The 140,750-nt window shown below is 37.3% G+C and overlaps 16 protein-coding genes and 1 pseudogene across 18 annotated transcripts in view; 7 read left to right on the forward strand and 10 right to left on the reverse strand.

Annotated features, from left to right (window-relative positions):
• LOC131790431 (NACHT and WD repeat domain-containing protein 2) overlaps positions 1-6,557 on the forward strand; it is a 17,927-nt gene extending 11,370 nt beyond the window's left edge. Inside the window, exons 20-25 of the mRNA XM_059107642.2 lie at positions 1-118; positions 794-2,115; positions 2,545-2,670; positions 2,902-3,059; positions 3,563-3,710; positions 4,598-6,557. The exon at positions 1-118 is cut by the window's left edge and continues 63 nt beyond it. Coding sequence (XP_058963625.2) covers positions 1-118; positions 794-2,115; positions 2,545-2,670; positions 2,902-3,059; positions 3,563-3,710; positions 4,598-4,692 — 1,967 coding nt within the window. The 3' untranslated portion in view covers positions 4,693-6,557. The remainder of the gene's footprint in view (positions 119-793; positions 2,116-2,544; positions 2,671-2,901; positions 3,060-3,562; positions 3,711-4,597) is intronic.
• A 4,012-nt stretch (positions 6,558-10,569) lies between these two features.
• LOC131790404 (integrin alpha-6) lies at positions 10,570-33,669 on the forward strand. The gene is given in 35 exon segments (XM_059107613.2): positions 10,570-11,021; positions 11,100-11,224; positions 15,186-15,265; positions 15,819-15,951; positions 16,760-16,845; positions 17,684-17,750; positions 18,087-18,155; positions 18,812-18,856; positions 19,403-19,443; positions 20,037-20,156; positions 20,159-20,187; positions 20,666-20,708; positions 20,710-20,871; positions 21,136-21,231; positions 21,849-21,939; positions 22,537-22,582; positions 22,724-22,846; positions 23,278-23,339; positions 23,946-24,070; positions 24,073-24,096; positions 24,263-24,304; positions 24,307-24,426; positions 24,677-24,744; positions 25,572-25,710; positions 26,129-26,221; positions 26,573-26,652; positions 26,932-27,021; positions 27,177-27,279; positions 27,895-27,999; positions 28,559-28,621; positions 28,824-28,982; positions 29,590-29,709; positions 30,227-30,325; positions 30,808-30,936; positions 31,706-33,669. Coding segments are annotated over 35 exon segments (3,243 nt in total). The 5' UTR covers positions 10,570-10,851; the 3' UTR covers positions 31,802-33,669.
• Positions 33,630-40,887, reverse strand: LOC131790403 (BRCA1-associated RING domain protein 1-like). 2 transcript variants are annotated; one of them, XM_066173108.1, is made up of 12 exons: positions 40,730-40,887; positions 40,572-40,628; positions 39,543-39,700; positions 37,921-38,760; positions 37,591-37,712; positions 37,190-37,270; positions 36,831-37,006; positions 36,150-36,333; positions 35,885-35,948; positions 35,663-35,764; positions 35,158-35,276; positions 33,630-34,852 (listed from the first exon to the last, which is right to left on the reverse strand). In XM_066173108.1, exons 1-12 carry the CDS (start codon positions 40,795-40,797, stop codon positions 34,478-34,480), a joined length of 2,346 nt encoding a protein of 781 aa, XP_066029205.1. In that variant the 5' UTR covers positions 40,798-40,887; the 3' UTR covers positions 33,630-34,477. The 2 variants fall into 2 exon arrangements, with proteins under 2 accessions (XP_066029205.1, XP_058963595.2); XM_059107612.2 differs by having other exon boundaries at positions 39,483-39,700.
• Positions 40,888-40,953: 66 nt separating this feature from the next.
• On the forward strand, positions 40,954-47,216 carry LOC131790417 (tetratricopeptide repeat protein 19, mitochondrial). Its single transcript, XM_059107626.2, has 10 exons — positions 40,954-41,280; positions 42,193-42,293; positions 43,184-43,354; positions 43,718-43,756; positions 44,064-44,120; positions 44,770-44,831; positions 45,103-45,189; positions 45,734-45,869; positions 46,361-46,523; positions 46,830-47,216. Exons 1-10 carry the CDS (start codon positions 41,028-41,030, stop codon positions 46,952-46,954), a joined length of 1,194 nt encoding a protein of 397 aa, XP_058963609.2. The 5' UTR covers positions 40,954-41,027; the 3' UTR covers positions 46,955-47,216.
• A 15-nt stretch (positions 47,217-47,231) lies between these two features.
• On the reverse strand, positions 47,232-53,082 carry LOC131790416 (SPARC-like). The gene is made up of 5 exons (XM_059107624.2): positions 52,739-53,082; positions 49,491-49,737; positions 48,510-48,670; positions 48,185-48,365; positions 47,232-47,554 (listed from the first exon to the last, which is right to left on the reverse strand). Exons 1-5 carry the CDS (start codon positions 52,796-52,798, stop codon positions 47,529-47,531), a joined length of 675 nt encoding a protein of 224 aa, XP_058963607.2. The 5' UTR covers positions 52,799-53,082; the 3' UTR covers positions 47,232-47,528.
• A 1,624-nt stretch (positions 53,083-54,706) lies between these two features.
• LOC131790424 (divergent protein kinase domain 2A) lies at positions 54,707-60,326 on the reverse strand. Its single transcript, XM_059107636.2, has 4 exons — positions 59,616-60,326; positions 57,766-57,922; positions 57,177-57,477; positions 54,707-56,633 (listed from the first exon to the last, which is right to left on the reverse strand). Exons 1-4 carry the CDS (start codon positions 60,080-60,082, stop codon positions 56,338-56,340), a joined length of 1,221 nt encoding a protein of 406 aa, XP_058963619.2. The 5' UTR covers positions 60,083-60,326; the 3' UTR covers positions 54,707-56,337.
• Positions 60,327-60,352: 26 nt separating this feature from the next.
• On the forward strand, positions 60,353-67,615 carry LOC131790405 (SH3 domain-binding protein 5). Its single transcript, XM_059107614.2, has 7 exons — positions 60,353-60,592; positions 60,792-60,854; positions 61,973-62,104; positions 62,937-63,107; positions 63,635-63,765; positions 64,317-64,359; positions 64,907-67,615. Exons 1-7 carry the CDS (start codon positions 60,479-60,481, stop codon positions 65,969-65,971), a joined length of 1,719 nt encoding a protein of 572 aa, XP_058963597.2. The 5' UTR covers positions 60,353-60,478; the 3' UTR covers positions 65,972-67,615.
• A 272-nt stretch (positions 67,616-67,887) lies between these two features.
• Positions 67,888-71,935, reverse strand: LOC131790406 (peptidyl-prolyl cis-trans isomerase-like). Its single transcript, XM_059107616.2, has 5 exons — positions 71,758-71,935; positions 71,576-71,606; positions 69,201-69,289; positions 68,305-68,401; positions 67,888-68,179 (listed from the first exon to the last, which is right to left on the reverse strand). The coding sequence occupies exons 1-5, from the start codon at positions 71,824-71,826 to the stop codon at positions 67,968-67,970; spliced, it is 498 nt and encodes a 165-aa protein (XP_058963599.1). The 5' UTR covers positions 71,827-71,935; the 3' UTR covers positions 67,888-67,967.
• Positions 71,936-73,859: 1,924 nt separating this feature from the next.
• LOC131790408 (large ribosomal subunit protein uL14) lies at positions 73,860-76,781 on the forward strand. Its single transcript, XM_059107617.2, has 5 exons — positions 73,860-73,912; positions 74,677-74,889; positions 75,619-75,690; positions 76,344-76,385; positions 76,657-76,781. Exons 1-5 carry the CDS (start codon positions 73,900-73,902, stop codon positions 76,737-76,739), a joined length of 423 nt encoding a protein of 140 aa, XP_058963600.1. The 5' UTR covers positions 73,860-73,899; the 3' UTR covers positions 76,740-76,781.
• A 2,458-nt stretch (positions 76,782-79,239) lies between these two features.
• Positions 79,240-84,332, reverse strand: LOC131790456 (5-hydroxytryptamine receptor 1D-like). Of its 2 annotated transcripts, none has more exons than XM_059107681.2 (2): positions 84,169-84,332; positions 79,240-80,632 (listed from the first exon to the last, which is right to left on the reverse strand). In XM_059107681.2, the coding sequence occupies exon 2, from the start codon at positions 80,598-80,600 to the stop codon at positions 79,401-79,403; it is 1,200 nt and encodes a 399-aa protein (XP_058963664.2). In that variant the 5' UTR covers positions 80,601-80,632; positions 84,169-84,332; the 3' UTR covers positions 79,240-79,400. The 2 variants fall into 2 exon arrangements, with proteins under 2 accessions (XP_058963664.2, XP_066029707.1); XM_066173610.1 differs by lacking the exon at positions 84,169-84,332 and adding an exon at positions 82,445-82,531.
• A 5,509-nt stretch (positions 84,333-89,841) lies between these two features.
• On the reverse strand, positions 89,842-91,074 carry LOC131790458 (beta-1 adrenergic receptor-like). Its single transcript, XM_059107682.2, has one exon. The coding sequence runs from the start codon at positions 91,072-91,074 to the stop codon at positions 89,842-89,844; it is 1,233 nt and encodes a 410-aa protein (XP_058963665.2).
• Positions 91,075-103,622: 12,548 nt separating this feature from the next.
• LOC131793443 (QRFP-like peptide receptor) lies at positions 103,623-105,239 on the reverse strand. Its single transcript, XM_059110860.2, has one exon. The coding sequence runs from the start codon at positions 105,210-105,212 to the stop codon at positions 104,208-104,210; it is 1,005 nt and encodes a 334-aa protein (XP_058966843.2). The 5' UTR covers positions 105,213-105,239; the 3' UTR covers positions 103,623-104,207.
• A 3,215-nt stretch (positions 105,240-108,454) lies between these two features.
• On the forward strand, positions 108,455-112,721 carry LOC131771194 (protein downstream neighbor of Son-like). The gene is made up of 3 exons (XM_059086971.2): positions 108,455-109,394; positions 110,602-111,053; positions 111,863-112,721. The coding sequence occupies exons 1-3, from the start codon at positions 108,479-108,481 to the stop codon at positions 112,157-112,159; spliced, it is 1,665 nt and encodes a 554-aa protein (XP_058942954.2). The 5' UTR covers positions 108,455-108,478; the 3' UTR covers positions 112,160-112,721.
• A 4,330-nt stretch (positions 112,722-117,051) lies between these two features.
• On the reverse strand, positions 117,052-118,435 carry LOC131790455 (QRFP-like peptide receptor). The gene has a single exon (XM_059107680.2). The coding sequence runs from the start codon at positions 118,387-118,389 to the stop codon at positions 117,385-117,387; it is 1,005 nt and encodes a 334-aa protein (XP_058963663.2). The 5' UTR covers positions 118,390-118,435; the 3' UTR covers positions 117,052-117,384.
• Positions 118,436-126,292: 7,857 nt separating this feature from the next.
• On the reverse strand, positions 126,293-128,008 carry LOC131790446 (QRFP-like peptide receptor). The gene has a single exon (XM_059107671.2). The coding sequence runs from the start codon at positions 127,828-127,830 to the stop codon at positions 126,826-126,828; it is 1,005 nt and encodes a 334-aa protein (XP_058963654.2). The 5' UTR covers positions 127,831-128,008; the 3' UTR covers positions 126,293-126,825.
• A 2,991-nt stretch (positions 128,009-130,999) lies between these two features.
• Positions 131,000-135,300, forward strand: LOC136283880 (protein downstream neighbor of son homolog). The gene is made up of 3 exons (XM_066173405.1): positions 131,000-131,933; positions 133,133-133,584; positions 134,396-135,300. The coding sequence occupies exons 1-3, from the start codon at positions 131,018-131,020 to the stop codon at positions 134,690-134,692; spliced, it is 1,665 nt and encodes a 554-aa protein (XP_066029502.1). The 5' UTR covers positions 131,000-131,017; the 3' UTR covers positions 134,693-135,300.
• Positions 135,301-135,787: 487 nt separating this feature from the next.
• LOC136284032 (uncharacterized) lies at positions 135,788-136,725 on the reverse strand (annotated as a pseudogene).
• Positions 136,726-140,750: the final 4,025 nt, after the last annotated feature.

Here is a 140,750-nt window from a genome sequence, read left to right on the forward strand (position 1 = left end):
CGGAGGCTGGGGATGAGATTGGAATGATCACGTGTGGTTGTGACGATGACGTCATCATCGTGTCTTCTAAGACTGGAATTAGTTTGATCTCGTTTGAAACTGGAGAAATACTTCAAAGGTGACTACAGTAGTTATGTTTTTGCCATGTTAGTCATAACATAGCGGTGTTTTCAATTTTTTAAAGTCGATGGTAATCCGTGAGTACACTGGTTTAACTTTAATTTTCCCTGTTATTGGTTCAGAAAACATGCACCACCCTCACAATATGATCATTGGATTCAGAATTCAAACCCTTCACTCCCAGGTCATTTACCTTTTCCCCCGCTGCGTACAGTTTCCGTCTTTTTACTTTGAATTTTTTTTTTTGCTCTCTGTGAGAACAGTATCAATTGATCGTCGAAAAACCGAAACCAAAGTGATCACTACGCCTAATCATAACAAATGAAAACGTTATCGTTGAGAACTCAAAGTAAAACAGGCAAACTATCCGGCAAAAGCGCGGGAAAACGCGGGTGTTCCAGCCCCGATTAGTAGTCTATTTGCGTCTCAATGGTCGAGAGAATGGTGCGAGTTTTCTGGACCAATCAGAGAGCGAGGCAAAGCAAAAATAACTCAATTGAAAGTTGCTCTATAATCATATGTTATGATTATATTAATCGATATCTTACCAACTTAAACTTGTCGCGACTTATGGACATCCTTTTTGATCTAAGATTCAGTTGCTTGTGATTTTACCAAATTTATGGAAGTAACATGACTTGGTTTCTTTTCTTTTCGTGAATTTGAATAATAGAGTGGAAGTCAAGTTCTTTGAGGGTTGTCCTCCGTTTACACTAGCCGGCGAAAAGGGATCCAAAGTGGTCTTCCTCAAAGAAAAAGGTTTACACGTCATCTCTGCTTCTTCTGGAAAGTTTTTGCACCAATTTTCAGGCATCTTTCCAGTCGGTGGCGCAGGTCAGAACAGTTTACTAACCTCCTGGAACGACACCGTAATATGTAACTCAAAAGAAGATGAAAACTCTTTGAAGGTGATCGATACGTCTGACTACAAAATTCTTCATGCGATAAAGGTTTTTAGCGAGAAGGACGAAGAAGAATTCCTTCATCTTACCCAAGTAGCAATGAAATCTGACAACGAAGTCCTTGTTGCCAAAAAAATGAAGATAGATTTGTACTCGGTCGATAGTGGTGAGCATTTGCGAACATACAAATGCAAAATCGACGATTGGATTCGAAACTTGTCCCTGGACCCCGCCCAGAATATGCTTGTGTTTCCTAAAGAAAATAAAGTCGCCCTTCTTGATCTCGAAAGCGGCGAAAGGAAAGATGTCCTACCCCACCCTAACTTCGTTTCGAGGGTTTTTGCTGTCGGCTATGACGTCATTTTAACATCGGGCGGCGACAATGTCGTCCGTGTGTGGGACTTGACCCGAGAAGATGTCCATCAACAAGTAGAAAAACCCGAGACAGTATTGAACATTTATTCCATTCCTGGCGATTCTCGACACCTGGTAACGCTGGGACGATTAGGGATTGACAATTTCTGTGTGACCATATGGGATTTAGCGACCATGTTACCACTACGCAAAGTAACTGGCATAACAACGAGTTACCTTCAGATCATCAACGACAGAAGAGCTGCTATTCGCGTCAAAGAAAACGTAGCAATTGTGGACTTACATACGTGGAGGGTTGTCAACGTCCTTAAAGGAAAAATCCCTCCTTATGACTTCCTCGGTGTAGACGATGTCTGTGTTGTGAACGATAGCACTGAAATCCTTACCTACTCACACGATCGTAAACATTTGACGCTGTACGACATCGAAACGGGAGATCAAGTGGCCACGTTAAAATCAGGCCATGATATCCGTTCATTTCTGGTGAACTCAGAAGGAACAGTCGTCGTATGGGATGCACCCAAGCCGGCCGACCAATTGCACGTGTGGGACTTGGAGACTAGAGAGCAAATTTTTGTTATTAAGAGGGAGGGGTGTGAGAGACTAACATTGACACACGCTGGGTTTACACCGGACGGTGACTATTTTGTGTCCAGTGCGAAGAAAGGGAAAAAAGAGAGCTATATCCGGGTTTCGGCGGTGTGGGATATGAGGAAAAGTGAGTATGACTGGGTGCTTTTCTTTTCCTAACGAAAATTTTATCACATGGTTTAGATAACCGACTTGCCATAAACGTGCACGGGACGATGCCTCAGGGCCTGCTAAAGCGTTTCGAAGTGCTCAAGAAATGCAGAAACAAATTTGACTGTTTAGTGTACGAGATGCTTTTTATAAGAGCTTTAAAGCCAAATCTCAACGTACAATCAGACTCCATTCGGGCGAGAGTATTTTCATGATCTTCGCACCCTTTGATATCAACCCTTTGATGTTAATTTTTCGCCCCAAAATCGCTTTAAATGCTGTAATTTGCATTATCTTATATATTTTTACCTTGATAATGGAGTCATGACTACTCCGAAACGTCGGATTGTATCGTTCGTTTTTACCGTTTTATGTTTAAACATAAAAGTGTGTTTTAAAATTTCAGAGGAGTTACTGCACGATTTGCGTTACCCAAATGATACAGACACAATCTCTCTGACAATTTTGGACAACACCCGGGTGATAACAGCACACAAAGATTTGAACATTGTTTGTTGGGATATCGAGGAAGGTAAGCTCTCTTGTCATGGGGCATGAATTCGAGTATCATAGAATATCTCTCGACTTAGTCCATGGGCTTCTCCGGCCGCGTAAACCTGGGCCCTGTTGTAAGCTGCAACATCACTGATAGACTCTCCCCTGACTTCCGCGGGTAGTATTTATTGAGTTCATGTGCCATCTTTTATTCGTGCCATTTATCTCTCTATTAAATAACTTTTTGCTTGTTTTTCTCGCAATCTAGGAACCCCTATCCATATTCTTCCCAGCAACCATTTCAGCAATTTGCGAATTAACATCATGGCTTCCAAAGGAGACATCGTGGTTTCTTATGACAAAAAGACGCTGATCATGTGGGACATGAGGGCGGGCGCACAAAAGGCGACATTCACCGCAGATAAGGTAAGACGTGCTCCCACTGAGGTGCAAAAAATGCTGTTATTTAATCGTCCCCAGTAATCTACGTTCTTTTAAATATCAACGACGGAAGTGCTCGAGAGATGCGCAGGGCAAAATGGGAGAAACCAAGTTTCTTCTTTCTCTCCTCTTCCTACCCATCATCCCCTCCTTCGTGGTAGTGCTCGTCTCTTGTGGCCCCGCCGGGGTCGCGAGAGACTAGCCGACTAGACTAGCCGGTGGCCGTGTCTGAAAAGGAAGAGACGACGACAACGAGTTAGACGCAATGAAGTTGATTTGCTTTTCATGTATTCAGAAGGCAGTTATGTCTGATACTGAGGAATGATGCGTTCTTTTGAGCTCAAATTTGAGATCAGCTAAATACTTTACCAGTTTTGAGTCTAATTGTAAGCTGTATTCCTTAGAAAGCACTTTGCGAGGTGTTAAAAGACCCGAAAACGCTTTCAACCTCTATGCATGTGGACAATTCCTTTTCCTCAATTTTGCAGGTGACAGCAATTCATCCCGTGGGAGAGGGTCAGTGTATTGTGCTTGGCTATGAAAGCGTATTGCCATTAGTGCTTCTTACTCTCCAGGGAGGAGACGTAAAGCCATACGAATTTCCCACGGAGGGTACCAAGGCCATCGCTGGAACAGGTATGGTACAAATATAACGTTTTTGAGATTTTCACCGGTCTTGTTTAACTTTTAGGTTTTCAAAGAAAGATATTTTTCGTCTTGTCACGAGCGTGGGACAAAGAAAAAATTCTGAGTCCCCATGAGGAATCGAACCCCAGACCTTCGGATTCCGCGCTCCGACGCTCTAACCACGAGCTACAGAGACTCCAAGGTCAGCGAGGTCTATATGACACGCGTACTGCATACTGCGAGGATCAGCAATGTCGATAGCGTAATATTTGTAGATGGAAATAAGAGAGATAACTTCGTTATAGACCTCGCTCACCGTGGGGTCTCTGTGGCTTAGTAGTAGAGCGTCGGAGCGCGGAATCCGAAGGTCTGAGGTTCGATTCCTCATGGGGACTCAGAATTTTTTCTTTGTCCCACGCTCGTGACAAGACGAAAAATATCTTTCTTTGAAATACATACAGTTACTGCACGATTTGCGTTACCCAAATGATACGGACACAATCTCTCTGACAATTTTGGACAACACTCGGGTGATAACAGCACACAAAGATTTGAACATTGTTTGTTGGGATATCGAGGAAGGTAAGCTCTATTGTCATGGGGCATGAATTCGAGTATCCAAGAATATCTCTCGACTTAGTCCATGGGCTTCCCCGGCCGCGTAAACCTGGGCCCTGTTGTAAGCTGCAACATCACTCACACTCGAAATGCATCTCTCTTTATTTCTTTACCGAGCGCAAAACTTACCATCTCTCTTATTTTTAGATTTTTTTAGCACGAACTGTGCAAATGTGAGAGTTACATGCTTTGAAACGTTCCCTTTCGGACTTTTAAATATGTTCTCGTGTAGTTACTTCCATGACGTACTTCACCTGACCCTATGTTGAATTTCGTAGACATGTGGATAGAGTTCGAGGGCGTCAAAGGTGACATTGTTGCTGATGAAGATGAGAAAATAAGCGAAGACGAAAACGAGGCAATCGAGCATTGAGAGGAGAAAGAAGAGCGTGGATCAGGGTCATTGCGTGATTGATCGGCTGAACGAGACTTGCCAATTAACAACAGAAGGCACTACGAAGGAATTGTATGAAATGTTGAAAAGGCGCATTGCAAATGGACAAACGCGGAAGAAATGATCATCGCACTTATTTAAACCTAAAACATAATTATTTAAGACAAGAAGACTTATTTTTAAAGTGGTACGTTGCAAGAGAGGAGGCCGTAGGTTTGTCAGTGATGGTATTTCTACTACGCTTTCCTCTCCTAAAATAAGGTCTCTAACTTATTTATTTCGATGAGGTTTTTTTCTTGATTTCCTTCTGGAGTTGTCTTCGGTGTTGAAGACATGTTTAGTTATTGGTATTTATTTTCTCCGTGGCCACCAAAGCTACGGTTGTTCTCACCGTTTGGTGGTTGAGGTTTCTCCAATTCATGTAAATAAAAACTTTTAGGTAAACTTCCGCGGACGAGGGTAGAGGAAGATATTAGGGTTAGGACTCAGAAAGGATCTCTTATCTTGTGAGGGCCTAGTAAAACTAATGCAAAGAAATAATTTAAAATAGTTTAAAAAAATTTAGAAATTTTGGTGTGAATTTATTCAACTTAATTTATTTTTGATAAGATCGTCGCCCGAAAGAAGTCTAACTTAGTGAGTATCTAGAACAAATTACATATTGCAAAATAAATGAATGGTTTTCTTCCAAACGAAAGTGACCAACATCATCACGATATATTATATTTCCTTACAGAAGATATTTTTACCACGTCTGGAAAAATCTCCGCCTTCTCTATATTGATCTAATTTCAATATTTCTGCACGTCGACAAACACCGAAAGTCGCAGTCTGTGCATGTCTAGATAGTTTAAGCTTCATCTCCATTTTTTTTCTTGTGAATCTTATTCACCTTGAAATAAGCTAAATCTCCTCCTTCCTTTCGTCACCTCTTGTCTCTTTTTAGTTTGTCCATTTTGAAAAACTATTAAATATTGGGTTTCTAGTGGTAAAGACAATTTTTGAAGATATAAACGGAAAATCAGTATTTCATGACGTAGAAATCATTGCGCAATCTCAAGCTTCGACTTAAAATCCCCAACCGTATGCAGGAAGATAAAGAACGCAAACTCATACAAATTCGAAAAGCAAAACAACCTTTTCTATTCTACTCTGGACGGAAATAATAATAATCATTGATTTGTGTTACGCAAATATCAATCCAAAAAGAGAAATTTTCATCTGCGGAAAAGAAGCCTCCGGGGTTTTGTTGGTATTACTTTACATCTAAGGTGAACAGACCCGCTGGAGTCGTTCGATGATTAATTGTCCTTTTTGTAAAGCGCAACTCCATTTCCAGCACAAATTGGCATTCATTACGTCAAGTTCCGGTCGATAATCCAAATTTGAATCGGATGGTTCATTTTCGGTAAATTCGACTACATCAAGAGAAGCTAAATTATTCTATTTTTTAGATAAAGTATCATTTTAGGATTTCAGTTTAATTTAGATAAAGAAAATATATCAAAACTACGAAGTTGCGAACTTCGAAGTAAAGTCATTCGTCAAACAAAGAAAGAACTTTACAATGTTATGATATCTTTAATTGGTTTCTCTTTTAAATGGATTTCATTTGCGTCATTACTCATATTCATTAAAATCTAAAGACTTAACGTTTAAGGACAATTTCACTCTTTTTTTATAAAAACGTGTATAATGTTCCTTATTCCTTTATTTTTTAATTTTTTGCGGTAAGAAAACGTTCTCAACATGTTCTTAAGGTTTAGTGCATCGTGCAGTAAGAGAACCGTATTATTAAAGCTGAAAAAATGTCCCTTATTGTTTGAATTAATTGGCCTGTTAAACCACATAGTTTTACATTTTATTTAACCTTTATTTTCTACTTCTCGAAAATAAAAATGATGAAAATAAAGACGTTCTTCAGTAAAACACCTGGATATGTTCTTAAACTTTTGGTTAATCTCAACCTAAACGATCTTGTAAAAGAAAGATTCTTATGAAAAAAGAAAGAACAGATTGTGCTGTACAGGCAACGTATTTTGCCCTGCGAAGGAAAGGCTCTTAGAATAATTCCTTCGCCAGTGAAAAGGATAGAAGGCAGATGTAAGAAAGTTAGTTTTAATCTTTTACTTCTTCTTGTTACAAAAAAAGATAGAAGTTTACATGCTTATTTGATTTAGCGGTATTCCTAACTTTCTGTGCGATGTTTTCCACGTAAAAATCACCAGCTGTAAGGACTATTTTGTCGTTTTAGAAGAGGACGGTGTTTTGACCATTTCACAATGTTTCCAAAGAGCAAAATCTATGTTTGAAAGAAGGTTGATGTCCTTAAAATACTTCCTATCATAACTATGAATATTATTATCGGAGTTTACTTCATACCCTAGTCTCATCATTTTGGCGAACATGTTTACGTGGGTCCTCGATTTATTTCAGTGACACCAACTAACACACGCGCGCGCACGTGTTTTTACCGAGCGCACACGAGAGAGCAGACCGAAGTTGTGTGTACCAACAGCCCGCCTTTCAGAATGCTTTCAAACTTGAATTGTTTACATGAGTTTCTAAGACGTGCAAAAAAAAAGGCTCAGACAAAAAACGTCGCGTCGGGCTATAAACGGATTGAAAGATAAATTTCACATTTCCAAGTTCACACAAATACCCTTTAAAATTTACACCCTTGAAAACGTTTATGGTGGCACCACCATGACTAAGCCTTCCCGACTCCTTACCGCCTCAGTTTTTCGTCGTTCATCTAAAAAAGGTTTTCAAACAAGCAGTAATTCTGGAAAAACCTCAAATACAGAGAGATTGACCTTGTGATTGTCTGTTTTAGGACTTTGAAGAATCGCCGAAAGTGTCCGAGAGTTGAGTTTTTAAATGAAATACCCAGTTTTAAGCATCATCCTCTCCCCCCTCCCCTACTCCCCCCCCCCCCCCCCACGCCTCAACCACGCGACGAAGCTAATTTTATCAGTTGTGGTTATGGTGGCATCCCTAAATGTCGCAGACTAATAGGATGTCTTTCTGACATTTGCGTCGGAAACCCTCGTTAATATCAGAAGAATGTCGATAATACTTCTAATCCGGAACTCACACACTTTTCATCATTACGTGACCCGAAATTTTCAAAGCTGAGGAGTTGACAGATCTTCATTCAATATTTTGCTCGTTTCCCCTCCATTCCCGTTCTTCTTTATAAGTTTTCTTAAAGGCCACTGCGATGTTTTGAACAGAGAAACGAACTACAAATAATGCGCGTTACATTCTCAAAGAAAAAAAAAAAGGAAAAGGAAAAATTAGTTACAAAAACAAAACTACAAACAGACAGGGTGTGTTAGACAGTATCGTCCGCCGAGAATCATTTCAACAATCACGTCGTTGACTTAAGCTAACAACAGAGACTCCAAACTGATTGAATCTTGTAAACGCAACCTTCACTGATAGATTTCACCTTCTGGAATCTCCGTTTGGTCGTCATGGGTCGATGAAAGTAAGATTAGTCACAGTAAAGTTGACCTGAAATCGACTGACTAGTCCCCAGTTTACTAGTTTATGGTGCGTTCATTTCCCGCATCACACAGTCTCAGCTTTACAGTATTCAAAACGATTTTTGTTTATCAGCTTTTCCGGTTTCTGTATCGTTCTGCCTTTCTTGCAGATTTAAAACAATAATATAATTTTATCAGCCAAAAATTTGACAGTCCACAAAATATTGGCGAAGCAAAACTTTCCTTTTATGTCTGTTATCGGCAACTTCCAGGTTACTCAAGGAAACTTAAGGTGAAATGAAAATGGATGTAATCAGATGTTTAGTGAATGCGCAGATTAAAATGATTTTAGCTGGACGCTGTTTTAAATTCATTGATTAAGAACCAGACTTGACAAACTTTCTTTAGATGGGTGTGGCCGAGTTAGAAAAGGAGCCCTAATTAATCTCCTACGAAATATTTCGACCTTGATTCGTTCAGCAACTAAAGATTGACATAAATTTACTGACTGACTGCATAAGCTTTTTTAAAAATGTCGATTTTTCGGCGCATCTCTAATGGGCGATAGTCAAATTCGGATAAAGATGGCAACAGTTTTAGTTCTTAACGACGTCATTGACTGCAGCTGTTTTGCGACGAACACAAAAAAAACAACGTGGATGTAACTTCAGGTTTATTTAAACGTGTTTTGATCGGTGAAGGAAAATCACGAATGACCTTTATAAGCTTGGGTGAGCAAATCGCAGCAAAAGTAATAATTCATTGCAACTCCTCGCTGTTGCGACTCTTTCTCCATTAATTAACTGCTGAACGGTACAACTTTATATCAGTTGCGGTACAATAATTTCAAATAGAGGTAATATTTTCAGAGATTTTTCACGTTTTATATCAAGGTATGAATAATTTCTTTGCATTGACAAACCCTTGTTAGAACAGTTTTCCTTGCAAATTTAGATTCGTTTATCGGCGGTACTCTTTTTTATCAGGATTAACAGTAATCTCCAAAGACTCTTATCTTTGTTACTTTTCTTAAAATTATGAAGGTTTTCTCAAGTCCAGCTACATAAGGATTTTGTCTTTGTTTTAGATCATGGAATAATTCCCTGGTTAAAATAGTTTGCTCAGTTTCATCAGTGACTCCATCTTCAGTGAATACAATCTTTTTTTGTCTTGAAATCTGCCATCAGTCTTTTTTGTCTAATAACACCCACTTTTGTGGTTTATTTCCGTTCAATTTCAACAAACACCGTGGTAATTAACGTTTTCTACTAATTTAGAAAAAGAAACCCATTCAAACACGTGATTGACATTTTTAAATTGTTCCGTTTGCGACTGACAAAATGGCGATGAGATTTTAAATTGAGTTTCAATATTTGTGGAGCTGAAAATTATTTTTTTAATTACTAAATTCATCAAATTCATCGGCGACTTTGTCGTCTGAGTTATCGATTCACTCTTCTTAAGTAAAATTGCCCTAATAATTTGGCTTTTTAACCTTTGTAATTTACGTATTCATCGATAAAAACGCTGATATGGATTTTTAAGGGGCGGCCTGTTTGTTGGTGAATTAAAGAAAAGAAAAATTGTTGAAAAGCCTTATCGGCTTTTTGTAAGTAAGTTTACTTTCAGTGGTAGACATGGATGCAATTATTTTATCATACATTTATACATGACGAACACGAAAAGCGAAAAGTCAATTATTTGAAAGTACATCTTGTTCTGAAGAAAGTTTGTGACTCATATGTTTAAAGTACGAGTCATATCAGCCATTCTTTTAACCTTTGATTTTTGCTGATCATAATCAAGCGGAAAAGAGTCTGGAAGTTAAAATGCCCTGTTCAGTGGGGGGAGTTTGCGAGACTTTAAGCCATCAGCAGGAGCTATGGAACCATCAGAAAGCCTCCCGACTTACATTACCATAACACAACATCACACCGCAAACTACTGGCTAAAGATGGAAAACAGGAACATGGCATTTCTGTTCATTATATTCAAGAGGATTTTGTTTTCCTGTTGTTCTGTAATCCTAAGATAAACACTTGCGCACATTCCGAGGACAACTCGAACATGAGGCCCGGAATAAAAGCGATTTTAAATTCCCTTTGAGAATAATCGGGCAACATTACTGTTTTAGACAATTATATATTAATTTCTGGTTACTACGGAGTGAAATTAACCAAGACAGAATTAATGTAAAAGTCTGTTGTAAAAAGTCAGTGATGCAATTGGTTGATTGACTGTTGAATATCAACAAGCCTCTTGAACAAGTTTACACTTAGCGCGCGAAATGATTTGCAAACACAACCGCGCTTTGGATTATTTTTGACTCAACATAATACCGCGGCCTAACGAAGTGCTTTTATCGAGAGAAAGCAGCATTTTTGGCGAGAACGATCTAGATGAAGAAAGAGTCTAGATCACGGACTTTTTTTGCGCGATTTCCGGTTCAAAAGGCGTAGGATATTTGGGTGCGACCGCGTCACGTTGGGAATTTCGATTATTCGTGTCCGCCAGGCATGCGTAACGTGATGAAGTAACGCAGCCGCTTGCACGGCAACGAATCGAGATGATCACTTGTTCCTTTGCTGAATAAGACTCACTAGCAAAGTCTCAGCCGGAAATCTGTTTTTTCATTTTCGCGTTCAAGATGCTGCTTCTACTCGCTGCTCTATCCTGCATTATTCAACATTCCTTTGGCTATAACCTAGAGACTGAATTACCAGTAATTAGACGAGGTGATACGGGGAGCTATTTTGGATTTTCTGTTGCCAGCCACTCGTATGAGGATCTTTTCACGACGAAGAGGAATCATTCTTGGTAGGAGTATGGCTTTATTTGGCCACCTTTCACGAGACGAACTTGTGAATAATTTTGAAATATTTGTCTGTTCTGCAGGATTCTGGTCGGTGCCCCTAAAGGCAACAGTTCGGTTTTGCCGCAAATTGAAAGTCCCGGAGTTGTATACAAATGCGATTTTGCTACATATCCGCAGTGCTCAGAGCTGGAACTTGTCAATAGAGGTAAGCTTCATTCTCAGCTGACTTTGATGTCCTCAAAAGCGTTTTGAAATTATAATAGCTTCGTGTTAGTCCTTGCAGCGTTCCGATGAATTCCTTTTTGCGGTAGTCGTGGAAGTCACGGACAGACAATTTTAGCTACGTGATGTGTTATGCACGCTTGCTATGTCCTAAATTCCATCGGAATTACCGTTGTCTTTTTTTTTCTAAGCCGGTGTCACTAAATTTTAAACAAAAGGCAGTTTAGAGAATAAAGTTTATTGTAATATTTGAGCAAATTCATTCAAGCATTCTTGTCTAAATTGATCAACAGTCTACTTTGATCAGCTATGGGAGAACCTGCTAAAGTAATTCACTATTGGGCTTGTACCTTAGAAATTTCAAATTTTGAATCTGTCCTGTGAAACCTGCGTGGAAAGGGAAATCTAGCAGGATGAAGCTGTGAAACAGATCTTTCGCTTTCCTTTAATTCGAACCACTTTGAATATGTGGTCCGCGGTTTATGTAATGTGTACGATGTTTTGAAAATCGTGATCCCCTATGTCAATAACGCTAACTAAAGAAGGTAAAAACAACTTATGTCAAACAAAAGTGCCTTTCTCTCTTTAAAGTACCGTAAATTTGACACTGTCAGTTAGTTTTTGACATACATGCGTCAACTGTTACGCGTTTTAGCAGTTCTTTCTGTGCACAGATGGAGAGAGCTTCCCATTACTGTCGATGACAAAAAATTTTCCAATCCCGTGAATGAGGACTGCCTTTGTTTTCACGTGAGCTCACTAGGGAGCAGATTAATGACTTTTCATCTATTGTGCCAGCTGCGAAGAGCCGATCGCTTGGATGGAAAATTGTATGAGTATTTACCGAATGACTTTTGTGTTGCCTTTTCTTTTAGTAAACAAAGGAAAACACAGCTGACATCTTATCGTCATTTCTGCCACTGTTAGAACAATATCGATTATACTGATATTGTTAAATAAATTTATTTTTGCGGCTTCATGCGAGGCAGCTGCTCACGGTGGTGAAGCAAAGTTTGCATTTTTAAGCGAATTTATGCATGGCTTGCAGCCCATCTTTAATTTTTATGCTAAGGACTTCTTAGAGTCATCGTCTCATATTGATGTTTTTCCTTTCGTAGGTTGAATAATATTAGTCTAGGTCGATTGTCAAGAATTTTCTAGTATCATTTTAGCCTCACACCATCAATAAAACAAACTAATAACGTAATGACTCATTCGTAAGGTTGGAACATTATTTTTAGAAAGTTCAAAAAATCGAATTTCCCTAATGGACTTTTTAATCAAAATAGATCGCGAATTTCCTACATTTGCAATGGTAGACAGCCAGAAATTAGGCTTTTATGGCCCATTATCGTTTCTGCTAATGGAAAAATCGTTTTATCTCTTTGTGAGAGAGTATTTTTTGTTTGGATGGTTTGCTTTCACGCTTACTTCATTAACTTCTGCCCCCCTTAAACGCTTTTTCGCCATCGTGAATTTGTTTTGAATGTTCGTGAGATAAGTATCGCGGCCTTAATAGGGGAGCTTATATTTCTGACCAATCATAGATTCACGTTTTCGTTGCTGATGTAAATACTTTTACCTGTACTGCAAAAATATTATCCACTGTCAACGGGGAATGTATAAAGTGGAAAAAAAAATTATCCTGTCTAGATATTGCATTTAAATGATCTCAGCTGGTTACGTGAGTGCCTCAATTTCATCAGACTCATCATTTTTAAGGCAAATATTTATTTTGTAAGAAGGGAACAAACGAAATGAAAGAACAAAAAAAAAAGCATTGGATATAAGTTTGATTTGTCTGTTTGGAGTATTTTATCTGTTTTGTGGCTATTTCTGCTGATTTCTTTTGATCCCAAGTTTCATTTGCTTTCATTCATTATTTATGTCATCATCTTTCTTTTTATCATCTTTAATACCAATGTACACAGTTTTTTTATCACAAAGAGTATATCACTTGAGTTTGATTAAGTTTGACTTTCTAAATTATGCCAGTCAGATATGATGTGGATATCAAGTCTATAATGCCTGAAGGGGAATATTTATTGTTGTTCGTGATGACCTCTGTTTTTTATTTTTTCTCACTTATCACTTTGATTTGGTATCCCAGCATGGGTCAATCACCCTACTGGGATTTGATAGGGGAATCACCTGGATTACCCTTATTAACAATATAATTACCATTATTTTCCCACTGGGTGGTATGTAAGGAAGGGACTTTCTGAAAGCGAATATTTGACTTTGTTGGGGGTAATCTCTGAGTTAAGTTTCTCAATTACAGTACAGGATATTAAAAATTTCAAAGTGAATTTCAAGTGAAGAATGTATGATGGATTCATTTGGATAGTTTTAGAAATTGGTCGGTTTTAAATGTAGAATTGTTTGGAAATTTTTTTCATCCTCTTCATGGCTTGGCTTTTTAATTTTTTATTAAAACTTGCTCAGGATATTTTGAATTTTCAGTCAGAAAAAATGTTACTGCAGTTTCCATCCAGCTTTATTAGGGTTTCAAGCTCCAATTACTTGTGAGTCAGGATTTTTACCTAAATGAAATATAAGTCACTAAGAATAAATAACAATATTTGGGACACTTGTGCAATGTGTCATAACATAGATACTGTGGCCTTCACCACTTAGCTCAATAGAACATAGCTAATTACATTTCTATAAATAGAAGTGGCAAAAATTTGCAAAATTTATAACAGAGTAAGAAGCCATATTGTTTTTTCACTTGCCATGGCAACCAAAAGGGGAACCCTTGGAATTCTTTGTATATATTGTGATTCTGATTTGCATCTTGTAGAGTTCAATTTTTTTTTGCTTTGTAGACATAAATTTATTCCTTTCACATGGGTAGCAGAATGGAAATGGGGGAGGCTCAGTTCTGGTTGAGAAAAGGAGAGCTTTGGTTTGGGTTGTGTAATGTCCCCCCTACCCAAATCTTCCTTTCCTTCTGGACCTGATCTTAGTCTCTAGCTCCATTGCTGCTATCATGCTTTTAATTTCGCTATTGCACTCTATTTTGCTAGCTGTACTCCTGAGATAGGCTAGGTGACTGACTGGTTGACTTAATACCTGACTGTTTGACTGATAGTCTAGTTTATGGTATTGAAAAACTGACCAAATGAGTCATTTATTGTCTCAAATTAATATGACTCATTTTTGATTGACTGAACAATGATCTGAATGAGTTACTGATATTCCAATGTACTGACTGACTGTCTGACAATCTGACAGACTCACTGCTTAACTGACTGATCAATAATCTGATTAGCAGATTTACTGACCATTGGTTGACTGACTTACTGATAAGCTGACTGAATGATGATGTAACTAGCTGACTGACTGACTGAATGACCGACTAAGTTGATAATGTAAATTGGCTGCAGTAAAAAGTTTCAAAGCTGACTTTTCGAGTGTTAACCCTTGGTCAGATAGAATAGAGGAACACACAACCCACAATTCCTCTATTTGCTCTGTCAAAGGGCTAATGCTTGAAACATCAGCTTTGAAACGCTTAACAGTGGCCAATTTACATTATCAACTCAGTTGATAATACTAAATTACCCAGTTATAATCTCCCACTGATGCAGCACCACAGTTTCCTTAGAAACTTACCACATCTATTCATTTGAATGATTGATGGAATGAGTAAGGGGGTAAGTTCCCAAAGAAACTGTGGTGTGGAGTCACTGGGAGAATATAACAGGGTAATTTAGTAGTATCAACTGAGTTATTAATGTAAATTGGCTACCATAAAGAGTTTCAAAGCTTTGAATCTTTCAAAGAAATCGAACAAACACTTTTTTAGATTGTTAGGATATTTTTTTAAACCCATTTTTTTAATTGATATTTTAATATACGGAATAAAGATATATATATTTTTCAAAGGATGCCAGCTTTCCTTGGGAAGATAAATTTGTTCCTTATTTCATGTTTTGCAGGAAATCAAAATGGAGATAGGAAAGAAAATGGTTGGTTTGGAGTTTCTGTCATGAGTGAAGGACATGATGCTCATGTTGTGGTAAGCAAGATAAATCTGCTAAATGGCAATTTGGTATTACTTGGCTGAAATTCTTATTTTACATCCATACAAAGGGACTTACCCCCAGCAGTAGGTACTTTTGAGGTAAAAAGTTGCCTGAATGTTAAAAAAGAGGTCCATGCATGTGGGATTGGAGGAAGATGATGTCACAACCAAGAATACCAATCTTTTGTGCTGATTGGTTACATGAGTGGGTTATCTTCTTTGCTTGAGATTGCTCACTTTGTGATTGTTTAAAAAAAAAATACTCACTAAAATTTGGCTTTTTGGCTGTGAAGTAAATCCTACAGATACTCCAGCTATACCAGAAGAGACAGAATTTAGGTGAAATTGAAAAACCTTTTTAATAATATCCTCAAACGTAGTTGAAGTTATGCCCAAAAATTTGTCACTTACCAAGAAACCACTCCTCCAAGCCTTGAATGATTACTTCTCTGAACCTTAAAAAGGTTTGAAAAGATTGTTGTTGCTCTTTCAAGAAAGGTCTCTAGTCAAGAGCATTTTACATACATATTTTACAAATAACTTCTAGGCATGCTCTCATCGACTACTTCATATAGAAGGCTCCTTCTATACCTACCCTGGTCGTTGCATAAGGGCACCAATTGATGATGGAGATGTGGGAAAGAGGAAAATATTAGACTATTGTGAAGCAAGGAATCAAAGTAGGTTCATTTGCTTTAACCCTTTAACTCCTAAGATCTGATTGTTAATTCTCCCTTCTAACTGCTACAGATTTCCATGTAAATAAGTTATGAGAATTTGGTGTCAGACCAAGACTTATCGACCCAATAAGTTTGAATATTCTTATGACCTGTTTGCTGGATAATGTTTAGATATTATAGGGAGAAGTTACTTGTTAATCACTTCATGAAGTTAAAGGGTGAAGGTTAAACTCCCCCCCTACAGAACTAAAACATAATTTAAAGGTTATGTTCATACCATCATTTGTTTCCAGTTAATGGTTGAAACAATGTAACATAGTTTCTTCCTATGTGTCAGAGCAGTTTCCAAGTTGATGAGAATGGCAAACTTATTATTGAGATGGAATTTTCATGATTCAGCAATAAATTCTCATCAACTTCTCTACAAGGAAATTATGTTTCTTTGAAAGGTGAATCAGGAGAGAGCTTAGTAACTTAACAAGTCTTCAACAAGTCACATGCATTGTTCAACTGCAGCTAATAAGGATATTGTTCAGTTGCTTTGCAATTGTAGTTGGTGAGATTTGTCACTTTTTAATGGGCACCCTCAATTCTTGAATTGGTTTGAAATCCTGTCGGATCATAATGTTGTGTTCTGGAGCAGAGCAGGTAACCCTCACAATTCTTCTCTCTGCACAGAGGTGTAACATCTATGAGTTGCAGCAAACTGCCACTGTGAGTAATTGTCTTGGAAATTCATCCATCCCCCATTGTGCATTGGTGAATTATTATAAAATTGAAAATTTTTTTTGCATTCATCTCTGTACAGATCAGGCAAATCAAGGAGGTTCAACCACAATAAATTTCAAAGATCACAAATATTGTCAAATGGGAGTTTCCCTTGCCCACTTAAAGGTGAGATTTTATTGCAAACCATAAACAGCCACAAGAAGTTGAAATGTTATCTCACATGGCTTTTGATTTTTTTTTCTTTTTTTTTTTTTTGGGACCACATACCTCCATACTTACCCTATCCCTTCTCCTCTCTTATACATTTGCTTATTCTATAATAATTGTTTCTGTTTCCTTCCTCCCTACTTTCATTTCTTTAATCCACAAATCCCTTCTTTCCTCTTTGTTCATTTTCTGCCTTCCTCTCCTTCCATGATTTGCATCCTTTGATTTACTCAGCATTTTTTCTTCCTCCCTTCCAACCTCGCTTTTTTCCTTCCTCTCTCCTACAACATCTTCCTTATATTCACATAAGTTCAGTATTAAGCAATTTTTGGATGAAGTTGAGCATGATATCATGACTTATCAAAATCAAGGTCTGAGTCATTTGCCAAAGCATCAGGCTGAAAACTGAATTCAATAATTGTTTTATTATACACTTTTTGACAATCTGCGAAAGAAGACACTTCTTTCTGAGTTTGAAAGAGTTTGAGAACACAGACAAGAGACTTGGAAACTAGGCAAATTTTTAACTTGTTAAATGCAATATTTGCTGTAGATAATGAATATATCTTGTCAACTTTACAAGCTATTTTATATTGATTGAATGTTCTTGACCAATCAGATTTTTCTTTGTAAGTCTAATGTATAACAACTTTTGTTACTCTCAGTGCAGTTCATTTCTGTCAGAGCTGTTGATGTTGTAGAAGTTTTAGAACATTGCCTTTAAAAAAAAAAAACAACATCATTAACTACTACATATTTATTTAGTTATTCCTCATGTTTTCTTTTGTTGCCACAGGCTGACAATGTGCAGCTGAGTGAAAATGTGCCACTGGTAGGAGCTCCTGGAGTGCATAACTATCAAGGTTTGGCACTTTGTTGTAAATTACATTCTTTGCCTGGGAAATAATCATGTGACCAATATTCAAGTACAAGGAACCTTGTGCTTGGGTCATACTATTTTGCACTTGTTATTTGCTCAGTTTCATGTTAAAACTGACAACCTTAATTCATTACAAAATCATTATAATTTATACAAAGTAGGATGCTAGCGCTCATGCTAATTGCATAGTTGTGCATGCTATGCGAGTGATGCACAACTATACAAACCAATTTATTTTAAAAAAAGAACAAAAAAAAGAAAGAAAATGATGACAGTGAGAGAAAGTCCGTTTTTCTTTTTTGTTTGTCTCTTGTTTCAGGGGAATTTATTTATCACAGTAGAGAACAGAAGGAAGTCTACAAAGATAACAGTCCATATGGATATCAAGGTATATTTATTTCTGGATTAATTTCTTCAAGTTAACAATTTAGGTGGGAAAGCCATATAATAAACTACTTACTAGCCTTGCTTGTTCAAGCCTTACAGAGAAAAATTGGCCCTCTGTTGTTGTTTTTTTTTACAGACCTCATTACACTTAGTCCAGAGTGTTATGACCTTAGGCCAATAATTCTCAGTATGACCCTTATGGGCTTGGTTAGTAAGAAGTTAACCCTTTAATTCCTGTCTCAAATTTGTAATTCTCCTTACTGTCAACCATACAATACTTATAATGTTAGTGCAGAGAATTTAGTATTGGATCAACCAATTATCCCCAAATTGATATTTTTCTTTATTGATACTGTAAGGAGAAATTCTGTCTTGGTCACTCATGGGAGTTCAAGGGTTAATATTTATCTTTATTAAGCAGGGACAATTTTCTCCTGGTCCATGGTTAGCCAATGCTAGTCTAGACAGACAAGTTTAAAGAATCTTACTTCAAACAATTATTTCAACAATTCATTTCAATTGTAACAAATGATAAACCAAAGCCGATATCTTATCTTTGTTGTCACTTCATGACCTTATTATTCACCAAGCTCAAGAAGAAGCAAAATTTTAAAAAAAATTGTTATCCAAGACACCACAATAATTATATCTTTGCAGGTTATGCACTTGCCCAGGGAAGCTTTTTTAAAAAAGGTGCAAATGGTAAGTCCATCTCACTCCTTCATCTAAGCACAATGTACATTTTGCATTCATCTTTTATAATATAATAATAGTAATAATAATAATTTACATTTCTAAAGCGCTTTACAAAATATTCTATGAAAATATTGACATTAACTACCTCTCCTGTCAATAAGTGGGATATTAGAGTTAATTATTTGAGCTGATTTATAAACACATAGAGGTAAAGTCAACAAATTAAGTGTCATCAATCTATCTTCCTCTACAATACAATTATAATGCTCCAAGCATGTGGTTACCATGGCGAGTAAAAAATGTATTTGTTGTTGTTGTTTTTCTTCATGGTGACTGATCTGTTAATTTTGCTGAACATTTTGTGATTTCATGTTGCCAACAGATGAGTTCATTAAATAAATCAAGACATATGGTAACCACTGAAAAGCTGAATTTTCCAATTTTTCGTCTAAGTGATCCAATTATAGTGATTATCTACTCTTAAGTTATGAATTTCTCAAAATTAGCCACACCACATATCTTTAACTTCATGGTTTGTTTTATTTTTTTCAGATGTTGCCTCTGGTGCACCTAGATTTGACCACCATGGCATGGTAAGATAACTTCTTTTATAAAGAAATCAATAAAGTTATCGTTAATTTCATTCTTGAGGGAATTTATAAAAATATATGGAGTATTTCTGGGTGATGAGTCCACTGCTTAATGTGTACTAGTATTGTTAATAAGGATTCAGCAATCAAACTGTGTCATGATTTGTATTTCATGTTTCATGTTCACCTTCATTCATGGATAACTTTAATTTGCTTTTCCAAGTTTAGTCTTAAAATTTTCCAAGGTCCCTAATCCAATTAACAAAATTTGTGTATTTGGTGAACACATTGTTTGCATTTTGTCTTAAAAATAGTTTGGTTGAAGTAAGATTTTATAAGTCAGGAGATTAGGAGGTACTATGTCCAGAATGTCATTGCATTTTAATGCTTGGGATTTGATCTACCCTGAGCTTTGAAATGACTAGAATTTTGAGAAAACCAGGGTTTTAGTCAATGTTCTTGTTGGCCATTTTATTTGCTAAATCTTCCTGCAACAACCCATTGATTAAATTTCATCACTCAATATATTACCAGTCAATTGATGTCATTATGAATTTGTCAGCTGATTTAATTATTAATTCTTTTTTGATTCTAAGGTGGCAGTGTTCAGAAACTTAGGATCAGGAAATTTCAAAAGATCCCACACCTGCCTCTTGCCTCCAGTTGAAGATGGTGCAAGGGCAGTTAGGAAACCTGGAACTGGATTTGGGATTTGCGCCTGTGTGCTGAGGACCTCAACGATGATGGGTGAGAGATGTTGTTACATGATTTTTGCCATCACCGGCCAAAGACGAATATCCCTGTGCACCCCCTAACGATCATTTTACATATTCTCTTTTCTGTTCTCTATACATTTCCGGATGCTGGACAAGTGAGAAAGGTTACACAATCAAGAGCTTTTCTTTAGTTGGTGATCATCAACAAACCTTTATTCTCCTGAACGTTATTGTATGATTTGTAGAGGGTGATATTGTAATGAGAAATTAGATGCTAATTCACCTCTTATGATAGGGTCAGATGGGTTGCCAAAAGTTTAGAGTTTTCCTGTAAACGAACCATGTAAATTTAAAAACCCTCCATTCACAGCATACCCTTTACAGCTCTTTGATTTTGCCTGCCTTCAAAAACTGTCACTTGAATTTTGGTAAAATAATTCAAAATAGAAAATTTATCTTGTTACCACAATGTCACTTATAACTTGGAATTACTCTACATTCTTTTTCAGACTTTCAGAACTTTTAGTTGGTGCACCTTTCTATTCTGATGATTATATACCCTGAGCAAGGAAGGGTGTATGTGTATGAAAATAAAGGAAATGGAAATTTGGTTCTTTCTCACAAACTGCCCACAGGTGGAAGGAAGGATCGCTGGAGAGCAAATTTTGGACGCGCCCTTGCTTCTGTTGGTGATATTGATCTTGATGGATATCAGGTATGGGTAACCTTCCAACATCTGATAAGAAATTCTCCCTTCTTGCTATTATACTCTTCTTGTAATTAGTTCAGAGAATTTAACTCACTGTTACTCGTCAGATTGTGTGTTCTTATCACTTAGTTGCACAAATAATAATTTCTTTGATATATTATTAAGGAGAAGTACCATGTACACGTTTTATCTCGTTTGGAAGTTATGTTACAATGGAAGTTCATTTGACTGTTAACTCACAACATAATCTTTATATGATTTTTCTACAAGATGTTTGCTGTAGGGGCTCCATATGAGGATAGTGGCGAGGGTATAGTTTACATCTACAGAGGCTCAGAAAAAGGCCTTGTTGAAACACCAATGCAGGTATGTGTGGTGGTCATTACAAGTCACTGAAAGTTCATATTTGAGTTAAGCAGCAAAATGGTCTTAATGGTAAAATATAACTGAATGGGGAGCCTGAAATTGGCAAAAAGCTGATCATTTTTAACTTCAAATAAATAAAGGGGGTAAGTTTTCTAGTCAGAGCAACTGTAGTGCTGTGTCAGTGGGAGAGTATAACAAAGTAGTTTGGTAGTATCAACTGTGTTGATAACAGTAATGGCCACTGTAAAGATTTTCAGCTTTTAAACTCTTAACAGTCAGTGGCCAATTTACATTATCAACTCAGTTGATAGTACCAAAATACCATTTCAAACTTCAACAGGATTTTCCATACTGTCGCAATGCTCAACCACATAAATTCAAAACAAACAAAACAACCCTTGGAACCAGTTCAAAATAGTTGTTACAGTCACTGTGGTCTTAGGCTTTTTAGGGATCATTTTTTTCCCTATTTTAGCATCCATGCACTGTTTGAAGAAGACATTAATGGCACTGTCTAAAGAGAGGGTTATCAAGGGCATAAAAGTAACAGCACTGATTACCAACCAAATCATTGCCTACATCACAATGTTACTTTCTTTTTTCTTGGTTACATGTAGGTTATCAAAGGTTCTTCTGTGTCAGCAGGTATTCAGTCATTCGGATATTCCGTGTCTGGAATACTTGACTTGGATACCAATGGCTACCCAGGTGAGGCTCTGGACTTTTGTTACAATTGATTGATTGTGTCGGCTTTGCATTTTACTTTATCCTGAATACCAGTTTTAGTTGGAAATAAATTTCCAGTCAAAATAATTTCAAACTGGTTTGTAATTTTTTTTAGTTGCCTCTATCCTCTGTATGTCACCATGATCATGGTTGTTTGTGAAAAGAGAAAGAATGAAAACACAAATTTCTTAAGTTTTAAATTTTTTTATGTATATGCACATGTTTATGCAATTATGAAAGTTGGTTCTTTCAGTGAGGAGAATGGCAAAAAAAGATGACGTGGACCTGCAATAAAAAACACTTAGTACTAAAGTAAAGAAAATTAAATTTTTAAAAAGATAGGAACTGAATTGAATTGTCATCATTTAGAAAATACCATCAGTGGTGTCAGGATAATATGTAAATCAATTAAAAATATGGTTGTATGAAATCCTGTGATTTTATTGCCATGATATTTTCTCTATGAAAGAAAAGGTAGTTTAGGTCAGTGTAGTTTCTTGATGATGGTCTTTAACCAGTGAGAGGTTTCAGGGCATCAAAACAATTCACTAAATTGAATTTTGTGTATTCGTGTTCCAGATGTTGTCATCGGAGCTTATCAATCAGATGCTGCAGTTCTTCTCAGGTATGTCAATAAAGGGTGTGATCCCAGATATTTTTATTAATGTTGGTTATCTTAGACATTTGGTGATCTCAAATTCAGTTCCCCAGCACCTACTGAAGTTGTTCCAAAAAAAGATATTCACTGATATTTTTTTTTCTACAGGGCAAAGCCTGTCATTTCGATGTTGTCAACAATCACAATAAGCCCAGACACATTTGACATCAAGGGCCGTAAGACCTGCAATGAAACTGAACGGGAAGGAAATAAACAATTTGCCACATCGTGGTAAGACTACACTTTGAGATAAACTCCTCATATAAACGAGCCCTAGCTCTGAACATTGTGAAATGGTTAACAGTCACACCAGAAAAAGCTTGTATACACATCACTATAATATTAACCTAATAGATTAATAAAGTCAGTCATTGCTACAGTTCATTTTGTATGTGTTGAACAGTTACTTTCAATATTTCTTAACCCTTTAACTCCCAGAAGTGATTAACATGTAACTTCTCCCTATAATATCCATACATTCTTCAGCAAACAGGTAATGAGAATATTCAAACTTATCAGGTAGAAGCTGCAGCTATCTTGATCTGGCACCAAGTTCTCATAACTAATTTACAAGGAAATGTGTAGCAGCTAGAAGGGAGAATTAACAATCAGATCTTGGGAGTTAAAGAGTCTTCTATTTCTTTTCTCTTTTTTATAATCAGCTTTGACATTAAAGTTTGTACAAAATATACTGAGAGATCAGGAAAAGTGAAAGAAAAAATAGGTGAGTTAGTTAGGCTGAATATTGTAAAAAATTAAACGTTATAGTTTGAGTTTGAGTTATGAGCCTTTGTGTTGGAACCTTCCTCAGAAGGGGTATTGTGCCTTGTAATTGGGCAAAATAATTTGATCTCACCATGCTACTCTCATGTTAGGGTATATTAAATCAATACCAGTGGTTGGTCATAAATCCCTAGAAATGCAGGTGTAGGAAGGGGGATAACCTTTCATTGGTTATAACAAGTATTCTATCTAGGAAAAGTATCACTGCATTACATTTTCTTTTCTTTTTTTTTTTTTTTTCTTTGTTTTGTCATGAACTTCAACATCTCCAGGATTTTTAACAAGGAGAAACATTAAATTGAAAGTGTTCACACAAACCAGCATATAACCATGATTGAGTATTTACATTTCCCAACTGTTTGGAATACACAAGAGTAGGAATGTTTTGCATTACTGTTTTAAGTCATTTTAACTGGAGATTTAGCCCTTTTCCTGAAAAGTAAGTTGTTCCCAACATCAGCTATTCTGTGCAGTGTCAGGGAAGGCAAGTATGAACTACTTGTTATGATGTATTTAAGGTAAGCATGAAAACTTTTTGTTTCTTCAGGTGTACTTCTAACTATGAAGTCTGACACAGATCCTGAGTGGGAAGCAGACTCAAGAGTTTTGTTCCAAAAGAATCAGAAAAACGAAATTAATCGAACGGAGCCAATAGGTGGCAATGATACTTGTTTTTTTTCTGGTTTGCTTATATAAGGGTGAGTAACTTTTTGTTTGAATATCTTTGTTTTCAGATGTTTTTGAGAACTGTATTGTGGTGCGACCTTGAAAAGGGCCACAAAGACCAGATATTTGCTTGTGTCAACAGTGGACTTATCTTGCTTGATATTAAAAGCTTATGTTAGATCTCACATTGGTTTTCAGGAAGGGGTGACAGATGCAGATGTTTATCCTGACATCCAGTTTACACACTGACTTATCAGATTGTGAAGGAACCAACACCAAATGTCAGTGACCCTACAGATGTACCCTCACTTGTCCCATTTGCAGTTTTTGATCCTTTGAAGCCACAGCAAGCCACCGCAGTTGTAAGGAATCTTTTGCTCTTTGGATCATGAACAACTTCTTTGGATGAAGGGAGGAGTTATTGAGTGTTTTGGGGGCAGGAAAAATTACAGGATTGAAGGAAATATTAATCTCTGGCTGTGTGGGTCAATTATGGCTTGTCTTTTGAGGTTACTTTTACACTTTGTGTCACTAGGTTAGGTCTGTATGCAGTGAAAGTGAATTGTTTCAGAGTCACAATGGCCTTATTACTAGTCTTTTTCCTTTTCTTAGCTTTCATTCAAGAGAGATTGCAAGAAGTGTGTTCCTGATTTGAAACTTGATGACAAAGAGAGTAAACGGTGAGTTTTCTATGTTCTTAAAGTCTTAAAATTGGAAGATATTGGGGAAAAAAAGAAAGAGAGCTTTAGGTCTAGGTTCAGGTTGTCTCTTGAGTTATTATCAGAAGAGGTTTGTGTAAGTTCCCTTATATTCAGCTATTCTATGCAACCTGGTTTTATATGCATTTTTATTGATTAAGTTCCATACAAGAAAAATGCAAAAAAGATGGAGACCATTATTCACTCAGACATTTTGACTAAACAAAAAAGACAGAAAGGTTGCCTTTACCTTTTAAATCCCATGAGTGACCAAGACAGAATTTTTCCTAACAATATCAAGACAATATAAGGCAGACAAGTGCTGAGAAAAACTTAAGGAAAATATTAATTAGGGGATTATTAGTTGATTCAATAACAAATTCTCCGCACTTACATCGCAAGAAGTGTATGATAGACAGTAAGGAGACTTGGGATTTCATGGGTCAAAAAATTGCCAAATACATTCACCAACTAAAAGTTTTACTTTGTTTTGAGGTAGAGATGCACTTGTGACTTAGTTGTTGCCAGAAAAGCATTTTTCTTGGAGGAAATAAAAATAAATTTTCCTAGAAGCTAATCACTGTAAACTTGCACCAGGCAATTTTTTCTTTTTGCATAATTAAAGCTTTTCTTGTTGAATAGGCCCATCATGCCTGCTTGTACACCCAATGGGAACACTGCTGTTGTTTTGTCTTTCTGGCTTGCAAAGCCAGCCATGCATAATTTCAAAATTTAAGTTCCTACATGTATATAATCAGTGTTGAAATACATATTGATATCAACATTTTATTTCCTTTTTGAAACCATAGAACACTTGCTGTTGGTGCTAAAAACTACAAGTTGGCAGTTACAGTAAAGAATGAAGGAGATGATGCTTACAATGCAAAGTTGTTTGTAACAATCCCTAAAGGAATAAAAATAGGAAAAATCTTCAGTGTTGATAAAGAAGTAAGCTGTTTGGCTCTTTCAGCCCTAAAAGTGCCTAGCGTCTAGTTTTCCTTACAGTGTCACCCCTGAATCATGCATTAAGCTCACAAGAATAAACCCTAGATTGATAAACAAATTCTCCTTGTCAGCACCTTGGAAATATATAGAGAACAGTACAGAGAATATGCATACTGATGTTAGGGTGTAAAGGATTTTAAGATTACATAAACACTTATCATTTGCTCTGACAAAGGGCTGACACTTGAAATTGTCAACTTTGGAACTCTTATGTCTTGATGGCCAATTTATGTTTTCTACTCTGACTGTTGATAATACTAAATTACCTTGTTACACTCTCCCAATGACACAGCACCACAGTTTCTTTAGAAACTTACCCCCTTTAAGCACTTATCAGTGGGTATGCTTGTTTTCTTTCAAGATATTTAAAGGAAAAGCTGTTGAAATAACAACACTGGCCTCTAATGACACCTTTGTGACTGTTAAGCTGAATACTCCCTTCAAGAAGAAAGAGGTATGGTGATACTCAGTATGCCGTGTGTCAGATATGATCTTGACTAAACCATTTATTGTAGAGCTATTTGGTGGTTTCCTTTGTTATCAACCAATCTTCAGAATCTACTTCCCATCTCACGAAATGGTAATAAGTCTTGATAAATGCTCATTAGATTTATTTAATTACTAACTTGTTCTCAGGCCTAAGATTTTAATTGGTGAGCTTTAAGTTTTGAGGCTGCAGCCTTTGAAAAATCATGGGAAAAACATGAGCTTATAGATGAAGAATCATAGGATTAGACATTTGGTGGGTGATAGTAATGGACACAGAGGTTTTTATTTTAACAACTGCGGTTTGTTTGTGTTTCAGCAACCAATTCAAATTGATTTAGACACCTCAAGATACAGTGACACTCCAGATTTCCTGCCAATACATCTTAGCACAAACAGGTGAGAAGGATTCAACATTTTTACAGTCTGAGTGTTTTTTCTATAGAGTCTTTTTTTTTATGATAGTTATTGTGTCAATAACAAAATGCTAAAATATGAGTTGTTCTTATCAGCTCTCATTTTTTGGCTTAATACGACACATGCAAAAATTTCAGCATGCTCTTTGGCTCAGAACACATCAATTAACCACAAACAGTGCACAAAGTTGAAATTGAGAGCCAAAAGTTGAAATAATAACTTACTGACAGGTTGGGTGAATTTTTATTGTTTCCTGTGCAGTACAAATGAAGAGGACAGCAACACTTTAGCTGACAACTATCGCTTTTTGAATATATCTATCAAGTCACAGGCAGACTTGGAAATTAATGGGTAAGTTACTGTTATCATCATCATTAAAGATGGTGTGAGGAAATTCTCATTTATCGCTTGAAAGTATATAATTAGATATGGATAAGGAAACGTTACTTGTCAATCTGATTTGGTAATTTATTTATTCACGATAATCATGTTTTTATCTGTTATAGTACAACAGTTGAAGAACAAGTTGCCTATGGAGGCAAGGTGGTTGGTGAAAGTGCCATGGTTAATGCAGAAGACATTGGTAATGAGGTCATTCACAAGTATTTTGTAAGTACCTTAATATGTTTTGTAGTTTCATTCATGTCAGAAAACTGACCATGCACATGACCCTTCATGGGAATGTTTATTGTGGTATGACTAACCATTTGTAGGATCATTAAACAGCTGTGTTTAATTCACAAGAATTTTAATTTCTTTCATATTTTTCTATTGACCATTATTCAGTGATCCGCATTGGTGTGGAGTAGATTTCAGTAGCTGTATCTTTCTCTCACTTGTGCTTTGTAAACAGGAGAGTTTTTTTCCCTCTCTGGTTTTGTGTCATGCAATTCGCATCTCTCCCCAGCAAACCCAAGGAAAGGCTATTTTAAACTGAATACATTTGATGATATCAAAGGAACAGGCTAGGCAGAAAACTGGGTGCACATGTAAAAACTGGATGCATATGTAAAAACTGGATGCACATATAAAGCTCTTCTTTAACTGCTCTGATTGTTCCATGTTTAAGAATAAAAATTTTCTCTTCTTTCCTATTTTCTGTTCAAAGGATCCTTGTATAATTTTTTTGTTTGTTTCTATGTTAACCATCTGTTCAAGTTACTGATCATAATTTTATTAGAAGCAGTTTGATTATGCAATATCTATAACTTGAATTTATTTTAGGTGAAAAATCGTGGTCCAGATCCAGTTCCCCACACAGAAGTAATAATAGAGTGGCCTTTTGAAGCACCAAGTGGGAAACATTTACTTTACCTCATGAATGTTAAGGTAAATGTTTTCTAACTCATGTTTTCTCGTTTAAGACTGCTCACATTAATGTTTGTAGTCAGTGGGTCTTCAGCTATTGATCGCTTTTAATTAGTCCTAAGAATTATTAACTGCTCATCTATCAACCATTCCTTCCTCCACCTCACCTTCCAGCATTTGATCAGGTTTCCCTGACAGGTTCCTGGCAGAGAGAGACCCTGATGTAATAAAGTGTTTCATCCAAGACTACATCTCAATAACACTGGGTCGGGTCGTTCGAAAGGGGGTCAAGATCAATGGATTAACAGTTAACCTTGGCTTTAGTTGCTTGTGTAGAAGAGTGCAGGTTTTTTCAGGATTATATCTTAGTATGAATTGAAACTAACAGGAAAAAACATACAAACGAAAATTCCTTTGCAAAGGTATTAAATTCAATTAAAAGTTTACACTAATCCTGTATAAGATTAATTGTGTTTTGAACAACCCAGCGGTTGCCCTATGGTAACCTTCTGTCATCATGTCTCCTTAACTCAAGCTAGTAGAGGTGGTTTAATGTTGTCATGGTATTTTCCCTTTTTAGGTTGATGGAAATAGGGCTTATTGTGAGAAAAAACCTGGGCAACTGAATATGCTTGGTTTAAAGGTAAATAACTGAAATCACTTCATTTGCCCTTTCCATAGTCTCGCATCTTCTTAATATCAAGATTGGTCATTGTTAAATATCAGATGTTGTGGGGTATCAGGCTCTTGTTTGAGTTACAGGGGGGATTTTAGTAAACTGTTTGAGTTAGTGGGGTTCTACTGTATTTAACTGATTGTGAGTGATGCTTGTTAAAATCTTTCAGACATCATCTGGTGGCAGCTCAGGACAGCAACAGAATGACACATCAGTTGACGCAATGGTAGAAAGACGAAGAAGGCGTGCAGTGGAAAAGACAGAGTCAAGTTCCAAAGTCAAAAGAGAAACTGACCCTAAGAAGCCAGAGAAGCTTCAGTCTGACCTGGTAAATTCTACTATACATCTTTGCGTAATGATTGCTTTGTGAAGGTCTCCTAAATAGTTTGGGGTGAAACTTTCAGCATTTGTTTAAAAGCTAGCAAGTAAAGCAATAACATGAATGCAATATGATGTAATCACTTTGACTTGGAACATTTTTTTTTGGGGGGGGGGGGAGGGAGGGGAGGTGCTGTATGTTATTACTATACTCAAAGGGGAAATGTTTTTGCTTGAAAATAAGAAATTTAATTACATAAGAATAATGCTAAAAGGAGGAGAATATTCTCTTTGATTTTTTTTAAAATTTAATTAAAAAATCTAAAAATATTCTCCAAAAAAAAAAAAAAATATTCTCTTTGATTAATTCAATAATAGCTCAAGCCATGGAAATTAAGCCAATGAATTCTTGTCATCTCCAATGCTACATGAACACCTTAGAACAGTGGAAGGGAAAGGGTTGAAAATGACACCTAGCTGATATTCTTTCTTGCCTGCTGATTTTTTAGAACACCATCTTAGTGTTGCTTCAATTTTGGCTACTTTAACTGATTCAAATATCAAAATCAACTTTCCTTATTTAACCAGGATAAGCATTTGATTTTCCTTTTTTATAGGACTGCAAGTTAGGATCTGCAAAGTGTACAAATATACATTGCACTATCAAATTTTTGGAAGCTGGTGATGATGTGACATTTACAGTTATATCTCGTCTTTGGAATGGTACCATGATAGAGGTAGGCTACAAACAATTCTTAGGTACTTTGATGATGATTATATAAGATACTACCCTCCACATTCTAACATCGGTATGCACATTCTCCATTATGTTCTCTGTACATTTCCTAAGATGCTTAAAAGGAGAATTTGTGTGACAATCAAGGGCTTTTTTAGTTGGTGATCATTTCCTGTATTCTTGTGACCCGCCTTAATGTGATTCAGGTGTGATATTGTAAGGAGAAATTAGATTTTAGTCACTGTTAGGGATCAAAGGGTTAAGATACATATGTTTTGGTCATCACCATGTGAAATGTTGAGTTTCTGTGCAGTCTTCCATCTTGTGTTTGGTAAAAAGTGTCAACACTTAAATTATTAAAGACAGTGTGCCTGATGACCAAATGACTATGGTAGTGTGAGGAACCCTACAGTTGTTAAAGCTTGCAGGGTATTATCAACACTGATAACAGAGTAGTTGAGTTGGTAAGTAGGGAGGTAAACAGGGTTGCATTATACTTATTTAATTTTCTTTCATAGGATTATCAAGGTGAATTGTTAAGAGTAATATCCCATGCAAGTGTAAGATCAACTAATACTTTTGTGCAAGAAACTAACAAGGAAAACAACAAAGCGCAGGTAAATTAAACACTGTCTAAAAGTCAGCACACAAGCCTTGTATTGCTTTTCTTCCTATATGAGGTGATATTCCATCTCTCCCTGCCCTCCCCTCTCTTCCCCCCCCCCCCCTGCCAGCATCTCATCTGACAGTTTGTTATCACCATTCATTCCCTGGAGTTAAGCAAAGTGTTACGCTTAAGGACTTAACAAAATGAAAAAGCTAGAGCTGGAAGTTTTGGTGTAACCTGAGGTGATTTTCTATTTCATGGCTGCAACATTCAGAGTTTCCATCATTGCAACAAAAAATCCAGCTTTTGAACCTAAAAACTTGGATTAAGTTCACTGTTGAGGTTTGTTTGTTAGTAAGAGTTTTATGCATCATTTTCTGTTGACTGCAACAGGAATTGTGATTTTCAGTGGTCAATATCACCCTGTTTCATCATCATTCAATGACTGTCAGCTCATGGAATTCACATACTTGTTATGTTTCAACCATCCAGGTTGGTACTCAACTAAACCCAGATGCCAATGTTGCAGTTCCTTCAAAGGGTCTCCCCAAATGGGTTATACCAGTCTGTGTAGTTAGTGCTGTTCTTCTTTTGGTACTAATAGTCTTTTGTCTGTACAAGGTAAGTTGAGCAGGGCATAACTGCTTTTCATATTTTAATGATATTGTAAACTTAGCGTAAGAATACATGAAAGAGAAAATTAAAGTTTGTGACATACTGCACCTTGTATATTGCTGTCTCGGCAAGTTGATGTGACCTTATTTTCTCTCAGTCTGTGATCATATGTACCTATTTAAACGAGTTTGAATTTGGGAATGTTCCAGTGACAGAGACAAAAACTTTCTCAAATTTCTCCATTTTAGATACAGAAAAGTACTGCTGAACCTTGCCACTTCCTTGATTCTAAAACCCTGTGTATATAAGATCAACACAGTGGCTGCAATTGCTAGAACTAGTCAACCCTTTACACCCTATCATCAGTATGCACATTCTCCACACTGTTATCTGTACAATTGATAAGATGCTGACAAGGAGAATGTGTTGAACAATCAAGAGCTTTTTTAGTTGGTGATCATTTCCTTGGTTATTGCGACCTTAATGTTTGATTCAGGGGTGATATTTAAGGAGAAATTAGAAGGTGGTCACTCTTAGGGTTTAAAAGGCAAAAAAAACCCTACTACTTGGCAACTGGACAATTACAACAAATATGATTTCTAGGATAGCTAGACTTCATGTCATCTGATGGTCAGTTCTCATATGAATGCTATCAGTGATTCAGTGATGTTGTGGTCCTTGCATGCTGGGTTAACCTTTTAAAGTGGTTTTATATTCTTTTAAATTGTATATCAATTACATTTCATGCTTTTTTTTTTTTTTTTTTTTTTTTCAGCTTGGTTTTTTCAAGCGACAAAAGTTTGACAAGAATATTACTGACCCAGAAGAAATTGACAGAATGTTGGATAATGGCAAGGGATACCATGCTTAAATTTGTTACAACAGACAGTAATCTTCCTAAAGTAGACTAGATTTGCAAACAATATGGACAGAGTTACAGAGGTGCATGGGTACAACTTGTTTTGCATTATTACAGAATGAGTTGGTTAGACCTCCAGATCAGTGGTGTTCAGCAACAGAAAGCTGTATTACTCATTTGGCTGATGGTAGGGAACAAATTCTAAGAGGGCCTGAACCATGTGATCCTCTTTGTGTGCATCAAGGGCTTGCCAAAATCAAGTTTTCACTCAGACTGTTTTCTAGACTTAGATGATCATCTAATTTATTGTTATCTTGTTTGATAACGGTTGTCTATAAATCCCTATTTAAAGTTGGCAGGAGACAAATTCCTGTCATTTCAGTTACTAACAAGAACCAACTTTGCTGTAAGCTTAAAAGCACACATCAGTTTGGACACTGCATGGGAGAAACATTTAGCTTTTAAGACCTTTGATGCGTAAAATGGTTTAAGCACATGCAAGTATTATGATATCATAGTGCAAGGTGTTCATTAAGAAATGCAGTATTAGAAAAAGTATTCTCCACATCTTGGTAGAAGGGCATAGAATCTTTGCCAGAAAATTCCCTGATCCCTGATGGGTAGTAAATACTATGTAGTGAAAGCTACAAGAAGAGGCAGAAATTCCAAGAAGCACATAGGGCTGACTGAATATCAGTTGTGGTCATAATGGTATTATGACTCTTGGATCAGCCTCAAACACCTGTGAGATTCATTCTTGTAGTAGATACAATCAGACGTTGGTTGAGAAGTAGTTAATAAGATGTAAATTTTAACCTTAAATCACAAGTACTTTTTTTTTATACAAAATTACACTTTTATTGGTATAATTCTTTGGACATTTGGCTTGTCTTAAACCTTTAACCCATCCCAACCCAACCTCCAACTTGACTACTAGCTGAGAAGTTGGGTGATAAAAGTAAAGACTGTCTAAAGGAAACCAATTTTTGTATTTTTGTCTTGGCCATTTTTTTTCCTGAATCATTTGATTTCTTTGGATCCTTGAGTATAATTATCTGTTGGGCTAACCTCTCAGACTTTTTTTTTAGTCTCTTAGTTTTAGAACCTTTCTGTGTGATTTTCCTTTGGATGCCATGTTTGCCCTCAGTGGTACAAGTAGTGTTATGAAGATATGTGCTGCAGTGATAACTAATCTGGGGCAAAATTATAAATTGGGGGAAAGGCAATTCTTTTTTGAACAGCATTATAAATAGATCAGTAGGTGAACATAATCATTTTAAATAAAGCAGATGAATATATATTCATTACTGCTTATAAAGAGAGAAGATTGTGACCAATTTGATTGGTTGCTATACTTTATTGCGGTAATGTTAATTTTTATTTGATGCTAATGTGTTTTATTTTTGACATTTTTCTAAAGTTGTTTTTCATGGCCTTTTGTTAAGGGTAGCTAGTTAATGGGTACATTTCTTTTGGCATGGCATAGATTTTTGTATGCTTATCATTACAAGGTGTCTAAAGGAGGATGTTTATACAAAGAGCTCATTTTCATTTTTTATGCCTTTTGTTTGTCAGAATAGACAGTATGAATGCTAATTAATTATTTGCCTTATTTTTACTTTAATTAAATAGCATTTTCCTCCAAAGAAGATGTATTTTTCACAAGATAACCAAACCACATATTGTTTGTAACTGTTAACAGTGTATATACCAGTATCTTCTGTATGTCCTCTAAATTTTTTATAACATTTGTTTTAGAGTTTTTTTTCAGTTTGAATGATGAATCAAAGGAAGAGCAGTACATGAAGGGTTATAATCAATACCTAACTTTTTTCCAAAGTTAACATTAAAGAAGCTGCACTGTTTCAACCCTGTAACCCCTAAGATCTGATAAAGTCACTGCGATTCTCCTTTCTGGTCACTATACAGTTCTTTGTAAAATAGCTGCGCAAATTTGTTGTTACATTACCATATGATCCTCTAGAAAATGAAACGCATTTTCTCTTCACTTGTTTGGTGGATATGTATTGAAATCGAGATGAGAAGTTACATATTTTTCTCTTTCTGAGGTTTAAGGGCTTTGACAAAAACAAAATGAAAAATTGTGGGTTCACTGCACAAGAATGCACCATATGCCTCATTTGCATATTAGTGGTTGCTTAGATAAGATTTAAATGCTTTTTAATGAAAACTCTGACAAATAGCATTGTTAAATAGTTGCATTAGAAATTTGAAAATATTAAATACAATATTTCTAGAAAAAATGTTTGATGTGGAGTCGTTATAGGCAGAGGTCAGATCATTCTTCTCAATTAAGGTGTTAACCCTTTAACTCCCAAGATCTCATGAGTAATTCTCCTTACTGTCTGCAATATAGTTCTTTTGATGTTAGTTTGGAGAATTTGGTATTGGATCAACTAATAATCCCCAAATTAAGATTAAGATCATCACTTGTCTGCTTGCCATTGTATTTATATTGTAAGGAATAATTCTGTCTTGGTCACTGATGGGAGTTAAAGGGTTAAAACAACCTGGGTGTAGCAGTAAGTAACAAGAATATTCTCCACATTTGAATAGCTAGCAGCTCAGGTTATCAAAATTTAGCAGGAGAATTCTGGGCAGTAGCTGAAGAATCATCAGATCTGTTCTGCCTAATGAAGTCAGTGAACACCATAAGGCATTACAGTCTCACTCTAAAGTCAGTATTTGAAAGTTTGAAGCACAGTCCATAAGCCATGTCGAGGGCATGCTACAAACTGACCCGGTGTTCCAGATGTGAGGCTTCTTTTCTGCCAGTGAATCATAGATGATGAAATGAGTGCATCTGTAATGTTTAGTGTCTGGATTTGCATGGTAAGCAACAGGGGCTAAGGTGACAGAGGCCTTGTTAGATTCAGGAGTTCTAGGTAAGCAGAGAGATTCATCAATATCTGGTTTTGGTTCGCGAGATAAGATTCTGCCTCCACCATATTTGACCAACTGTACTAGATCCTCTTTTGAAGGTTGAGGAGGGATAAATTCACCATTGAAGAAAAACTGGCATCCATCAAACAAACCAGGAAGCTGGAAAATATAATGAGAAATGAAAAGAGTTGTTTTGCATGTTATCCACAAATTTTCAAGTTGCAGTCTTAGTCACTCCGTACTTTCATTAAGCTTTTTCACATTTTGATTTTTGTCCTCATTTTTTTTTACCCTCAATTTTGTTTGGGTTTTTTTTATTTAAGTACAGCTTTGGTAGAACTTTGAGTACACAAGTTCATCAACCACTTTGCTGCAACACCTTTCTTTTGTCACTTGGAAATTATAAAAAAATCAAAACATTGTTAATGGCTCTTTCAAGATGTTGAATGTAGTACGTAACCAACCTGCTTCAGAGAATTGATGCGAGCTCTTTTAGGTGCATCCATCATGGCATCATTGGTACCCTCAACCTCAAAAGGTGTTTCATCTACCCAGGTTTTTCTCTGCAAGCTTTTCAGTATCCCTACATAGAAGATGAGTGAGACAAATTGAGATTAAAAATTGAACAATAGGCAAGTTTTAGATCATTTGCCAACAATAACTCCCTAAATGCTCTTCTTAATCAGCCAAGGAAGGCAATTTTCACGGAAAAACAGGAGGTTCTCTTTAGCAGGGACATAAGAATTGTAATATTTATTATGTACATTTGCAATCGAATGTAAGATCAAATCACCCACTCTGAAGTACTTTTTCTTAGGAGACATGCTTGATATAATCCAGAGATGTGACCTAGGGAAGGCGGAGACTAACATTGGAGGTTTATATGAAGCGTGTGGAGGTGTTTTCTGACAGAGTAGATTATATGCCAACAAAGCTTTTTCCAGTTAATGTAATGAACCATGGACTTACATTGATACTTCACAATCCATTTTCCAGTCAACACACCATTCAGATACTTCAGTGTCCTCGGGCAAACTCCTTTGTTGTTGGTTGCTGTCACAATGTGTGTCACTAAACAAACAGCAATAATTCGAACATTTTTAACTTTTGATTAATATTTAGTCATACTGTATATACTCTTTGTAATCAGTGTTAAGGAAACAACAGACTGAACAGGAACACCTTACTTACCAGACAGAGAAAATTGGCTGACAATACTTGCATTGAGAATCCTCGCACATTTTTGTATATTTACCTACAGAGATTGTAAACACGTTCAGTAAAGGTCAGTGCTACATTGTTGATATCATCACAACAATTTCAGGTAACACTGTTACCAAAGATTACTGTAAGTTATAGCAGAATTCACACTAATGACTGGGAATGACAAATCAAATGAGATGAGTTGTTTTACCACAAGCACAATTAGATACTTGGCAAAGTAAATAAATGATACCTTTTGTTCTGAGCTAAGGCCAGTTGCAAGTAACACCTTAGGGGAGTCTGATGAACCCTTCATGTCTGGAAGTGATGGAACTGTTGTTGAGGAGTCAATTTCCTTATTGGGAGATGATGTTGATAAAATGGACACCATTTCTTCAGTGGCTGCATAGTCTATCGGAAGGAGTCCCTGTTTGTTTCTACAGTAGTGAGTAAAAAAGATCAGCAGGTAGTTTGAGGATCAGATTGGAACAACCAGTACATGAAATGGTCAATACAGATGGGGGGGGGGGGGGAGGAGAGGGGGGAGGGGTAAAGAGATCATGTGTGCTATAGTCAGTCTTGGTCAATAATTATACTGTGTATGTATCTCAATTAACAGTCAGTCATTACCTCAGTTGGTTGGTACAGTAGTCAACCTTAAGAAATCCAGTGGTCAGCCAATTTTCAAACTTCATAAAAAAAAACCTTGGTCTACATCCAAACTAAGATGACAACCACTATTGGGGCATTGACTAAGCTGACTACCTGTTGAGAGTCGGTCACCTGCTGACCAATAAACAAATCCACAATTAAATTAGTTTATTGATTTCAACCAAGGCTATCTTCATGTGCACCATACAGGATCCTAGAAAATAAGGTCATTGAAGAGAATTCTTAAACTGAAACCTAAGAGATAGTAAATTGAGTTTCCCACCTGACATTAAGAGCAGCTCCTCTGGAGATCAACAGACTCACTACTTCCACTCTCCCATTGGTGACAGCATCATGCAGAGGTGTATCATGATCAAACCCTCCAGGAGTGTTAATCATTGCACCATGTTCCAACAGAAGTTCAGTGATGGTAAGATAGCCATGGTTACAGGCTTCATGCTGAAGAATAAAATAAAATGCAGGATTTCAAGGTCAGAGATACAACTTAAGGAATAATTGATATCAAGATGAAAATCACTATTTGGACAGAGTGTTTCTGTTCTGTAAATATAGGTCACCTAAGATTGGAAGAACAATGAAACAGGTAAGATTTGCCATATTATAGTCAGGAATGTAACTCACCAGAGGAGTCCAGCCAGCATGATCTTTGGTGTTAGGATTTGCTCCTCCTGCAAGTAACTTTCTCACGGTTTCCACACAGCCCTATGAAGGTGATAATATTAGATAAGAAAAGTTACTAGACATGATCATCAGAGATATGTTATGCATGACAAAAGAAAAAGAAAACTGTATATGACAATAAGGGCTACATGTAAAGGAGCAAGGATGGTAAAGTGAAAGAATGTACTTGGTTTCCACCATTGTGGCAGAGATTCAATATCCCAAACCTAACATTACTTGTGGGTTTAGTTAACTGATGGTTCTCATTTTTGGTTTAAGATTTGTTCTCCAAGTTTCCTTCCTCCACAAAAACCAAATCTCCAATTTTTTTTTAATCAGAAATCTGTTTTATCACAGTGTACCTTAATGGCAGCCACATGAAGAGGTGTCTCTCCACGTTTATTTCTCTTGACTTCAGGGGGACAGAGAATACAATTCTTTGGGCTGCTTAAAGTCTGCTCTGACATTTTTCTTTTCCTGTTTCCTGCCAGAGATAAATTCATGAACAATGTAAAGTGAATAAGAGAGATAATTCATGACATTTTTATAGGAGCTACAGCACATGCTTAAACATGGAGAAGTTTTCAAGGAATAACAGATTGGTAATATTTTTAAAAATGGTCAACTCCTTCATCAAGTGTAAACAATCATTAAATATTTACAGCAGCTGTATTAGCATATTTTAATCTAACCTTGGGACTTCAAAGGAATTTCTTTGGTAGCCTCTGTCTTTTTCTTTTTCATAAGCACCAGCTCATTCTGAGGCAGGGTCCAAAGTGAAGAACTCTGTGGTGTTCCTCTCAAGTTCCTTTTTTGAGCCCTTGTCCTTGGAGTGCTTTCTACAGCTTTAGGACTCCCTTTATGTAAAGGTCCCTCATTTTGCATCATAACTGAGCCATCAGAAGTAAGTGGACCTTTTGATCTTAGCCTTGTAAAACATCCTGTGTCAGGGTTCTCTTTGTCTTTTTCTTTATCAGTATTGTTTACCCCCTCATCCGTATCTTCCAACTGTTCAGTGTCAATATTTTCTGTTAACATGTGATCAGTCTGTCCTTTATTTTCATGATCACCGTTTTCTGTGACAACTGGACATGTTTTCTTTATTAATCTTGTTTTCTTTAAATGTTTTCCAAAACATTTTTTCTTTGCTTGTGTTCTTATCTCATCTTTTGAACTACCTGACAATGAAGTTTCAACAATTTCTTTGAATCCCTGTCCACTTGCTAGGATCTCATTTGCAGGACATGTTTCACTGTCCTGTTCACCAAGCTCCCTGCAGAGACCTTGTTTTGAAAATTCTTTCCCATTATTATCCCTTTTTGCTGCAGTGTTCGTCTGTGTTTTCCTGCTGAGATTCTTTGTCTGAGTGGGTTCCTTAGATTGTTTCTTGTTGTTACGTGATATTTCCTGCAGGGCAACATCACATTTGTTTGTTACCTTAGCAGGGATGACAATTTCAGGTGTTGAGAATTGATAAGAATCAGCTTCTTGATCAAACACTGACTGTGTTTCCTCCCAAATTGTTTTAATTTCTGGGAAAAGAATCAATAAAAAAACAATAAACTTATTTAATCATCATCATTATCATTATCATTACATTTATCCTCATCAGCATTGTCATTATCATTTAATTCTCATGCTGTTAAAAAAAGTAATAAAGGATTATTAATATGAGCTTGTTCATCCATTAAAAATAAAGTGTTGTGAAGAATTTGTCCCTTACAACAATTTAAACTTCAGATCCTTTGATTTTGGAGATGGATGCTGTATATTTGAGTTACAGAGCAATGTGTGAAGATGGTACATATAGCTAGAATCAGCAGAATTTAATAAAAAGCATTGTGAGTGTTATAATAGAAATGATGATTTTTTTTTAATGCAATTGACAATAATATCGCAATCTGACTGGCCAAGTTGTCATTGTGGATAAGAGTACAAACAACCCTGCTTGCTTTAACATGTCAGGTAATGGTGACACACTGAAAGAATCATTTTATTTGACACCAATATTGTGCTAAATTAACAAATCCACAGTGGTTTAGCATGGTCTCAGTGTACTCTTATCAACATCAATATTCATCATCACAATGGTCAAAATGTTTTTGACTCGTGAGGCACAGCCAAGTGAGTCTGCAACAAATAATAATAGTAGAAATAACAAATAAGAGTACAAACCACACAAAAGCACTGTCAATTTGTTAAAGTTTGGTTGTCAAAAGAAGAAAGATGTCCATCATTCAGCAGTAATTATCACCTGGTTTGTTATTTAAGTCTAAGATGCATTTGACATTGTTATCATCATCACCACTACTACTCTTATCATGATCATCTGATCCAACAAGCTTTCTTATCTTTGTACACATGCTGACAGTGTTGGCAAGTTGACGGTTGGTTTTCAAGTTCTTCACCCAAGCAAATGCTCCACATTCTGGGCATTTTGAATCAGCCCCAACCAATTTTTCTACACAGTTACTGCAAAAAAAGGATAAATCATTAGAACAATTTGGAGTCAGATAACTGTGGCAGTTCCTGAGAAGGAGTTAAAGGGTTCAGACCTAGGGTTCATATACTTTTTCAGAAACAAATTTCAAGAACTTTTCCAGGACTCAGATTGATTTTTCCGGGACTCCAAATTTCACCTTAAACCCTCTTGTTGCTAAGATTTCAAAATCAACTCTCCTTATGGTCTACATACATTTCTTACAATGTATATTCTGAAAACTTTATTGCTTGAGTTAAGCAGATTTCCAGGACTTTTCAGGACCTGTGGTCTTTTACCAGGACTTTCCAGTCCTGGAAAATGTCAAAATAAAATTCCAGAACTTTCCAGGTTTTCCAGGACCTTTACAATCCCTGTAGACTGAAAACAGGCACTTGGTGTGGAGGGTATTAATATCCCCTGTAGCAAACAACTTTCACCCAGGTTTAATTTTGTGGATTCATGGTTATTTGTTGTCCAATGTGACTAAAAATACTATTGTGAACCATTTTTTAAAGTTCCCATTATAGCTACAGAACAATGTCAAGGAAGGAAACTTGACATTTTTACTTGAGGCACAATCCTTCCAGAAAGTAAGTTCCATAAATATCGGTTTAGTTAATATGTTTACTGGTACTGGTTTGAGCTCATCAAAACGATATCTCAAAAATCGTCATAGAAGTTTTGAAACGCGTTTTCGTTGGAATTTTGAGAATACTTACCTGCACCACAGGACACATCCATACTACACAAGCTACATTCATGAGTACATGTTATAATTGATTCAGCTGTTTAGTGCATTTATGTTCAAGATAACCTTGACACAACTCTCCGCTCATAAAATACAATCATTCACATACGTACCGACAGAAAATGTGGTCACAAGCTTCAAGAGAACAAGGATCAGACACAAGATTGGCACTAATAGAAAGATAAAAGTGAAATAAGCATAAAACGTGTAACGAAGGCATTCCTGTTATGGAACTGCAGAAGACAATCGCGGTGCTCCAAGAAATACATACCAAACTTTGCATGTTAACAATTCTTCCAGCTTTCCTAAGGCACTCCTCGTGTTTTCCCATCCGATCATCTCTCAAATCTTCCTCAAAAACCCAGACAAAACCTCTATGATAACCCGAAACAAGCGAAAACCTACCCTTCTCTATTTTTCCTTACACAAACTTCCCGCGCGTTTTGCATCTTGCTTAGTGACCGGGTCTTCACTTGACTTCGTAACCAAGCCAATATGGCGGACGATCTGTACCTCCTCACATTTTCCAGATATTTTCCATCCCTTTAGTACAAAAGTACGTTTATGCCATGCCCCGAGTCAGTAGATATTTTAAACTCGTAATCGACACCAGTAGGTGTATTTCGAATGCAAGACTTTTTACAACATGTAGTAAACGAGGAGGTACCTTCACATGTGGTCATATGATAAATTCTGGCAAATATTTTCCGCCAAAACGTCCATTTCCGGCAGCTTTACAGTGTTCAAAATTATCACAAGACAGCCGACTAACAAGAATAAGAAAAACTCTACCTGATGAAATATGGTCAATTATTATTGTGGGTAAGACTATCGCCCTTAAAAGCAATAGGTGTTTGCAATATATGATATAGTTAAAACTTTCAATTGGAAAAATAGCAGTATCTACTGCATACTACTTTCACCAAGGGCGTATTGCCAAGGGTAATCTTTTGTTTTCTATTGTTTTCTTAATCCAAATACTACATGCATGATGAACTATGGGGATTATATCTGTATGAAATATCTTTTAATTTTAAAATGCGTCAACAAAGTTTAGTACTGTCTTCCTTTAGGTTATAACAATGTGTTCAAAGCTCAGAAAAGTAAAACTAAGAGTTACTGAGCCACAGCATGCCTAAATGTCAGGAAAGTGCTTCTCTAAGTTTTTCAGATCTCTTTGGTGACCTAGGCAGAATATTAGCCTAAGATCTTCCCATGTTATTTACTAGATGGACTTCCCAGAGGTTTTTTTACATGTTGATCATCAAATCATACAGTTGTTATTATCAACATTATAATTATCAACAGTATTGTTAATATCACCATAATCATCCTTCCTCACCATACCATCAATGTTATCCTCATTATTTGAATTTTCATGCAAGGCAGTACTTGCAAGACTTGTCACTGGTCTCATACTGAACAGATGTTTCTTACCAAGATTACAGTCTTCAAATGTGCTAGAACTTAAGTAGCATAGTTCTGATCTTATTTTTAAAATGCTATACGGATTCTTTTAATCAGCATTATTTATTATGGGTTAAGAAGAGTTTCTGATTGAAGATTATTTCCAACTGCTTCGATTTTTATTTTCCTCATCTAAGGGATCATGGTAATGTATAAAGAACAGAGGAATCTAGTTTGAAATTATGTCAAATTGAATTTCACTTTTAACTGAAACATATATTCAGTGTTATAGAAGCAAATTTTTAAGATCAATGTTTGTTATTACAGCACTGGGTGGTGTTCTTGTATTTACATATACACAATATGAAAAAGTTCTGTATGGCAAAAGGAGCCCCCCAAGCTTGCAAAACAAGTTAAAGATGGCTAAGGTAAGAAAACATAGGACTCTGAATATGAATATTAACTCCTGAAAGATGTTAGTTTGACTTCCTGCAATTTTGACTCTGGCTGCTGGGGTGAATTGGTAGGGTGCTGGACTACTGATTAGGAGTGTGAAGGTGAAATTCCACACTGAGCAAAAACTTAATTCCTAATCCTTGCAATCTACACATCTAAATGTCAATTCTCTTCTTTGTAATTTTAACCCTTTAACTCCCAACATCTCATTTGGAATTCTCCTTACTGTCAACTGTACAATTCTTGTGATGTTAGTTTGGAGAATTTGGTATTGGATCAACTAATGATCCCCTTATTGATATTTTTTGTTTTTCTCATCACTTGTCTGCCTTCTATTGTCTTGGAATTGTAAGGAGAAATTCTGTTTTGGTCACTCATAGGATTTAAAGGGTTAAAAGATTTGGCATTGAGAATTTGATTTTAGCCTTTTCACTCCTAAGATCCTAACTGTCTGTCAAACAATTCTAATGATGTTAGTGTTGGGAATTTGGTATCAGATCAACTGATAATTTCATAATTTGTATTTTTTATTCTCATCACTTGTCTGCTTGATGTTGTATTGATACTGTGAGGAGAAATTCTCTCTAAGTCACTCATGGGTGTTGAAGGGTTAAATTAAAAAACATCCCCCTATTTGATACTCCTTTGTCCTCTCATCCCTCAACTGTGCAATATAGTAATGAAACTGTGAAGAGAAATTCCTTTTTCACTGTCTTGTTCTGTACCATTAGGCTGGCAGAAAATTTTTTCACCGAACTAAAGACTTATATATTGATCAAGAAGAGCTAAATGACCCAAAATACTGGAATCTTTTCATCCTTTCTATACCCAACATACTTATAAACAATTTTTATTCTAATAGAAAAAAGCTTTAGATGGAGACAAAACACAGTCAATCATTTTGCTGAAGGAGGCTCTTGATCTTATACATGATTATCTTAAAGAAATTAAGCAAGATTCAGGTGAAGAACTTCATCTGGATGACAAGGATACAATAAAAGTGCAAAAGTACCTCACTTATGTACTGGAACAGGTAAGAACAAGAAGGTTTTTAAATCTGAATCAAATGTTGAAAGTATCCTATTTTCAAAAGGCAATAAATTTCTAAACAATCTCTGGTGCTGTGTCAGTGGGACATATTACAAGATAATTTGGTCCTATCAATGGAAAATTTACCACTATAAAGAGATTTCAAAGTTGACATTTTGAATGTTACCAGTAACCACTCCATCTTTTTGTTAACACTCAAAACATCAGCTATAGAAACTCTTTACAGAGGCCAGTTTGCATTTTAAACTCAGTTGAGAAAACCAAATTGTCCTATTTTCTATTGAGCCAAGTTGCTTGTATTTCGAACTCTATATAACTTTATTCATGTGTTTGTCTCTACTTGCAGCTGGCAAATCTCACATTTGAGCTTCAGAGATGGAATGAGGTACCATATGCCATTGCATTTATTGAGCATGTTGTTTTTGAAACCTGACAGAAACATAGTTTAACCCTTTAACTTCCAAGATCTGGTTGTTAATTCTCCCCTCTAGCTGCTACACATTTCCTTGTAAACTAGTTAGGAGAATCTAAAGTTTGATTGAGTTAATATCTTGCACCTGATGAGTTTGAGTATTCTCACTAACTGTCTGCTGGACAATGTATGGATGAACAGATTTTGAGCTTGTAGCTATTAGAAGCATTCATAATTATATGTTCTTTCAAACCATTGATTTTCTTCAATCTTGATTCAGGCAGAGCATTATTTCCGCCTCTTACTAAGAGACCTGTTGTCACAGGAGACTCCTAAGGTCAGTGGCAATTAAATCTTTAGTGTTGTGAATTATTAAATGCATAACAAATTATATCTCAATAATTATGGCAGGAATGTCTGTAAAGGCCAACTAGGGGAAGTATTTATTGGCCATGGTAAAGATGTTTGTCATCATTTTAACAGCTGTGAAATTAATTCTCTGGCAGAGTTGGGCAGAGTTGGTATCTGTCAAAGAAAGAGACAATCTCAGGCAAAACTTTTAGTAGAGACATTTAATGCAAGATTAGTAGAATATTTCTGTTGCTTTTTGGTAACCTCACACATATACAATGTTTAGGTATGAAGAAGCATTAGGAGAACTGATAGTTTCGCAAATACTGTTATTACTGGGCTTTAGCAGTGATGGTCAACAGTTTAATAAAAAGCATGTTAAAGAAAGATGGTTTGTAGTCAGGTCAAAAACATGGGACAAAGAAAACAAAGTCTTAGTCTCCTTCCAGTTCCTAATTTCTGAGTTTCAATTTCTTGTGGGGATTCAGAATTTTTTCTTTATCCCAAGCTCTTGATCCAACAAAAAACATACTTTCTCATTCCATTACAAAGCTTCAAGTGTGCCATCTTTCCTATATTTCTAAAAAAAAGTGGTGCTCCAACATTATTGGGTGCTCTGTTTCTTTGTATCAAAGGATGATGATAGTGTCATTGAGGTGTCACTGAAGCTGGCTATTGCATGTGCTCATCAAGACAAGTGAGTAAAGTCAATTTTAACCAGATAGAGAAAAGTAAATTACTTAAAATGTTGTTGTTATTTGGGGCAGGCTACCTGGTGAGCTGTTTACCAATTTAACAGACGGATTGGTTTCAGTACCAGAGAGATTTACCATCTCTGTCAAGCAAAATTGGCCCCCATTTTGTCTGAAACTAAGAACATTCGAGTAAAAATATTCATTAATTGCCTACTTTGCAGTTTTTGAGACTGTTTTGCAATACTTTTCAACAGACTCTTTCTTATTTTACAGGCATGCTCTAGCCACACAAGGTTTCCAGTGGGCTACCAGTACAATACAAAAGAAAGTGGATGAGCTACCAGCTACAACAGAGAATAGGTTGGTAATTATAATCATGTTGCAATTGAAAAATGGTTTGTTCTACCAGTATCATTATTGTTATTATTTTCAGCTTCTTTACTTATTCCCGTACCTTGAGCACTGGCAGACCACGCTATGTGTTCGTGGTTAATGATTGTTGACACGAGACAAACAAAATCTATGAGGGTTATGAATAAAGCTCTGAAAATTGCAGACCTAAATTACATCTTGGTCTGAATATCTTAATAACGTTAAATAGAATGTTAATCAACTCATTTGTGATATTTTTTGCCTTCATGGGCCGTTTTAAGTGTCTTTGTATGAAATTACTTTTTGAGGAAGAGAATGTCGCGGCTGGCGGCCACCAAGTTGCAAGCCTTGCCTCCCTTTCCAAAAGTAATTTCGTTAAAATATTTTGTTCGTCTCATGTCAACAATTATTAACCACGTAGACATAGCGTGGTGTGCCTGTGGCTTGAGTGCCTAGATAAGGTAACGAAACAAGAACTTTACAATTTATTCCGCTCTTATCTGGCTTATTTAGTGCGTGTCTTTTGTTTCAGTAAGGCACTGTTAGGTGTGTGTCTAGAAGGTTGGGGCACTTATCTACTGGCTCACGATAAGCCCGCACAAGCAGCCCAACTGTTATCAAGAGCCTTGAATATTTCCAAGGAGGTGTTGGGAGAAGACCATGAACAGGTAGGAACAGTTGGGGAACAGAACATTGTGTCTTTGGGAAACCATCTGACAATAGTCCTTAGAGCAAATAAATGACAATATTTCTCGGAGGGATTCAACATGGAGTGAAATATTTTTAGGTATGCCTCATTTGGAATTACCACCCTCTTGTTGTTTTGTCTCACGTCCGCATTGCCGGAACAAATTAGTTTAACTCATCTTTTTGTGCTAATATATCTCACTGGTTTAGTATTAGTTAAACAACTCTTCTTCTCAGTGTTAGTGGCTGGTGGTGGATATCCACCTCGCCGCTTTGTGGCTCGGTAAATAACTGTCACCAGCCACCTTCACTTGGGTGAATAGTTGTTAGTTATACCCAGCATTATTTTTTTGGTCTTGGTAAATGTATGTGTATTTTTTATTTATTTATTTATTTTTTTTTAGTTTTTCAATTAATCATTTTTCATGTTGATGCAAACCCTTCGATTGATTTTAATTTTTGTTCCATTAAGACGACAGTGATCCTTAACAACCTTGCAAAAGCCCACGCGGAAAGTGGCAACTATGAACACGCAGAAGAACTTGCTAGAGAAGCGATACGCATCGCCGAGAAGACACAAAGCACACATCTCTCTCGGTTTATGGCCAACCTGGGAACAATTCTTAATTTGGAAGGTATGATCTAAAAAATTGATAAATTAGAGTTGATTCTTTCACGGAATAGCTAGCCTGCAGCCACACTCTCCGTACTTGTGGTGAGGCGTGCACGAAGAACGAGTGACCCGCAAGAGGAAAAGTACGAAAAAAAAATCCTCTCGCGCGTGATCTCTCCTTCGCACACAAGGTTGCTCAACTGAAGAAAAACGAAGGGGTGTACCTTTCTTTTAAAGACACCATGGCCCGCACAATTTCTCTGGCGGACTCTTCCCTTTTCCTTACCCTTTCTGATGATTTTTGAAAAATTTTTTTGTCTCCCCTCAGGAAATGTAGTGAAAGCTAAGGAAGCTTTGAAGAGTGCGCTGAAACTAGCAAACGAAGCCAAGGACGAAGAAACTAAAGAAATGATTCATAACAGTTTGACTGAGATGGACAGTAGTCCCTCATAATGAATCAAGAATTGTGTCGATTCTGTTAGAAAAGAAGAATTTTAGAGAGGTCGAGATGTTACAGTAATGGGACGCTTTTTGACAAACTAGAGCGCTGCTCAAGCAATAGACCACATTTTCTATCCGTTTACCGGCGCGGAATGTCGAGAGAACACTGAAAAAAATTGTAAAGAAAGAGCTAAATGGGTTTTTTACGCCGGTGAACCGATAGAAAGGGCAATGTGTTTCTATGGTTTACCGGTGCAATAAACGATAGGATTTTGACCAATTAGGGCGCTCGTATTGTAGTCTCTCGTTTATTTAGTAATTTCTAATGGTCAGAGGCATAGAAAAGTAGGGACGGGAAGGAGTGAACATATCTGCTTTTTGTGCCCGTCTGCCTGTGTTTATTCCGTGACCTACATGAACTAACTAAACATCTAATAGCGTTCGTGACAAGCACGAAACACAAACTGAAACGTTCAACAAATTTGGCTCTTCCAGCCTTAACGTAACATTATGAGAAAATTCAGCAATCTCCCAGTCAAACAAATTGTACAAAAATGTATTTTCCAAATCGTGAGTTGAAGCCTTTTCATTTCCTGGTCTCGAAAGCAGTACCTGAAAAGTAAACAAAAACTGAAATGTAAACATTTTCCCATATGTGATCCATACACTAAGATAAAGTACCACGAAAGACTTCAAACATCTGTTTCGAGCGAGGGACAGAAAGAAACATCTGCGTCAACCTTGCCGATTTGAAATGAAGTTCTTACGATTACGCGTTCCGGCTCGGATGTTGAAATAGCAAAAGAATTCTCCTGAAAATAGCCAATAATAGCCATGCGAGACGCGCCTTTCTCTGCCCCTCGAGAAATATGCGACGAGTCGGGGAGAGGCTTGCCGGGAATCTGGCTAATACTCAATGACAGACCCTTTGCAGACTGCGGATGTCTCGCCAGAAGGCGGACGAAGGAACATTTGAACCGAAGCGCTGATCATTAGGGCCTGCACGCAGTGTAATGCTCTAATAACCGAAGTACCTGAGTACTTGTCATAACACAACTTAGCCGCGGTAACGTAACATTACATAACGTAACACAGCACGACAATATTTATTCAAGATTAAGAAACCACAGAAAACGTTTAGGCGTGGTATACCATATACGAGCTTCTCTACAGCTCGAGAAAACATTTTTTTTTTACTTTAGGAATGAATTGTTTGAATATTTCTGATTGTTCTAGAAATACCTGTGTTTGGAAAGCAGAAATCCCATTCGCGCTTATCAATTCCCTCTTTCTCGTTTAGATCACACGACTTGAGAAAGCCATAGAGACATGGCTCGAAATCAAGAACGTCAGAAAATACATCTTGAATTTCCGCTGTATCCAGAACGTTATTTTTGTCCCGGTCAATGTACTCAAATTCCCACTGAAATAAAAGATGAAAAAATTTCAATAAAGGATATGATGCGAGGCCCTCTTCGGATTGTCTTGAGTAACTTGTAAGTCAACCCCTTCCATCCCCTCCCCCCCTATCAAAAATTTCTGGATTCACCCCTAAGTACGCACTCACCGACAAAATTTCTTTACGTTCGTCTTCAGTGAGCCCGTCGGCTCGTGCATTGAAGTCCAACGAGGTGGTGGGGTCTATGGAATGTTCTCGTGCGATTGTGATCCATTCTAGGTAGCGAGTCGGGAACTGAAGCAGAAACTGTTCTGAACAGGCATACTGATCTGAAAAAGATGTCATTTATGCGTTTCAACCATTAATTCTGACTGCATCGCATTTTGACGTGACAAATTCTTGAGAAAACACAAATAGGGCGCCTTTGGAACCTGTGGGCTTGCTGGGGGAAGTCTGAACAGAAGGGATCGACAATAGTTCTCGCCTGCCCTCTACCTCTTACGCGAGGTTACAAACTGAATTAAGGCCTCATCGCGAGTTTAAGTCGGTACAGAGTTAACCGTCTGTGTTTCCTTAACCTTTTAACTCCTAGACCAAATTTGTAATTCTCCTTACTTTCAATCATACAATTCTTCTAATGTTAGTTCAGAGAATTTAGTATTAGATCAACTCATTATCCCCTAATTAATATTTTTCTCTTTCCTCACGATTTATCTGGTTGATATTGTATTGGTATTGTAAGGAGAAATTCTGTCTTGGTTTCTCATGGGAGTTAAAGGATTAACGCCTAATCACTTACGACAAATTGAAATTGTTGAAGTTTCGAGTACAGAGCGCGTGGGTGGGGGGGGGGGAGGGAGGGGAGAGGATAGTAAGAAAAAATAACAACACTTCCACCCTTCCTACCATTCTTCTCACCCTACACCGGTTAGGATGTCACTGGCTTTAAGCTCTCATGAATCTCATGCAATCAACAGTAAACGTTTAAAAAAACTAACGGAAAAATACGAATCGAGAAAAACCAGAGGGTTAAAAAGACTTGTCGGTTTTCATGATTTCTCACTTTCTTCTATTAATTAAACTCGTATATCTTCGTCAACGACTTATCACAAGATAACTGGTAGATTAAGTAACACCTGCTTCACTTACTCTCTGTCGGACACTTTCCTTGGTTCATTACTTTCATTGTCAGGTCGTGTGCGCATGCGTACCTGTGCATTTCGCATCGGTTGTTGAACTCTCTATGATAAAAGCTACAAACCGGTTCAGAGTCTGATGAACATTCTTCTGGACACTCGCAAGTAGTGTAGCTTTCACCGCTGTCCGTGGAGGACACACACATTCGCCCCCTTGGACAGACCACACCCTTACAAGGATCTTCGTCCTGTCCGTGCACCTGATAGAGTAAAATACATGGGCTCGCATTGTGGTGGTACAGCATTCTTAATCCGTTTTAAACTATATATATCCTGCTTAGCTTGTTAATGTGAATTTCTCGAGCCTCCATCTCCTTTTTCCAGGTACCTACAGCTCCACCGTTAAAAAAAAACTCTCAAAACGACCTCGCAGATCATAGAAACTAGGCGAAACAAACTTTGCTGTCTAAATCAGCCCTCTAAGGGCGAAAAACAGGATATGGGTGATGAAATATCCACCTGCCGAGATAAAAAGTCCTGGAATCTTCTCCCGAATTGGAATTTTTTCTTACAATACTTTCAGGTAAATTGGGTTTGGTGATTGCATGAGAAAATAATGGAGTTATTTTCTCGTGGAGATAACCAGTCACTTCCGATTGTCGTTTTATGAGACAAGCACCTTGTCTGTTTAAATATAACAAGCACGAAATTTTGACACTTTCAAATGGTTGCCTTCAGCTAATTGCATGCGAGCGATACTTTCATTCCGATCCACTTTATTTGGACGAAGGACGAAGGAAGACCACACGAAGAATAGGCGCTCTGTTTTCGTTGCGCCCCTTTCCTTGTGTTCCCCTCGTTCTAGCCGTCACGTCCTTTCCACCAAGCTCCAGGTCGACTAAAACTCAAGCGATTAAAGAATCAAGCGCAACTACAGCCTAAATCCCTTCCCCCCCTCTTCCAGAAGCCTAAACATCGAATAATCAATTCGAAGAGACAGTAGTAGCAGACGGCCACGAAAAAAATGTTTACGAGTTCCGGGGTAGCGAGGTATTTCCCTTTTGGACTCGCGCTGCGTCATAATTGTGCCGCGATAGACTGACTGTTCAAAGTCTTTCATGAGCCATTCTTTTTAGACTCGCGCTACGGATTTATTGTGCCTAGATAGACTGACTTTTCAAAGTCTATCATGAGTCATTTGCATTTCTCTGTCCAGTGTCCGGAAGAAAGCTGCGGGGAGATGTGTTTTTCTCGAGTGGATCAGGTATCACGCCCATGTGCAAAGACCACCCTGATAGGTCTTAAAGCCGACCGCTTAAGCTTGATATTCGAGACGACTGAGAGCTATTTAGCGGATTTGTAACATGCTAAACAAATTTAGAACAAGAGAAGGGAAGCAGGAAGCAAGAAGTCTTAAGTCAGAGATTCGAGGATCCTAAAACCTCGATCTACGTAATTTTTATTAGTTGCTGGAAAGTCAAGGGAAAATTCACTTCGAGAACTTAAAAGTTTTGCGGCTTTAAGGTCGCTGATGGCGGTGTCTTTCAAATTTTACCGCATTACATTCAAGAAGTTTCGTGGCAAAAACATGTATCTAGCCGGGTTAATCCTTAAAATTTCTAAAAATATTACTTATCATATTGTCATATCTTGGAAAACAACCAGGCAGAATTAACGAATTTATGACCTGGGTCACTGCAATCAACGAAACAGCTGGTCTTTTATCATTGCTGCAATCCTTATAGAAAAAACATTTTAAAAAAATCTATACCTCATTTCCGATAAATATAGGTTTATCTTCACTATACGGGCATTTGGGTTTCCATGTTGGCTGAATTTTAAGATCTTGTAGACAGGCCCACAACAAGGTACCCTTGGAGAAATTTAATCATTGAATTTAAATCGCTATGTTATGATCTGTGAAAGCGATGAAAGCGGCAAAGGTATTTGTGTTGAAAGATTTCTACCCAAAAGAGTTTCTGGAGTTCATTTATACCCTCACATGCCAGTAAGTCATCTCAGTAGGCTAGTATGCTTTAAAAAAAAACAATGAAAAAATCTAAAAAACGCTGCAAAACATTTGCAAATCAAAGCAGAAACAGCTCATCGAATACCAGAACCTCCGATGATTCAAAGGTATTCGGTATCAAAATATCAAGAGGATTTGAGGCATTTACTCAAGCATTCTATTTTACGCCCATTAAAAACTCAAGAGGTTTCAATAACTTTCAAGAGCTTTTTAGACAGAATCCAGCTCAGAGTCTGTTATGGATTCCTTTACAAGAAATCAGCTGGCTTACAGGTTATGGATAATGATTTCCTAAACGGTACGAAAAATGTACGTTCCAGTTAACTGTATAAATCGATATTAAATCAAAAAAAGTACGAACTCGCTCTCAACAGGAAAACCTGTACCAAAGGGAATTTCGTTTGTATCGAGAGGTGGAATTTTCCTCTAAATTTGACTTCTGAAACTAATGAGGTAGGCGAGATAGGTTCCAGATGAATTAGGAACTGACCTCCTTTGTCTTGATTGAGTGTCATAACAATCATCAATCACTGATATTTTTGTTAATTTTTCAAAATTCCCCAAGGTACTTAGAGGTGTTTACACTAGGCGAAAGGAAATTCTTCGGTATGTTTTCTTTGCAAAAGCTCGGCCATTTTGAGTTAAGAAACTGGTCAATACAAAAATGTGTTCTAGTCAATCGACAAGGGAAATCTGTTAACAAGGAACGTTATTGTTTCTGCTCTTATTGAGAAAAGTTATAAACATCAATCTCTAAATATCTGTAAGAATAAATATTGATCGTGCAAACTCTCACACAGGGATTATCAATGCACTTGAAAATGCAGCTTCTCTCGAGGTGGAAGGTTCTGATTTAGTCCGTGAGTCAGAATTACCATAAATAGGTCAGATATCAATGATTCTGCTTAGTACACATGGGGCGCCATAAGTGTGGCTTGGGACGAAAAAAACCCGTCCGTTTGTTGAGCATTTTGTTTTACATCCCTCGAAGAAAGCAGCTTTTCCGATCGATTAATTCACTCTAGAAAAACAGTTATCCAGCATTATTTGAGGTAAGCCTCTTCCTAAACAACCGCGCAGTAATGCTTCACTAAGTCGGTTTCCAACACCGGGAGTTAATTTTTTGTCACTTAGATTTTGTCATCAATGCTTATTCGTTCTTAACCCTCCTAATCGATAGTATCATAAAGACGGCAAGGAGTTCATTCTAAACAGGCATTCAACGTGCTCACCTGGCAGATGCAAAATAAACACAGAAGCACGGAGATGTAAAAAAGCCTCTCGGTCTCCATTTTCTTCCAAATCGTTGCGGATTCAAGCCGCCACCTAGAGTTCTGTTGATGTTCCAAGTTAAATGATCTTCTCGCAACACGCCAGGGCGTTGAAAATATCTCCGCTACTTCGCTTTTATCATAAAGAGGCGTTCACTTATTAGTCTGGTATGGCTATGTAACATGAGAAATGATCAGAGCGGAAGCTCTCTCAATTCAGTTATTTGATGTGGAGAGCATTTATCTGATCAACCACTGGCTGCCGAGAGAATTCCCACAGCTTCGCATAGCAATCGTACTAACCTGCCTTGTTTTCCAGAGGAAGTTTTTTTGATAACATCGAGATAAATTATTGCGGTTAGACTTTATCTCTGTTTTCTTTCGTCCTTGTCATTGTTGGCACAGACAGTCGAAGACCAAGTCTACAGTACCTGAACTACAGAAACAATTTCTTGACAACAAAGAATCATTGATGGTTTTTAATTGTTTGAGCAGATTGTGTTATCTTACTGCAGTGCCGATGTCCTAATGGCCAAAAAAAGGTTTAATTAGTTTCGCCAGTATATTTTTTCTACACTAATCACTTTAGTGTAAATTTCATCCTCAAGAGAAAACCGTATAATAAACCTTTTTATTATGACTATTTGAGACTGCAAAAGTGAAGACTTTTACTGACCGGAAAAGCGCACTCCAACATCGCGCGGAAACTAACTCCATTTTCTCCTTCCAGAAGGGAATTTTAAAAAATTACTCCTTCAGCATAACTGCCGGAAGGTATAACTTCAATTTGAACTCTTTGTTTGTTTTGTAAATTGTCATCGTCTATTAACTGGAATCAAAATACTTTAAAACTTTTCTTGGTGTTTATTTTAGTAAATAGGGTGATCTTGACCCTATGCTAAGGCTAAACATTATATAGACCACACACTAGACAGTCATTAAAGTTCACAGAAGTTCGTCCAATTAAACTTCTTGACAATATCAGATGCATTTTCAGAGATGCCAGGTGATTTCAATTTGAGAAGTGCAAATGGTTTACGGTCGTTTCGTTACCGAGAGAAATCGAAGTCGTTTGGCCTCAGATAATAAGTCGTTTCGCTCCAGGAGTAAACTTTTGAAAGCTTTTCCCAACAGTTTACCTCAATATGAACACTAAAAAAAGGGCTCCAACATTTTAGAAAAAGATGTGAATTTTCTCATGACGAGCACGTGTTAAAGAGAAAAACCCAAAACCCAACAAAGATTCAAAGCTTGGACCCTCACGCTTCGATGCTCTACCACTGTCGATATTCAGGGTTACCGGTCACTTCTCCGACATGATAACTGGCTGACGCCATTAATTTAAGAACTCACGGACACCAATGGTCCACTCGCCAACAGTAATGGGGAATTTAAGAAACGACGACGACGACGGCGATGCCGTGGACAACGTCGGTTAAAACGCGAACCTTTATTTTACCTACGAATCTCGCGATATACTCAAAAGTCATTTAATTTGTTTTTCACGGTCAAAACTATCTCGAAACTGAAAATGGAACACAGCTTTAAATTAGAAATAGAAATTTAAAAAATTAGCCGTAGATGTTCACGTTCTCCAGACAGCGCAAAGTTTGGTCATTACACATTGTTGTTTTGCAGAGGACGCAGAGAAATCTACAAAAATTTTTAACGCACGTAAACAGTCATCATTCGTCAGTCAGTCATTACAACAGTAATCTCTTAGTTAATCATTTCCTAATTTTCGATTGTCATTAACAAAACTTTAATAAAGTAACAACACTGCAACAAAGCTTTGAGGTATATTATTAAATAGAAGACAAATACAAGGCCTAGATACCTTAACCCAGTAAAAGAAAAGTAGGGGTCTTGCACGGTTATTGTAGATCTTGTATGTGTATATATATATATACATATATATATATATATATATATATATATATATATATATATATATATATATACACTATTTCCTTTTTTTTTTGCATTATTTTGTTTTTATTAATGTTTATTTTAATTATTATTTCTCGAAGATATAAGCTAATTCTCTGTAATTCCATATGAACTTGATACGTATATCTACTCTAGCTACTAAGTAGCTCATAAAAGCAAACAAATTTCATCTAATTCTATCATTACTTTAACAATAAATAACAGTAAATACATTTCATCTGCATGTCAAAAAATTCCTAATTATTTACCATTCGTTTGGCGCATAAGGGGTCGCAAAAAACTGTTCATCCTGCCAAAAAAATTAAACAACATCTTATTTGAAGGTAACCAGTTAATATTATTTCATTGGTTACTCTGTCTATTACAAAATATATAACATTAATTGAGACTTAAGCACAGACTGGATGCTTGTCCAAAGTGTTCTATAATTATACCAAGTATGAATGAATGTCTGTCTTAAGAAATTGCTCAATGACATGTAAATATGACCCTATTGCATCCAAATAATTTGGTAAACAGGGTGTCATATTAATAGTTGTGCCATTGTCTTGAGAGTTAAGTTTGCCTAAATAACTTATATATATTACCACAAATAGTAAGTATTTCACTTATAATAATATATAAAGATTCCAGAGAACACTGAAACAAAAAGCGTTATATAAAACACCAGCAGTTTAACACAGGGAGCTGCAAATAGATGCATAAATAATCATAAAGACAAATGCTTTTCAGGGACACAAACTCTGCCAATACAATGCCCTTTGAAATAAACAATAATCATTCCACAATAGAGAAAACAATCAGCTAGCTCATTAACATACTTATTAAGCAGATGCATCTACTGTTGGATGCATCTGCTTTGTCTGTCAAGACTAGTCTGCATCTGGTCTTAGACTAGTTCTAAGTGGGCACATTTTGGTCCCCTTATCTTTGAGCTGCACTGCAGGTAGATTAAGTGTTGAAAAATGATAATTTTGCACTGGTACTTTGATATTCTTTGCTCCTTTACATAGTTAACATGCCTTTCCTATGAGTTTTCCATTGGCTCCATGTCAAGTTGAAAATTGTTCTGAATCACTGTCAGTGGTAGGTCAGTTAGTTTTGGTCTTAGGATGCACTCATCACAAAAGTGTCTACCACCCAGCAACCACAAACCCTTTACAACCTTACATCAGTATTCATATTCTCCCTACTGTTCTCTATACATTTCCTAAGGTGCTGACAAGGAGAATTTACCTAACATTCAAGAGTTTCTTTAGTTAGTGATAATTTCCTTTAATCTTTTTACCTTAATGTGTAATTCAGGGTTGAGCTTTTAAGGAGAAATTAGATGCTAGTCACTCTTGGCAGTTAAAGGGTTAAATAAATGTTTCTGACATTTGAAAGCAGAGACAAACAAAATTGCCAATCAGCACACAAGGAAAGTGGTCTTAGAATGCTGGGAGCCCTGTGAAATATCACACTTACATCCTAACAATTCCACAAAGGAAAGGTCAATTAACAGGTCTCCTGTTAATGAAAAGGCACAATAACAATTGAGTTTGGAAAGGATAAGAAGTTAAATTATTGCAGCTACCTGTTTACTATGAACATCATGCTTAAGCATTTTATCATGTTTCAATTTGCTTCTGAAGTAAACTCACTACCAGATCAAGAGCTTCTTTTCGTTTTAATGTTTGTGCTGTAACACATTCTGTAAGTGCCTCCTGGAGCAAATCGTTAAAATCCCCTTCTTCAGGAGGGGAGTGTAACAGTCCTTTTCCACTTCCTATATCTGATAACACACTGCGGCAAACTGCATAATAATTTTGATCTCGTATGACTCCTCTGCAGAGCTCAGCCGGGTGTGAGGACAAGCAGTTTGTCTCTTCCCAGTCACAAACATCCACAGTCTTTTCTCTTTCAGCTATAAAATAGAGTTAGCACAAGTCATGGTAAGGTTCTACTTCTAGATGTTTCTAATTTATCTGTGACTCTCCTTTCTGTCTGTTATCAATACATTTCTTACTATGTTAGTTCCAAGAATTTAGTTTTAAATAGATGATATCCTCTACTTTATTTTTTATTTCCTTATTCATATCACCCATAAGTTTGATAGTGTATGGATATCAAAAGAAGATAGTACTCCTTAGTTACCCCAGGGATAGAGGGGTCAAAATGTATTTCACCATGTAGCCCCTACATTCAATCTAGATTGTTCATTAACTGACCCTAAAAAATCTATTGTCTGTTATTGCTCTTCTCACCAGTAAGTTGGTATTTGAAAGAAAAATTAATAAAGGGGGCAAGTTTCTCAAGAAACTGTGGTGCTGCATCATAGGGAGAGTAGACAAGATAATTTTGGTTTAATACACTAGAGTGGATTTGTACTTTGTCAGTTGATAGAACCAAATTTTCTTAGTATGTAAAAGAATTCAAAAACAAAATTACACAGTATTGCTAACCTTACCTTTGATACCTGAACCTGATAGATCAGCCACTAAAATTCCATCTGCATCTTCAAGTTTCACTGTTCCATTTGATACGGCAAAATTATCTAGTGCTATCTCTGTCATATACAATCCCCAATCTTCTGGATTATTTGACAGCTGCTTTGCAATCTTGATTACTGCAAGGGCCAGCTTTGCTCTCTCTATCCAGGGATATGACAAAAAATAATCAAGAGGAAGTCCTGCATCCTCAACTATAATCACTCTGCCACAAGCTCCATAGAATTTGGGGAAAGGCCAGCCCTTTTCAGAAGGAAAAACCTACAAAAAAAGATACAAAAAAGAAGAAAATATCGTACTCAATTACAATCGATTCACTAAAATTAAAACCATGAGGATTTTAAGAACAATGATTGTCTTTTTCCACTATATTTTGTTAATTTCCCTTTCAAAGATTGATTTGGGCATTGTTGATCCTAGCATTAGACATAAATTGTATTTTGGCCCACAACTTTGAACAAGTTTTGTAAGAGAATGCAAAAACTTTGGACAGTTTGTTAAAGAATGGGAGAAAAAGGCTACAAACATTCATGGATAGCATTTGCTCACCTGAAAAATTATGGGTTCCTGGTTCACATAAAGTGTGGAAGTAAGATGCAAAGTTCTAAGACTGGTTTGGCTCTTTTGAAATTTCTCTCCTATATAAATATTTTTAACTTTGGAGATGAATCTCTCTGATGGACAGTACATGGTTTCCTTCATTACACTGTAAATTAAAACATAATTGTTTTAACCTTCAACAATCAGGAATCGTTAATATGTATTGGTAACCTCTCTTTACTAAAACAATACAAACTAACAGATGATGAGAAAAAAAAAAATTGTCAGCATCAGGATTTTTATCTGAAGGGGTGCACTGAGAGACAAAGAGAAGTATCGAGTTTTCATGTTCCTGGAGGCTAACATGTTCCTAGAGGTGTATGGAAATAAGATGCATGAGCCAGAATTAATTAAGCATAGTCTACGCTGCATCTCATCGCTATCTTTTCTAACCAAAGTTTTTTCTCAACATCAAGAGAATAGTTCTTACCCTTCCTCAAGAGAAAAAGAAAACACTTGCAGTCTAGTGTGCAGAAGAAAGCCCACAGCCCATGATATGCTCCAAAATTATCCTAATGGCTTTAAAATTGTAAGGTATTATCTTGTGAACATAGGGAGAGGTAAATTTTGCATCAGAAGTCACTTAGCACTTCAATCCAAGGACCCCTTCATTTTACCAAATTCTCTTCATTATCAATTTAAGTTAATTTAAGAAAGATAACACCATTGAAACTGAAAATATCATCAATTTTGAGGGTTGAAAAAACTAAGTTATAAAGTTGTTCTTGGAGAGTACACTGAACATACTATATAATTATGTGTTATTGATCAAGTGTGAGGTCAAGATAGCTTGAAATTTGCTGAGTTTTTTTTAAAAACTTTTTTTATAGAGTTAGACTAAGTCAAGGTTCATAAAACAATGACGCTAATATCAAGCCATCTTTACCAAAAAAAAGCTTGGTCAATAAAGGATTTATTTCAGAGCAAAAAGATTTTGCATTTAATTTTTAAGTTCATTAAGCATCAAGAATGACTTGCTTATTTCGAGAGAAGGGAAAGACAGCCAACTGTTTTGTAGTTCAATAAACCCATGGGAGTCTTTTTCCTTTTCTTTATTTTGACTGTCTTCAACCACTTTTTGCAACTCTATCAGTAACACTGCCCCATAATTACGAACCTTTTTGTAAGTTTTCTCCAAGGAATATCCTATCTAGCACGGGACCAAAGCAAGCAATCAAGAGCAGACAAGATGGGCCCATCTTGTCCACTCAGGTAGCTAAACAGATCACAGGATTCGCTTCATATTGCCCATGGGTACTGCCAGTGATGTTATAATAGTGATAATATGTAATACTATTCTGTCAAATAAAGTGACTCACAGAGAGACACACAAGTGGGATTTTCTAGCCATTTTGTTTGATTCTTTGTAATCTCTATTATCACTGGAAGGAAACATAACGTGTATTAAGGCCGTGCCCTTCCATAATTAAAACAATAAAACTACTTAGTGCAACCAAATGATCGGTATTAAGGAAGGTTCTTTGGTTAATCCTGATCAGTAATTAGGGGAGAGCCTCTTAACACTCTCCTTAAGAGTATAATAGGTGTCACACTTAACCTCCGACATTACTCAATATTTGTTTACACTAAAAAAGGCACTAATCCTGCTAAGACCATCGTTTTTTTTTTTGCCTGGATTAGCTCCATAATTTGTTTTGAAAAACATTTTTGTTTTGCATTGCGTGACGTACGATATATAATATAGTAGCAATAGCACTTGTTTTGACACTTCGATCATTGTTTAGTAACAAATCCAAATAAAAAGTGAAGTTTTCAAAATTTGATAAAACATCACTTACCTCTCTATTGATGAAAGATTAAGGAACGGTTTCCGAACTACATCATTTTCGCATGGAGCATTTACCGTTCCCACCATGCTACACAATTCATTATCAAGCTTGTGGAACTCGCTGATATTTCCTAAATGCTTGATCGAAATTCTGTCTTTATTCAATATACCAAGAGCTTTTGGTTTCCACTTATCTCCCAATGAAGCCCTCTTTTTACGGCGTAACCGTACAGTATTGTGTATAACACCTTCACAGATAGATTCATTGCGACCAAAACAGACAGGGCAATGGCCTACTCCGAGTGATTCTGGCGTTACAATCACGTCTTTTATTTCGTATTCACATCCGACATCAATCGGCAAATTTGATTTGATCATCGGTTCAAGGAGAAGATAGGCAAACATCAACAGCACAACGGCAAAAACGGCAACGCGCCATCGCCTTGGTACAAAATAACAAATATTTGAACCAGACATTATCGGAGGTCATGTCGATCAGCTGAGTTGAATCATTAGCTGTGGACTCCAAAAGGCCAGCTTTGAAAAGTGTCACCTTGTGTGATTTTTAACATTGCTCCCATTTCAGTCCTTCCCAAATATTCTGCTAGATTCTGTTAAAGTAATTAAATCTTCAGAAACAATAATTGACGTTTTGAAGTGGAAAATAATTTCGGCGGCAGAAAACGTGTTCTCAAGAAAGCCAACTGCCGACCATATTGCTAACAAGGAGCCAAAAGGAGCCTGGGCTCGAGATTGAGGCCTCATCAAAATACACCTGTTTTGATCTGCTCCTGGTGTGAGTCACCGCTTATTTCTGCCCGTTTCAAACATAACCTATTTACACCGCTGTTTTTCATTATGTCGCCCTAGAATATGGCTTCAGGTGCCTCGCAGACCTATACAGAAAGTAAAGTGCAATTTCGTAGCGCTGATGGCGATGCTGAAGACGAGGAAGACAGTGAAGATGTCTTAGATCCCCGAGTGAAGGTAGACAGTTTCTAGACACGTACGGTCAGTTGTTTATCTTAAATGATTACAACACCCTAAAATTTACCGTTGTACACATTAATATTTATCTTTTAGTTTTGACTGCCTGGAAAACTACCACAGTAACAGTGTTTCTTTATTACCTACACATGTTTTTCAATTCTAATGTGTTCGAGTTTTTTTCGTGATATTTAAACAGGGGGAGTTAGAGCGATTGAACTCTTCGACCGCAGAAATCAATCGTCTGGAACACGATCTTGAGGTAAGAATATGTATATTAATATCATAACGTGCAGCTTAACGATTAAAATAGTTGTATAAATGCTTGCGTTTATCTTTGATGTACTAGATAGATGCAGACTTACATTTATGCAGACGTTGATTCTGAAGGTCGATCGAGCCAAATGTTTCTTTAACGATATTGATTACAATAATTTCATATTGAAGATGTCCATTCCAAATGTCACGAGCTTGAACTAGTGTGTATTGTAAAACGTATTCAGCATTGAAGTTGAGGGCTAGCCCTCCGGCCTTTAGCCCACTGGCATTTATTCCGAATCTTTTGCGAATTGGGCTACATACCAGGGATTTGACTGTATTTGTGGTAAAATATCGAACATCAGAAGTTTCCTAATTATTTGTTATATTGAAGTTGGTTTGGTTACTGTCAAGGACTCGGTTAAAATTCCGTTGATGAAATGATGATACATACATACATACATATACTTTATTTATACTCGAAATTCAGTGTAGCTGTAGAGCTAATATCTTCGAGAAAATAAGCTAAAATAAAATAAAATATGCTATATTACAATTCCAATATTATTTATAAACTATATAAAACATTATGCATGCAGAGGAAAATATAACTTGTGGAAAAGCTTCATATCTGAGGATCTCCTGCTTGAATTCTTGAAAATTTAATGTTTTTCAAGTGTCTGGGAGAGAGTTCCATAATAATAAGCTGTGGTAATGCAGGCCATGTGTATAAGGGGCATACTTTATTTATTAGTTACCCTACAACTTCATGTTAATGGTCTTCTTTTTTTTTTCGGTATCAAATATTATTCCTTTTTGGGTTGGAAAATGGGCTGTCACAATAGTGAGAGCACTTAGCCTCTCACCTGCACAGCAGTCAGGGTTCAATTCCTGCTCATGGCATCAATCAAATGTGGTTGATTGTTGTTTTTGTTAGTTCTCATCCTTGCTCCTAGGACTTTTTTTCAATATACTCATCTTTTCTTCCCTCCATAAAGACTAACACTCAAAATTCCAAATTCAACCTGAAGAGCTGCTCCATGGAAGGGCCACTACTTATCAACAATTCCAATTGATTTGTATCATTTATTTTTGCCTTTTTTTTTTTTTTTTAATATTCAGGAGCTTCAAGCAACATTCAGACAGACACTGACAGAGTCAGCATATGTTCTGAAAAGCCAAGCCACCTTTCTTGGATCAAAATGTATAGATCGAGCACGGCCATATTATAATGCAGTACTGAAAGCAAAACAGGTTTGAACTTTTTGACTCTTAAGTACAATCATTAAACCTGAATATTTTATGTGATCTGTAGTAATTATATTGGAATAGGTAACAGCATGATTTCGAGTACACAATTTCAAGTGCAACAAAATTGCATGCGCCTGTAGGGTAAGTGCAATTTGTAGTCTTTGAAAAATTACAAGTGCTTATTTACACCAAATTGCATGAGAAATCATGTCATTAACTGTTAATAATTTACATGAAAAACAGACAAAATTTCATCAGCGTGTGCGCCGTTTGTAATTTTCACTCATGTGACAACTTTGCACTTGTGTCACACTAAAAGGACACTAATTTCCTGCCAATCAGATGTGCATAATTTGTTCATGTATATTATTACAGTCAGTTAACATATGGCATGGACAAGGGTTTCTTCTCTTGTGTAGCTGCCACACATCTCCATGTCAGTAAGACAATAAGTTTAAATGTCCACTTAACCCTCAAACTTCCAAGATCTGATTGCCAATTCTCCCATCTAACTAACAAACATTTCTTCTTAATTGGTTATGAGAATTGAGTGTTAGATCAAGATAACTTCTACCTGATATGTTTGAGTATTCTCTTTACCTGATTTTTGGATAATGTATGAATAATTATTACAAGGAGAAGTTACATGCTAATTAGTTATAGGAGTTAAAGGGTCTAATTACAATTCAAGAACTTGCTTGAGGAATTTTCCAGATTGAAACCCAAGCGTAAAGTACCCAGGCCAAATGAAAAAACAATTTTTTCTAAGTATAATCTATGTATTATTTAATGGTTTTGTATTCAGAGTAAGACAACTTCGTCTTTCTTTTATTAGTCACAGATTGAAACTCAGAAAGCTGCACTTAAATATGAGAGGGCCTGTAGCTCACATCAAGCAGCCAAGAAAATGCTGTCCATAGCAGAACAGAAACTTGTCTCCACATCTAAGGAGCATAAAGTTCTGGACCCAACATGGCAAGAAATGTTAAATCAAGCTGTTCTAAAGGTTGGGGGTCCTGTATAAAATTTGTCTTTTGTTTTACCTGTGAGTAAAGATTTTTTTTTTGCAAGATTACTCTAAAAAAGATCCAATTAAGTCCATTGAGACAAACTTTTTGCATACTACTTAGATAGGAAGTTGATATGTGATGCTTATGCACAAGGATAGTATCTATGAAGATGGTGAATTTTTACACCTACATTTTAGGTGAAAGAAGATGTTATTCAGTGACCAACATAATCATACTGAGAGAACTTTTAGTGTTCGCAACTGGTGCACACTCATATGACACAGAGAATAACAACTTTCTACATTGAGCTCAAAATTTGTCAATTTCATGAAACTACTAACCTTTTTGATCTGAGTAGTGTATTGGGTGCTTGTTACATATGAACCTGGTCATTGCCTTCACTGCAGTTCACCATCAATTATTTATTAGCTCACTCATAGACCACTAGAATTTAAATCAGAAGGTCTGGGTTTCTAACCTTACATGATGGAGAGTTTCAATCATTTCTCTTCTATTATGGTAGGTTATGGAGTCTGATAAAGAGCGAGCTTTGAGTGAAAAAGAACATCTTGAGACAGCACAAGCTTTCAGTGAAGCTGGGAGAAAAGTGACAGAATTAAAATCAAAGCTGAATTCTGCTATCAACAAGTCAAGGTATACAATTATTATCATGATCTTCACAAACATGAACTTCTGTTAGATACTGTCAGTTTTAGCCCTTTAACTTCCATGAGTGACCAAGAAAGAATTTCTCCTTACAGTATCAATACAAAATGAACTAGCTAAGTGATGAGAATATAGAAAAATATCAATTTTGGGATATTCAGTTGATCCAATACTAAATTCTCTGAACTTCTGGTAACATTATAAGAATTGTATGGTTGATAGTAAGGAGGATTACAAATTTGATCTGGGAATTAAAGGATTAAACCCAGAAGTAACAGTTGATTTAGGTGATCATTGAGATGAGAGGAATTCTGTTAAGGATTATTTTTCAGTATTAGGGACTGATGTCTTGACAACTTGAGCTAAAGTCTACTGTCATGGTTAGAGACTATCAGTAGCAATGATTGTAATGATGACCTTCGCATGAAGTTGTTGAAATGTCAGGCACTTTCACTGATATTAGTACCTTTTAGTACCTGATCTACCTATAGCAATTTCTCTGTAAAACCAGACTAATTTTTTCCTCTCTTCACTTCTAGGCCATATTTTGATTTGAAGATGAAGTATGATCAAATATTAGAGGTACTTGAATTAACTGTAAACATTCCTTGCAAATAAAACCGGATTAGTAATGAATTTCACTCACATGTAACATGATAGTTCGTAGCATTTTTGTCCCTTTGAGTAACATCACCTATCACCATCACCCTGTACTTTAATACATGTATATCTGTCCAGAAACTGTCTGGAAACTGAATAATGTTTCCAATGTTCACTTGATGTAATGAGACACTAATGATAGCAGTGGTGTAACCTTTCAAAATGTTGACTTGCTACTTTTGCTTTAAGTTATCTCTGAAGTTAGCTTACTAATCTGAGATTACAGCAACGATTTGTGCAGGGTGTAACAAAATTAAAGGGGAAATTCAGAGCCACCCATAAATTATCAAATAGAAATAATTTACTTTGTTTTTGTGCTGCAAATTATTTGTTCAGGAATGTTTTGGGAATTTCACGTACATGTTATGTACATCCCAGCTCTTATCAGCTTGTAACAAATCAAATAAATTGTCCACCCTTTTATGATTTAGCCAAATTTATTTGTATTAATAGTTGTTCTTCTCACTAGGCACACAAGCATCAAGTTGAAATCACACAAGCAAGTCTTCAGGAGGCAAAACAAAAATACTCAGTTGCCCTGAAGAACTTAGAAGGCATCAGTGAAGAAATCCATGAAATGAGACGCAGCAGAGAGAGCCTAGATGCCCTTTTACTTGAGCGAGAGGAGGGGGTTGGGGCAGAGTCCCCTGATGACACAGATTTAACAAACTTGGAAGGTGGGACTATGCTGCAAATAAAACCATCTTATGGGTTCAAGATAGCAATAGTTTCGTCCACAAAAGAGGCAGAACTTGAAAACAGTGGGTTGATTGTGGGCGAGCGAGATGGTGACCCAGAGGGTTGTAACTCTCTTGATGAACAGAAGGGGAGTAAAAAGCTTCAAGAATCATTTACCAAGGACATCAGTGAATCTGAGGTGTCTGTTGTATGCCAAGGTGAAAATAGTCCAACAGGCTCTTCTGAGGATGTTAAAAAGGGAGGAAACATGGAAAAACATTTCTCTAATTGCGATTCCAAACCTTCAGTACTAGATGAAAAATGGACTGTTGTACAAGTTGATAGTTGTGCGAGTGCATCTCAGGACACAATGGAAGCAAGTGAGTTTTCTGATAAAAAAGAAGTTGAAAGTGGTTTAGAGGTACAGGTTGTGGCTGACCAAGGTAGCAGAAGGAGTGATGATGAAAAATGTTTTAAGGCATTGACAAATCAACAGTTTGATTTTGAGAATCAGAACTTGAATAAGGAGATGAATAAAGATGATCAGGAAAGCCAGGTACATGAAGAAGCTACACAAGAATCAGCTTCCACATTGCAAGACCTCAAGTTAAGGAAGGCTACAGAGAATACATATGATGTAGATAATTCTATCAAATCTGCAGAAGGATGTGAAAGTAACAGTACATCAGCAAGACAAGGAAATATTGAAAGCAAAACTTCATCAGAAGTGCAAGGTCCAGTCAGTGAGGAAGACTCTGTAGATGTTACTAAGAATGGGCAAACTGATTATGAAAGTGAAGTTGTTAATAAAGAGGTTTCCAATGATAATAGCCACATGGATTTGGATGTGATGTAAGAACCAGATAATTGAGCTCAATACAATTTGGTGAGGAAGATAAGTAAGACTGTTCAAAATTTGACAACTTACCAAATGCGATTAAAGCATGTTTAAAGCAAAGGGCTCTTTTAAAATGATTTTACATGTTATTTGGATGGCAAAGGCAATTTAGTTTGAGATTCTTTGCTCTAAGTTAAGCTTAACACTTAAATTGATTTGTTCAGCTTGCTGCCAAGGCATTTAATTTAGTAAATTCAGTATTAACCCTGTAACTCCCAAGATCTGATTGTCAATTCTTCTTTCCAGCTGTAACACATTTCCTTGTAAATAAGTAGCAACAAGAATTTGGTGTTAGATCAAGATGACAACTTCTACATGATATGTTTGAGTATTCTCATTAGCTTTTTACTGGATCATGTATGGATGTTACAGGGAGAAATTAGATGTTAATCACTTCTGCAAACTAAAGGTTTCAGGATCATTCTAAATGTGTTTTGGTTTGCACAACAACACTCAGTCACCTGAAGACAGCTCGTATTACATTTTAGTATTTTTAGAAATGCAGAAAGTTGACAACTACCTTTGCAGTGCAATACATAATTTTGATCATCTCTTTGTAACTCATTCATGAAAGGTCAAATCCACATTAACTGTTTTTTCTCCTAATATTTATTCAAAGACCAGAAAGTCTTTCTTAAGTGGTATTTTAAAACTTTATAACTTGAGTCCCTTTTTTTGTAGATATTTATTAATATATATTTAACATGTAACTTAGTGTACTTGGGCATGCTATGGGTGAGGAACCATTTTAAGACTGATGTGGGTGATTTAATTACATATACATAAACTAAAGGTTTCAGGATCATTCTAAATGTGTTTTGGTTTGCACAACAACACTCAGTCACCTGAAGACAGCTCGTATTACATTTTAGTATTTTTAGAAATGCAGAAAGTTGACAACTACCTTTGCAGTGCAATACATAATTTTGATCATCTCTTTGTAACTCATTCATGAAAGGTCAAATCTACATTAACTGTTTTTTCTCCTAATATTTATTCAAAGACCAGAAAGTCTTTCTTAAGTGGTATTTTAAAACTTTATAACTTGAGTCCCTTTTTTTGTAGATATTTATTAATATATATTTAACATGTAACTTAGTGTACTTGGGCATGCTATGGGTGAGGAACCATTTTAAGACTGATGTGGGTGATTTAATTACATATAAAGCCAGGCACTAGCTTTACTGCATGCAAGAAGAAGACATATTTCACAAGGTCTGGGCAAATGCAATAGAAGGATGTAGAGTTCCCTCTGTAGACAGCAAGGGCATGTTTTTTTTTTAACTGCAAAGATAATATATTTTAAACTTTTTTTTTTCCAACATGATTGGTTTCTGGAGACAACTGCATCGGCTTTAAGTTAAGCAAATATTTATATTTATTGTAAGTTGACAAAGGAAGTCACTAATTGCATCTAAAAGTTGAGATATCAGTTAGCAAATCAACGTTGAAAATGTTGTACAACGTGAAAAGACTGTAAGTTAAAATAGTTAGTGGAAGTTAGAACAGTCTTAATTAATGAGAAGGTTCTTATCAGCAAAGCTTGGTATAAGCTGCTTTTACTTAGTTAAACATCATAATAAACAGAAAGTGTTCTTCAAACTGTCCAATATTTCTTTCACTTAACAGAAATACACCAGTTGGATTTTGGGGTTATATGCTAATTTTTTGCACATATCATTCATCTCTGACTCCACTTTTACAGTTTTATTGAACGAAAGGCCCTTTGAGAGTACTCACAAACCTTTCCAATTTTTGGATATTGTCCATTCAAGGCAGACCACTAACAGTTTTCTGTGAATATGTTCAGAGACTCGCGCTTTTAAAACAACTTTATTTAACAGATCAGTGAAAACAATTTATAGTTAACAAACTGCAAAAACAACTTGAAGTTTTATTTCCTGATCTCTACCATTTTACAGTTTACATGTTCAGCAGATCAAAGGTGGTTGTTTCAATTCAACTGCCCACAATCTGATATTGCTACTGGCTTTGCTGTTTTGCCAGAGTCAGAACCTATCGCTTCCATTTTCCTGACGACATCCATACCCTCCACAACGCTTCCAAACACAACATGTTTGCCATCCAGCCACGTAGTTTTAGCGGTGCAAATAAAAAACTGTGATCCATTGGTGTTGGGGCCAGCATTGGCCATAGATAGGATCCCTAAAATTAAGTATTAATTAACAAACAAAATAAACAAAAGAAAACAAGATACTTTAAAATATATTTCAAGTCAAAGAAAATTAAATCTCACCTTAAACATAAACAAAATCAGAGCAAACACTTACCAGCACCAGTATGCTTTAAGGAAAAGTTTTCATCAGCAAACTTTTCACCATAAATGGATTTGCCACCAGTTCCATTGCCATTAGTAAAATCTCCACCCTAGTTAAATATAATGGTTAAAGAAAGTTACATGTGTACATAATGTGCTCAACAGTTGTTTATCCATTACATGATGGCTGTATCCTTTTAATTCCATTTTTTCATACTGAATGCATGGCTGTCCAAGGGCATTTACAACCTAGCACCATAAATATACTATATTTAAAGAAAATTTGGGAAGCAGATCCTTAAAATTAAAGAGAAGTGCCTAAGGAGGTTGAAAAGGCTGGCTGGATTTTGATTCCTATCTCACAAGAAATTTGCAAATCTGACCAATTTTTGGCCAAGAAATTCCCAACATGAAAAGGCTGCATTTGCTCTTTATCTATAAATCAATATATAACAACTTGTACCCTATCAGAGACATACTATAACTCACTCAATAAGCTACAGTCTGACAGAGACAGTCAAAATCTTAATGTTGAATAAGCTCTTGACATGCATAGAAAGAAGGACATTATGTCTAGAAAACTCATCAGTATCTGATTTTTTAATTAGCATTTGACTTCTTAATGTTGAAAACCCTTGAACTTCTCTACAACAGCAACCTTAAAATAACCAGTGTAAAGAAGAGACTGTTATGGCAAGGAAGGGGTGTGTACGACAGAAACAATTTTGAACAAATTAAGGGTTACTGTGGGGGACACTTGCTGGGACAAATGAGGAGGTTTCTGTGGAAAGGTGGCCATTAGGGGAAGATCAACTTAATGAGCATAAAAAATGATTTACAGTTTAGCGTTAATAAGAATTAGGTAAGATAATATTTATATTTGTAACTAAAGCAGTAACAGAAACTTACCTGACACATAAACCCGGGAATGATTCGATGGAATTTACTCCCTTTGTAGCCAAATCCCTTCTCACCAGTGCACAGTGCACGGAAGTTCTCTAAAAAGGAATATCATTTAAAAAAAAACATACAATAGCTAAAACTGGGTGAGTCAAAGACAGACCTGTTCAACCCCCTGATCATAGCTTATTGGTATCATGAACTTCACTGAACTTCCATACACTAAGCATCACCCAGTCAATAGTGCACCAATGAAAATAGGCACCCAAAGGGTACAAGGGTGTATGTTGCTCTTCGTTTTCACAATGGGTCTCAAATATCCTCTTATGAGGCTCAGCTCTCCAAGTGGACTTTCTCAAGTGCTGCTTTTAGTTAAAGGGGGCCCTTAAATACAAGGCAAACCCATACAGGGTTCATTTTGCAGAGCTAAAGGTGATGTGGCTGGAAGCAATCAAGGGTGATGTGACTCATGAAACCAATAGGGCAGCCAAGACATGTTACCAATTACTAGTAGACTGTTACTTCAGACCAGAAAAAAGCTACCAGCACAAGGCTTATCTCTGAGTAAATTGGTCATTGAATGCTGTAATAAATGTAATGATTGTGCAACTAAAATCGAAATTACCACTTCCCTGATAAAATTGAGCTTGACTCTTATAAAAGCACCCAAATGTAAACAACGTGAACAAACATACAATTTTAAGTGGCTGTGGACTACTGAACTCAGAAAAGGAATTATAAAGGGATGAAATATTAAGGCCACTGAATTAAAACTTTTGGTCCATTCACTGACAGCACGTGGTTTGTCTCAAATCACATTTGCTCCCTTGGCACAGAAGGTTGTGCCTCTCCTCACAAGTAAAGGGCCAGGATTCAACTCAAGACAGTAGCAATTTTTTTTTGGTCTTTCTTTTTCCTTTTGTTCCCCTGTTTTTAAATGTATTCTTCAAAAGCATGTTTTTTCTGTTTTCATCCAGAACATCACCTTTTTCTGAGCAGAAATCAGCATTCAAGAAGCCAATTACCAAAGCAAATTGTTTGTCTTTCCTCTTCTGCTCTTGGAAAAAAGGTGTGGTTTTAAACATTTAAGAATATAGTTCATCAATATTTTGTTTTTTTGGTGATCGAGTATTCAAATTCTGGATTGACAAGGTTTTAAAAGGCCTACAAATACTGAAATGTTAGACAACTTGTCACCCTTGAAAGTAATTTATCCAAGCACCTTGTATGCGCAGAATTTGTTTAAACCTTGTTTCAGACCTTATGCACTCAGTCTTAATTTTCATCAATTTTCAGCCATTAGTAAAATTATCTGGTCTCAGATCTTAGCTGTTGGTTAAGTACACATTCTTCCTCAGCAGACTGCTATCAGCTGAGCCCCAAGCAGGAACTTAAAATGAACACGCAAAATCCCTATACACTAGCGGGTAAATAGTTGACAGGAGTGGAAAGGAGTGACTAAGTGATGGTTGCAAGGAGTGAAATTTGCTTTCTGCCATTCTCCCAAATTAGTTACTGTAACAATGTCTGCATGTGTAAGGCCACTAAAAATGATAGGAATGTTCACAGTCTGACTCCATGACAAGGAGTCTACATTGCCTTGAGCACCATTGACTCAGAAACTAAAAAAACCATTGGATTACTGGAGGCCTTGGCAAGAAAGACTAACCCTTACAAATTCTTCTCACTTAAACATTGCTCAGACTCCAGCTTCAAAATCAAAGACGTCACAACAGCCAATCAGAGGGATGATAAAAGATCTTAAGGTGACAATCAGAATTCGCACGAAAAGCGAGCAATCTGTACATGTGAGTGACCTAGCCAATTAGCTCTAGTTTTGCATCCACTTGGTTGAAAGATTAACACGAGTTTTCTCATCCGATCATGCAGCATCGTAAAGCAAAGCTCGTTCCATTCTGCATTCGTTTAACCACTCCTTTGAAAAACTGCTCTAATTTCATCGATAATTAAGAGGAGGGACTGAAATGTGTCTAAATTAATCCTCAAATTTGCTCCGTGAATTTTCCGGGAAGGAATTCTATTTCTCGACTTGGGAAGAGACTCTTGAATTGGTTTCTCAAAATTAACAGTACCATCTGGGAAAATATGAAATCTCAACAAGACCCAACAACACGTGCCGTGAAGTTTTCACCTGACTGGTGCAAGTTTTTTTGAGCGAAACGACAAAATTCTGTTTCACTCAGGATGAGATGACTAATTTTGACGTTTATAGTTAAGTTTGTTCAATTAGGAGCTCTTCCAGGAAATTCAACGGCAGCAACACGTGAAATTTGACTGATCGGAGTTGTTTCGTGCAAACGATTAAACTTATTATCTATTACCTTACAGTCAACTAGGAAACAAAAATTAAATTTTGCACAAACCTGCAGTCTTGGGAACTGCATCGCTTCTGAGCTGTTAACAGAACGGTAAGAAAACGATTAATTGAAAAAAATAGGATGAAGAGAAGTACAGAGAGACCTTTTCGTTTTAAGATACCGAAGCTTTTGTCTGTCAACGCTTTCTTGTACTGTCGAATATTGCAGAAGATTGTTCAGTCGTTTACCTCCATCACAACTCGTCCGGCTGGACTTCCGCCGATGGTGATATTGAAAAAAACCCTTGGCTTTGACATTGCTGAGCTTACAAGACGACGAGACGAAGATAATAAATTCGCCAGAATAGGTCGAGTAAATCTTCAGAAAACGGAAGACGAAGTAGGGCGTAAGATAAGAGCGGGATTTTTCTATCACGTGGTGTTACATAGCGACCTCCCCTATCGCCAACACTATTAGAATGCTGAAATTTTACTGGGACAGAATACAATGGTTGTCAGTTTTGTGAAAATGACAGGTAAGGTTATTTTTGTAGACAATAAGAAATAAGACTATGCAATACTAAGCTCTCGTTCTCTTTTGTTTGTTCTTTTTTTAATCCGTATCTGTTTCCCACCGAAGTTGTGCTGCAAAGCGAAAAAAAAAGAGAGATCTAACGAAAGTTTCAAATTTCTGTGGGGTTTTCCATCTCTTGACCCTGCTTTCATTTTCAAATCTCGTTACGTTCAGGTAATGAGCTCCTATTACTTATATTCATTCAAGTAATAGTCACCAGAGGAGCCACGCAAAATGTTAAATATGCTCGATATTATTGCTACACACAATATTCATAGTTTATTAGTTATTCAAGAATCCGACCAAAGATGCACTTTGGCCTGCAGATGTTTTTTTTCAAAGAAATGAACAACAAAGCTGCGAGAGGCTTGGGACAGAAGATAGTTTTGAAAACTCGCAGCATCTTTGCTCATCCAACGCACACAAAACCGTGACGCGCACGCAAAACTGCTAGCTACGCACGCTAGATAGAGTAAGTTCCCTTTAACCTATTTCTCCCCTTACTCTTCTCAAATCATGGTCAGATTGTTTGGTAAAACAACCACAGCGTGCGTTCTGAAGTTCCGAGCGTCCAGCCCTTTGAAAAAACAATGCTGTGTATCTTCAATTCTCCTCGTGCCGGTGATGACAGTCCTAGTTAGCGCGCGCCGTTACCAAAATAGAAAATATTCCTTCTACCCTTTTTTGTTTGTTTATTTATTTGTTTGTTTTTCACAAATAAGTAATGACAAATGATAAAGTAACTTCGCTGAAGACGACATGTGTGGGTTGTATTTTGTAATAAGGCATAGCACGGGACTTCATGTAACGAAATGAGTTCTGTGAAGGTTTATCTCCCGTCTGCAATTTCCTTCATAGAGCAGGGGGCCCTACAGACTTTCATCTTTAAAATTCATCAACAGTGAGAAGGTTACAAGTGTTAGTTGCCTACTAAAATTTAACATCACTGTGACCTTTTGAAACGCATGCGCATGAGGATGGTCCTAAATTTACCCGAATTGTAATAATTGCCATAAAATTTCAAATAGTGCAGTAACAACCACCATAGGTAGTTACGATTCGAATTCTCCCAGAATCTCAGTTCGTTACCTCAATGCTGCACAAAATCAACAATCTCACTACCACATGTCTGTGAAATCCGAGATACAACGAAAATATTAATGGACTTGGTGGCTCCTCGTATCCGGAAGCGTAGGGTGCTATTACAGATATCTCCATCGCATCGCCCTCGTGGCTGATCTGGTGATATCCGTAACAGCTCTGGTTCGGTACCCTTTCTAGGAGTCCAATGCCAACCCAAAATTCCATATTCAGTCACTCCCGATGCTTCGCGCTCGGTGGAGAGACACCTTCACACACCTAACAGGAGTGTTTCGGTATAAACGTATCCTCGTTGCGCTCGCCTAAATTTGTAGGATACTGACTTAGTCAGTGATATCGCTTCCAGTGGCACTACAAGTGGTAGTATGCCATTGTTTTGATTTTTACTGTAGTAATATTAAGACCGAGAAGTATAATTAGCTTTCGCAAGCCGATCGCTAGTACTCGTAATACACTTCTGGATCTTCCCCGACCTACTTTGCCTTCTATCTTTCAAACTGGTCAGAAAATTTTCTACGTGAAACAGTATGCTTTTGTCTCTATTACCATTTTTTTTATTTTTTTCGTCAAAATAGATACGAGTAATGGCGAGAACAGAACGATTAATCGACTGGCAAAACAACCTTACTTGACCCCACACGGGTACAAATATCCAGAGGTACTGGGTCCTATCAGACGCATGCGTGATCTTGACTAATCCTCTTTCTCTATCCAACATGTCGAAGAGAGGTAAGGATACAGAGAGAGAAGAATTGCAATCGTGTTTCATCGGCTTGTTGAAACGCATCTTACCGTAAAAGACCTTTTGTATGAAATAATTGATAAATAAACTTTATTTTCATTGTATCAATTTTGATGAAATTGTAAATTTTCTTTGGAAGTTTAATCGATGAATGTCAATGTGTTCGCGAAGAGGTTGATTGCAGATGTGTTTCATTATGCTGCCTTTACGGAACACATTTTACTTGTTTCTGACTGAAATTGAAACTTAGCTTGCGTTTAGGTTGAAGTTTCTTCGTTAGAATAGTAAACTTAATTTTTCTGCCAGTTATCTTATTCGTATTTGAGTAATTTAGTCTGCGCCTTACCTTAGATACGACACGGTTTTGTATGTGATAGCTTGCGTTTGAAGCATGAAACTGTCACATTTAGGGCAAAATAATACTTATAAAATAATATTGTCAGTCGAAAGAAACAAGGGGATTTGGTTAGGATTATTTTTTCACCAAATATTAAATCTTAGTCACACTGTGTAAGCCGTAAAAGGTTTTATTTTCATGTTAAGTGAAGAGTTAGATTCGTTGATACATCTTATTTTATAGCTGCGCCTGTTTTGTGCATCATTGCTACCAGCAAAGACCAACGTTTCCTTAACAATTGGATGTGAGAGTCAATTCTCAATTGAGTTAACTCTACACTGAATTGTAGAGAACTTCATTAGTCACATTATTACAACCAGTTTGTGAATTATTTGATGTCATTTTCCATGCTAGGACGTGGTGGTTCTTCCGGAGGGAAGTTTCGTATCTCCCTGGGTCTGCCAGTAGGCGCAGTAATAAACTGTGCTGACAACACAGGAGCCAAGAATCTGTATATCATTGCAGTTAAGGGAATAAAGGGCCGTCTTAACAGACTGCCTGCAGCAGGATCTGGTGATATGGTTCTGGCAACAGTGAAGAAAGGAAAACCAGAGCTTAGGAAAAAGGGTGAGTTGTGCAGTGTAGTACAATAACAGGATCTTTATTTGCCATGGGAGATGGGAGATATTTCAGGCTTCTGTGGAAAATTCTTTGGCTATGTTTTGATGTACTACTGCATAGTAGGAAAGGCTCAGAGTTAAGAGTAATTATGAGCAGGAAAAACCACCATGCTACTGTTTAGGGTGTGATTTTGCATGGCATTGTTAGTAAACAAAAGTTATTCTATTAAATGTTGGCTAAGTTGTCACTAACATAATTGTACAGTTATCTATTGTTTGTTTTGTTTGCTTGTTGAAAGAACTGGAGGTCAATGTCAGTAGCTGAGCAACTTCACACCTACCCCTCCCCTAACCCAACATTAACCCTAACTTGTTATCACTTGACTCTATTAGGGGAGGGGTAGGTGCAAGGTTTCTCAGATACAACAATTATCCAAACTTGCCATCATTTGACCCAACCCTTTAAAACCTAAGAGTGACTAGCATCCAATTTCTCCCTACATTATTACTCCTGAATCACATGCTAAGGTTGTAAGAATAATGGAAATGGTCACCAGGGAAGGAACCTTTTGATTGGCAAACAAATTCTCCTTTTCAGCACCTTAGGAAATTAATAGAGAACAGTGTGGAGAATCTGTATACTGATGTTAGGGTTTAAAGGGTTCAGACATTAACCATGTTCTTCCAAGTCTCTGCTTGTCTTTTAGTAAATATTTTTTAATCTTTTATTTTTTAGTAATGCCTGCGGTAGTTATCAGACAACGGAAGGCATTTAGAAGGAAGAATGGGCTGTTCATTTACTTTGAAGGTATGCTTCATGACTCAAGTGACTGAATTAAATAACATTATAACATGGGTAGTAAATTTGTGTAATCAAATTCAATTGCACGAGTGTGCTTCGCATTCCTATTGTGCATGCTCATGACATCAGCAAACAAATCCATTGCGAAAAAAAATTGAAAATGATATAAAACAATTGGTTCATATGTCAGCTGTGCGTTCATCGAGATATGAAGCACTTGGGAAGTTTGGAGAGCACTCAAGAAGCTAGAGTTGCTCTTGGCTACGCCTCGAGCAACCCTTATGCATCTTTCGTGCTCTCCAAACTTCCTGCATGCTTCATATCTCGCTGAACACATGCTGATGTATGAACCAATTGTTAATTTACGGTTTTATATGAAGTGACAGCATATGCAGCAAACAAAGAATTGATTAGTGTCAATATCATGGTTTATCTAAAGTCTGACATTTCATGGAAATTTTGAAAAATTCAAGTGAAATAGAGTATTCACAGAACTCTTGCTCTCTTTTTTCCTGGTATACTTATAATTCCGCTCTTGGTCAATCAAAATCAAAGAAAAGGGAAAATTGAGGATTGTCAAGCATTGCTTAGGCTTTATGGGGTCTTTGTATTTTATTTTGAGTAAACAAGAATTGTGTATGGATATTCTTTCTTTACAGATAACGCAGGAGTCATAGTGAATAACAAAGGAGAGATGAAAGGTGAGAGAAAGGAAACTGTGACAGACTTTTAATACAAGAGAGATGCAGCTGATAAGGATTTATTACAACTGACAGTTTGGTGAACAACAATGTCAATTATTTGAAAACGAGATGCTAGTTAACAAAGTGTTTTTGTTGACTGAATCAAAGTTGAATGTGTAGGTTGATGGTGAAGTTTTATGAGGTGTCAAATTAAGTAATAGAATTTGCATCCTTTTTTGTTATTGTATTTTTAAAGATAATTGTGACAAGTCTCTTGTTATCTTTATAGGCTCTGCTATCACTGGCCCTGTAGCCAAGGAATGTGCAGATCTGTGGCCAAGGATTGCCTCAAATGCTGGCAGCATTCAATGAAATGTACAGAACATGTGTCAAAATTAAACTCCTCTGACTACACACAGCTGTCATCTGATGTATTGAACCTTCTGATTTTCACATATTTTTGCCTGTGTCAGTCTCTCAGTCAGGGGAGATTGAAAAAATAAGAGGCTGGCAACAATTGTCAGTTTTAGTTGTCAGAGGAACAGCTGACCCCTGCCAATTTTTGCATATGTGCAATATTGGTCATTCATTTGGTGTGGTACATAAGTTCACTTACCCTTTATTCCCCCTGAAATCAAAACTATGTTGTCTAAAGTAGACTCTCTAAAGTGTTGGTGAAGCCACGTTTAAAATTATTTATTGATAGATTTACAAATCAACAAAGTTATTATCTTGACAGATATATTACTGGAGTGTATTGTTTCACACTACGCTTGCTGGTTTTTCTTCAGATGTTTGTAACATGCTTTCTTCCAAAGTAACCATGGAACTTGTTGACTCTCTTTGTGAGACTGTTGAAACACCAACATTTTGTTAAAATCTGGTGAAAATGGGGATTGTCTGGTGGCCTTAAGATGCACCAATTTTTCTCGTGTGCCTACTATCCTTTCCTTCTTCAAGTCTTTCATTGTTTACTGTAGTCTATCAGCCCCTCTGGCTGAAAATTACTCAGTTTCCCAAGTATAATGTTAGAAGGCTGGTTTCTCTCGAGAAAGAGCAAAAATTATCCTTGCGGTATGGGATAGAAACTTTTAGCAAGAAGAGATTGGGTCGAGATCTTTATGAGACTAAATATGTTTTGGGGTGATACACATGAGAGGAATAATTGGAACCAGACCGTTCTCGTCGTACTGGATCAAGCGTACGCTTTCCTTTTCCCGAGAATTGCATTGCCATGGTTTGTGTGAAATACGCTGATGTTCTAAGGCTCTGTTCCTGTTTCTAAAGCCAGGTAGTCAGACACGTTCTTGGCCTGCACTTCGTTTGCGATCACATATACTTGGTTCCAGGCCTCGCCTACCCCAGTTGGCCGCCCTCTGTTCTCTCCAAGAACGCCACAATGTTTGTAGAGCTTTTAAGTTCTCTAAATGAGAAACGAAAGGAAAATAGTTTGCAGAATAGCCTCGAACTCAGTTTAAGGCTTCAATCACCATACTTCTGTTTGATCTTTGCAGTTTTCCTTTTTTCGTCAACTTTTTTTGTCTTAGCTCACGCAATGGATAGAACTCCCATTTTATTAAAAATTGTGACGAAATTATTGGAAATTTTACTGACTTGCGCATCAATTATTCCCTATACATTTTTTCGGCGCCTATCTGCCACTTATGAATAGAAACAATTCATGATACATCAAGGAAAATTCTTTCAATTTAAGTTTCTATTGGTTTCGTATTTAATAAACAGCTTGATCGAGAGATATGTTGATACATCTTTTTCGTAGTTTCCTCAGTTAACAGAAATCTCACGAGTGGTTTTCCCATAAGTTTTGATTAAAGAAGGCAAATGAAGGTTCCACTCTTTGTCAACTGAGAGGCAGTTACCGATGCATCAGAATCCATCAATAATGGATGCACTCGTTTGTCTCGTTTTTTTAAACTTATTCTCGTTTCGATTCTGTGTCGTTCCTTTAGTTATGTAGTCTTCACTGTCCAACGAGAGGCGTCGTCTAATAACCTTTTCCTACCAAAGCTAAAACATGTTTAAAAGCTGTTTTTCAAACTCGCTTTAATTCGGTTTCTTCATTGAAGTTGCTTTAACTGATGTTTGTCAACATGGATGCAGTCCACTGCTTCAATGGTTTATCCCTCCTAGAAAAACGTCACAAATTCAGTTTTCTCATATCATGATCTCTTAAATTTGGTTGACCTCCTGGTTGGCTCTGCGACATTAATTCTCAATGCAAAGAAATATGAATAAAGTTTTCAATATTAACTTATGTTCATTAGACTTCAGGATAAGAGGTGATTTACTATCCTGTAGATTTTTCCTTCAAAATTTTCGTTTCCCGTCGAAAGGAATAACCGTGATAACGAATAAGCGGTAACAGACGCAAAACCGGTCTTCATTGCTTTCTTCGTTGTATTTATTTTTAAATTTTGATTTCAAGTATATTTTATTTCTTATCACTTCTTGATCGGACAACTCTCTGTTAACAAGTTGAGTTAGTATAAGATAAACTTTAAAAAACCATGTAAATAAATGTATCCGATTACAGTACTATCATTCACGAGTTTCGCCGAGAACTGACTTTCGAACCACCCGAACCACCCCTGGATCTGCCCCGGTGGATGTAATATTTTTAACTATTGAGAAATCTGTTCTTCGAGAATTTGAAACAGTAGATACTTATTATGATGTAGCATTCATGAACACCGAAGGCTCAAACTGTAAAAAAGAAGATAAAATTTCAACTTTATTTGGAATATGGAGTACATGATGTTGAACCAGACGTTAGAGGTGAGAAGGAAAGAGAAACAGAGTAACTCGGGCTAAAAAAAAGAAGTTAAGTTATATGCAAACTATTTCTCCCCTAGCAGCACTTTTATTTGCGCTCTCCTTCTAACGGCTCTCATTTTTTCAAAGGCATGTGACGAGAGAATTACAACTATGGTTCACAAATCGCCGTAGCATTTTACAATCAAGTCGACTGTCAGATGTCAAATTAACTCCAAAATCGTCAACGGATGGTATAGTCTATAGAGTTGGTGCACGCCTTTCCATAGCGCGAGTGTTCTCTGGCCGGATTTGCACACCTTGAAAGGGGCGCCTTCTTTTAATGAAATCCTTAACTGCCTTCTTAAATTCAGAACTCCGAAAGCTGTACAAAACAGGGTTAATGGCTGAGTTAAGATAACCCAACATAAGAAAGAAGGTATGCAATTCAGGATGCTTTGCGATATCGATAGCACATTTCCGACACAGATTGCTCGTGATGCTCAGAAATGAGTGAGGCAACCAACAGACCACGAACGAGAAAACGATCAGAAACGTTGTCCTGGCTGCACGAATGTTCCGTTGTTGTAATTTCCTGATGAGGATGGCTTCATGTCGCGATCGCATACATTCGACAGGTTGTTGTTCTGAGGTAGGTGAATTGGAGCTCTCTTGGACTGAATTAAGCCTTGCTGCGTTTTCAATACCTCCTGGTTCCGCTACTGAAACTTTCCCTCTCTTTGCTCTGAATCCAGTCATGTGTTTAGTTTTTCCAGTTCTGCGGCCAGTTTTTGGAGCATGCGTCCGCTTGACTGCAACGCAAAACATTTTGCAGTTCAGAAAGGAAGCGATTAAAACTGGTATCACAAAATTTATCAACGAACTTAACACCGAATAAGTTGAAGAGATGTTGAAAAGACAGTATTCACGATAAACACTTCTTGGACGCGGTTTCCAGCCAAAGACTGGGGCGAGTGAAAAGAGCACGGAGTATGCCCATAAACAGCAAACGACTATAGAGGCGCGCCTGCGAGTCATCAGTGGCGATGCCTTGTAGATGTCCAGAGGTTCTTGTAGGAGTCGGTATCGATAAACTGTCAAAGCCAACAAGCTTAGAATGGACGTGGGTACAGCAATTAAGTACGTTGTCGTCCATACATTGCACATGATCTCACCATGTCTCCAGCGCTTGAATGAAATGATTAGCTCTAAGTCAAATGGCATCACCAGACAAGTTGTTATCAGATCAGAAACTGCCAAGGAGAGTGTGAAGAACGTGTTGATGGATTGCCGCAGGGATCTGGTGATTAGTGTGACCACACAAACTGTGATATTTCCCATTAGCGAGGCGATGATAATGATGACGTAAAATATGGAACATGTGACCATAATTGGTGAGACATCAAGATTTTCAATGGCTGGGGAAGCAGTCGAGTTTATCGCATTTTCTGACTCATTCATGGCGAATAAGAACCCTTTTTTCCTCGCTAGGCCTGAAAAAATGGAAAACGTAAGAGACATTGCTGGCTGTGACAATTACAAATATACTGAATGGCTGAAACCAAAGTCAAAGGTTGCATGAATAAAACGAGATTTTCGCTGACAGTTTTAATCTTTTTAACAAGTTCGGTAAGTGACCAGGCCATCATTTAAAAATAAATTTAAAATGTATTCGTGAACTTATACTGTCAACTGGTAATCAAGAATGATCTCAGATAAAAGCTTAAAATAGACTATTGAGGTGATGCAAATTGTAAATGGAAGGCGAGGCGGTCGAGTTAATCACATTTTCTGACTCATTCATGGCAAACACTGCAGAACCTTTTTTCTTTGCTAAGCGTGCAAAAATGAAAATAGAAGGGTGTATAACTATATGTATCTCACTAGCATCCGATTGGCTTAAACCAAAATTCGATGGCTCGAAAAATTAATCAATGTTGCTTGAAACAGATTGCGCAAGCACTGATGGTGTCTTAATCATATTTGGTAAGTGACCAAACCGTCCTTTGCAAATCAGTTTGAAATGCATTTGCAAACTGATAATGTCTTCGAGTAATTAAGAAAGAGCTCAGATGATTATTATTACTGACTGTCACTGGGATGAAACAACTGATTCGATGGGCCATAGTTTTTTTTTTATTATTTTAATTGACTCTGCTCAATAAGTGTAGTGCTTTTGACTGCGCTGACTTGTTTGCAGAATAATATTGAAAAAGGAAAATACCTGTGAAATGTGAAAACGACCCTGCCCGTAGAGTAACTGCTCTATCTCGTGTTAATTTGTGTTTCAGATTGCAGCAATTGTTGCACTCCAAATGAAGGTGATTTGTAATTTCCGCCCTTTAAACATTACAGCAAAACACTCTCAGATTATTTTCCATTTGAAAGAGGATTTACATATCAAATACCAAGAAGCCTAAAAGCTTATTTTTCATTTCTTTAGTTTTTCTCACAAGAACTCTTCGGAATTTATTCATTACTTTCCTTTATATCAACATTCTCTGAGAACTAAAAGAAAAGGTTATTTGAATGAAGATGTTTTTTGGTAATAATCATACAGTGCTAAATTATATTGTTCTCATTTTCAATTCATGGTCATTTTATCAAATATATTTCAGAGTATAAGGAATGGCGAATATTCTGTTCAAAAAATAACTGTCTGGCAGATCCGTGTTTGACCAGTTCCTTTCGTCAATCTCGGTTATTTTGTATATAACTGTTTTGAGGTCTAGAATGTTTTAGTGACTTAGTCTTGAGATCAGCTGTACTCTTCAAGAAGCCAGACATACATGCGACCGACACGCTGAGCGGAAACAAACTGTTCGTTTTTGCTGAATGAGCAAGCAAGAAAACAGCAGGCCTTGATACCTTCGCTCTGACGAAGAGCTAACGCTCGAGACATCAGTGTCAGAATCTCTATAGAGGTCAATTCACATTATCAACTCATAAAACCAAGTAGTCTGTGGCTCGTTTGCTGGAATAAAACTATTCTAGAAATCTCGAAAAGGCTAACTCTACTCTTCGCTCTCCGTCTTTACAAGTCAACTATCCTGAAAGCTGAAACGGTCACTGGATGATTAGGTCGCTTATGTTTTAAAGCTAAACTTGAAAAAGAAGAAATTTATATTTTATCGGTGAAAGTCAACTTCGAATTTGAAAGGTTATTATTGTCATCAGAACGCTGGCTTGCACTTTTGTAACATAATCACCATTTGTTGTTCCCTCTATTGCTAATTATAGTAACTCAAGTGTGTAACCCTCGAATTTCTAGAAATGCATTGGAAGACAAAGTTTTTGGATCATACCTGTCTTTGAGGAAGTTCTTAGGATCTCAAGAGAGAGTCTTGATCCAGGCTGTTTGACTTTCTCATGGCAAGTTTCAGATGACTCTAAATTTGATAGAGATGTTTACACGCCATCGCCCAGAGTAAATTTTCCATAACAATCGATTGATCGCGTTATTCAAAATTCGGGCTGCCACTTATTGCAACTGATGTCCATTTTTTGACAGCAAACATTGATAATGACGTTAAAAATATAAAAGAAACCGGTTGCATAAATGAAAATTTAGTTTTACTAACCTCAACTTAAGTTAAAGTTATTCTGCCAAAGCATGCAAGTACTGCCTTACATTCATGTCCACCGAAAGATGTACTTCGAAACTATTGGTTTGGTAACGTAAATCAGACAGGAAAAGGAATCACACAGTAATGGCCTAATTACTGACTAAAATAAGAGCTGAAATAAAGAACCGATTTCTAATTTACGCATTTGGTGGTAATATTTCTTTGTCACCGGGAGAATTTGTTTTTCACTGGACAAAATTACGCAGCTGCTGAAGTCGGTATAACAAAGTCAGACAAAGCCTCCGCTATGTCTGATGGGGGAGGACAGATGACTGACTTGCACGCGATCACATCGGGAAAATGATTGATGGAGACTTCCGTTTAAAGCTTCCTGGATAAGTTGAAGTCCAATCTTCTCAAACGCGGAAATAAAACAAAAAAGGAGAGAAGTTTATGGACCAATTCGTAAAAATTCAATTCCTAAAACCAAGAGGAAATGAAGTCTCATTATCTTCTCTTGATAAATCATAAAATAACCTCGCCTTATGAACAATCGGTTAATACGACCACCTTCTCGTCACAACGTCCAGCGTTTTTTTGTGCTCGAACGAATCGAGAGTCCTGACAATTTTCACTTTAAAGCTTACGGCCAATTAATCTAACCATTTAACGGCCAAATTTACAAGGGAAATGTTTTTCATGGAACTGAGTTTCAGCTGAGGATGTCTAAGCTGAAGAGTTGAGTTGCAACAACGCGCGCTTAGTTGTACTTGAGATGTAAACCCACAATAGAGAACAGGAAAAAAAAAGAAACACCTCTTTCAATAATTTTCATCTTGATTTAGGACAATCTAGGTTTTATACTCTTTCAAATGAATTATCTTGTGCTCAATAATTTGTTTTTCGAATATTTTCACTCATTTGTAAAATAAACTTCCCAGGTCCGCTCAGTCAAACGACGTAACTATTCGCTGTTTTACGTTTAGTTTAACGATCACTTTCAAGTCGCCATGGATGTCTAGCAAGCCAACTGGGCTTAATTTTAATTTGCTTTCTCGAAATTCTCCTGCTACGTTTCCCTTTAGCGTTGAAAAACAAACAAAAAAAGTTACAACTCTCTCGTCTCCTTGGCCCCCTTTAATACTCCTTTTTCCTTCAAATGGGCTGTATTGAGTTAAACCGATATTCTGGGCTTTTCATTTTTTTAGTACGAGTCAATTTATACCAAACGCTATTTTCAGTTTTTTCTCGGAAGAAATGAACTGAAGAGGAGTTGTAAGACTTCTGACGATGATGACTACTTTCAAACAATACCTTAGTTACCGATATCACAGGTGCAAACAAACTTTGCTGATTACGGAAACGGTCTTAAACCGTCTATTTTGAACGCGAAAGCAAATTCAAGAAAAAAAATTCAAAATTAACAAGTTCGAGTACAATATAATAATGAACTACTTGCCCACCTTGCTCGAACTGTGTTGGGAAATATTGTCTCTCATGCAGTCATTGAAGAAGTTCTTTCTACACATAAATGGTGGCTCCTTCCTGAGTTAGATAGCTCAATGCAGGACTGGATTTGAATTTAAAACGAACAAAAATTGAGGACATGACGGGATGGCGAGTAGCGAAATAGACTTATTTAATGATATGGAACGAAGCTTGACAGCTGGTCTCAGAATCATCACGCACGAGAAAGGACGTTGTTTTAAAATAGAGAAAGCGTGACGTTAAATGCAAATAGTACTGCTTACGGCGACTATTGAACGTTTAGCGGTCTTCTTTCAGCTGCTTACACCTGAGAATGAAAACGTTCATTTAAACGTTTTAAGGCAATGACAAAATAAAGAATGGACATTAAAGCCAAAGTGACATACAAGAGTACAACGCACCATGCTATATTGTAGTCTAGGAAGGACTTGAAGTCATCAAATGCGCCATTCCATCGTGGCATGCAGTACTGCTTCGTTGGATACTCGACAAGGGTATAGACGAGCAAGTTTGGGCACCAGACAGCCAAGGCAATGATCCAAGTGGCGAGGATATAGAACCTGCAGTGTTTTGAACTGATCAGTGGGGAACGGATGGGAAATACCTCAGCTACGAATCGATCCACTGCTATCAAAACCAGGCTCTGAATTGAAATAGTAGATGAGACGTCTATTGCGAAGTGAATCAGTTTACACAACACTTGGTCAAGAGGACCGCCGATTAACCAAGGCTGAATATTGATGTGTAACCGTTCTAAATCCCGAGGAAACAGGAAAATCGGATACAGCAGATCGGACATGGCCATGTTTACAATGAAAAAGTTGGTGGGCTTTCTGAGGATTTTCGTCTTGTATACAATTAATCCAATGAGGGCATTTCCTACCAGTGAGACAACAAATTGCAGACAATAAGCGAAGGTTTCACTAATTCTTTGTGATGTGAAGTTGAAGCAGCTCAAAATGGACAACGTTATATTCATCGCTCCGGTCACGTTTGCCGACATTCTAAGAACTGAATATCAATTTCTTTTGAAGTTAACAACTCTCTGGAGGCTGCCTATAAACTTTGTTTAGGGAAAACAAAGTCAATCATTTGCATACGTTCCTAGAAAAGGATTTCCTGAAATTCGAGAATTCAGTTAAAATAATTGCTATCAGCTTGTATTACGAATAAAGTTATCGGTATGCTATTTCAGATTAGAATGCGCTCGGTAAAAAATAAAACTTTCAGAAGTTCCAACTTGTTAAAAGAATTGGAGACTGTCAACTTTATGAGTACCTTTGCTGTGTTTGTAGCGATATTATACGTTCTTTTCTCCTTTAAAGATCAAGTCCTTTGCCACGTGTCGCGGTTTTTTGCGAAATCAGCTAGTCATGCTAGTGTTGAGATGTAAATTAAATGATAACTTTTGGGAGAGTCCACACGGAAGTTCATCACACAACAGGGTCCGTTATAAAGGATCTTTGGCAAGGTTTACCGAGATATTCGTTGAGTAAATCAGTAAACATTGGAAGGTGAGATTCATATTCAAGCACTGCAACATAACATCTCTTGATAATGTCTGTTTTTGTTTGGTCGCTGCAAATAAAAACCTCAACGGTTGGTTCAGCTCTTTTGACATATTTCAATAGAATAATCTGCTATTAAGCAGATTATTCTGCTATTGTTCCTTTTTTGTTCATTTATGTTGTCTGTGTTGTCTAGGTATGTGACGAGAGAATTACAACTATGCTTCACAAATCGCCCCAGCATTAATTAATGTCAAATTAATTTCAAAATCGTTAACGGAAGGTGTAGTCTATAGAGTTGCTGCACGCCTTTCTATAGCACGAGTGTTCTCTGTCCGGAATCGCACGGCACCTTGAGAGGGGCGCCCTCTTCTAAAGAAATCTTTCACTGCTTTCTTAAATTCAGAACTCCGAAAGCTGTACAAAACGGGGTTAATGACTGAATTAAGATGACCAAACATAAGAAAGACGGTAAGCAATTCAGGATGCTTTGCGATATCGATAGCGCACTTCCAACAGAGAAGGTACGTGATTCTCAGAAATGAGTGAGGCAGCCAACAGACCACGAACGAGGAAACGATCAGAAACGTTGTCTTGACTGCGCGAATGTTCCGTTGTTGTAATTTCCTGATGAGGATGGCATCATGTTGTGATCGCACAGATTCGACGGGTTGTTGTTTTGAGGTAGGAATTGGAGATGTGATATTTCCGCTGACAGTTTTAATCTTTTGAACAAATTTGGTAAGTGACCAAGCCATCATTTTTAAATAAGTTTGAAATGCAGTTGTCAACTGATACTGTCAACTGGTAATCAAGAATGATTTCAGATGAAAGCTTAAATTAGACTATTGAGGTGATACAAATTGTAAATGGCTAACAAGAACCTTTTTTCTTTGTTAAGCCTGCAAAAATTAAAGAAGGAGGAGGTATTGCTCTATGTATCTCACTAGCATCCGATTGGCTTAAACCAAAATTAATTGGCTCGAAAAATTAATTAATGTTGCTCGAAACATATTTTGTTATTTTAATAATTGCGCGAGCACTGATGGTGTCTTAATCAAATTTGCTAAGTAACCAAACCGTCCATCGCAAATCAGTTTGAAATGCATTTGCAAACCGATAATGTCTCCGAGTAATTTGGAAAAAGCTCAGATGAAAACTTATAACTGACTGTCACTCTGCTCAATATGCAGGGTGCTTTTGACTACGTTGACTTGTTTTCAGAATAATATTTAAAAAAGAAAAAAAAACTGAGCGAAAAACGACCCCGCCTTTACAGTAACTACTTTATCTCCTGCTAATTTGTGTTTCAGATAACAGCTGTTGTTGAGCTCCAAATGAAGGTGATTCGTAATTTCCGCCCTTCACCCATTACAGCAAAACATTCTGAGCTTATTTTTTATAAATCCATCAGCAAGTGAAAAAGGATTTACATATCAAATACCAAGAAGCCTAAAAGCTTATTTCTCATTTCTTTAGTTTTCCTCAAAAGAACTCTTCAGAATTTATTCATTAATTTCCTTTATGTTAACATTCTCCGAGAACTAAAAGAAAGATGTTCTTTGATAATAATCATACAGTGCTCAATTACATTGTTTTCATTATTAATTCTTGATCATTTTATCAAATATCTTTCGAGGTATTAGGAATGGCGAATATTCTGTTAAAAAATAACTGTCTGGCAAATCCGTGTTTGACCATTTCCTTCCGTCAGTCTCGGTTATTTCTTATATAACTGTTTTGAGGTCTAGAATGTTTTAGTGACTCAGTCTTGAGATCAGCTGTAATCTTCAAGAAGCCAGACATACGACCGACACACTGAGCGGAGACGAACTGTTCGTTTTTGCTGAATGAGCGAGCAAGAAAACAGCAGGCCTTGAGACCTTCGCTCTGACGAATGGCTAACGTTCGAGACATCAGTGATAGAATCTCTATGGAGGTCAATTCATATTATCAACTCATAAAACCAACGGTTTAGAATATATGTAAGTCACATATTTGAACTGCGGATAAAGAAGTGAGTGAAAGTGATCCTCGCAATAATGTGCACTACTTAGGCAGTAGTGAAAATAAGGCCTGAAAAAAATTCAGGCCTGTACGGGATTTGAACCCATGACCTCTGCGATACCGGTGCAGCGCTCATAAAGCCAAGTAGTCTGTAGCTCGTTTGCTGGAATAAAACTATTCTAGACATCTCGAGAAGGCTAACTCTACTCTCCCCTCTCCGTCCATACATGTCAACTATCCTGAAAGCTGAAACGGTCTCTGGATGATTAGGTCGTCATATGTTTTAAAGCTAAACTTGAAAAAGAAGAAATTTATATTTTCTCGGTGAAAGTCAACTTCGAAATTGAAAGGTATCATTGTCACCAGATCACTGCCTTGCACCTCAGAAACAATATCGCCGTTTGTTTCCTTTATTGCTAACTATTGTAACTCAAGTGTGTCACCCTCGAATTTCTGGAAATGCATTGGAAGACAAAGTTTTTGGATCATACCTGTCTTTGAGGAAGTTCTTGCTTGATTACTGCTTGACTTTCTCATGGCACGTCTCTAACACGGGGGCAAGTTTCAGATGACTTTAAATTTATTAAAGATGTTTACACGCCATCACCCGGAGTAAGCTTTCCATAATGTCATTCGCAATTTGGGCTACCGCTTAATGCAACTAATGTCCATTTTTTGTCAGCAAACGTTGATAATGATGTTAAATTATTATTAAGAAAATAAACCTGCTGAACAAATGGAAATTCATTTTTACCAACACTTGAAAAGGTAAAAAACGGACAGCTCTGAAAGCTTTTTTTTTTTTTAAAGTTTCAATGAAAGCGCGGGTTTCATTTCTTCCAATCAGTCGAACTCGTAACTATCCCTAGTTGGAACAATTTTACACTCCGCAATATTCCAGTTTGACATTTTTCCTTCGCCCCTGGTGTTACTGTCTATTTTCTTTACACGAGGAAAGAAAAAACCACGATGAAACATCTCTCGCTTTGAAACTGCTATAACCCTTGCAAGCAACGAAAATATCAATTTTTGATCTACATGCATGTTTTGATCAAATGGCTAAGATCTGTACAATGTTTGGCGTTCTTTGCCAGAGTGTGCCCACCAACAGCGCTGCAAATAATTCAGTTTTTGGCCCAGTGAGCGTTCTCAGATACGAACAAAACAAGGTACCAGACTTATAGCTAACCTGCTTTAATTTGAATCAAACTCTAGATATTTAAAACTTAGAAGTATGCTAAACATACACCATTAATAAATAGATCTGATAGTGTAAAATAAAATTTTGTCTAACAAGTTCTGAAAGGTAAGTTTATAATTTAGTCATTTGAATTAAGTATCATGGAACAAAAAGGAAGTCAAGTAAAACGAATGTGGTTCAAAAGTCTGTGAGGCTTTGGCTTATAATCATGATTCTGATAACTTTTTGATCAAGTTTATAGTCCTCAATAAAAAAACGTATCAATATCAGTATCTGGGCAACTGCCCACCTACCCCTAACCCGACATTAGCTGTTGTTGAGTCAGGGGAGGGGTGGGTAGGCAGTTGCCTAGATAATGATATTGATCAAAAAAACAATGTAATGGCTATATAAGACTGTTATGTGGCGATACCAATTTATAATGTAAACCCCGTTGCCTATTCCTTGTAGATGTGATATTTTCAGCTTCTAAGGAATCTGTTTTTGAGACCCATCGGATTAAATGAGAATTTGAAAAAAGTAGATGTATATTGTTAAATGGCGATCGTAAACGCCCAGGGGTCAAACCGTAAAAGAGAGGGTGCAATTTGAACTTTATTTGAATTACTGAGTACAGGGTGGTAAACCAGACATAAGTGGAGATGAAAGAGGAAACTAACAAATAAAAATTGGGAAAGAAAAAAACTCAGTAGTATGCTGATAATTTCTCCCTTTTCAGCAGGCCTGAGACAAACAGAAACACGCTGAGAGTTTTATATTTGATGTTTATTTTATCCTTTTTTTTTTTTATTATAATTACAGAAATATTTCTCCGAAACTGATGATAGTGTTCGCTACCGATATTTTCATGTACGTGTGTAACTTGCGCTCAAATACTCTAATTTTTCTCATTCGTCTAACTCACACTTTTCCAAAGGTATGTGACGAGAGAGTTACAAATTTACCTCAGAAATCTCCCTAGTACTATTAAATTGATTACAAAATGCCAAATTAACTCCGAAATCGTCAGTGGAAGGTATATTTTGTAGAGGTACTGCACGCCTTTTCATAGATATAGCGCGCGCGTTCTTGGCCCGGATTTGTGCACCTCGAAAGAGGCGCTTTTTTCTGATGAAATATTTAAACGCCTTCTTAAATTCAGAACTCCGAAAGCTGTACAAAATGGGGTTAATAGCTGAATTAAGATAACCCATCATAAGAAAGATCGAGTAAAGATAATATGGGATCTTTAAAGCGCACGTCATGCACAGATGGCTAATGATGCTCAGAAATGAGTGAGGCAGCCAACAGACCACGAACGAGAAAACGATTAGAAACGTTGTCTTGGCTGCGCGAATGTTCCTTCGTTGTAGTTTTCTGGTGAGGATGGCTTCATGTTGTAATCGCGTGGATTCGACGAGCTGTTGTTCTTTTTGGGGTGAAATGGCGATGTCTTGGACTGGATTAGTAGGTCTTGTTGGGTTTTGATGAGTCTTGCCATTTCTGCGGCCAGCTTTCTGAGTATGCGACCGCTTGATTGCGAGGTAGAACATTCTGCAGTTAAGAAGGGAAGCTATTATAACCGGTGTCACAAAATTTATCATCGAACTCAAGACTGAATAAGTCAAAGAGAGATTGAAATAACAGTACTCAAAGTAAACACTTCTTGGACGCCATTTCCAGCCAAAGACTGGGGCGAATGAAAAGAGCATAGAGTATGCCCATAAACAGCAAACGACTATAGAGGCGCGCCTGCGAGTCATCAGTGGCGATGCCTTGTAGATGTCCAGAGGTTCTCGAAGGAGTCGGTATCGATAAACTGTCAAAGCCAACAAGCTTAGAATGGACGTGGGTACAGCAATTAAATATGCTGTCGTCCATACATTGCACATGATCTCACCATGTCTCCAGCGCCCGAATGAAATGATCTGCTCCAAGTCAAACGGCATCACCAGACAAGTTGTTATCAGATCAGAAACTGCCAGGGAGAGGATGAAGCACGAGTTGATGGATTGCCGCAGGGATCTGGTGGTCAGTATGACCACACAAACTGTGATATTTCCCAACAGCGAAGCGATGATAATGATGACGTAAATTATGGAAAATGTCATCATAGTTGGTGAGACATCAAGATTGTGAATGCCTGGCGAGGCAGTCGAGTTAATCGCATTTTCTGACTCATCCATGGCAAAAAAGAACCTCTCTTCCTTGCTAGGCCTGCAAAAATAGAAAACGTAGGAGGCATTGCTGGCTGTGACAATTACAATTATATAATAAGCTCAGTTATGCACGCATTCTGATTGGTTCTCACTTATGATCTATTGGAGGACAGACGTATAGATGACGTCGTCATTAAAACTTTTTAATTTCTTTATTATATAAAACAAATAGATTCCAAGTTGCTGTGCGTCTGTTCAGTAATAGATCACAGAGGACGTCAAAATGTGGTAAGAACATCAGTGGCACACGAGGCGCAGCCAAAGTCAAAGGTTGTATGCGAAAAACGGCCTCGCCCGTAGAGTAACTACTCCATCTCCTGTTAATTTGTGTTTCAGATTGCAGCAGTTGTTGCACTCCAAATGAACGTGATTTGTAATTTCCGCCCTTTAAACATTACAGCAAAACACTCTTAGATTATTTTCCATTTGAAAGAGGATTTACATATCAAAAACCAAGAAGCCTAAAAGCTCACTTAGTTTTCCTCAAAAGAACTCTTCAGAATGTATTCATTACTTTCCTTTATATTAACATTCTCTGAGAACTAAAAGAAAAGGTTATCAGAATGAAGATGTTTTTTGGTAATAATCATACAGTGCTCAATTACATTGTTCTCATTTTCAATTCATGCTCATTTTATCAAATATATTTCAGAGTATTAGGAATGGCGAATATTCTGTTCAAAAAATAACTGTCTGGCAGATCCGTGTTTGACCAGTTCCTCCCGTCAATCTCGGTTATTTCGTATATAACTGTTTTGAGGTCTAGAGTGTTTTAGTGACTCAGTCTTGAGATCAGCTGCAATCTTCAAGAAGCCAGACATATATGCGACCGACACTGAATGCTGAATGAGCAAGCAAGAAAGCAGCAGGCCTTGAGACCTTCGCTCTGACGAAAGGCTAACGCTCGAGAATCTCTATGGTGGTTCATTTTATCAACTCAGTTCATAAAACCAAGTAGTCTCTGGCTCGTTTGCTGGAATAAAACTATTCTAGACATCTCGAGAAGGCTAACTCTACTCTCCGCTCTCCGTCCTTATAAGTCAACAATCTTGAAAGCTCAAACGGTCACTGGATGATTAGGTCGTCGTATGTACGGATGTACTGGATGATTAGGTCGTCGTAAGCTAAACTTGAAAAAGAAGAAATTCATAATTTCTTGGTGAAAGTCAACTTCGAAATTGAAAGGTTATCATTGTCATCAGAACACTGCTTTGCACCTTTGTAACATAATCACCATTTGTTGTTCCCTTTATTTCTAACTATAGTAACTCAAGTGTGTCACCCTCGAAATTCTGGAAATGCATTGGAAGACAGAGTTTTTGGATCATACCTGTCTTTGAATGAGGAAGATCTTAGGATCTCAAGAGAGAGTCTTGATTCAGGCTGTTTGACTTTCTCATGGCAAGTTTCAGATGACTATAAATTTGATAAAGATGTTTACACGCTATCGTTTAGGGTAAATTTTCCATAACGATCGATTGATAGTATTATTCACAATTCAGGCTACCACTAATTGCAACTGATGTCAATTTTTTGACAGCAAACATTGATAATGGCGTTTAAAATTGAAAAGAAACCGGCCTAGTAAATGAAAATATAGTTTTATCAACCTCAACTTAAGTTAAAGTCATTCTGCCAAAGCATGCAAGTACTGCCTCACATTCATGTCCACCGATAGGTGCACTTCTAAACTAATGGTTTAATTGGTAATGTATATCAGACAGGAAAGGGAATCACAAAGTAATGGCCTAATTACTGACATTCATTCATAATAAAATAAGAGCTAAAAATAAAGAGCCGATTTCTAATTTACGTATTTGGTGATAAGATTTCTTCGTCACCGGGAAAATTTGTTTTTCACGGGAAAAAATTACGCAGCTGCTGAAGCCGGTAGAACAAAGTCAGATAAAGCCTCCGCTATGTCTGATGGGGGAGGACGCGATCACGTCGGGAAAAAGATTGTTGGAGGCTTCCGTTTAAAGCTTCCTCGATTAGTTGACAAAGTCCGATCTTTCCGAACGCGGAATTAAAACAAAAAGGGAGAGAGGCATATGGACCAATTCCTAAAACCAAGAGGAAATGAAGTCCCTCTGTCTTCTCTTGATAAATCATAAAAGAACCTCGCCCTATGAACATACGGTTAATACGACCACCTTCTCATCGCAACGTCCAACGTTTTTTGTGCTCGAACGAATCGAGAGTCCTGACAGTTTTTACTTTACAGCTTACGGCCAGCTAATCTAACCATTTAACGGCCAAATTTACAAGGGATCTTAGTTTTCGTGGAACTGAGCTTCAGCTGAGGCTGACTACGAACAATTACGTTCAGGATGAAAAAATGTCTTGAGTTGAGTTAAAACAACGCGCGCTTAATTGTACCTGAGATGTGAACCCACAATAGAGAACAAGAAAAAAAAGAGAAAAACTTTTTCAATAATTGTCATCTTGATTTAGGATAATCTAGGTTTTATACTCTTTCAAATGAATTATTTTGTGCTCAATCATTTGTTTTTAGAATATTTTCACTCATTTGTCAAATAAACTTCTCAGGTCCGCTCGGTCAAACGACATAATTATTGGCTGTTTTGCGTTTAGTTTACTATAATGATCACTTTTAAGTCGCCATGGATGTCTAGCAAGCCACCTGGGTTTATTTTTAATGTGGTTTCTCGAAATTCTGCTGCCACTTTTCCTCTTAGCGTTGAGAAACAAACCGAAAAAGTTATAACTATCTCGTCTTCTTGGCCCCCTTTAATACTGCTTTTTACTTCAAATGGGCTGTATCGAGTTAAACGATATTCTGGGCTTTTCATTTTTTTTTAATACGAGTCAATTTATACTAAAACTTATTCAGTTTTTTCTCTGAAGAAATGAACGGAAGAGGAGTTTTAAGGCTTCTAACAATAATTATTACTTTCAAAAAATACATTAGTCACCGATATCACAGGTGCAAACAACATCAAACGGTCATAAACCGTGTATTTTGGTCGCGAAAGCCAATTTCAAAATAAAAATTCAAAATTAACAAGTTCGATCCGAGTGCCATATAATGACCTATTCGCCCACCTTGCTTGAGTCGCACTGGAGAATATTGGCTCTCATGCTGTCACTGAAGAAGCTCCCTCTACAAATGAATGCGGGTGACTCGTTCTTAAGTTAGATAGCTCAATGCAAGGCTGGATTTGAATTTAAAACAAAACAAGAATTGAGGACGTGACGAGGTGGCGAGTACGCAAATAGACTTATGTAATGATATTTAACGAAGTTTGACAGCATGTCTCAGAATCATCGCGTACGACAAAGGATGTTGTTTGAAAATGGAGAAAGCGTCATGCCTGTAAACGGAAAATAGTACTGCCTACGGCGATCATTGAGTGTTTAGCGGTCCTCTGTCAGCTGTTTACGTCTGGAAACGAAAACGTTCACACTAAATGCGAAAAAAACCGATGTTTGCCAACTGATTTAAAAATATTTTGAAGTTAGGAAATTTGAGTCACCTGTTACCAACTAGTCATAACCATTACAGTTTCCGAAAAAAGAAACCACATACACTAATTTGAAAATGGGCCTTCGATATTAATTATCCAAAACATATTCATCTTGGAAATTCGCCAGTTTTATAGGGTAAGTTGTTGTTGCTATAATCAATACTGTGATTGGTGGATTTAGCTGAGTGAACGTAATCAACTGTCCGATTACAACTCTACAGAGTAATTAGTGAAAAATAATACAGCTAATGCACCAATTCACCCTTTGGGCTTTAGATTTCACGTGTAGTGTCAAGTGACTTTTAGTGTAAACAAACCCCGAAAGTTCGGACATTGCGTCGAGTTCGTAGCACATGAATTTGACAAATTTTCTTACATAACTTCCCACTTTCAAGAAGCGTTTCTTCGCTCAAAATTGACATCTTTCTTTTATCATTTATTTGATCATTTATCAAGCAAGTAGTTATTTTGAAGAATGTCACAGGAAGAATTGCGGCATGGAATAATCGAACTAGTTCTGCGTACAGTGATGTATCTGATCACGTATTTTCTGGGAGTTACCTGCGTAGATTGTCAAATAGACCCACGTCTGACAGGAAATTAGTGCCCACGAATTGCTGTAGAACGTAAGTAAGCGTTGATTCCCAAAAATAAAACGATTTCAACTCTATGAACGTGTACGATTTCAGTTGTTATGTAAGTGAATACTTAAACATAATGGTTACATAATGCTTAACACCCTGAAAATACCTGATCAGATTCATCGCCGTACGCAGAACTAGTTCGATTATTCCATGCCGCAATTCTTCCTGACACATTCTTCGACATGATCTACTTCAACGGCAGCGAAGTAACAACTTGCTTGATACATAATCAAATCAATGATACAAGAAAGATGTCAATTTTGAGCGAAGAAACGCTTCTTGAAAGTAGGAGGTTATTAAAAAAAAATTGCCAAAGCCCGTACTTTCGGGGTTTGTTTACATCAAAAGTCACGTGACACTACACGTGAAATCTAAAGCCCAAAAGGTGAATTATATTTGAGGAAATTGTAATGATTATGTCAATGCCAATTTTATTCCATTCATTTGTTCACTTTTTCCGTTTTCCTTTGCTGTAACATGATGACCGGTATGAACTCACTTACGTTCTGCACTCCGGTGAAGCCTTCTATTTAGGGTGTAAACATTGTCGAGCGACAAATCTAGATCCCTGTGGTTACAGCAAGTAATGGTAATACGAGTACCGTAAGAGAAAAAAAGGCAGTCCATGACTTACAATAGTTGTGTAGAATATCAGTAAAAATGCAATGTAGTGTGAAATGTTTAGAGAGGTTGATAAATAGCTTATGTCAATGCCAAACTTGTGAGAAAAGAAAGACTTGGTCAGACGAGAGTTTGTGCACTGGGCAATAGCAAGCCTTTTATTTGGAGTGAGGCTGAAGGTGTCATTACTGTTATAGAGACCAGTACCTAGTTAGTATAAGAACAAAGCAATTTAAATTTGAAAAGCAGCAAGGTTTGTATCATAACAAGGTCACCCTTAGCCCCACTCCTGTTAAAAGGCTTGGCAACCAAATACACAACTTTTAATGGACTATTGACAAGTTGGGGACAGGGCAGGAAATTAATAGAATATGTACATGTATTTAATGTGTATCAACTGAATTTTCACATTATTCCTCTCGAGTCTGAAGGTAGTAGGTTCGAGCCCTGGCTGCGTCGATTTTTTTATTTGTCTTTTCTTTCCTTTCCTTTTTCTTTTTTTTTTCTTTTCAATAAACATTCTTATTTTTTTTTAGAGGGCACGGTAACAAATCCTGCAATCTGATTGGTTCTTTACCCGGTCAGTATTTTCCTATCTCTGCCCACGGGCCACGGTAACGCTTTCGTGAGTCGCCGAGTACATCCCAACTTTCGTTACCATTTTTCATAAATATGTCTCGTTTTTCCGGCTGAGTGGTATTTTTAAGCAAACACATCGGCCACTACCTCAAGCCGATAAATAACTAATGATTCCTCTCTTTTCTCTCTCCCAAATCACTTTGGTTGACAGAAAAATATTGGTTTCAGAATGAATTTGTATAAACAATAGTGTCATTACGTTGGTTGACAAGCGGCCTAAAAACCGTCTGCAATTAATTTTAATCGTTCACAAAAAGTACCCAGAAAGTTGAAACGTGAGGTATTTGGTTACAGTTAAACTGAACGATGGAACTTTCATTCATTTAATATCTGAATTTTCTCGAGCAATTTGTTCATAGTAAAAAAAAAGCGAGCGAAGTTTTAATTTAAGTTCTACAACAAATATACGCTCCTGGTGAGTCTTTCCAATTCCGTTCAATTTGGACATTTGTACCTTAAATTGCACAACAGAAATTGAAGGAATTGAGAACAGGCTGCATTAAATTCCCTTGTGTCTCGTTGGAGTGTGCCGTTCGAATTTAGTTTTTGTGAAGGAAAGATCAGAGTTAAACACGCCATTACAGCAAACAAACGAGCAAACTCTCACAACTTCAAAATATAAATTGAATTTACTCACAATTACTTTCCTCACCGTTTACTTAATGAACAGAGGTAAATCTTCGTACATGAATGAATGGTCGATGAGAGTAAATAATACTTTCCGTTGGATCATTAACTGATTTTTAAGAAAATATTGTCGTGAGAGTCCTTGCCAAACTAGTTCTGTTGGTTTTCAAATGTTCCTACGATTTTTTTTTCTTGCGCGCTCTCTAATTGACAGGTGTCAGATTGTGACAGATACTTGTAAAAATAATGTTTCAAAGTTTGTTTGGAAGCCTTTTAAATCACCTTTATCGTTACGGAAATGAAAATGTTTCGCTGAGGCATCCCTCTTACATTTGCATCACCTCTATTTTAACTACCATTTACTCACTCAAAAATTGTTCAGTTTATGGAAGATCTTGCCGTATTTACGGCCATAAATCATTCGGGTCCTTTCGGAAAGAATTTCGTCAAGTTTAAAAACAATAAATATGTTATTTACCGGCTAAGGGTCGGTCCGTATGGTGAAAAACTGTCAACCTCGGTCTTGAAATCAAGGCAGTTCGGAAAGCCGTAAAACACTGGAACAAAAATTTATATTCCAAATCGGCACCCTTAATCCCCACGGAATCAACGAGCGCTTTTCATTCAACTAATTTATTCCTGCTTTCTCGTCACCATATTCCCACCAATGGCGTAGCTCCACTTTCTACATATAAATCCACACACAACCCACAATTCCTCTAATCGCTCTGACGAAGGGCTAACGCTCGAAACGTCAGCTTTTTTACTCTTTACGGTGGCTAATTTACGTTTTCAACCCAGTTGTTAACACTAAATTACTTGAAAATGCTGTATTTCAAGACTTCGGTCACAGTTTTTCACCATACAGACCTCTCAGCCGGCAAATAACATATATTTCTTCAAAGGATATGATAGATATGTTCAGGGTAAAACGCACGTGTGAGAATGTTTGACGACGTAGCTTTTACGTTCAAATCAATAGCAATGTCGAAAGGCAGAGATGAGATCCTGAGCAAACATTGAACTAAACCCGACAAAACCAAAAATGAATCCAAAGAAACTGGATCAGACTCGTTCCAAGAAGGAAGGAACATTGGGCACAAAAAGGTAGAGGAGGAGCTAAAAAAGGCGCAAACCTCGGTTTCGAAAAAAAGAAAGTTGTAAACAGAATAAACAGAGGTCCATTACGAAAGCTCGTATATGACACACGTCCTTTATACTGCAAGGATCAGCAATGTCGATATTGTCATGCATGTTTTCATTAAATCGAATATGTTTTGTAAATAAGATATAAAATATGACCTTCGTAATGGACCATGCTCACCATGGAGTTTCTGTGTCTGTCCCACGCTCGGGACAAAAACATCTTTGTCAAAAAAAAATTTTTTCAAGCAAATAAATAATAATTTCCTTTGTTTTACGCTAGTCTCTGGCCTGAACCCTAAACTTTTAATTTATGAACTGAACGGGCAAAGCCGCGACATTTTCAAATATCCATTCAAACAGAAATTGCATGGATTCTAACTTTTGGTATTTTACATTTTTTCGTGGAATAGAGTTTGCGAAGGCAAAGAAGAAACGACCAGGAGAGGACCAATTTGTAACTTGATGATTTAGTTACGGCACCAAACTTAACTGTTGAAGGCGCTCCGTTTACAGACCCCCGCACGAAATAGAGCTAGCTGTATTTCTACATGTGCTTCGGGGTTCATAGACTTTTTGAATGGCACCACAGGAATCAACTCCATGCAAAGAAGATACAAGATATCATTTGGTTGACATTAGAAGCAGAGAGTTTTAATACATTTTTTCTGAATTCATTTTCATTTTTTAAGTCGCAGATTACACTAAAGAGGAAACCATGGCAACAAAATGGACACCGCTAAGTTACTGTTAAATAGTTTATTTTATTTTTCTTTCTTCTAACTGTTGTTTTTATTCTCATATGGTAATGCATTTTTAAGTAATTTCTTCAAATCATGTATTCAAAATGTATGCCACAAAGCAATAGTTAAACCGAAGATCCGGTTTAACCGGTGCTAAAAGTTTCTAAAGCTCTAAGTTTGAACTATATACCTTCTAAATGCAAGTTAGCTCACAAGGCTTCAAATTCCCGAATAAAGGAACTTATCTCGTTTTGAGAAGTAAAAGTTGGTACCTGGCTTTGACCGAAGCCTGTATTTTTATGGACAAAATTAAGAAATATCCACAATTCGGCTCGATTGTTCAACCGGGGACTTTCACGTGAAAGACATGCCTTTTTGTAGGTCTCAGTGTAAAAAGCTTAGCCAAAAATAAATCCTTGAATATTGTTGTGGATAAAATACAACAGCGCAGGACTCAAACTAAGATGCAATTTCATCGACCCTCTGACCAACATAGAAGCAACTGAAGAGCCGTTTAAGACCTCGTCGGTAATTTCCACAGAAAACGAAACAGATGAATGGGTTTATGGCGCAATATGAGTTGGCCAGAATGAAAGCAAAACCTGTGAAATATTGGATGCCACAAGATGCTTTTATGTCTAACGGATAGAGGACGACGATACTATATGGCAGCCAGCACACCGCGAACCCTAACATGATAGCAATGGACATCTTCAAAACATTTTGCTCTCTTTGTAAACGTTGTCCCCTCGCGTTGGCTGATTGCTCGATTAGAATCTTCTGGGATTTTATTTTAAAAGCAATAACTAGGTAAATTATGCAGATCAATATCAATGGGGCATCCAGGAATAGCACATCCATAGCCATAACGAGGTTTCTATAGGACGAGGGCACTTCAAAAGAGTTGTTTCTTTGTTCCGCACACATTGGCCTATCTGGATGACTGACAAGTTTCCAAGAGGGGCCAAGGAAAGTAACGGCCAAGATCCAAGTGGCGGGAATGACGAACTGGCACTTCTTGGAACTGATGAGTGGGGCACATTGGGGAAATACCACAGCCCCAAATCTATCCACGGCGATCAGCACCAGGCTTTGGACTGATACAGCAACGGAGATCTTTACTGAAAAGAAGACCAACGAGCACAGGGATTGGCCAAGAGGACCGCTTGTCAGCCAGGGGCCATTGTATAAAACAATCAACTCCTCAGGAATAAGGAAAATCGGAAAGAGCAGATCAGACATAGCCACGTTTACGATTAAAAAGTTAATGGGTTTTCTCAGGGATTTCGTCTTGTAGACAACTATTGCGATAAAACTATTTCCAACCAACGAAACAACAAGTTGCAAACAGAATACCACCGTGATTCCAACCCTTCCAGCTTCTTGACTAAAGCACCTCGTTTCATTCATAGTTGCAGTAACTATTGCCGACCTTCTCAGAACTGTGAGATAGGTTTTCTCTTCAGTCAGTAGGTATCTGGAGGCTACCAATGCTCTATTTAAAGAAAGCACATGTAATTATACTCATCTATCATACGTATATACGCATCTCTAACTGCTGATCTTCCTATAACCATATTAATGTCATTTTTTATTAATATATCAAACAGATTCCTTGTTTCCACGCGTTTGTTTAGAAATAAATAAAAAATAACGTCAACATGTGGCATTAAACTAAATGGAGAGTTAGAAAAGTTCCCTCTTTTTTTAACCTTATTTTCCATTTTTTCAGGTTTCATACTGAACCGACAAATATGGTATTTAAACTGACACGAGTTTTGATTACTGAGGTTAAATACTTAATCCATTCTTCTTTCGATTTTATTATATTTTTATTCTTTTTGTAATACGTCTTGATCGAAAGACTCTCATTATCGAGTAATGTTTTCAAAGTATTTACTCTGATCCTGCTTTATTTTATTTTTTTCTGTTGAAAACGTTCCGGCCTAAAGCCGTTAATGTAATTGAATTTGTGCCTCTGTGCCTTGTCCGCAATTTTGGTCTGTATGCAAATTGTAGCCTACAACTTCTCTACAACTGAAAACAAGTGTAAACTTATGAAATGTTCATAATTGACTGTAAAACATTTACTTGCTTGAGTATCAAGCAGTTGTCCAATGTTCATAGTGGTATGAAAGATGTTTTAATCTCCTTCAGAGTAACACGATCTGAGGGAAAATAAATTTTGTAGATAATTGTGCATCGATATAAATACGGAACATATCAATCCTAGTGTAAGGGCACATTTAAAAAGTGCTCAGTGCCGTTTCTTGAAGTGAAATTTAAGTGGAACTTAAACTTAAAAAACCAATGTAAAATATATCACATTTCATTTATCGCCCAAAACTGTGTAGTGGCAAAAGAGATCTCCTACCTCGTTGCATAGCTTTCTTTGCTGGACTGTTTGGTGTTAACTAGCTTGAGCAACTTGAGCAAACGGGAGACAACAAGAATCTGTTCAGGAAATGTATTTCTGTCTCTGTTCTCACGAATTCAGCTCGAAGCACACACTCTTAAATATCCTACGATAGGCATGTTTGGGCATACGGGACAACTGACCTTGGCGGAGTAAACATATTTTTAGAATGCTAACTAAAACAATCTCACAAGACATTCAAAATTAACAACAAATTACTAAAAAACAACCAATCTTTGAGAACTAAAACGTAAACAAAACTCCCCGTCGAAGACTTATAGCAAAGTCAAGGGCAAACCCAAACACGTCTAGCGATGACGATTATCGTGGGAGAATTAAGCCCTCCTACAACGGTCAGGACAAATCACTCAAAAGGCAAAGATAAGTGTGTGGTCTTGCAGCACACGACAAACCAAGGCTCACAAGACTGGCATAAAGATTTCGAGATAACCTAATTAACAGGTATAACTGAACAATCCCCAACCACTCCTAATTTTAGTTGTTTCCAAACACTCCTCATTTTAGCTGTTCCCAAACACTCCTGATTTTGGTTGTTCCAAAACACTCCTAATTTTAGTTACTCATAACATCTTGTGGCAATATCTCAGTGGGGAGGTAGTTCTGGCGGTTGACGATTGTTTTATTTTTGCGGTTTTGACGGTTAGGGGTTAAATTTTAAGGCTTTTGACGGTTCAATTTTAGGGTCTGAACGGTTGACGGTTATTAAGAAGGTATCCTATCAGTTTACATCAATTCTGAACTTTTTATTTTTTAATAGGAGTCAAATTTTTATTAAGACCTATACAATAACTCAAAATAAACAAGTTTGGTCCGAGTGCCATGTACTAAACTACTTATTCAATTTGTTTGAGGCGTACACAGGAATAATGGCCCTGGGTCATTGAAGAAGATCCCTCGACAAATAAATGGTGGCTACTTGCTAAGTAATATAGCTCAACGCGAGGGCTGATGGGAATGTAAATCTGATAATGAATGAATTTTGACAGCTGGTCTCAGAATCCTCGATTATGTTGTTTTAAAATAGAGAAATTAAGCGTGTCGTTAACGGCAAATAATATTGCTAATAGTAACTATTGAACGTTTAGCTGTCTGTTTAAGCTGTTTACACTTAAAAAAACTCACACCAGCCATTTTTTCCCAATTTTATTAAATATATTTTGGGAGATTATAGAAAACATGGGTCAAATCGGAGCCCTTTTTTCCCATTCCCATTGCCTTAAACGACTGCATGTACTCATAAATCTTCCCCTGCTGACTTGAACCTCGCGTGTTAACTCGAACCAAAACCGATTTTCCAAGCAGCAGAGTTCAAATGCTCTCTGAATTATTTTCGTATTTCATCACAATTATATTTTTGTGAGACTTTTGTTTCATACAGCAAGGCATTCCGCGTTTTAGGATATTCCGCTATTGCAAGACAGGTTTTGGGATATTCAGCCATTCAACTATTCCGCCGTTCTACCGTTCACAGTTCCAGCGTTCTATCATTCCATTGAATAGGGTCACCCTGTAATTTAGCGGCTCTTTTGGGCATATGTCGCTCATTGAAACGGTAAAATGTTCTCTTTTCAAAGTTTCCATGATATGCAGATCACACCTATTGATATATTTCTGCGCGGAAAATATGAGACTCACGAGAGTCAGACAGCTTTGCTACCCTCTACACGGTTTCCATTATGAGCCCAAGGAAGTTCGACATGCGCAGTAAAATGTGCAGATGCTTTTTAGGCTCTCTCCCCGTTATGAGGCTCACAGGAGTCAGACAAGTTCTGAGCCTGCACTTTGCTTACGGTCATATATACTTTTAGTTACAGTCCTCATCATTAGGTCGCCTTCTTCTTCTCCAGGGTTTGTTCCTCCCAGAAGAATGTCAAAAGTTCGGTTTTTTAATGAGAATTTTTTTAAATTCGGTTGGCCTCCTAATGGACTCTGTCAAATTTACTCTCAATGTAAAAAAATATGACTAAAGGTTTTTAAAGTTAACTCAGCACTCGTTAGAATTCAGGAAGAGAGGCAATTTTTGATCCATTAGAGTTTTTTCCCCCCAAAACTTTAATTTTCCATAAAAAGGAATGACCGTGATAACAAATAATCTGAAGCTGAAGCAGAAACAGAACTAGTTCCCATTGCTTTCTTGATAATATTTATTTGTAATATTAGATGTCAAGTAGATTTTACTTTTTCTTTTTCCATCACATATTGATTGGAAACCTCTCTATTTTACTCGAAGAGTGTAAAACTTTAATAACCGCAAACTGTACACAATACAACGGAAATCCTTAAGTCAGAGTTCAAAAGACGGTTTGAACCGTTGAACAAAGTTTCTCTTGTTATAAGGTAAACTAAAGTATATGACTTAAATAAATATTATTTACAAGTTTTGGGAAACAACTGGATTTAACGTATCCTATAGAGATCGCAGTTCATCTCGGTAAAATACGTTGTCCTTTTTCATGTGCAGCTGAAAATAGATAAACGAGGAAAAAAGGAAAAATCGTAATACTCTCTTCTTTTTATTAACTGAATTTCACTGAGTGCTACTTCAAACATTTTGGATGCAATAAAGCGATGTTCGTAAGAGCTTGACTGTTATTTTCGATATGACATGGTAAATGCAAGAGTTTTCAAAAAGGTTTGACCTTACAAGTTAGAAAAACAAAAACAAAGATTGAAAATGTGCGCAATCAACTGTTGGCATGGGAAACAAATATTATTCCTCGAATAACGCTGAATAATATGCAAAAGATTGGGGCAACAACTATGTCTGGGCAACTCTATTAGTAGAGAAACAGCTGAGGAGGTTCTTAAGACCTTGACGATAATTACCGCTGAATATGAAACAGACACAAGGGTTTACAGCGCAGTATGATCGAGCCAGAAAAATGGCAATATGTGCAGGGTATTGGAAGGCACAAGATGACATCATGACGCTGTCTGATGAAAACGAGTATAAGAGCAAAACGATACTGGATGGCAGCCAGCATACTGCAAAAACGAACACGATGGCGACGGACATCTTCACAACACTTCTTTCTCTCTTCAAGAGCTGTTTTCTTGCGTTTACTGAAGGCTCACCTGGAATCTTCTGCGATTTAATTCTTACGGCAATGGAAAAGTAAAGTATGGCAATCAAAACCAAAGGGACATAGATGAATACAATGATCATTACCAGACGGTAATTTTTAATCGATGAGGACGCTCTAAATTTGTCATTCCACTCCCGCTGACAAACCAGCCTTTCTGTATTCTCGACAACTTTCCACACAAGCAATTGTGGGCAACAGACTGCCATGGCGACGACCCAAATTACGATAATGAAGAGCCCGCATCGCTTTGAACTGATCAGTGAGGAACGGAGAGGAAATACCACAGCTACAAATCGATCGACTGCTATCAGAACTAGGCTCTGAATGGACACAGCAAAGGAGACATCAGTAACGAAATACTTTAGTCTGCACAACGCTTGGCCAAATGGAACACTGAGCAGCCAGTGGCTGGCTGTGTTTAACCTTACAAAAAGTGCAGGAAAATGGATAATCGGGTACATCAGATCGGAAATTGCCATGTTTACAATCAAAATGTTGATTGGCGTTCTCAGAGCTTTCTCCTTGTAGACAATAATTCCAATGAGGATATTTCCAGCCAGCGACACAACAAATAGCAGACAGTAGGCAAAGGTTTCACCAATTCTTGTCGCTGTGGGGTTGAAGCAGCTCGACATGGACTGTGTTCCATTCATGGTTGCTGTCACGTTTGCTGACATATTGCGGTGCCAGGAGATCAGTTTTGTTTTCAGCCAGCAGCTCTGCGAAGGCTACTAATATTCTACCTAAGCCGGAAAAAACATAGCTTAAGAGTCATATCTATTTATATCAATGAAACATGCTTAATTATTCAACATGACTAGAAATTTGAGAAAATCGGCAGTCTACACCCGAAACTTCCTCCAACAGATAACCAGAGTCGGAGTTTAATAACTTTCGTTCGGAGTTATATTATCGATATACTTTTCCAATTCAGAGTATGGTTGTTCCATATTCAGAGTATGGTTGAAATTATTATTGTTACTATTTACGAAATGACGAGAAAAAGAATCCAGAAATATGCAGCAACAGATGTTTACTGATGATGATCACGTATTAAAAGAAGCCAATCAATCAAATGACATATTTGCTGACATATTGCGGTGCCAGGAGATCAGTTTTGTTTTCAGCCAGCAGCTCTACGAAGGCCACTTATATTCTACCAAAGCCGGAAAAAGCATAGCTTATGTATCGTATCTATCTATATAAATAAAAGGTAATTTTCTGACGAAGGGCTAACGCTCGAAACGTCAGCTTTTTTACCCTTTACGGTGGCTAATTTACGTTTTCAACCCAGTTGTTAACACTAAATTACCTGCTATAATCTCCCACCGACGCGGCACCACAGTTTCTTTAGAAACTTACCCCGTTATATAAATAAAACATGCTTAATTATTAAACATGGCTAGAAATTTGAGAAAATCGGCAGTCTACACCCGAAACTTCCTTCAACAGATAACCAGAGTCAGAGTTTAATAGCTTTCGTTTGGAGTTATATTATCGGGATACTTTTCCAATTTAGAGTATGATTGAAGAAAAAACGACAATTTTCGAAAGTTCTAAGTTGCTCCTATTATTGAAATTATCATTGTTTCTATTGACGAAATGACGAGAAAAAGACTCCAGAAATATCCCAGCAACAGATGTTTACTGATGATGATCACGTATTAAAACAAGCCAATCAATCAAATGACAATATTCTACACCGACATTTTTATTAAGGACTCATTTTTAATCACGTTGTCATCGAAAGTTTAATCCAGCCTGGAACTTACTCAGTAGGCTCGTTACTCAGTTGATTGGTTGGAGGTTTTTCAAGTACATTTTACGGCTTTTCACGAAGTTATAAAGAAAGGGATCGTCGCCGAACAGAATTACTCAGCTGCTGAAGTCGGTGAGAGAAAGCCAGATAAAGCCTCCGCTATGTCTGAGGGAGGACAGTTGGTTCACTTGCACGTGATCACACCGTATAAATGATATTTACAGCGCCTTTATCATCAAGCTTCTCATTCAGTAAATAAGTTATCAAATTCGAGATCGTTTTTGCGCAGAAGAAAAAGAATAAATAAAACAAAGGCAGATCCAGGACATTTTGACAGGGAGATCGAAAATAACTTCAGACCTTCATATTCCGCGCTTCCATGCTCTAGAGCATCGGACTGCGGAATCCGATGGTGTGAGGTTCGATTCCTCATGGGGACTCCGAATGTTTTCTTTGTCCCACGCTCGTGACAAGACGAAAAACATCTTTTTCTATTTCCTTACCGAGCTCAAAAGTTACCGTCTCTCATATTCTATTTACAAATAATGATAATGTATTGAAAGGCAATCAACACCATAGGCATATAGTAAAATGCTTTTATATTTGCCACGACGTAGTCTAAGAATTCAGAAGTATCTCTGAAGACATTTTCCCGGTGAGGCTCACACTCTATCACTGCTGTGGGATACTGAACAAGTTCATTGGCGATAAAGAAAGGGGACTGGATGGCCATGGCGATAATCCAAGTACCCAGGATGAACAAGGAACACCGCTTTGAGTTGACGAACGGAGAATGGAAGGGATATACCACAGCACCAGATCGATCTACTGCTATTAGAACCAGGCTGTGAAGTGATATAGCAGCGGAGACTTCCGAGAGAAAGACACCAACTTACGCAAAACGGAAGCTCTAATTTGTTTTGTTTTTGTTCTCTTTGGTCGAGGGAAAGAAACCACTGTTTTTCTCGTGTAAATATTACCCACGCAAAATAAAATTGTCTCTACATTTAGGCCGGTTTGCAAGGGGCATGGATCTTTGAATATCCGCATCATATGACTTTGTACTGCGTGTCGTTTTTATTGCATTTTATCATTCATAACGACCAATCTTTTCACAGGCTAAGAAAATCTACGATGGAAAATTTTGGAGAATTTGTTATCTTACATGCACTAGTTTAATTTGCGCCTGTCTAAAAAAACCACAAAGTTAAGGGAAACGAAATTTTGTCCGAAATAGGCTAGTAGCTGTCAGCTGTTAAAACTGATATTAATAAATGTCAATAAATGTCAAGTGAATCCAGTTTTATTACCGTCGTTGTTAACAATTGGAATTTGGAAAAACTTAGAAGAACATTACAGGGATCAGTCGAGGGAAAGAAACCACTGTTTTTCTCGTGTAAATATTACCCACGCAAATTAAAATTTTCTCTACATTTAAGCCGGTTTGCGCAGAAGAAAAAGGCATGGATCTTTGAATATCCGCATGATATGACTTAATACTTCATGTCGTTTTTACTCCATTTTATTATTCATAACGACCAGTCTTTTCACAGGCTAAGAAAATATTCGATGGGAAATTTTGGAGAATTTGTTATCTTACATGCACTAGTTTAATTTGCGTCTGTCTAAAAAACCACAAAAGTAAGGGAAACGAAATTTTGTCCGAAATAAGCTAGTAGCTGTCAGCTGTTAAAACTGATATTCCATCATCATAGCGCTATCTGCATCAAACGGCGTCTTGAATATTCTCCCAATTGGTAGAAGCCGTAACCAGCGATAATTTGAAGTCGTTTTGCTCGTCAATTTACTTTGCGGAGTTTTATGTGATGAACTTATTTCAAGGCGATTATTGAACGTCCGGTCCGTAAAAATTCTTGACGCTTCGGAACGTAGAGATCGATAAATTTCAAGTGAATCCAGTATTATTACCGTCGTTGCTAACAACTGGAATTTGGAAAAACTTGGAAGAACATTACAGGGATCAGGAGAAAACATTTTTATCTAGAAACATTTATCAGAGTAAACCTACCGAAAAAGATCTTGGTTGAAATGAGATGTTTTGAGGAGACGAAGAGATGAAGGTTGGGTACTAGCAAAGTAAATATCACGTGATGTTTTGGCGCGGAATTTATAAAAATCAACGTTGCTAGCAAAGTTGAAGGAAAATAATTGTCGCTTTTAAACATGGAAGAAAAACACTCACCTGAGCTTATTCGGTTTAAAAAACCTTCAGGAGTTATAAAATTGAAGATAAAAAAGAAGAAGCTGACTCAAAACTCATCAAAACGGATTTCAAACGCCTTGAAACCTATCAATGGACGAATTCAAGATGGACGCTCACAGGCGTTAAAGCGAGCGAATCCGTTTAAGTGTTCTCCGAGGAAAAAGGCGAATCTCTCCGCAGAAGAGAAAACTACAGAATGCAGGCTGTTTAGTGCCCTCGATGGACTGGACGAGAATCAGGAAAATAGATCCACAAACACTGTTCATGAAACAAGTAATAACTCACAACAGCAAAATACTGGCAATAGCCTGGAAACTGACGTTGCTGATTCTCCACTAACTGTGGCTAAAGAGAAAATCGGCGAGAATGATGGTTCAGAATTTTTTCCTTTAGACTGGAGCTTAAAAACTAAAGTAAGATTTTCTTCTTCCAAGACGTTTAATTGGTGTGGGACATTAAAGACATTAGACGAAGGTGCTGGTATGTCACATTTTGTTCGTTGCCAAACAAAGGAAATCGATTCAAATGGAAACGGTGCTTCTCATCCTGAATCATTTTGTTCCTTTACCAAAGTTTGGATGCACCCTTCTCTACCGTGGCTTGAACTCTTTCCACGTAAATCAGCCGATGGTAGAACTAGTTCGAAAAGACATTTTCTAATCACGGAAGAAATGGCATCTTCTCTTCACCATGACTGGGTGTCCAGTTTTCGCTCCGTCTTCAACATGGTGCGCGTTGGTTTTTGTCCTTACTTTTATCTAGTTGCAAATCAGAACACTATGCTTTTTCAGGCAGCTGGAATAAACAGGGATGATGCAGTTCAAGTGGTTATAACACCCACGACCAAAGGTTTCCGGGATGCCTTGAGGAGTGAAGGTAAATCTACATCACTGTACAGGTTTATGAATAAAGGGAGAAACTTTCTAAAGAAACTGTGGTGCTGCGATATCCCTCTGACAAAGGGCTACAACTCAAAACGTCAGCTTTTAAACTCTTTAAGATGACCAATTTATGTTATCAACTCAGTTGATAATACTTAATTACACTGTACAGATTAGTTTCATGGGTGCAATAATCATTGTAGAAATAGTTCATTGAAAACCTTTACCAGACACTTATAACCTTGAGCTGGTAACCTTGTACCTTTATAGGTAGGTAACCAAGGTGATTTTATTCAAGATGAGACAATGATCCAATGAAAACAGCTGTTAGCAGTGGGATGATATAATATATAATTAAGTCTGGTCCCCATGGAAATAGTTTGTTTTGTTTTCCTGAGATTCCTGATGTTTCCCTCAACTTTGTCTTGGGAAACATCAGAACTCTCAAGAAAACAAAACTAACTAGTTTCCCAAGGGACCATACATTAGGTGCTTTGTTCTATATTTGGACTTTCTCTTAAACAATCATATGGGAAAAACATGCTGTTGTACATGTATTCAGCATGCTTGCAACAACTGCATAATTGTGGTCAGGATTTTGATCAGGGGCAGGTGACCAAGATCAACCAATCACAGTGCTTGTTTTGTTGAGTGAAAGTCCAGGAATATAACAATGTGATTTGAGCTCCAAAATAAATTTGTATGTATGCTTACATGTACTGACCACTACAGACAAGAAATGCTCCCAGGATGCCACTGGTTTTGAGTAAAATAACTGAGCTGCTGCAACCACTTGTTTAGAGAAGAATTTGTAAACATGATTGTAACATTTTAGATTTATTGTGTTTTTACAAATTTATATTCAATTACAGCAATTGAAGACTTTTCCTTGTTCACATAACCAATTGAACACCCATGGTTTGGGAAAACTCACCAAAATTATGCAAACAGTTAATGCATCATGGTTTAAGTAACACAATCTTAAGCTTTCCCAACGTGCCCTGTGTTCACCTGATTTAAAGTGATTACAGGGCTAGCCCTCTAGTACTTGTGTTCATCTGGTTTCTTTTTTCAGGATGTATTGAATATAATCTACCTTGAAATTACCCAACCACTTAATCAGTAATTTTACCCTTCAAAGGCTATTTTTCTCTTGAATCTAATTTTCTTCATAATAACAATATTATATTATCACATCCCAGGAATTAACTTTACCATGCCGCACTTGGAGGTCAAAGGAAAGAAAGAGTCTGGGCCTGGATCTAAGGATGAGGACTCAGACGAAGAGGAAGATGCTGAGCTTGAGAATGATTCTGATGATGAGAGTATTGACAAGTGTGAGTGGCTAGAAAGCGTGGGACTTGATAAGGAACAGTTTCCACTGTTAAACCCCAAAGTTGTTACACCACATCAGAGGAACAATCTAAGAAGCTTAGATCAACAACCAACTTCTACAGTGTTAGTGAGAGGAGTTGATACTCTTGCATTGTTTAACTTCCTACTCAACTGTAAAAGTTTAACAGCCAACACTGGACCACAAGCTCAGGTGCCACCAACACTGCTGGCCCCTGTTGCATTTGAAGGAGCCACTTTAAAGGGTCTGAAGGTAAACCAAGGGACCACGAAGCATCAAAAAGCTAAGGCTATGGCACAGGTATAGGATACATTTGATTGATTTTCAATATTTCTTGACCTCATTCTTTACAGATGCTCTACCATCATGATAAGATCAATGATAATTCTCGCAACAATAAGGTAAAGGTTATGCTTTCTCTGGAGACTATTGGCCAAAACAGTAACATGTAACACAGTTTATTCTTGTTCCACTATTATGAAGCTACTAACAGTATTGCATAGTGATCCCCCTCCCCTCCAATGTTTTGCTAGGTTTACCTGAAAATTTTATGTTGCCAATTTAAACTAAGTGGAAAGAGGAGAAGTATCTTACCTGAAAAATGCATGCTATGACAATAACTGTTTATGATGTCACTGGCAGCGCCTTTGGTCAATATGAAGTGAATCCTGTTCTTTGATTGGCTACCCCAACAGGCAAGATGGGCCTCTCTTGCCTGCTTGGGATTTCCCACTTTGATCCTGTGCGAAAATACATTGCATGGAAGGGACTTAAAAATTTTTTTTTCAATTTTTGGACAGTGTGGGCAATGGAGTTGCAAAAAGCTGCAGAAGACAAGAAAAACAAAGACAATATAAACTACTCTCATGGGTTTATTGTGCACAAAAAAAAAAACTTGGTCAATATGTAGCCATCTTGATCAAACAAGCTTGGTCAATAACGCACATTTATTTCCAGCACTTCAGATGATTTGTTTAGTTTACTGTGAATTTTCATTGGTTCCTTAAGATGTTTTCATTGCTGTAATTGGTGACTATGATTACTTACTAGGTTTTGGGTTTTTCAACTCTTAAATGAAGGGTGCTCTAATTGTGATGATATCCTTTTAGTTATACAGCCTGGAGATTTCTGGTCCAATCCTTCCTGGCTGTCTGTATGAACTGTGTCATCTACTGAGGGAATCACAAGGAGGAGACTTCAAAGCCACCTTCTTTGTGCACCAACCATCAGTAGCATTTAATGTCCCAAGCATTAAAACAGAGGAAAACTATATTCAGAGTGGGTGTAATTTACAGCAAAGCATCTCACATGGACAGTGGAGACACTACCTGGAGGCAGAAAAACTTAAGGAAATGTGTTTAAAAGACCTTAGCTGCAAAGACAAACTTTTCTCTTGGACAACTTGAGTAAGACACTGCAGCCATTTAAATAATTTTTCCACAACAAGTACAGTCGTTTGAATTTAAAATGCAGCTGGATCTTAATGGAATCAATATTTACAGGGCAGCAGAAGTGTACTTGGCTTAACTTAATTCTAAAGGGATCTGAATTTTATAAAGGGAGCCTTTCTAACATAACCAAGGAACAAATGTTTTAATTTTATTATTTATGGGTTTATACAGACAATAAATTATGAGTATCCATCCGCAGACATGAAAATCATATTTTTCCAAGTGTACAGCTTGACATGAAATGTTGTATTATAATTGTAGGACTAATTAGAAATAAGAGGTACTTGTCTAATTGTTATCTAAAAATGGATAAATTGCTGTCTGGTGCTTAAGTGTCATCAAAAGCTTGCTTTCCACCAGATGGAGATTAAATTTGCTGCTTCAACAACGGGGGCCAAATCAATAAGGCCTCAATTTGCATATTTTATGATAAATAATAAAGTGTAACTGTCCATTCCACATTTTTTCTGTAAAGCAATCATGTATAACCAAAGGAGACTGTCACTTAAATAACCATAACTTCACAAACCACACCAGCATATACATCAGTCATTTCTGCAAAAATAAAAAAAAACGCAAAACCCCTAGATTGGGAATGAAATCATTTGTTATCCTATAGCACTCATATTAGTCAAGGGCGTATTAAGTATCTCAAGGACTCTTGATTGAATGCTTGCCATGCTACATGCTGTGATCAGTATAAGGCTACCAAAGATTCTATATCACTTGAATACCCCATGCACTTCTACTTCAGTGTATTCAACATTAGCTGAGAGAATGTCAATACAACCAGAATTGTTTTAAAGTACAGAACAAAAACATTTATAAGTCTTTTTTCTCAAACGCCCATGTTGCAAATTCTTGCTCAAAAAGTGAAAAGATCATAGACAGGCCTACACAGACTCCCCTGTGTGGTTTTACGTTTGCGACGCAAAAGCCTTTAATTAAAGCTTCGCTGTGACGAGTATGTCTTTGAGCGATTTACCTCTTTTGTATGATATAATCGGAGGCGTTTTGAAAATTGTGTTCAGCAGTGGCTGATTTTGGATGAGGTTCCATTCTTGCATCAGTATTTGTTGTAAATGTTTAACCCCTGGGTGGTATGCTGTCACAAAAGGCAATATTTTGCCTTTAGTTTTTTTGGTTTGTTTTTTAAGTGTCGACTGCCTTGCGGCAAACGAGACCTCAGATAACGTTTTTTCAATTAGGCTTTTTGGGTAACAGTATTTACAATGTTCCTCAAGGGCGAACGTGATCTTTCACGTGTATTTACATTGTATTGTGATCGAGACTTGGCAATATTAGCCTTTTCAAGTTTGTTCTTGTGACTAACAAGTCTACGCTGATGGAAGCGCACTAGGGCGCTAACGTATTGTTCTTCGGCGTGACTTTTAATAGCGCTTATTTCCTGTCGAAAGGTTTCGTCAGGCGTGACGTTTGCCTTCGCCTTGTCTTGAAGCGACTTAGGGCAAGTCTTTTGTTGTAAGTGTCTCTCCAGTTTTAAAATGGAGGTTTCAGTTTTTTGCTTCTTGAACTGGATAGCGCTGATAGTGTCTTCATGTTTCCTCTTCCTTGGCTGCCGCGTGGATCGGCTATTCCTCGGAAGGTTTTCTTTTTGACGGCTTCCTTTTTGAAGGCGTAGACCTTCGTTGCTGCGTTGTTTGGCTAATGCAGCTTTATGCCTTGGCTCGAGTTGTGATGCTGGAGGGCTATCCTCTGGGTCCGGTTCTAGGTTCGGATCAGTGTACGTTAATTCCATCGCCTCGTCCAGATTTGGACGGTAGTCTGGCGTTTTTGGTGGCCGCAATGGTGTTTCAAAAGCTGACATCTTTTTCAGGTAAAACTGAAAGTGAAGTATATCGTCTAGCATTTTCCCATCCCCGTTGCCTTAAACAAACGCATGCACTCATAAATCTTCCCTTGCTGACTTGAACCCCGCGTGTTAACTTGAATAAAAACCGATTTCCCCAGGATTTCCATCAAACATTTCTAGCAGTTTTATCCACGGTAACTCAAACCCTCGATAACTCGAGCTTCCCGCCAACTCAGGTAATTTTCAGTAATTTTGTGTTCCGTTTTCATTCGACTTCTCTGTAATTGAATTGTATTAAAATGTATACTGTATAAGACGAAAAACAGTAAACACCGTTTTTCCCTCATTCCCGAGCCCTTGTTTTCAATTCCCGTTAACTCGAACTCCCGGTAACTCAATGGAACCTTCTTCAATTCTCCTTAAAGGTTCAAGTTATCGGGAGTCGATTGCATTTATTTTTCGTATTGGATTTCATTTCGATCAAACTTTTGCTCATTTCCTCTCTAACTGATCGGAAACTCTTTATTTACAGGTGGTAAGGGAATAAATACTGTAGAACCGGAAAACAAGCAGCAGAGTTCAAACAATGGTTTGAACCAATGAACTAAGTTTGACTTGCCATAATGTAAATTGTAAATAGGATTTAAGTAAGTTAGTTCTCAAAGCAGACATTTCAATTCATGATTATTTCTAAGTTTCGTGAAAAAATTGGACCTAATGGGTCTGGGGGAAATCCGGTTTATCTCAGTGACGTAATTTTTCATTATGCACGTTCAGTTGAAAATAAACAGACCTCCCCCCCCAAAAAAAACAAAACAAAACAAAATCAAAAAGAAAAGTGTAATAACTAGTTGCGATCGTAAAACAACTACCAACTGAAAAAATAGAAAAAACAGAAAAACCATGGAAATAGCTTCCATTTGTTAACTTATTTCATCGAGGTGCTGGTAAGAATAGCGATGATCCAAGTGAAAAGAATAAGGAACTGACACAGCTTTGAACTGATCAGTTAGGGACGGAGGGAAAAATATACATCTCCAAATCGATTGAATGCTATTAAAACTAGGCTCTGAATAGACACACTAAAGCAGATATCTCCCAAGAAGACAGTCAGCTTTCACAACGCATCTCTAAGAGGACCGCTGATCAACCAGGAGCCGAGCGTTTGTGTTGTCTGTAAAAAAGGAAAAAAAGAAACAGAAGATCGGATATGGCCATATTTACCAAGAAAAAGTTGGTAGGCTTTCTCATGGATCTAGTTTTGTGGACAATTGTTGCAATGAAAAAACTTCCAGACACTGAGAAAACAAGTAACAGGCCGCAAAAAAAGGTTTTACCAATCCTCTTTACTACTGGATTCAAGCAGTTCAGTGTTACTGGTGTTCTGTTCACCGTCGCACTAACGTTTGCCGACATTCTTGGAACTGTAGGATCAGTGTCGTCTTCAGCAAGATGCTCTCTAACTCTAGAAGCCAACTATTCTTTTATAACGAAAAAATAGAACAAAATTTATACTTCATTTGTACTTTAACTATTCGATGCAAAATTCGATCTTTTGTACTTCAACAACAATTTTTACAATTGTAACCAAAATTGGAGACAGAGAAAAATAGGTTCCCTAATTTTTAGATGCAAGGATATCTTACAGATGCTTATATCTATTTTGTTTGATTTTCAATCTGCGCTAATCCTCCTACCTTACACACCCCAAACTAATAATTCGCACCAAAACATCAATTAAAACCCGACAGATGGCCAGCTGTTATTCAGAATAGGTTAGGCATGTAATAGTTTTTGAATCAAATCGTTTCGCTCATTTTATGCTAAGTAGCTAGTTCTGCGATGTATTTGCTTTTTCGAAACAGCCTTTCATAAGTGTTTCATGTAATGCTCTCTGAATTTTTTTCGTATTTCATCACAATTCTATTCTGTGAGACTTTTGTTTCATACAGAAAGGCATTCCGCGTTTTGGGATATTCCGCTATTTCACTTCTTAAGACGGGTTTTGGGATATTCCGCCATTCAACTATTCCGCCGTTCTACCGTTCACGGTTCCAGTGTTCTATCATTCCATTGAATAGGGTCACCCTGTAATTTAGCGGCTCTTTTGGGCATATGTCGCTCATTGAAACGGTAAAATGTTCTCTTTCCAAAGTTTCCATGATATGCAGATCACACCTATTGATATATTTTTGCGCGGAAAATATGAGACTCACGAGAGTCAGACAGCTTTGCTACCCTCTACACGGTTTCCATTATGAGCCCAAGCAACTTCGACATACGCAGTAAAATTTGTAGATGCTTTTTAGGCTCTCTCCCCGTTATGAGGCTCACAGGAGTCAGACAAGTTCTGAGCCTGCACTTTGCTTACGGTCATATATACTTTTAGTTACAGTCCTCATCATTAGGTCGCCCTCTTCTTCTCCAGGGTTTGTCCCTCTCAGAAGAACGTCAAAAGTTCGATTTTTAATGAGAATTTTTTTAAATTCGGTTGGCCTCCTAATAGACTCTGTCAAATTTACTCTAAATGTAAAAAAATATGACTAAAGGTTTTTAAAGTTAACTCAGTACTCGTTAGAATTCAGGAAGTGAGGCAATTTTTGATCCATTAGGGTTTTTTTCCCCAAAAACTCTAATTTTCCATAAAAAGGAATGACCGTGATGACAAATAATCTGAAGCTGAAGCAGAAGCAGAACCAGTTCCCATTGCTTTCTTGATAATATTTATTTGTAATATTAGATGTCAAGTAGATTTTACTTTTTCTTTTTCCATCACATATTGATTGGAAACCTCTCTATTTTACACGAAGAGTGTAAAACTTTAATAACCGCAAACTGTACACAATAGAACCGAAATCCTCAAGTCAGAGTTCAAAAAACGGTTTGAACCGTTGAACAAAGTTTCTCTTGCTATAAGGTAAACTAACGTAAATGAATGAAATAAATATTATTTTCAAGTTTTGGGAAACAACTGGATTTAACGTATCCTATAGAGATCGCAGTAAATCATCTCGGTAAATACGTTGTCCTTTTTCATGCACAGCTGAAAATAGATAAACAAGGAAAAAAGGAAAAATCGTAATACTCTCTTCTTTTTATTAACTGAATTTCACTGAGTGCTACTTCAAACATTCTAGATGCAATAAAGCGAGGCTCCTCTAGAATCAGATAGATATAGGATTTCCGTAAGAGCTTGGCTGTTATCTTCGATATGATATGCTAGATACAAGAGTTTACAAAAAAGTTTGACCTTACAAGTTAGAAAAACAAAAACAGATTGAAAATATGGGAAACCAATTGTTGGCATGGGAAACAAATTTTATTCCTCGAATAATGCTGAACAGTATGCAAAAGATTGGGGCGACAACTATGTCAGGGCAGCTTCATTGGTGGAGAAACAGCCGAGGAGGTTCTTAAGACCTTGACGATAATTACCGCTGAATATGAAACAGATACAAGGGTTTACAGCGCAGTATGATCGAACCAGAATGATAGTAATATGTGCAGAGTATTGGAAGGCACAAGATGACATCATGGCGCTGTCTGATAAAAACAAGAATAAGAAGAAAATGATACAGGATGGCAGCCAGCATACTGCAAAAGCGAACACGATGGCAACGGACATCTTCAGAGCATTTCTCTCTCTCTTCAAGCGCTGTTTTCTTGCGTTTACTGAAGGCTCACCTGGAATCTTCTGCGATTTAATTCTTACGGCAATGGAAAAGTAAAATATGGCAATCAAAACCAAAGGGACATAGAGGAATACAATGATCGTTACCAGAGTGTAGTTTTTAATCGATGAGGACTCTCTAAATTTGTCGTTCAACTCCCGCTGACAAACCAGCCTTTCTGTATTGTCGACAACTTTCCACACAAGCAATTGTGGGCAACAGACTGCCATGGCGACGACCCAAATTACGAGAATGAAGAGCCTGCATCGCTTTGAACTGATCAGTGAGGGACGGAGAGGAAATACCACAGCTACAAATCGATCCACTGCTATCAGAACGAGGCTCTGAACGGACACAACAATGGAGACATCAGTAACGAAATACCTTAGTCTACACAACGCTTGGCCAAATGGACCGCTGAGCAGCCAGTGGCTGGCTGCGTTTAACCTTACAAAAAGTGCAGGAAAACAGATAATCGAGAACAACAGATCGGATATTGCCATGTTTACAATCAAAATGTTGATTGGTGTTCTCAGAGCTTTTTCCTTGTAGACAATAATTCCAATGAGGATATTTCCAGCCAGCGACACAACAAATAGCAGACAGTAGGCAAAGGTTTCACCAATTCTTGTCGCTGTGGGGTTGAAGCAGCTCGACATGGACTGTGTTCCATTCATCGTTGCTGTCACGTTTGCTGACATATTGCAGTGCCAGGAGATCAGTTTTGTTTTCAGCCAGCAGCTCTACGAAGGCCACTTATATTCTACCAAAGCAGGAAAAAAAACATAGCTTATGAATCATATCTATCTATATAAATAAAACATGCTTAATTATTAAACATGGCTAGAAATTTAGGCAAATCGGCAGTCTACACCCGAAACTTCCCCCAACAGATAACCAGAGTGGAGTTTAATAACTTTCGTTCGGAGTTATATTATCGAGATACTTTTCCAATTCAGAGTATGGTTGGAGAAAAAAGGACAATTTTCGAAAGTTCTAAGTTGTTCCTATTATTAAAATTATTATTGTTACTATTGACAAAATGATGAGAAAAAGACTCCAGAAACATCCCAGCAACAGATGTTTACTGATAATGATCACGTATTGAAGCAAGCGAAATAATCTAATGACAATGTTCTACACCCACATTTTTATTAAGAATTCATTTTTATTAAGGATTCATTTTTAATTATTTTGTCATCGAAAGTTTAATCCAGCCTGGAACTTACTCAGAAGGCTCGTTACTCAATTGACTGGTTGGAGGTTTTTCAAGTACATTTTACGGATTTTCACGAAGTTGTAATGAAAGGGAAGGGCTCAGGACAATTTTTATGTCAAGTGGGGAGTTTTCTTTTGCCACGAAGAGAATTTGTACGTCGCTGAACAGAATTTTACAGCTGCTGAAGCTGGTGGAAAAAAATAGGCAAATAAAGCATCCAGCACTATGCTCGAGGAGATAAAACAGCCGAGCAGATCGTGTAAAGGATTGGTGCTGAAGAGTTCCTCTTCCAGCTTTCCATGTGAACGACAATTTTTTCTATGAAAAAAAGAAAGAAAAAGATGAAGGAAATAGATAAATGCTCATATTGCCTATTTTCGCACTTAATGAATAACGATTCACAGCCCGAAGAGAATAAGTGGGCGTTAAAGCTAACAACAATATTGTTTAATGTTCTGTGCTCCGTCGATATGTCAATTAGGCATTCCTTCTCTCATCAATACCATCTAAGAAATGGGTCCGAAAGTTTCAGAAAATTTACGTGATCGTCGCCGAACAGAATTACTCAGCTGCTGAAGTCGGTGGAAGGAGGCCAGATAAAGCTTCCGCTCTGCCTGAGGGGGGAGGACAGTTGGTTCACTTGCACGTGATCATACCGTATAAATGATATTTACAGCGCCTTTATCATCAAGCTTCTCATTCAGTGAATAAGTTATTAAATTCGAGATCGTTTTTGCGCAGAAGAAAAAGAATAAATAAAACAAAGGCAGTTCCAGGACATTTTGACAGGGAGATCGAAAATAACTTCAGACCTTCAGGTTACGCGCTTCCATGCTCTAGAGCATCGGCTGCGGAATCCGATGGTGGAGGTTCGATTCCTCACGGGGACTCCGAATGTTTTCTTTGTCCCACGCTCGTGACAAGACGAAAAACATCTTTTTCTATTTCCTTACCGAGCTCAAAACTTACCGTCTCTCATATTCTATTTACAAATAATGATAATGTATTGAAAGGCAATCAACAGCATAGGCATATAGTAAAGTGCTTTTATATTTGCCACGACGTAGTCTAAGAATTCAGAAGTATCTCTGAAGATATTTTCCCAGTGAGGCTCACACTCTATCACTGCTGTGGGATACTGAACAAGTTCATTAGCGATAAAGAAAAGGGACTGGATGGCCATGGCGATAATCCAAGTACCCAGGATGAACAAGGAACACCGCTTTGAGTTGACGAACGGAGAATGGAAGGGATATACCACAGCACCAAATCGATCTACTGCTATTAGAACCAGGCTCTATAGCAGCGGAGACTTCCGAGAGAAAGACACCAACTTACACAGGACAAAAGCTCCAATTTGTTTTGTTTTGTTTTTGTTCTCTTTGGTCGAGGGAAAGAAACCACTGTTTTTCTCGTGTAAATATTACCCACGCAAAATAAAATTGTCTCTACATTGCAGCCGGTTTGCAAGGGGCATGGATCTTTGAATATCCGCATCATATGACTTTGTACTGCGTGTCGTTTTTATTCCATTTTATCATTCATAACGACCAATCTTTTCACAGGCTAAGAAAATTTACGATGGAAAATTTTGGAGAATTTGTTATTTTACATGCACTAGTTTAATTTGCGTCTGTCTAAAAAAACCACAAAGTTAAGGGAAACGAAATTTTGTCCGAAATAGGCTAGTAGCTGTCAGCTGTTAAAACTGATATTCCATAATCATGGCGCTATTTGCATTAAACAGCGTCTTGAATATTCTCCTAATTGGTACAAGCCGTAACCGGCGATATTTGAAGTCGTTTTGCTCGTCAATTTACGGAGTTATGTGTGATGAACTTATTTCAAGACGATTATTGAACGTCAAAATTCTTGACGCTTCGGAACGTAGAGATCAATAAATGTCAAGTGAATCCAGTTTTATTACCGTCGTTGTTAACAATTGGAATTTGGAAAAACTTAGAAGAACATTACAGGGATCAGGGGAAAAAATTTTCATCTAGAAACATTTATCAGAGTAAACGTACTGAAAAAGATCTTGGTTGAAATGTGATGTTTTGAGGCAACACGATCTCCTCCCTGAAAGAAGAATTATCATAACTTCTCAAATGTGCCAAAATGAAGTACTTATCATTCAACATTGAGATGACCATGAGGCCAGCGGTAGACTGGAGCTACTAAGGTAGCGCGAGTCTCAAAATGCAAAATGGTGGCGAAGCCACGTTTACGATTAAAAAGTTAATGGGTTTTCTCAGGGATTTCGTCTTGTAGACAACTATTGCAATAAAACTATTTCAAACCAACGAAACAACAAGTTGCAAACAGAATACCACCGTGATTCCAACCCTTCCAGCTTCTTGACTAAAGCACCTCGTCTCATTCATAGTTGCAGTAACTATTGCCGACCTTCTCAGAACTATGAGATAGGTTTTCTCTTCAGCCAGTAGGTATCTGGAGGCTACCAATGCTCTATTTAAAGAAAGCACGTGTAATTATACTAATCTATCATACGTATATACGCATCTCTAACTACTGATATTCCTATATCCATATTTACGTCATTTTTTATAAATTTATAAAACAGATTCCTTGTTTCCACACGTTTGTTTAGAAATAAATAAAAAATAACGTCAACATGTGGCATTAAACTAAATGGAGAGTTAGAAAAGTTCCCTTTTTTTTCACCTTATTTTCCATTTTTTCAGGTTTCACACTGAACCGACAAATATGGTATTTAAACTGACACGAGTTTTGATTACTGAGGTTAAATGCTTAATTAATATATTCTTCTTTCGATTTTATCATATTTTTATTCTTTTTGTAATACGTCTTGATCGAAAGACTCTCATTATCAAGTAATGTTTTCAAAGCATTTACTCTGATCCTGCTTTATTTTATTTTTTTCTGTCGAAAACGTTCCGGCCTAAAGCCGTTAATGTAATTGAATTTGTGCCTCTATGCCTTGTCCGCAATTTTGGTCTGTATGCAAATTGTAGCCTACAACCTCTCTACAACTGAAAACAAGTGTAAACTTATGAAATGTTCATAATGAATTGACTGCAAAACATTTACTTGCTTGAGTATCAAGCAGTTGTCCAATGTTCGTAGTGGTATGATAGATGTTTTAATCTCCTTCAGAGTAACACGATCTGAGGAAAAATCAATTTTATAGATAGTTGTGCATCGATATAAATACGGAACATATCAAGCCTAGTGTAAGGGCACATTTAAAAAGTACTCAGTACCGTTTCTTGAACAAATTAAGTGAAACTTAAAAAAAACCAATGCAAACTATATAACATTTCATTTATCGCCCAAAACTGTGTAGTCGCAAAATAGATCTCCTACCTCGTTGCATAGCTTTCTTTGCTGGACTGTTTGGTGTTAATTAGATTGAGCAACTTGAGCAAACGGGAGACACTAAGAATCTGTTCAGGAAATGTATTTCTGTCTCTGTTCTCACGAATTCAGCTCGAAGTACACACTCTTAAATATCCTACGATAGGCATGTTCGGGCATACGGGACAACTGACCTTGGCGGAGTAAACATATTTTTAGAATGCTAACTAAAACAATCTCACAAGACATTCAAAATTAACAACAAATTACTAAAAAACAACCAATCTTTGAGAACTAAAACGTAAAGAAAACTCCCCGTTGAAGACTTATAGCAAGGTCAAGGGCAAACCTAAACACGACTAGCGATGACGATTATCGTGGGAGAATTAAGTCCTCCTACAACGGTCAGGACAAATCACTCAAAAGGCAAAGATAAGTGTGTGGTCTTGCAGCACATGACAAACCAAGGCTCACAAGACTGGCATAAAGATTTCGAGATAAACTAATTAACAGGCATAACTGAACAATCCCCAAACACTCCTAATTTTAGTTGTTTCCAAACACTCCTCGTTTTAGCTGTTCCCAAACACTCCTGATTTTGGTTGTTCCAAAACACTCCTAATTTTAGTTACTCATAACATCTTGTGACAGTATCTCAATGGGGAGGTAGTTCTGGCGGTTGACGATTGTTTCATTTTTGCGGTTTTGACGGTTAGGGGTTAAATTTTAAGGCTTTTGACGGTTCAATTTTAGGGTCTGAACGGTTGACGGTTATTAAGAAGGTATCCTATCAGTTTACATCAATTCTGAACTTTTTATTTTTTAATAGGAGTCAAATTTTTATTAAGATCTATACAATAATTCAAAATAAACAAGTTTCGTCCGAGTGCCATGTACTAAACTACTTACTCAATTTGCTTGAGGCGTACACAGGAATAATGGCCCTGGGTCATTGAAGAAGATCCCTTGACGAATAAATGGTGGCTACTTGCTAAGTAATATAGCTCAACGCGAGGGCTGATGTGAATGTAAATCTGATAATGAATGAGTTTTGACAGCTGGTCTCAGAATCCTCGCTTATGAGAAAGGAAGTTGTTTTAAAATAGAGAAATTAAGCGTGTCGTTAACGGCAAATAATATTGCTAACAGTAACTATTGAACGTTTAGCTGTCTGTTTAAGCTGTTTACACTTGGAAATGAAAAAAAAAAAAACTCACACCAGCCATTTTTTCCCAATTTTATTAAAAATATTTTGGGAGATTATAGAAAACATGGGTCAAATCAGAGCCCTTTTTTCCCATCCCCATTGCCTTAAACGACCGCATGTACTCATAAATCTTCACCTGCTGACTTGAACCTCGCGTGTTAACTTGAACCAAAACCGATTTCCCCTGAATTTCCTTTACACATTTACAGAAATTTTATCTCCGGTAACTCGAACCCTCGATAACTCGAGCCTCCCGCTAACTCGGAGTAACTTTCAGTAATTTTGCGTTCCGTTTTCATTCGACTTCTCTGTAATTGAATTGGATTAAAATGTATACTGTATAAGACGAAAAACAGTAAACACCGTTTTGCCCTCATTCCCGAGCCCTTGTTTTCAATTTCCGTTAACTCGAACTCCGGGTAACTCAGTGGAACCTTCTTCAATTCTCCTTAAAGGTTCAAGTTATCGGGAGTCGATTGCATTTATTTTTCGTATTGGATTTCATTTCGATCAAACTTTTGCTCATTTCCTCTCTAACTGATCGGAAACTCTTTATTTACAGGTGGTAAGGGAATAAACACTGTAGAACCGGAAACAAGCAGCAGAGTTCAAACGACGGTTTGAACCAATGAACTTAGTTTGACTTGCCATAATGTAAATTGTAAATAGGATTTAAGTAAGTTAGTTCTCAAAGCAGACATTTCAATTCATGATTATTTCTAAGTTTCGTGAAATAATTGGACCTAATAGGTCTGAGGGAAATCCGGTTTATCTCAGTGACGTAATTTTTCATTATGCACGTTCAGTTGAAAATAAACAGACCCCCCCCAAAAAAAAAAAAAAAATTAAATAAAATAAAAACAAAATCAAAAACAAAAGTGTAATAACTAGTTGCGATCGTAAAACAACTACCAACTGAAAAAATAGAAAAAACAGAAAAACCATGGAAATAGCTTCCATTTGTTAACTTATTTCATCCAGTTGCTGGTAAGAATAGTGGTGATCCAAGTGAAAAGAATGAGGACCTGATACAGCTTTGAACTGATCAGTTAGGGACGGAGGGTAAAATATACAGCTCCAAATCGATTGAATGTTATTAAAACTAGGCTTAGAATAGACACGCTAAAGCAGATATCTCCCAAGAAGACAGTCAGCTTACACGACGCATCTCCAAGAGGACCGCTGATCAACCAGGAGCCGAGCATTTGTGTTGTCTGTAAAAAAGGAAAAACAGAAACAGAAGATTGGATATGGCCATATTTACCAAGAAAAAGTTGATAGGCTTTCTCATGGATCTAGTTTTGCGGACAATTGTTGCGATGAAAAAACTTCCAGACACTGAGAAAACAAGTAACAGGCCGCAAAAAAAGGTTTTACCAATCCTCTTTACTACTGGATTCAAGCAGTTCAGTGTTACCTGTGTTCCATTCACCGTCGCACTAACGTTTTCCGACATTCTTGGAACTGTAGGATCAGTGTCGTCTTCAGCAAGCTGCTCTCTGACTCTAGAAGCCAACTATTCTTTTATAACGAAAAAATAGAACAAAATTTATACTTCATTTGTACTTTAACTATTCGATGCAAAATTCGAACTTTTGTACTTCAACAACAATTTTTACAATTGTAACCAAAATTGGAGACAGAGAAAAATAGGTTCCCTTATTTTTAGATGCAAGGATATCTTACAGGTGCTTATATCTATTTTGTTTGATTTTCAATCTGCGCTAATCCTCCTACCTTATACACCCAAAAATAATAATTCGCACCAAAACTTCAATTAAAACCCGACAGATGGCCAGCTGTTATTCAGAATAGGTTAGGCATGTAATAGTTTTTTAATCAAATCGTTTCGCTCATTTTATGCTAAGTAGTTAGTTCTGCGATGTATTTGCTTTTTCGAAACAGCCTTTCATAAGTGTTTCATGTAATGCTCTCTGAATTATTTTCGTATTTCATCACAATTCTATTTTTGTGAGACTTTTGTTTCATACAGAAAGGCATTCCACGTTTTGGGATATTCCGCTATTCCAATTCTTAAGACGGGTTTTGGGATATTCTGCCATTCAACTATTCCGCCGTTCTACCGTCCACGGTTCCAGTGTTCTATCATTCCATTGAATAGGGTCACCCTGTAATTTAGCGGCTCTTTTGGGCATATGTCGCTCATTGAAACGGTAAAATGTTCTCTTTTCAAAGTTTCCATGATAAGCAGATCACACCTATTGATATATTTCTGCACGGTAAATATGAGACTCACGAGAGTCAGACAGCTTTGCTACCCTCTACACGGTTTCCATTATGAGCCCAAGCAAGTTCGACATGCGCAGTAAAATGTGCAGATGCTTTTTAGGCTCTCTCCCCGTTATGAGGCTCACAGGAGTCAGACAAGTTCTGAGCCTGCACTTTGCTTACGGTCATATATACTTTTAGTTACAGTCCTCATCATTAGGTCGCTCTCTTCTTCTCCAGGGTTTGTCCCTCCCAGAAGAACGTCAAAAGTTCGGTTTTTTAATGAGAATTTTTTTAAATTCGGTTGGCCTCCTAATGGACTCTGTCAAATTTACTCTCAATGTAAAAAAATATGACTAAAGGTTTTTAAAGTTAACTCAGCACTCGTTAGAATTCAGGAAGAGAGGCAATTTTTGATCCATTAGGGTTTTTTTTCCCCAAAACTCTAATTTTCCATAAAAAGGAATGACCGTGATAACAAATAATCTGAAGCTGAAGCAGAAACAGAACCAGTTTCCATTGCTTTCTTGATGATATTTATTTGTAATATTAGATGTCAAGTAGATTTTTCTTTTTCTATCACATATTGATTGGAAACCTCTTTATTTTACACGAAGAGTGTAAAACTTTACTAACCGCAAACTGTACACAATACAACCGAAATCCTTAAGTCAGAGTTCAAAAGACGGTTTGAACCGTTGAACAAAGTTTCTCTTGCTATAAGGTAAACTAAAGTAAATGAGTTAAATAAATATTATTTACAAGTTTTGAGAAACAACTGGATTTAACGTATCCTATAGAGATCGCAGTTCATCTCGGTAAATACGTTGTTCTTTTTCATGTGCAGCTGAAAATAGATAAACGAGGAAAAGAGGAAAAATCGTAATACTCTCTTCTATTTATTAACTGAATTTCACTTAGTGCTACTTCAAAAATTTTGGATGCAATAAAGCGATGTTCGTAAGAGCTTGACTGTTATTTTCGATATGATATGCTAAATGTACGAGTTTACAAAAAGGTTTGACCTTACAAGTTAGAAAACAAAAACAGCGATTAAAAATGTGGGAAACCAACTGTTGGCATGGGAAACAAATTTGATTCCTCGAATTATACTGAACAGTGTGCAAAAAATTGGGGCGACAACTATGTCAGGGCAGCTTGATTAGTAGAGAAAGAGCCGAGGAGGTTCTTAAGACCTTGACGATAATTACCGCTGAATATGAAACAGATACAAGGGTTTACAGCGCAGTATGATCGAACCAGAAAAAAGGCAATATGCGCAGAGTATTGGAAGGCACAAGATGACATCATGGCGCTGTCTGATGAAAACAAGAATAAGAGGAAAACGATACTGAATGGCAGCCAACATACTGCAAAAACGAACACGATGGCAACGGACATCTTCAGAACACTTCTTTCTCTCTTCAAGCGCTGTTTTCTTGCGTTTACTGAAGGCTCACCTGGAATCTTCTGCGATTTAATTCTTACGGCAATGGAAAAGTAAAGTATTGCAATCAAAACCAAAGGGACATAGATGAATACAATGATGATTACCAGACTGTAATTTTTAATCGATGAGGACTCTCTAAATTTGTTGCTCCACTCCTGCTGACAAACCAGCCCTTCTGTATTCTCGACAAATTTCCACACAAGCAAGTGTGGGCAACAGACTGCCATGGCGACGACCCAAATTACGAGAATGAAGAGCCTGCATCGCTTTGAACTGATCAGTGAGGGACGGAGAGGAAATACCACAGCTACAAATCGATCCGCTGCTATCGGAACTAGGCTCTGAATGGACACAGCAAAGGAGACATTAGTAATGAAATACTTTAGTCTACACAACGCTTGGCCAAATGGACCGCTGAGCAGCCAGTGGCTGGCTGTGTTTAACCTTACAAAAAGTTCAGGAAAAGTGATAATCGACAACAACAGATCGGAAATTGCCATGTTTACAATCAAAATGTTGATTGGTGTTCTCAGAGCTTTCTCCTTGTAGACAATAATTCCAATGAGGATATTTCCAGCCAGCGACACAACAAATAGCAGACAGTAGGCAAAGGTTTCACCAATTCTTGTCGCTGTGGGGTTGAAGCAGCTCGACATGGACTGTGTTCCATTTATGGTTGCTGTCACGTTTGCTGACATATTGCGGTGCCAGGAGATCAGTTTTGTTTTCAGCCAGCAGCTCTACTAAGGCCACTTATATTCTACCAAAGCCGGAAAAACATAGCTTATATATCGTATCTATCTATATAAATAAAAGGTAATTTAGTGTTAGCCTTCGTCAGAGCGACTGCGAAGGGCTAACGCTCGAAACGTCAGCTTTTTTTTTTCTATTATTGAAATTATCATTGTTTCTATTGACGAAATGACGAGAAAAAGGCTCCAGAAATATCCCAGCAACAGATGTTTACTGATGATGATCACGTATTAAAACAAGCCAATCAATCAAATGACAATATTCTACACCGACATTTTTATTAAGGACTCATTTTTAATCACGTTGTCATCGAAAGTTTAATCCAGCCTAGAACTTACTCAGTAGGCTCGTTACTCAGTTGACTGGTTGGAGGTTTTCAAGTACATTTTACGGCTTTTCACGAAGTTATAATGAAAGGGAAGGGCTCAGGACAATTTTTATGTTAAGTGGGGAGTTTTCTTTCTCCACGAAGAGAATTTGTACGTCGCTGAACAGAATTTTACAGCTGCTGAAGCTGGCGAAAAAAATAGCCAAATAAAGCATCCAGCACTATGTTCGAGGAGATAAAACAGCCGAGCAGATCGTGTAAAGGATTGATACTGAAGAGTTCCTCTTCCAGCTTTCCATGTGAACGACAAGTTATTCTATGAAAAAGAGAAAAGATGAAGTAAATAGATAAATGCTTATATTAACGATTTTCGCACTTAATGAGTGACGATTCGCAGCTCAAAGAGAATAAGTGGGCGTTAAAGCTAACAACAATATTGTTTAATGTTCTGTGCTCAGTCGATATGTCAATTAGGCATTCCTTATCTCATCAATACCATCTAAGAAATGGGTCGGAAAGTTTCAGAAAACTTAGGTGATCGTCGCCGAACAGAATTACTCAGCTGCTGAAGTCGGTGGGAGAAAGCCAGATAAAGCCTCCGCTATGTCTGAGGGAGGACAGTTGGTTCACTTGCACGTGATCACACCGTATAAATGATATTTACAGCGCCTTTATCATCAAGCTTCTCATTCAGTAAATAAGTTATCAAATTCGAGATCGTTTTTGCGCAGAAGAAAAAAAAATAAATATGACAAAGGCAGATCCAGGACATTTTGACAGGGAGATCGAAAATTACTTCAGACCTTCAGACTACGTGCTCCCATGCACTAGAGCATGGGACTGCGGAATCCGATGGTGTGAGGTTCGATTCCTCATGGGGACTCCGAATGTTTTCTTTGTCCCACGCTCGTGACAAGACGAAAAACATCTTTCTTTTTCTATTTCCTTACCGAGCTCAAAACTTACCATCTCTCATATTCTATTTACAAATAATGATAATGTATTGAAAGGCAATCAACACCATAGGCATATAGTAAAGTGCTTTTATATTTGCCACGACGTAGTTTAAGAATTCAGAAGTATCTCTGAAGACATTTTCCCAGTGAGGCTCACACTCTATCACTGCTGTGGGATACTGAACAAGTTCATTAGCGATAAAGAAAGGGGACTGGATGGCCATGGCGATAATCCAAGTACCCAGGATGAACAAGGAACACCGCTTTGAGTTGACGAACGGAGAATGGAAGGGATATACCACAGCACCAAATCGATCTACTGCTATTAGAATCAGGCTCTATAGCAGCGGAGACTTCCGAGAGAAAGACACCAACTTACACAGGACGGAAGCTCCAATTTGTTTTGTTTTGTTTTTGTTCTCTTTGGTCGAGGGAAAGAAACCACTGTTTTTCTCGTGTAAATATTACCCACGCAAAATAAAATTGTCTCTACATTGCAGCCGGTTTGCAAGGGGCATGGATCTTTGAATATCCGCATCATATGACTTTGTACTGCGTGTCGTTTTTATTCCATTTTATCATTCATAACGACCAATCTTTTCACAGGCTAAGAAAATCTACGATGGAAAATTTTGGAGAATTTGTTATCTTACATGCACTAGTTGAATTTGCGTCTGTCTAAAAAAACCACAAAGGTAAGGGAAACGAAATTTTGTCCGAAATAGGCTAGTAGCTGTCAGCTGTTAAAACTGATATTCCATAATCATGGCGCTATTTGCATTAAACGGCGTCTTGAATATTCTCCCAATTGGTACAAGTCGTTACCGGCGATAATTTGAAGTAATTTTGCTCGTCAATTTACTTTGCGGAGTTATCTGCGATGAACTTATTTCAAGACGATTGTTAAACGTCAAAATTCTTGACGCTTCGGAACGTAGAGATCAATAAATGTCAAGTGAATCCAGTTTTATTACCGTCGTTGTTAACAATTGGAATTTGGAAAAACTTAGAAGAACATTACAAGGATCAGTCGAGGGAAAGAAACCACTGTTTTTCTCGTGTAAATATTACCCACGCAAAATAAAATTTTCTCTACATTTAAGCCGGTTTGCGCAGAAGAAAAAGGCATGGATCTTTGAATATCCGCATGATATGACTTAATATTTCATGTCGTTTTTACTCCATTTTATCATTCATAACGACCAGTCTTTTCACAGGCTAAGAAAATATTCGATGGGAAATTTTGGAGAATTTGTTATCTTACATGCACTAGTTTAATTTGCGTCTGTCTAAAAAACCACAAAAGTAAGGGAAACGAAATTTTGTCCGAAATAAGCTAGTAGCCGTCAGCTGTTAAAACTGATATTCCATAATCATAGCGCTATCTGCATCAAACGGCGTCTTGAATATTCTCCCAATTGGTAGAAGCCGTAACCAGCGATAATTTGAAGTCGTTTAGCTCGTCAATTTACTTTGCGGAGTTTTATGTGATGAACTTATTTCAAGGCGATTATTAAACGTCCAGTCCGTAAAAATTCTTGACGCTTCGGAACGTAGAGATCGATAAATTTCAAGTGAATCCAGTATTATTACCGTCGTTGCTAACAAATGGAATTTGGAAAAACTTGGAAGAACATTACAGGGATCAGGAGAAAAAATTTTTATCTAGAAACATTTATCAGAGTAAACCTACCGAAAAAGATCTTGGTTGAAATGAGATGTTTTGAAGAGACGAAGAGATGAAGGTTGGGTACTAGCAAAGTAAATATCACGTGATGTTTTGGCGCGGAATTTATAAAAATCAACGTTGCTAGCAAAGTTGAAGGAAAATAATTGTCGCTTTTTAACATGGAAGAAAAACACTCACCTGAGCTTATTCGGTTTAAAAAACCTTCAGGAGTTATAAAATTGAAGATAAAAAAGAAGAAGCTGACTCAAAACTCATCAAAACGGATTTCAAACGCCTTGAAACCTATCAATGGACGAATTCAAGATGGACGCTCACAGGCGTTAAAGCGAGCGAATCCGTTTAAGTGTTCTCCGAGGAAAAAGGCGAATCTCTCCGCAGAAGAGAAAACTACAGAATGCAGGCTGTTTAGTGCCCTCGATGGACTGGACGAGAATCAGGAAAATAGATCCACAAACACTGTTCATGAAACAAGTAATAACTCACAACAGCAAAATACTGGCAATAGCCTGGAAACTGACGTTGCTGATTCTCCACTAACTGTGGCTAAAGAGAAAATCGGCGAGAATGATGGTTCAGAATTTTTTCCTTTAGACTGGAGCTTAAAAACCAAAGTAAGATTTTCTTCTTCCAAGACGTTTAATTGGTGTGGGACATTGAAGACATTTGAGGAAGGTGCTGGTATGTCACATTTTGTTCGTTGCCAAACAAAGGAAATCGATTCAAATGGAAACGGTGCTTCTCATCCTGAATCATTTTGTTCCTTTACCAAAGTTTGGATGCACCCTTCTCTACCGTGGCTTGAACTTTTTCCACGTAAATCAGCCGATGGTAGAACTAGTTCGAAAAGACATTTTCTAATCACGGAAGAAATGGCATCTTCTCTTCACCATGACTGGGTGTCCAGTTTTCGCTCCGTCTTCAACATGGTGCGCGTTGGTTTTTGTCCTTACTTTTATCTAGTTGCAAATCAGAACACTATGCTTTTTCAGGCAGCTGGAATAAACAGGGATGATGCAGTTCAAGTGGTTATAACACCCACGACCAAAGGTTTCCGGGATGCACTGAGGAGTGAAGGTAAATCTACATCACTGTACAGGTTTATGAATAAAGGGAGAAACTGTGGTGCTGCGATATCCCTCTGACAAAGGGCTACAGCTCAAAACGTCAGCTTTTAAACTCTTTAAGATGACCAATTTATGTTATCAACTCAGTTGATAATACTTAATTACACTGTACAGATTAGTTTCATGGGTGCAATAATCATTGTAGAAATAGTTCATCGAAAACCTTTACCAGACACTTATAACCTTGAGCTGGTAACCTTGTACCTTTATACGTAGGTAACCAAGGTGATTTTATTCAAGATGAGACAATGATCCAATGAAAACAGCTGTTAGCAGTGGGATGATATAATATACAATTAAGTCTGGTCCCCATGGAAATAGTTAGTTTTGTTTTCCTGAGATTCCTGATGTTTCCCTCAACTTTGTCTCGGGAAACATCAGAACTCTCAAGAAAACAAAACTAACTAGTTTCCCAAGGGACCATACATTAGGTGCTTTGTTCTATATTTGGACTTTCTCTTAAACAATCATATGGCAAAAACATGCTGTTGTACATGTATTCAGCATGCTTGCAACAACTGCATAATTGTGTCCTGGTCAGGACTTTGATCAGGGGCACGTGACCAAGATCAACCAATCACAGTTCTCGTTTTGTTGAGTGAAAGTCCAGGAATATAACAATGTGATTTGAGCTCCAGAATAAATTTGTATGTATGCTTACATGTACTGACCACTACCGACAAGAAATGCTCCCAAGATGCCACTGGTTTTGAGTAAAATAACTGAGCTGCTGCAACCACTTGTTTAGAGAAGAATTTGTAAACATGATTGTAACATTTTAGATTTATAGTGTTTTTACAAATTTATATTCAATTACAGCAATTGAAGACTTTTCCTTGTTCACATAACCAATTGAACACCCATGGTTTGGGAAAACTCACCAAAATTATGCAAACAGTTAAGGCATCATGGTTTAAGTAACACAATCTTGAGTTTTCCCAACGTGCCCTGTGTTCACCTGATTTAAAGTGATTACACGGCTAGCCCTCTAGTACTTGTGTTCATCTGGTTTCTTTTTTCAGGATGTATTGAATATAATCTACCTTGAAATTACCCAATCACTTAATCAGTAATTTTACCCTTCAAAGGCTATTTTTCTCTTGAATCTAATTTTCTTCATAATAACAATATTATATTATCACATCCCAGGAATTAACTTTACCATGCCGCACTTGGAGGTCAAAGGAAAGAAAGAGTCTGGGCCTGAATCTCAGGATGAGGACTCAGACGAAGAGGAAGATGCTGAGCTTGAGAATGATTCTGATGATGAGAGTATTGACAAGTGTGAGTGGCTAGAAAGCATGGGACTTGATACGGAACAGTTTCCACTGTTAAACCCCAAAGTTGTTACACCACATCAGAGGAACAATCTAAGAAGCTTAGATCAACAACCAACTTCTACAGTGTTAGTGAGAGGAGTTGATACTCTTGCATTGTTTAACTTCCTACTCAACTGTAAAAGTTTAACAGCTAACACTGGACCACAAGCTCAGGTGCCACCAACACTGCTGGCCCCTGTTGCATTTGAAGGAGCCACTTTAAAGGGTCTGAAGGTAAACCAAGGGACCACGAAGCATCAAAAAGCTAAGGCTATGACACAGGTATAGGATACATTTGATTGATTTTCAATATTTCTTGACCTTATTCTTTACAGATGCTCTACCATCATGATAAGATCAATGATAATTCTCCCAACAATAAGGTAAAGGTTATGCTTTCTCTGGAGACTATTGGCCAAAACAGTAACATGTAACACAGTTTATTCTTGTTCCACTATTATGAAGCTACTAACAGTATTGCATAGTGATCCCCCTCCCCTCCGATGTTTTGTTAGGTTTACCTGAAAATTTTATGTTGCCAATTTAAACTAAGTGGAAAGAGGAGAAGTATCTTACCTGAAAAACGCATGCTATGACAATAACTGTTGTTTATGATGTCACTGGCAGTGCCTTTGGTCAATATGAAGTGAATCCTGTTCTTTGATTGGCTACCCCAACAGGCAAGATGGGCCTCTCTTGCCTGCTTGGGATTTCCCACTTTGATCCTGTTCGAAAATACATTGCATGGAAGGGACTTAAAATTTTTTTTTTCAATTTTTGGACAGTGTGGGCAATGGAGTTGCAAAAAGCTGCAGAAAACAAGAAAAACAAAGAAAATATAAACTACTCTCATGGGTTTATTGTGCACAAAAAAAGAACTTGGTCAATATGTAGCCATCTTAATCAAACAAGCTTGGTCAATAACACACATTTATTTCCAGCACTTCAGATGATTTGTTTAGTTTACTGTGAATTTTCATTGGTTCCTTAAGATGTTTTCATTGCTGTAATTGGTGACTATGATTACTTACTAGGTTTTGGGTTTTTCAACTCTTAAATGAAGGGTGCTCTAATTGTGATGATATCCTTTTAGTTATACAGCCTGGAGATTTCTGGTCCAATCCTTCCTGGCTGTCTGTATGAACTGTGTCATCTACTGAGGGAATCACAAGGAGGAGACTTCAAAGCCACCTTCTTTGTGCACCAACCATCAGTAGCATTTAATGTCCCAAGCATTAAAACAGAGGAAAACTATATTCAGAGTGGGTGTAATTTACAGCAAAGTATCTCACATGGACAGTGGAGACACTACCTGGAGGCAGAAAAACTTAAGGAAATGTGTTTAAAAGACCTTAGCTGCAAAGACAAACTTTTCTCTTGGACAACTTGAGTAAGTCACTGCAGCCATTTAAATAATTTTTCCACAACAAGTACAGTCGTTTGAATTTAAAATGCAGCTGGATCTTAATGGAATCAATATTTACAGGGCAGCAGAAGTGTACTTGGCTTAACTTAATTCTAAAGGGATCTGAATTTTATAAAGGGAGCCTTTCTAACATAACCAAGGAACAAATGTTTTAATTTTATTATTTATGGGTTTATACAGACAATAAATTATGAGTATCCATCCGCAGACATGAAAATCATATTTTTCCAAGTTTACAGCTTGACATGAAATGTTGTATTATAATTGTAGGACTAATTAGAAATAAGAGGTACTTGTCTAATTGTTATCTAAAAATGGATAAATTGCTGTCTGGTGCTTAAGTGTCATCAAAAGCTTGCTTTCCACCAGATGGAGATTAAATTTGCTGCTTCAACAACCGGGGCCAAATCAATAAGGCCTCAATTTGCATATTTTATGATAAATAATAAAGTGTAACTGTCCATTCCACATTTTTTCTGTAAAGCAATCATGTATAACCAAAGGAGACTGTCACTTAAATAACCATAACTTCACAAACCACATCAGCATATACATCAGTCATTTCTGCAAAAATAAAAAAAAACGCAAAACTCTTAGATTGGGAATGAAATCATTTGTTACCTTATAGCACTCATATTAGTCAAGGGCGTATTAAGTATCTCAAGGACTCTTGATTGAATGCTTGCCATGCTACATGCTGTGATCAGTATAAGGCTACCAAAGATTCTATATCACTTGCCATGCTACATGCTGTGATCAGTATAAGGCTACCAAAGATTCTATATCACTTGCCATGCTACATGCTGTGATCAGTATAAGGCTACCAAAGATTCTATATCACTTGAATACTCCATGCACTTCTACTTCAGTGTATTCAACATTAGCTGAGAGAATGTTAATACAACCAGAATTGTTTTAAAGTACAGAACAAAAACATTTATAAGTCTTTTTTCTCAAACGCCCATGTTGCAAATTCTTGCTCAAAAAGTGAAAAGGTCATAGACAGGCCTACACAGACTCCCCTGTGTGGTTTTACGTTTGCGACGCAAAAGCCTTTAATTAAAGCTTCGCTCTGACGAGTATGTCTTTGAGCGATTTACCTCTTTTGTATGATATAATCGGAGGCGTTTTGAAAATTGTTTTCAGCAGTGGCTGATTTTGGATGAGGTTCCATTCTTGCGTCAGTATTTGTTGTAAACGTTTAACCCCTGGGTGGTATGCTGTCACAAAAGGCAATATTTTGCCTTTAGTTTTTTTGGTTTGTTTTTTTTAAGTGTCGACTGCCTTACGGCAAACGAGACCTCAGATAACGTTTTTTAAATTAGGCTTTTTGGGTAACCACGTGCTTCAAGTCGTGTTTTGAAATTACACATGGCCTCCTGGAAATTTCTTTCCGAGGAGTTTGTTCTTAGAAGTCTGATAGCTTCTCCTTTAATAAAGCCTTTCTTAACACCTGGCGGGTGGCAAGATGAATAGTGTGTATATTGAAAGGTCTCGGTCGGTTTGTAATGAGTTTTGACGTCGAAGATAGCTTCGTTTTGGAATCTTTCACCTTTGTAGACAACCGTGTCTAAGAATGTGATTTCAGTCTCTGAGATTTCAGCCGTGAACTTTATAGTTGGATGGAACGTGTTAGCTTGTTCTATGAATAGATCAATGTCTTGTTTACGAACATCCCACAGGGAGAAAACGTCGTCAATGTAACGCTTCCATACTCTCGGCTTGATACTGCTTTGGTGAAGCAGTTTTGTTTCAATTTCTGCCATAAAGAGGTTGGCGAAAGCAACCGCCATTCGTGTTCCCATGGCAGTTCCAAAACATTGGAGATAGTTTACTCCGTTGAACTGGAACGAATTTTTCAGTATAAGCCCGAGCATTTGTTTTAAGTAGTGGGACGGAATGGGAGGGCTGTTATTGTGGTATTTTTCGTATGCTTGGCATACTATTGTGATACCCTCTTCTTGTGGGATGTTTGTGTACAAGCTTGTTACATCCATTGATACTAAAATAGTATCATTTGACACTTGCGTTTTCTCTATAAAGTTGATGAAATCAGTTGTATCTTTGAGATAGGATTTTTGCTTTTGAGCAATAGGCTGTAATAAATGATCCACAAAAGATGATATCCTTTCAGTTGGTCCTTCGCAGCCCGATATAATCGGTCTACCCACTGGCAAAGGTTTGTGGATTTTTGTTCAAGTGTAGAAAATCGGTATTCTGGGCGGATTGGGAGTCTGTGAAAGCCACTTTTTTGTCATATCGTCTATATGTTTGCCATTGTGCAGTTGAGCAATAAGCTCATTAACTTTTTTTAATGTGTTTGGACCATGGGGTTTTCAAGAGGTCGGTAGTCAGGGTCGGCCAGGGGGGGTAGTGGAATACCAATATACCCGAAAAAAAATCGACAAAATACCCCAAAATACCCCAAATTCCTCCAAATATACCCCAAAATAATCGAAGCTTTGAATACTTTATACCTGAAATTCAAAGAAAGTGATATACTGAATACCCATATTTAAGCTGCAATATACCGTATACCCGATTTAAAACGCCCCTGAATACCGAATACACAAAAACCCTGGCCGACCCTGGGTAGTGGTCTCTGTTGTCGAGCTGAACCTGGGCCTCTTGAATTTTGTCCCTCTTGTTGAGAATCACTGTTGTGGTGCCTTTGTCAGCACGTTTAAGGTTAATGGCAGTATTGTTTTGCAGTTCTTTGACTGCTTTGTGTTCGTTGTATGACAGGTTGTGTTTTGGCTTTGTTATTTCTATTTCAGCAAGGCTTAACTTGATATTTTCCAAGTAGCGTTCAAGGGCAATAGAAGGTTGTACTGGTGGTATCCAGTTTGATTTGACGTGGAAAGGATGTGGTTCCTTGTCATTCCTGTGGAATATATATCTAAGTCTCATTCGCCTAGCGAATTGTTCGAAGTCACGCAACAATTGTTGCCTGATCTTATTTTCATTTGTCACGGGTGTTTCAATAAATTTGAGCCCTTTTGCTAACACGCTGACTTGGTGATCAGTTAATGTATTGTCTGAAAGGTTTTTAAGGTATTTTTCATTTTTCTCCCTTTCTGTAGTCACTCGCTTGTGTAGTGTATTTTTTCTACGCTTTTTGCGTTTATTATTCTTGGATAGCCTTTTTGCTGTAGTGGGTTTGGCGACTGATTTTTCAGAGATGACACTGTTGTACTTTTCAACATGTTTATTATCACTCTGAAAGCGTGTACATATAAGATCTTTCAGCTCTGAAAGCTGATTTTCTATTTTGTCTATCCTGTCGACATCAGTATTTACAATGTTCCTCAAGGGCGAACGTGATCTTTCACGTGTATTTACATTGTATTGTGATCGAGACTTGGCAATATTAGCCTTTTCAAGTTTGTTCTTGTGACTAACAAGTCTACGCTGATGGAAGCGCACTAGGGCGCTAACGTATTGTTCTTCGGCGTGACTTTTAATAGCGCTTATTTCCTGTCGAAAGGTTTCGTCAGGCGTGACGTTTGCCTTCGCCTTGTCTTGAAGCGACTTAGGGCAAATCTTTTGTTGTAAGTGTCTCTCCAGTTTTAAAATGGAGGTTTCAGTTTTTTGCTTCTTGAACTGGATAGCGCTGATAGTGTCTTCATGTTTCCTCTTCCTTGGCTGCTGCGTGGATCGGCTATTCCTCGGAAGGTTTTCTTTTTGACGGCTTGGAGGGCTATCCTCTGGGTCCGGTTCTAGGTTCGGATCAGTGTACGTTAATTCCATCGCCTCGTCCAGATTTGGACGGTAGTCTGGCGTTTTTGGTGGCCGCAATGGTGTTTCAAAAGCTGACATCTTTTTCAGGTAAAACTGAAAGTGAAGTATATCGTCTAGCATTTTCCCATCCCCATTGCCTTAAACGAACGCATGCACTCATAAATCTTCCCTTGCTGACTTGAACCCCGCGTGTTAACTTGAATAAAAACCGATTTCCCCTGGATTTCCATCAAACATTTCTAGCAGTTTTATCCACGGTAACTCAAACCCTCGATAACTCGAGCTTCCCGCTAACTCAGGTAATTTTCAGTAATTTTGTGTTCCGTTTTCGTTCGACTTCTCTGTAATTGAATTGTATTAACCCTTTAACTCCCAAGATCTCATTAGTAATTCTCCTTACGGTCCGCCGTACAATTCTTATGATGTCAATCTGGAGAATTTGGTATTGGATCAACTAATAATCCCCTAATTTATATTTAACTTTATTCTCATCACTTCTATCCTTGATATTGTATTGATATTGTAAGGAGAAATTCTCTCTTGGTCACTCATGGGAGGTAAAGGGTTAAAATGTATACTTTATAAGACGAAAAACAGTAAAAACCGTTTTTCCCTCATTCCCGAGCCCTTGTTTTCAATTCCCGTTAACTCGAACTCCCGGTAACTCAGTGGAACCTTCTTCAATTCTCCTTAAAGGTTCAAGTTATCGGGAGTCGATTGCATTTATTTTTCGTATTGGATTTCATTTCGATCTAACTTTTGCTCATTTCCTCTCTAACTGATCGGAAACTCTTTATTTACAGGTGGTAAGGGAATAAACACTGTAGAACCGGAAAACAAGCAGCAGAGTTCATACAATGGTTTGAACCAATGAACTAAGTTTGACTTGCTATAACGTAAATTGTAAATAGGATTTAAGTAAGTTAGTTCTCAAAGCCGACATTTCGATTGATGATTATTTCCAAGTTTCGTGAAATAGTTGGACCTGATCGGTCTGAGGGAAATCCGGTTTATCTCAGTGACGTAATTTTTCATTCTATACGGTTCAGTTGAAAATAAACAGACCCCCCCCCGCCAAAAAAAAAAAAAAAAAAAAAAAATCAAAAACAAAAGTGTAATAACTAGTTGCGATCGTAAAACAACTACCAACTGAAAAAATAGAAAAAACAGAAAAACCATGGAAATAGCTTCCATTTGTTAACTTATTTCATCGAGGTGCTGGTAAGAATAGCGATGATCCAAGTGAAAAGAATGAGGAACTGACACAGCTTTGAACTGATCAGTTAGGGACGGAGGGAAAAATATACAGCTCCAAATCGATTGAATGCTATTAAAACTAGGCTCTGAATAGACACACTAAAGCAGATATCTCCCAAGAAGACAGTCAGCTTACACGACGCATCTCCAAGAGGACCGCTGATCAACCAGGAGCCGAGCATTTGTGTTGTGTGTAAAAAAGGAAAAAAAGAAACAGAAGATCGGATATGGCCATATTTACCAAGAAAAAGTTGATAGGCTTTCTCATGGATCTAGTTTTGTGGACAATTGTTGCGATGAAAAAAACTTCCAGACACTGAGAAAACAAGTAACAGGCCGCAAAAAAAGGTTTTACCAATCCTCTTTACTACTGGATTCAAGCAGTTCAGTGTTACCTGTGTTCCGTTCACCGTCGCACTAACGTTTGCCGACATTCTTGGAACTGTAGGATCAGTGTCGTCTTCAGCAAGCTGCTCTCTGACCCTAGAAGCCACCTATTCTTTTATAACGAGAAAATAGTACAAAATTTACACTTAATTTTTACTTTAACTGTTCGATGCAAAATTCGAACTTTTGTACTTCAACAACAATTTTTACAATTGTAGCAAAAATTGGAGACAGAGAAAAATAGGTTCCCTAATTTTTAGATGCAAGGATATCTTACAGATGCTTATATTTATTTTGTTTGATTTTCAATCTGCGCTAATCCTCCTACCTTATACACCCCAAAATAATAATTCGCACCAAAACATCAATTAAAACCCGACAGATGGCCAGCTGTTATTCAGAATAGGTTAGGCATGTAATAGTTTTTGAATCAGATCGTTTCGCTCATTTTATGCTAAGTAGCCAGTTCTGCGATGTATTTGCTTTTTCGAAACAGCCTTTCATAAGTGTTTCATGTAATGCTCTCTGAATTATTTTCGTATTTCATCACAATTCTATTTTGTGAGACTTTTGTTTCATACAAAAAGGCATTCCGCGTTTTGGGATATTCCGCTATTTCACTTCTTAAGACGGGTTT

The sequence above is a fragment of the Pocillopora verrucosa genome, chromosome 10 (assembly GCF_036669915.1).
Source record: "Pocillopora verrucosa isolate sample1 chromosome 10, ASM3666991v2, whole genome shotgun sequence".
NCBI lineage: Eukaryota > Metazoa > Cnidaria > Anthozoa > Scleractinia > Pocilloporidae > Pocillopora > Pocillopora verrucosa.

What these genes read in the sequence shown, in the direction of transcription:
- LOC131790403 (XM_059107612.2), bottom strand. Translation starts at nt 40,797, where the DNA reads ATGATCGGATGGGAAAACACGAGGAGTGCCTTAGGAAAGCTGGAAGAA. An exon ending in GGAGCTGCTCTTAATGTCAG is followed by an intron (nt 36,334 to 36,830) that starts GTGGGAAACTCA and finishes TCACTACTGTAG; the next exon opens with AAACAAACAGGGACTCCTTC. An exon ending in CAGCCAATTTTCTCTGTCTG is followed by an intron (nt 35,765 to 35,884) that starts GTAAGTAAGGTG and finishes CTGTTTGTTTAG; the next exon opens with TGACACACATTGTGACAGCA.
- LOC131790417 (XM_059107626.2), top strand. Translation starts at nt 41,028, where the DNA reads ATGCCCCGAGTCAGTAGATATTTTAAACTCGTAATCGACACCAGTAGG. An exon ending in AGCTTCAGAGATGGAATGAG is followed by an intron (nt 43,757 to 44,063) that starts GTACCATATGCC and finishes ATCTTGATTCAG; the next exon opens with GCAGAGCATTATTTCCGCCT. An exon ending in CCAGCTACAACAGAGAATAG is followed by an intron (nt 45,190 to 45,733) that starts GTTGGTAATTAT and finishes CTTTTGTTTCAG; the next exon opens with TAAGGCACTGTTAGGTGTGT.
- LOC131790416 (XM_059107624.2), bottom strand. Translation starts at nt 52,798, where the DNA reads ATGGAGACCGAGAGGCTTTTTTACATCTCCGTGCTTCTGTGTTTATTT. An exon ending in GTTTATTTTGCATCTGCCAG is followed by an intron (nt 49,738 to 52,738) that starts GTGAGCACGTTG and finishes TTACTCTATCAG; the next exon opens with GTGCACGGACAGGACGAAGA. An exon ending in AGGAAAGTGTCCGACAGAGA is followed by an intron (nt 48,671 to 49,490) that starts GTAAGTGAAGCA and finishes CATCTTTTTCAG; the next exon opens with ATCAGTATGCCTGTTCAGAA.
- LOC131790424 (XM_059107636.2), bottom strand. Translation starts at nt 60,082, where the DNA reads ATGTCTGGTTCAAATATTTGTTATTTTGTACCAAGGCGATGGCGCGTT. An exon ending in AATCTTTCATCAATAGAGAG is followed by an intron (nt 57,923 to 59,615) that starts GTAAGTGATGTT and finishes TTTAATTTACAG; the next exon opens with TGTAATGAAGGAAACCATGT. An exon ending in AGGAACCCATAATTTTTCAG is followed by an intron (nt 57,478 to 57,765) that starts GTGAGCAAATGC and finishes CTTTTTTTGTAG; the next exon opens with GTTTTTCCTTCTGAAAAGGG.
- LOC131790405 (XM_059107614.2), top strand. Translation starts at nt 60,479, where the DNA reads ATGGCTTCAGGTGCCTCGCAGACCTATACAGAAAGTAAAGTGCAATTT. An exon ending in TCTTAGATCCCCGAGTGAAG is followed by an intron (nt 60,593 to 60,791) that starts GTAGACAGTTTC and finishes ATATTTAAACAG; the next exon opens with GGGGAGTTAGAGCGATTGAA. An exon ending in CAGTACTGAAAGCAAAACAG is followed by an intron (nt 62,105 to 62,936) that starts GTTTGAACTTTT and finishes TTCTTTTATTAG; the next exon opens with TCACAGATTGAAACTCAGAA.
- LOC131790406 (XM_059107616.2), bottom strand. Translation starts at nt 71,826, where the DNA reads ATGTCAAAGCCAAGGGTTTTTTTCAATATCACCATCGGCGGAAGTCCA. An exon ending in CCGGACGAGTTGTGATGGAG is followed by an intron (nt 71,607 to 71,757) that starts GTAAACGACTGA and finishes TTCTGTTAACAG; the next exon opens with CTCAGAAGCGATGCAGTTCC. An exon ending in TTCCCGGGTTTATGTGTCAG is followed by an intron (nt 68,402 to 69,200) that starts GTAAGTTTCTGT and finishes ATATTTAACTAG; the next exon opens with GGTGGAGATTTTACTAATGG.
- LOC131790408 (XM_059107617.2), top strand. An exon ending in GCTGTTCATTTACTTTGAAG is followed by an intron (nt 75,691 to 76,343) that starts GTATGCTTCATG and finishes CTTTCTTTACAG; the next exon opens with ATAACGCAGGAGTCATAGTG. An exon ending in TAACAAAGGAGAGATGAAAG is followed by an intron (nt 76,386 to 76,656) that starts GTGAGAGAAAGG and finishes TTATCTTTATAG; the next exon opens with GCTCTGCTATCACTGGCCCT.
- LOC131790456 (XM_059107681.2), bottom strand. Translation starts at nt 80,600, where the DNA reads ATGAATGAGTCAGAAAATGCGATAAACTCGACTGCTTCCCCAGCCATT.
- LOC131790458 (XM_059107682.2), bottom strand. Translation starts at nt 91,074, where the DNA reads ATGGATGAGTCAGAAAATGCGATTAACTCGACTGCCTCGCCAGGCATT.
- LOC131793443 (XM_059110860.2), bottom strand. Translation starts at nt 105,212, where the DNA reads ATGTCAGCAAACGTGACAGCAACCATGAATGGAACACAGTCCATGTCG.
- LOC131771194 (XM_059086971.2), top strand. Translation starts at nt 108,479, where the DNA reads ATGGAAGAAAAACACTCACCTGAGCTTATTCGGTTTAAAAAACCTTCA. An exon ending in GGATGCCTTGAGGAGTGAAG is followed by an intron (nt 109,395 to 110,601) that starts GTAAATCTACAT and finishes ATCACATCCCAG; the next exon opens with GAATTAACTTTACCATGCCG. An exon ending in AAGCTAAGGCTATGGCACAG is followed by an intron (nt 111,054 to 111,862) that starts GTATAGGATACA and finishes ATATCCTTTTAG; the next exon opens with TTATACAGCCTGGAGATTTC.
- LOC131790455 (XM_059107680.2), bottom strand. Translation starts at nt 118,389, where the DNA reads ATGTCAGCAAACGTGACAGCAACGATGAATGGAACACAGTCCATGTCG.
- LOC131790446 (XM_059107671.2), bottom strand. Translation starts at nt 127,830, where the DNA reads ATGTCAGCAAACGTGACAGCAACCATAAATGGAACACAGTCCATGTCG.
- LOC136283880 (XM_066173405.1), top strand. Translation starts at nt 131,018, where the DNA reads ATGGAAGAAAAACACTCACCTGAGCTTATTCGGTTTAAAAAACCTTCA. An exon ending in GGATGCACTGAGGAGTGAAG is followed by an intron (nt 131,934 to 133,132) that starts GTAAATCTACAT and finishes ATCACATCCCAG; the next exon opens with GAATTAACTTTACCATGCCG. An exon ending in AAGCTAAGGCTATGACACAG is followed by an intron (nt 133,585 to 134,395) that starts GTATAGGATACA and finishes ATATCCTTTTAG; the next exon opens with TTATACAGCCTGGAGATTTC.